The sequence below is a fragment of the Musa acuminata genome, chromosome BXJ1-1 (genome assembly GCF_036884655.1).
Source record: "Musa acuminata AAA Group cultivar baxijiao chromosome BXJ1-1, Cavendish_Baxijiao_AAA, whole genome shotgun sequence".
NCBI lineage: Eukaryota > Viridiplantae > Streptophyta > Magnoliopsida > Zingiberales > Musaceae > Musa > Musa acuminata.
This window is the reverse complement of record NC_088327.1, coordinates 10,113,678-10,234,444: the sequence shown is the minus strand read 5'-3', so window position 1 is coordinate 10,234,444 and position 120,767 is coordinate 10,113,678. Positions and strand designations below refer to the sequence as shown.

The 120,767-nt window shown below is 41.3% G+C and overlaps 12 protein-coding genes, 1 long non-coding RNA gene and 1 pseudogene across 16 annotated transcripts; 10 read left to right on the top strand and 4 right to left on the bottom strand.

Moving 5' to 3' along the window:
• Positions 1–6,852: 6,852 nt before the first annotated feature.
• Positions 6,853–10,318, top strand: LOC135672287 (putative wall-associated receptor kinase-like 16). The gene is made up of 3 exons (XM_065180750.1): positions 6,853–7,931; positions 8,014–8,184; positions 8,895–10,318. Exons 1-3 carry the CDS (start codon positions 7,049–7,051, stop codon positions 10,097–10,099), a joined length of 2,259 nt encoding a protein of 752 aa, XP_065036822.1. The 5' UTR covers positions 6,853–7,048; the 3' UTR covers positions 10,100–10,318.
• A 967-nt stretch (positions 10,319–11,285) lies between these two features.
• LOC108952773 (uncharacterized) lies at positions 11,286–13,973 on the top strand. Its single transcript, XR_010515473.1, has 3 exons — positions 11,286–12,225; positions 12,329–13,530; positions 13,631–13,973. It is a non-coding gene; the product is annotated as an uncharacterized LOC108952773 (long non-coding RNA).
• A 1,519-nt stretch (positions 13,974–15,492) lies between these two features.
• Positions 15,493–20,011, top strand: LOC135672281 (putative wall-associated receptor kinase-like 16). Its single transcript, XM_065180742.1, has 4 exons — positions 15,493–15,901; positions 16,500–17,513; positions 17,606–17,770; positions 18,628–20,011. Exons 2-4 carry the CDS (start codon positions 16,634–16,636, stop codon positions 19,827–19,829), a joined length of 2,247 nt encoding a protein of 748 aa, XP_065036814.1. The 5' UTR covers positions 15,493–15,901; positions 16,500–16,633; the 3' UTR covers positions 19,830–20,011.
• Positions 20,012–20,846: 835 nt separating this feature from the next.
• On the top strand, positions 20,847–25,946 carry LOC103993152 (uncharacterized). The gene is made up of 7 exons (XM_009413114.3): positions 20,847–21,283; positions 21,356–21,988; positions 23,430–23,608; positions 24,396–24,634; positions 24,706–24,905; positions 25,406–25,531; positions 25,618–25,946. Exons 1-7 carry the CDS (start codon positions 21,116–21,118, stop codon positions 25,714–25,716), a joined length of 1,644 nt encoding a protein of 547 aa, XP_009411389.2. The 5' UTR covers positions 20,847–21,115; the 3' UTR covers positions 25,717–25,946.
• Positions 25,947–26,626: 680 nt separating this feature from the next.
• Positions 26,627–35,753, top strand: LOC135672262 (zinc finger CCCH domain-containing protein 30-like). 2 transcript variants are annotated; one of them, XM_065180729.1, is made up of 5 exons: positions 26,627–26,927; positions 33,590–33,802; positions 33,895–34,019; positions 34,107–35,131; positions 35,301–35,753. In XM_065180729.1, exons 1-4 carry the CDS (start codon positions 26,874–26,876, stop codon positions 35,128–35,130), a joined length of 1,416 nt encoding a protein of 471 aa, XP_065036801.1. In that variant the 5' UTR covers positions 26,627–26,873; the 3' UTR covers position 35,131; positions 35,301–35,753. The 2 variants fall into 2 exon arrangements, with proteins under 2 accessions (XP_065036801.1, XP_065036798.1); XM_065180726.1 differs by having other exon boundaries at positions 35,223–35,753.
• Positions 35,754–36,713: 960 nt separating this feature from the next.
• On the bottom strand, positions 36,714–42,665 carry LOC135672255 (protein IQ-DOMAIN 32-like). The gene is made up of 6 exons (XM_065180717.1): positions 42,432–42,665; positions 40,290–40,616; positions 40,013–40,207; positions 39,095–39,169; positions 37,353–39,006; positions 36,714–36,994 (listed from the first exon to the last, which is right to left on the bottom strand). The coding sequence occupies exons 1-6, from the start codon at positions 42,519–42,521 to the stop codon at positions 36,975–36,977; spliced, it is 2,361 nt and encodes a 786-aa protein (XP_065036789.1). The 5' UTR covers positions 42,522–42,665; the 3' UTR covers positions 36,714–36,974.
• Positions 42,666–44,042: 1,377 nt separating this feature from the next.
• Positions 44,043–61,004, bottom strand: LOC103993186 (uncharacterized). Of its 2 annotated transcripts, XM_065180707.1 has the most exons (17): positions 60,601–60,727; positions 59,952–60,153; positions 59,253–59,314; positions 59,123–59,190; positions 57,894–58,015; positions 55,280–55,385; positions 55,116–55,167; positions 54,926–55,043; positions 54,789–54,819; positions 54,521–54,544; positions 54,266–54,390; positions 53,540–53,621; positions 48,150–48,272; positions 48,005–48,058; positions 47,858–47,927; positions 46,158–46,191; positions 44,043–44,712 (listed from the first exon to the last, which is right to left on the bottom strand). In XM_065180707.1, the coding sequence occupies exons 2-17, from the start codon at positions 60,004–60,006 to the stop codon at positions 44,318–44,320; spliced, it is 1,521 nt and encodes a 506-aa protein (XP_065036779.1). In that variant the 5' UTR covers positions 60,007–60,153; positions 60,601–60,727; the 3' UTR covers positions 44,043–44,317. The 2 variants fall into 2 exon arrangements, with proteins under 2 accessions (XP_065036779.1, XP_009411433.2); XM_009413158.3 differs by lacking the exon at positions 59,952–60,153 and having other exon boundaries at positions 60,601–61,004.
• A 5,476-nt stretch (positions 61,005–66,480) lies between these two features.
• On the top strand, positions 66,481–69,822 carry LOC135672232 (ubiquitin-conjugating enzyme E2 variant 1C-like). The gene is made up of 4 exons (XM_065180694.1): positions 66,481–66,640; positions 69,052–69,191; positions 69,271–69,396; positions 69,491–69,822. Exons 1-4 carry the CDS (start codon positions 66,604–66,606, stop codon positions 69,629–69,631), a joined length of 444 nt encoding a protein of 147 aa, XP_065036766.1. The 5' UTR covers positions 66,481–66,603; the 3' UTR covers positions 69,632–69,822.
• Positions 69,823–71,358: 1,536 nt separating this feature from the next.
• On the top strand, positions 71,359–72,172 carry LOC103993206 (protein SMALL AUXIN UP-REGULATED RNA 12-like). The gene has a single exon (XM_009413180.3). The coding sequence runs from the start codon at positions 71,417–71,419 to the stop codon at positions 71,909–71,911; it is 495 nt and encodes a 164-aa protein (XP_009411455.2). The 5' UTR covers positions 71,359–71,416; the 3' UTR covers positions 71,912–72,172.
• A 4,924-nt stretch (positions 72,173–77,096) lies between these two features.
• Positions 77,097–77,628, bottom strand: LOC135680527 (protein SMALL AUXIN UP-REGULATED RNA 51-like). The gene has a single exon (XM_065194507.1). It carries the CDS (start codon positions 77,554–77,556, stop codon positions 77,236–77,238), a length of 321 nt encoding a protein of 106 aa, XP_065050579.1. The 5' UTR covers positions 77,557–77,628; the 3' UTR covers positions 77,097–77,235.
• Positions 77,629–78,589: 961 nt separating this feature from the next.
• LOC135672220 (AT-hook motif nuclear-localized protein 22-like) lies at positions 78,590–82,961 on the bottom strand. Of its 2 annotated transcripts, none has more exons than XM_065180685.1 (2): positions 81,321–82,961; positions 78,590–81,103 (listed from the first exon to the last, which is right to left on the bottom strand). In XM_065180685.1, the coding sequence occupies exon 2, from the start codon at positions 81,079–81,081 to the stop codon at positions 80,158–80,160; it is 924 nt and encodes a 307-aa protein (XP_065036757.1). In that variant the 5' UTR covers positions 81,082–81,103; positions 81,321–82,961; the 3' UTR covers positions 78,590–80,157. The 2 variants fall into 2 exon arrangements, with proteins under 2 accessions (XP_065036757.1, XP_065036750.1); XM_065180678.1 differs by having other exon boundaries at positions 78,592–81,963; positions 82,033–82,410.
• A 2,284-nt stretch (positions 82,962–85,245) lies between these two features.
• LOC135672209 (AT-hook motif nuclear-localized protein 1-like) lies at positions 85,246–93,042 on the top strand. Its single transcript, XM_065180668.1, has 5 exons — positions 85,246–86,070; positions 87,015–87,082; positions 88,403–88,534; positions 91,712–91,873; positions 92,440–93,042. The coding sequence occupies exons 1-5, from the start codon at positions 85,578–85,580 to the stop codon at positions 92,728–92,730; spliced, it is 1,146 nt and encodes a 381-aa protein (XP_065036740.1). The 5' UTR covers positions 85,246–85,577; the 3' UTR covers positions 92,731–93,042.
• Positions 93,043–107,931: 14,889 nt separating this feature from the next.
• Positions 107,932–110,151, top strand: LOC135679089 (cation/H(+) antiporter 15-like). The gene is made up of 3 exons (XM_065192503.1): positions 107,932–108,172; positions 108,255–108,865; positions 108,967–110,151. The coding sequence occupies exons 1-3, from the start codon at positions 107,932–107,934 to the stop codon at positions 110,149–110,151; spliced, it is 2,037 nt and encodes a 678-aa protein (XP_065048575.1).
• A 10,256-nt stretch (positions 110,152–120,407) lies between these two features.
• The window catches only part of LOC103995363 (small ribosomal subunit protein uS15-like), a 9,062-nt pseudogene continuing 8,702 nt past the window's right edge, over positions 120,408–120,767 (top strand).

Genomic DNA, 120,767 nt, shown 5'->3' with positions numbered 1-120,767 from the left:
AATAATCCTTGCATCTCATCATCTATATTCATTTTCATAGCAACCAACTTGTTTGCAAGACTGAAATAGGCTTATGTGCTCAACAATGTTACCACCATCTTTATACTTCAAATTTACAAGCCTTCTGAGGAGAGAAATTCTATTTCCCATTGTCTTTTTCGCAAAGAGATTTTCTAACCTTTGCCAAACAACATCAGCTCTGATTTCATCTGAAATATGCTCATGCAAGTTTATATCCATCCATCTTCTAATATAGGCAATAGCTTTTCTATGTTGAACTTCCCGTTCTTCATCGTCCATAATAGAAGGTTTATCTTTAACCTTGATAGACTTATACAAATCTTTGCAATATAGCAAATCTTCCATCAGACGCCTCCAAGTGGAATAATTTGATGAGTTCAATTTAATCATACCATTTCATTCACACAAGAAAACTAGCACCAAACAACCTGATGCTCTGATACCACTTATTGGGAAGAAACCTGCTAATGCTGAATAATTCTTTTCCCTCTTTGTGTATCAAAATAGGTTCCTCATCAAAATACCAACTTGATATCAAAATGCTAATATCAATCAACACAGCATAAACAATAGAGTAATAAATCAATCACACAGTGAGACCAAATCTTTTTAACGTGGAAAACCCAATGTGGGAAAAACCACGGGACCGTAGTCCACCTCAAACTTCCACTATCAATAATAATGATAACAGGTTTATAGTAGGTCTTCTCTGGAATAACTAGAGAATTAGAATAACATCAAGAACATAGATCTTGGCTCAAGAATAACATATCTTCAGCACATAGGTGGATCTCCTCCAAAGAGAATTCTAGGTCTCACAAAGTTAATATTACAGGAAAGTATCTTAGAGAGGGTAAACTGCAGATCAACACTGTTAGGATTGTAGAGTTTACTGTAAGGATTCTCCACATAAAATTTAGGCTAAAATTGACAACGTTTGACCACCGATCGTCAAGCAGAAAAACTCAGAAATCTTACTTTTTTCTCTTTATTTCTCTCTCCTCTTTTATCTAAACGTCGCTCTTACTCTAATATCATCCTAATTTCGTTCTCTCTAATCTCCAATTAATTTATTTGGGCTTATGGTCCAAATTAGTTGATTTAGGTTTACTGTCCAAATTATCCAAGTCCACGTATGGACTGGACCCAACAGCTGTTAATATGTATAAATAGCCATTAAATTTGCACAGCTGTTAATATGTATAAATAGCCATTAAATTTACTATCTCAAGTATATTTTGTAATTATATTTCATATTTTATCCTGGTATCAGAGCTAGAGCAAGCTGTCCGACTCCTCACCGAGCCCTGCCAACTTCTTCCGGAGTAAGACCTCTTGTTCTACCGAATCGACGCGAGAACCCTCTTTCCTCTGCCTCGGCGCACCTCCAGCGACATTGATCTGAAGCGGCGACGGCTTTCTTACCACTGTCGCTTTCTTCTCTACGGCGACTGCGGCACTTTCTCGGCGAACAGCGCTTGTCTTCTCCCGCTTGCCTTCACTGGCGCTTCTCCTGCGGCGCAACAGATCTGGTCAGTTCGGTGACGTTGATCTGATGCTGACATGATCTATCCGACAGAGTTCCACGCTGTGCCTTTCTCAATTTTCATCGCGTAGACATCCCCTGTTTCAAATTGCTGCAAGCCAATGATCTGCTTTGAAAAAGGTCGAGAACGTGGCGTGCGACGACTTCTCCCTATCAACCGGCGGACTTCAACTATCTTCTCATAAGTCGCTTGCTGCCAACCTCCTACTACTCGCCTCCTCTCGTGGGCCGACCTGTTACTGCTGCTGTCATCCTCCTGTTGTGACTGCCATCCACCGGTCGTGGGTTGGCCTCGAGTTCGCAGGCCGAGCGCCCATTGTCTCCTCTCTCATCATCGGAGCATCACCAACTCTTACGACCCTCGACCCTTTCCTTCCGCTCGGCTTGTCTCGTCAACAGCGGTGGATCCTCAACCACCGGCTCCTGTGCTCTCGACCAACCCGGCGATCACCTATATTCCGCTCTTCACCCTGAGGATAATACAGCTGCTCTCCAAGAGACCATCCTCGCCAAGCGGTCGCAACCCTTGGTTCGCTGGTGGTCTTTCTCAGCGTAGAGAGCTGTTGCAGATCATTGCAAACAGCTTCTTCTCAGGAGGAGACCTGATCATTGTAAAAAGCGCCGAACTGCAGCTCTCTCCAGCACTGCAAACAGTGTTGCAACTCTCTCCAGCACTGGAAACAGTGTTGCAGCTCTCTCCAGCATTGCTGTAAACGGGACTGCAAACACTGCCGTAGCTCTCTCCAGCACTACAAACAGTGTTGCAGCTCTCTCCAGCATTGCTGAAACTCTCTCCAGGACTGTAAACACTGCTGCAACTCTCTCCAACGTTGCAAACAGTGTTGCAGCTCTCTCCAGCATTACTGTAACTCTTTCCAGGACTGCAAACATTGCTGCAGCTCTCTCCAACGCTACAAACAGTGTTGCAACTCTCTCCAGTACTACTGTAACTCTGTCTAGGACTGCAAACACTGCTGCAACTCTCTCCAGCACTACAAACAGTGCTGCAGACCTCCAACAGATCTGTAGAACTGTAGCAACTTTGCCTTACCCGCTGCAGTAACCGTGCCTCTAGAAAAAACAGTCGTAGTTCTCTTCCACCTCTCCCTTCTATGACGACTCCCAACTTACTCCTTTTACGTATCATTAAATATCTTAATTATTATCCCGGTAAAAAGTGTACTTTTCAATCTATCGATCTTATCACCGTCAATGTTACTTCACTCATTCCTTTCAAATTATCCAAAGATAACAACTATGTACAACTTTCTAATCTCTTATTTAGATATGATCTATTAGGTTACGTCTAAATAATGAAGATTCAAACTAGATGATAAAATAAAATAATATATATTTTTTTAGCTACTCACATGATCAGTTTGGTTACTGATTTTGTGATCCCAAAAAGTAAAAAGTGTTTAGAAGCATAGATGTAGTTTTCTTTAATGATCAAATCCTAAAAGATTTGAAGGAAGCATCGGCCAAGACTTTTGTAGAAGGATTAGCATATTTTGACCCAATTACTCCTCCAATACATTAGGATGATGGAAGAGATGTGCAGGAAGATAATAGAGAGCTCGATGCTGATCTACTTGTATGACATGTTGAGCAAGAAGAAGTTAGAGAGCAACTTCCTATGGAACTACAGTTGAAAAGATCTTCTAGATAATGTCAACCTTTCAGAAGAGACTCTACAGATGAGTATGTGATACTTACTAATGCAAGTGAATCAGAGAGTTACCAAAAAATAGTTAAAAGTGAGTAGAAAAAAAATTAATTTGTTACTATGCAAAAAGAGATGGATGCTCTACAGAAGAACCACACTTATAATTTGATGCAATTATCAAAGAGAATGAAGGTTTTGAAGAATAAGTGAGTTTTCAGGTTAAAAACTTAATAATATTATTCTCAACCAAGGTATAAAGATAGATTAGTTGTGAAAGACTTTGATCAAAAGAAACGTATTGACTTTGAAGAGATTTTTTCTCCTGTTGTTAAAATATCTTCTATTCGTATTGCTTTTGGTATTACTGTTAGCTTTGACTTAGAGGTTGAGTAGTTGGATGTGAAGACAACTTTCTTTCTTGGTGATTTAGAGGAGGAAATTTATATAGAGAAACCAGAATACTTCAAAATCAAAAGTAAAGAAAATTTTATCTGTAAATTAAAAAAGAGCTTGTATAGGCTGAAGTAAGCTCCAAGATAGTGGTACAGAAAGTTTGATTTATTTATGACTGAAAATTGATATAAAAGAACGATTTCGGATCATTGTGTGTACATCAAATAGTTTTGTGAGGATTTTATTATTCTCTTGCTTTATGTTGATGACATGTTTATCATTGGGAAAGATATGTCTATAATTGACATGTTGAAGATGAAATTAAGTGAATCCTTTGCAATGAAGGATATATGACCAGTAAAGTAAATACTAGATATGCAAATTTCTGGTGATAGAAAAAACAAGAAGATTTGATTGTCATAGAAGAAATACATCAAGAAGATATTAGAAAGGGTCAGTATGAGCAATGCAAAGCCAGTTGATTCTCCTCTTTCATGTCACTTCAAGTTGTGCTAAGAAGAAAATCCCTCAAGTGATGAGGAGAAGGAAAATATGTAAAAAGTTTCTTTAATATAAGGGAAATAGTTAGAAGTTTAATATACGCGATAGTATATAAAAAGAAATAGTATTCTTTAATATCATGCTACTTAATACGATGAGTTATCCACAGTTCTCATATCCACTACATTTTATTCTAGTTACGTAATTAAAAATAATCCTTTCACGGTATTCATCGGAGAAACTGTAAATAAAAAAAAAAAAGCATCAAGGATAATAGCAGCAGAAATGCAGAGCATAAATATGTCCATGCTTGTCTTATTGTTACAATGTAAATCATGATAGAGTCATAAGGTTTCTACAAGATTTAACTGAACAAACAATATAGCAAGTGAGGAATATGTATGTACATGAGAAATGAAGACCTTTCCTGTTTTATTCACAGTAATAGTAAGAATGACCAAAGGCAAATTAAAGGTAATATGCCATATTAAAGTGATATTTGTGAAGGATGTGTATGTTATGATAACAAATATATAATTTCCAAACTTTACAAGGATATATATATGCCTTAAAAATGAAAAAGATAACGAATCACCATACAAACACCACAAGGTGCACAAAAGACATGGATGAACATATGCAATCGACATTACTTACGAAAGAAGTTGAATGCATAAGACCCGTTTTTGAAGAATATTGCACCAAAACTTTGCATTCCGCCATGTCCATCTCGACCATCATACATCAATCACTGGTTTTTCTTTTGAAGTTTGTGCAGAAAAACCAAGAACGCCAATTACAATGTTGGAATTTAACGTGTCCTTGAAAATATACCGATGGGAGATGATGCTCTGTAGCTGACAAGTGATATGATCTCCACTTGTAATAGCCATAGATGGGTATCATAACTTAAAAAACAATTATTAAATTGAAGCGAGAATAAAAAAATATTTGACCATCACAAGTCTTTAACAGTTATTTTCAAGGACCGAATCATCCATCAACCACCAGTCCTTTGTGGAAGAAGAAAACGTTGACAAAGAAGCTGGAGTCAGATTGCCAGGCACAACTTTCCTTCTCCATGTCCATCTCAACTAGCATCATCATCCACCAATCACTAGTTCTTCTTGTACTACGAAAGAATGTTGTCATGAAAAGACCTATCAGCTGATTAGTCATTGGTTGAATAACCAAGAACACCAATTGCAACATGGGAATCAAATATACTTGAGAGGAATTGGTCATCGTTCACAAGCCCAACATTCAAACTCAATTTTTACCGAGCAACTAGGGAGGAGTTATGTTCCTTGCACCTCATCGGTCACTGAAGTGGAAGCTTTATAAGTGGGTTTGGTGTTCCTCTAACATTATTTCTTCAGAATTTTTAGAACTTTATCCTGAGACTGCATCTCTTCTAATGTGCAAATCGAGAAGAAACCTATGTTAGTCTATTTGCAGAAGCAAGACACAGCCTTGGGCAGAACCAAAATGGAGCTGCTGCTAATGCTGTCGCTGACAGGTGCAGCGGCATCTGCTGCAGGTTCACTGCATGGCTGCCGATCAAGATGCGGCTTTCCACTGGATTTCAGCACAACAGATGATGGCCTCGAGAAGCTTTTTGTGTTCAATGTCGAGATCGTCAACATCTCACTGCCACTGGGGCAGGTCCGCATGGTCAATGAAATATCATGGTAGCGTTAGAACGTAAGCAACAATTCCAGAGACAGCTATGTCTGGTATCTGCCAAAACACCATACAGATTCTCCGACGTCCACGACAAGTTCACTGTAATCGGCTGCGACGCCCTCGCCTATGGGCAATCTCTGCCATTTCCTTGCTGGGTTATGTTGTATGTAAGAAAATGATTATCTAAATATTATCATTTTAAACATTTTGTATTGGTTGTAGAGTTTTTTTTTATAAAATATAAGATTTCTTCAACTATACGAGGAAATTTTTCTGTTGAGAAAAATATTCTATTGAGGAAAATCCTTTCTCCAATATAAATAAGAGAGAGAATATGTTAATATATTGAAGTATTTTTAAAATATTTTTTTATTTATTTAATAAAATTCCTTCACATCTTTAATAAAACTTTTTCAGTAATTATGTTTTTATCTTTTATTCTTTTTATCACTTTTATCATTCAGGAAATGTTAGATGATCGGATGATCTTCTGGTCACTATGTCGGAGACATCATTATGTAATCGAATAATTGAGAGTAGAATGGTATAAATAATCTAGAACAGCCAACAACTCCAATTGCGACCTGTGTGTGTCAGACAAAGAACGTCATTTCTCATCAATGTCTTTTTTCTTTGTGTTCTTATTGTCACAAAGAATAATGAATTGGCAAAGAATCTAACGTTTAACAATCGTGAACAGGTGTGATAGATAAGTCGCTTACACCATCTCCATCTCAACCGGTGTCATCCACGGATCCACCAACCACTTGCTCTTGATGTACCATAAAATATTGAACAGGTCCATGAAAATCCACTGGCGGAGGATGCTCGATAGCAGTCCATAGACTTTTCTTTGCTTGTATTTATACTGTTCCGAAGGGTCGAATAATCCTATTAGTAGTCTGATGTCGTTATGCGTTCCCGACTTTGCAGCATGTGACGTCGATCGCAGCGAAAGATGGGTGTGTGGTCACTAAGGCCGCCTGTTGATGATGCAATCAAAGTTCATCCTTGTGGATCCAAGTTGTGAGTCGATTGTTTTGCAGAAAAATTATACAGTGATCCAATCAAATAATTTTTTTAAATAAATGATTGACTGGGAAAAGGTCAGCTTTCTTGCACCTCATCGCTCAGTCAAGAGGAAGCTTCATTTTAGGCTTTGGTGTTTCCGTAACATATCATTTGTCCAAGCTTTTATCTGAAGAGTACCTCTCTGCTAGTGTGCAAATCGAGAGATGGGTGTGCTGTTAGGGTATCGCTTGTTCCAGCTGTTGATGCTGCCGCTAGTGGGTGCAGCGGCATCTGCAGCAGCTGCACCGAAAGGCTGCCGAACGAGATGCGGCGAGGTTGACGTCCCCTACCCTTTTGGCATCGATCCTAACTGTTCGAGGGAAGGCTTCTCACTAAATTGCAGCAGAACGGCTGAAGACCACGAGAAACTTTTTGTGTTAAATGTCGAGATCGTCAATATCTCATTGCCACTAGGCCATGCACGCATGCTCGGTGAAATATCGTGGCAGTGTTACAGCGCTCGCACCAATTCTACCGACAACAGAACCTGGTCTCTGGATTTCGCCGACAAACCATACAGATTCTCCGACGACCTCAACAAGTTCACTGTGATCGGCTGCGACACCCTCGCCTACATCAGGGGTTTGAAAGGGAACGGCAGCTACCGGAGCGGTTGCGTGTCTTCGTGTCAAAACGAGGTGAGTTTGGACAACAGGTCATCATGCTCCGGCATCGGCTGCTGCCAAACCTCCATTCCCAAGGACCTCACATACTATGAGGTCGAGTTTTATTCAAATTTCGACAGCACGAGCACCTGGAACTTCAGTTACTGCAGCTATGCCGTATTGTTGGAGGCGAATCAGTTTGAATTCCAAGCATCTTACATCACAATGACAAATTTCTGGTCCAACAGAAACAGCACGGTACCTTTGGTGGTGGATTGGGCGATCGGAAACGAGACATGCGAGGTTGCACAGCGCGACATAACCTCCTACGCCTGCATCAGCGAGCACAGCGAGTGTTTGAACTCTTCCAATGGTCCTGGGTATCTTTGTAACTGTTCGAGTGGCTACCATGGCAATCCTTATGTCGCTCATGGCTGCCAAGGTCTCTTCTCCTTCTGGGATCACCTTGCCTTTTTGAGTTTTCACGATTGTTTCTGATATTTCCGAACATGTCTTAATTGCAGACATCGACGAATGTTCTGATAAATATCGATATCCTTGCCATGGCATCTGCCAGAACCTGCCCGGTAACTACAGTTGTTTCTGCCCGCGAGGTACATATGGTGATGCTTTCACTGGAACATGCACCCACACCCAACACCAGAAACTCCCATCATCAACGAAGGTGGCTATAGGTAAGAGTCTTTTTTCCACCATGACTTTTGATGCCAAGTGTTACAAATGAATTCTTTTGTTCCCTTTCTTTTCATGAATTTTATTTATTGCTTCAAATCCTTTGAATCTGTCTGCACTATAGACTAGGTGTATCTTATAGAGAGTACTAAAAAGAATAGCCTGGTTCAATCTTATATTCTGTTGTCTTGTATCATCTCCAAGTAGCTGATGAATTTTTGATCGTATTTACTTGCGAAAGATCAATAATATGTTAAATTCAGATTTGCCAGTACTGCTTTTATCAGCATAGATGGAACCGACTCCGGTTGCAGAACCTCAAAGAACTTTTGTGATTAATAAATCTCCTTATTTATCCCTCTTCTTCTTGAAGGTCCTTAATTTTTATTTTTTATTTTTCAACTTCAACAATGAGTTCAGACCTTTGGCATCATCGTGATTGTGAAAGCAAGAAAGTCTTGAAGACTTCTTCAAGTGTTTCTTCTTCTCCCCCAGGGAAATCCAACTTGTGTGTTTATACCTGCTAAAAGTTGCAGGTCTGTGATTCTTGTATCTGCATGGACTTCGAGTATTCTAGTTATGTAGCTTAGCATAATGCTTGCGCAGAAGAAAAGCAATAATAATAAGCACCATTAAACCAGATAATGTGCATAAAAGGTAATTTTTGTTTCTCTTCCTGGTTTTAATTGGCCTGAAAATTTCTGAGATACAGGTACTGGCAGCGGCTTGATCTTTCTACTAATATCCGGCATGTGTATCTATGTGATTCTTCAAAGAAGAAAATTCATCAAGATTAAGGAAAGATATTTTAGAGAACATGGAGGTTGGATATTATTGGAAGAGATCAAGGCTAAAGAAAGATATTTTAGAGAACAAGGCCTTGCATTTAAGATATTTGCCAAAGAAGAATTAGAAAAAGCTACAGAAAAGTATGATCCGAACCGAGTCCTTGGCAGAGGAGGACAGGGCACCGTTTACAAAGGAGTCATGGAGGACAGTCGTGTCGTTGCCATCAAGAAACCCAAGATCATTGATGAGAGCCAAAAGAATGAATTTGGAAAAGAGCTGCTTATTCTGTCGCAGATCAACCACAAGAACATAGTTAAGCTCTTGGGTTGTTGCTTGGAAGTGGAGGTTCCGATGCTGGTTTATGAGTTTGTCTCGAACGGGACCTTGTTCCAGCTGATCCACGACAACAACAGTGCATCTACCTTTTCCTTGGCCACTCGCTTGAGGATCGCTCATGAGTCTGCCGAAGCTCTGGCCTACTTGCATTCATCGGCTTCGCCTCCCATCATTCATGGCGACGTGAAGTCTTCCAACATCCTTTTAGATGAAAACTATACAGCAAAAGTTTCTGACTTTGGAGCTTCGAAGCTGGTTCCAAAAGACGAGGATCAGTTTGCTACCTTGGTGCAAGGGACTTGTGGTTACTTGGATCCAGAGTACCTCCAAACCTGCCAGTTGACAGAGAAAAGTGATGTTTATAGCTTCGGCGTGGTGCTTCTGGAGCTGATGACCCGCAAGAAGCCAATTTATTTTGAAGCATCTGAAGAAGACAGGAGCCTCGCATCATGTTTTATTCTGGCGACGAAGGAGAATCGACTTATGGAGATCTTGGATGATCAGGTGAGAAACGAAGGGGATACGGAACTGATTCGAGAAATGAGCGAGCTCGCAAAGCAATGCTTGAAGTTCACGGGAGAAGAAAGGCCTACGATGAAGCAAGTGGCGGAAGAGCTCGACAGGTTGAGAAAATTCAAGCAGCACCCGTGGGTACCGCAGAATCTTGAGGAGATTGAGAGCTTGCTCAGTCAACCATCGGTTGACCATGAGACATATTATCATGGAATTGAAACCACTACTAGCTATAATCCAGAGAAAAGATTGGGATTGGACATCGAATATGGAAGATGATGATTTGGTGCATCCTCAAACTCTCTGGTTCTCGAGGCTTCTTGATGCAATCTTGAATTGATGCTGCTGCTATGTATACTTGTGATCGTGTGTGTTTGTGCCAGTGTATAATAGCGAAGAATATTTATTAATAACTACAGGTAATCTCTGTCATTTCCTTGCAGGAATATGTTGTGTGTAAGAATAAGGTTATCCCAATAAATATTATCATTTCAAGCATTTTGCATTGATTGTGGAGCTTTTATCATTCAGGAAATGTTCCATGATCGGCTGACCTTGTTGTCGCCAACCATGTCTGAGATATCATTATCTAGTCTAATAATTGAGATTAAAATGGTATAAAGAGTCCATGTTCTTTATATATGTCCATCTGATCTAGTTAAGCATTAGCATGAACAAATATACATTAATTGCCACCCGTTTAATATGAAAATATGTATTATTTTGTGATCGGCTCTTAGACAAGCTTTCATAAGTTTATAAAAGTCCATAAGCATAAAAAACTAATAAATTTATTTTTATTATAGTTGTTAGCTTTCGATAATCCATGTGAAATTTCTAAGATGTAGACATCTTTCCATAGCCTCCTTCCTGTAATTAATATTAGAAATATTTCTTGACTTTGATCCCTTTAATGATTAAATTATATAAGACGGGACATGATGAATACATAAAATTAAAAAAAAACTAAAATGTGAAACCCATATCATCCGATCCTCTTCTATAGTCGATAATATCCTATTCCGAGCATTAATAAATTATTTTACAAATTATTTTTGATTTAAAAATATTTTTTTATTATAATAACGATAGTCTCCAATAATTTTTATCATTACCACATACACATCCGACTAAATAATAATATCTTTATTATATATATTAGTTTATTTTTGGGTTGATTAACCTATTATTATTATTTTTATACTTTTCATAATAAATAAAATAAATACCGTCTCAATTTTTCCAGCTACAAATACATGCAAATTAAGGGACGTGTGCGAGAGATTGAGCCGGGCCGACTCCCTCCAAGATTTATTGAACCGCATGATGGAGCCGGTTTAGGTCTCTGGTAACATTCGTTGTTGCAATCGTGCGTTCGTCGCCGCGGTCGAACCCCGCTTCATGACGCGTGTAGCGGCATCGCAAGGACGACATCCATCCTTGCGATCGTTTGTGCCCGCCCGTACCTTGGGAGCTTCAAGAGTCCAACAACGCCCCGTGAGGTCTGCTGGTCTCCTCCTCTCCACCGATAAAGCGAGAACATGACAGACAGACAGGCTAACGAACAAACAGGAGATGGGCGCGTCCTCTTCCGCCGACCACGGAGGCATCTCGGAGCAACAGCAACGGCAGGAAGAGGAGGAAAACTTAGCTGCCGCCAATGGCTTCCTCCCCTCCCTTCGCAATGCCTTCTCCAACCTCTCTCCGCCCTCCTCCTCTTCCGTCCCCCTCGCTTCCCTCCATGTACTGCTGCTGCCTACCGATCCACAACCCATGTGACAACTGACCCTCGATTCTCCCCTCTTCCCTGGACGTGCAAGTTGTTGTGTCCGAATCCTCGCCGGTGCCGTAGCACTTCCCTGCCCTGTCGAACAATCTCGGCGCAACCCTGGTCTCGCTCTTCTTCCCCGTTGCCGATGATCGTGCTGACGGTCGTATTGATTGGATTGGCTTCTTGAGCGGCTACAAGCGATGCTACGGCAGGATGCCCGTCTCACGATCCATCAACGAGCTATACAGATTGTACGCCGCCCTGTCCCGGGAAGCCGGAGCGCCTTGCGGCTTGGAGTTCGATCCCGATGCTGGCGACGATGATAAGGTGGGCGGGTCTCTCTTGCCGGGAGAGGTGCTCATGCTTTTCTGGATCTGCTGGGTCATGGGGCATTCTTCGAGGATCGCGAAGATGTCCAGAAACGCAGAGGATCCTTTGGTGCTCCCTGACATGAGCCATTTGGAGATGAGCACATTTGGAAGATGAGCACATTTGGAGATCGGATGTTTTGGCGGTCGATAAGGGTGTTTCTGCGCAGAAGTTTCAGACGTGGGTCTTGACGACAGCACCAGGCTCGGCGAATTGTCTTCCGAAGTATGTCCAGGATAGGATCCAAGCTTGCTCTTCTTCGAAGGTACGTGAAATAATTCTCAATCATTCCATGAACTCAGGTAAACAAAGGAGTTGTTTATCTTCATGAGTAAGATGGTTTGTTCCTAACGTACCAAAACTTGCAGCAACTTTGTGAGTGTCAATTAGGCACAGGCACTGATGTAGCATAAGGGCATTCCTCCAAAGAGATTTGTTGAGAACTATTCACAAGAACTTAAGAAAAAGAAATTTGCATGCATTAAGCTAATGTCAGGAATTTGGTTATGGAAGTGTTAGGGTCTACAAGGGATAACACTGATACTGAGTTGAATTCATTTGCGAAGAGGATTTAGGAGACCAGGAGGCAAAATCATTGACTGACAACTTGAAAGAATGCACAATCAGAACTATATATTATTTTTCACAATCTAGTGTAAGTGTTAGTACATTGTTGGATGGAAGAATTGCTTCAATTGTCAGGTTGCTGTTAAATAAGCAGTTGCGAAAATAACTTGTTCCAGCTGTTGATGCTACCGCTAGTGGGTACAGTGGCATCTGCAGCAGGTCCCCTGCCTGGCTGCCCAACGTGATGCGGCGAGATTGACGTCCCCTACCCTTTTGGTATATGTCCTAACTCTTTGAGGGAAGGCTTCTCACTAAATTGCAGCGCAACGGATGATGGCCTCGAGAAACTTTTTGTGTTCAACGTCGAGATCACCGATATCTCATTGCCACTAGGCCAGACACACATGCTCAATGAAATATAGTCGCAGTGTTGCAACGTAAGCAACAATTCTATGGACTACAACTTCTGCTCTCTGAATTTGGTTGACACACCAAATAGATTCTCCGATGTCCACAACAAGTTCACTGTAATCGGCTGCGAGACCCTCGTCTGGATCGGATATCTTCAAAGGGCCAGAGCGGTTGTGTGTCCGTGTGTCACAACGAGGTGAGTTTGGTCAACAGCTCATGCTCCGGCATCGGCTGCTGCCAAACGTCCATCCCCAAGGTCCTCGCATACTATGAGGTCTGGTTTGATTCAAATTTCAGCAGCTCGAGCATCTGGAACTTCAGTTACTGCAGCTATGCCGTATTGTTGGAGGCCAATCGGTTTGAATTCCTAACATTTACATCACAACGGACCGATTCTTGAACGACAGCAGCAGCAAGGCGCCTTTGGTGGTGGATTGGGCGATCGGAAACGAGATAGCAAAGTGCAACAGAACCTCCTACACCTGCATCAGTGAGCACCGCGAGTGTTTGAATTCTTCCAATGGTCCTGGGTATCGGTGTAACTGTTCGAGTGGCTACCATGGCAATCCTTATGTCGCTCATGGCTGCCAAGGTCTGTTACCTGTACCAGTCTCTTCTCTTTCTGGGATCTGCTTTCCTTTTCAGTTTTCATGATTTTGTTTCTGATACCGCCGAATATGCTTTAATTGCAGAGATCGATGAATGCTCTGATAAATATCAATATCCTTGCAATGGCATCTGCCAGAACCTGCCCGGTAGCTACAATTGTTTCTGCCTGTGAGGAACTTATGGTGATGCTTTCAATGGACCATGCACTCAACAGCAGAACCTTCAATCATCAGCGAAGGTGGCTATAGGTAAGAGTCTTTTTTCCACCATGACTTTCGTCTTTGTCGAGGATCTCCAAACACATTTGATGCCAAGTATTACAAATAAATTCTTTTGTTCCCTTTCTTTTCATGAATTTTATTTATTGCTTCAAATCCTTTGACCTGTCTGCACTATAGACTAGGTGTATCTTACAGGGAGGACTAATGCCTGGTTCAATCTTATCTTCTTGTTGTCTTGGATCGTCTCTAAGTAGCTGATGATTTTTTGATCCACTCAAGAAAGTGTATTTACTTGTGAAAGATCAATAATATGTTAAATTCCGAATTGCCGGTATTGCTTTTATCGGCCTAGGTAGAACCGACTTCGGTTGCAGAACCTTGAAGAACTTTTGTGATTAACAAAGTCTTCTTGAAGGTCCTTTATCCTCGTATTTTTTCCAACTTCAGTCATGAGTTCAGACCTTTGGCATCACTGTGAACGAGAAAGCAAGACGGCTTTGCTTCTTCTCCCTCGGGGAAGTCCAACTTGTGTATTTATACCTAATAAAAGTAGAGGGAAATAGTATTCTTTAATATCATATTTAATATGATGAGTTATCCACAGTTCTCGTATTGACTGCATTTATTCTAGTTATGTAATTAAAAATAATCCTTTCACGGCATTCAATGGAGAAACTGCAAAAGAAAAAGAACCAAAAAAAAGCATCAAGGATAATAGCAGCAGAAATGCAGAGCATAAATATGTCCATGCTTGTCTTATTGTTACAATGTGCATAAAAATCATAGTTTTTATTTCTTTTCATGATGTTAATTGGCCTGAAAATTTATGAGAGACAGGTACTTGCGATCTTGGATGATCAAGTGAGAAATGAAGAGGATATAGAACTGATTCAAAGAATTAAGGGGCTCACATAGCAACGCCTGAACTTTAGGGGCGAAGAAAGGCCTACAATGAAGGAAGTGGCGGAAGAGCTTGACAGGTTAAAAGAATTAAAGCAGCACCCGTGGGTGCCACGAAATGTTGAAGAGATAGAGAGCTTGCTCGATAAACCATCAGGTGAGCGTGGAATTGATACCATTACTTGCTATAATTCGGCGAAAAGATTGGCGTTAAATTTATTCCCAAACACATCAACTCCCTTGTTTTTATAGTTTCTTGAAGCAGTCTTAAATTGATCGGCAATATATGGTTGTAAATGTCTGATTGTCATTTCCTACTGGATTATGTTTTGAGCTCTGTACAAAGAATATGTATCAGTAACAACAGGAATCTGAGATCTGTACAAATTCAATTTGCAGATCGGACCACAGTCTTGTCCTCGACCTATATTCTCCCGTAATAAGTGGGCTAATTATATATTACCTATCTTATTAATATCATGATCTTTATATTTTAAAAAATTATATTAATTTTTTTTTTATATTTTTAAAAATAAAATAAATAACTTCATTTATGTCATCAGATATTGATAAAAAATATAATATATTTTTATCCATCATTTTTGTATCGATTCAATACGTGTGTCACATGTTATGTTTTTCATCAATATAATTGATAATGTTAGGATAAATAAGATTATTTATTTTATTTTTAAAATTATAAAAAAATTAATATAAATTTTTTAAATATAAAATTATTATATTAATACAATCTAAGTAAGTATATGATGTAATATATAATTAATCTGTCATAAGTCGTTTGTGCGCATAAGGCTACTCTCAATCCTCCGAAATAATCACATTACAGAAAAGAGATGGTCATCAGTATATAAAGTAAGTAAATGCTGTTTGTATTGCAATGACGAGATCGCCCCCCTCAATTGTCGTGTTGTGGTGCTCGTACGTGTCCGTTCCTTTGGGGATCTGAGAGAACTCCTTCCTTCCAAGAGAGCGCAGACATGGGGGCGTTCTCTCCGCCGATCACGATAACCGCCGCTTTTCACGAGCAACGACGGCAGCAGGTAGCGGAGGAATCTTTAGCCGCCTCCGCCGGCTCCCTCCACGCAGCTATGGTCGACCCATTTTGGGCGATGTCGCAGGTTCTTCCCCGGAGCCGTGGATGGGCTTATGGAGAGGCGCCTACAAGATTGTACGCCGCCCTATCGCAGACAGGAAGACGACGAGGGTGCCAAGGTGAGCCATGTCAACCATCACGTTTTAATCGCTAGTTTAGGTAGACTAGTCAACGCCACCAATTGCGACGTCTCTCTGACCAGACAAAGAACGTCATTTCTTATTCATGTCTTCTTCTTCTTCTTCTTTTTTTGTGTTCTGCTTTCACAAAGAAGAATTAATTGAGAAAGAAGCTAACATTAAACAATCATGAATTGGTGTGATAAGTCGCTTACACCATCTCCATCTCAGCCGGTGTCATCCGCGGATCCACCAACCGCTAGTTCTTCTTGTACCATAAAAGATTGAACAGGTCCATGAAAATCCACTTGACGAGGATGGTCGATAGCAGTTCATTGAGTTTTCTTTCCTTGTACTTCTATTGTTCTGAAGGATCGAAGCATCCTATTAAAAGTCAGATGTTGTTTTGCGTTCCCAACTTTGCAGCATGTGGCGCCGATCAAAGGGAAAGATGGGTGTGTGGTCACATAAGGCTGCCTGTTGACATAATCAAAGTTCATCCTTGTGGATCCAAGTTGTGAATCATTTTTTTTTTTTGCAGAAAAATTATACAGTGATGCAATCAAATAATCATTTTTTGCTTCAAATAATTGACTAGGAAAAGGTCAGCTTTCTTGGACCTCATCGTTCAGCCAAGAGGAAGCTTCATTCTAGGCTTTGGTGTTTCCATAACAGATCATTTGTCCAAGCTTTTATCTGAGAGTACCTCTCTGATAATGTGCAAATCGAGAGATGGGTGTGCTGTTAGGGAATCGCTTGTTCCAGCTGTTGATGCTGCCGCTACTGGGTGCAGCGGCATCTGCAGCAGGTCCATTGCCTGGCTGCCGAACGAGATGCGGCGAGATTGACGTCCCCTACCCTTTTGGCATCGGTCCTAACTGTTCGAGGGAAGGCTTCTCACTAGATTGCAACACAACGGATGATGGCCTCGAGAAACTTTTTGTGTTCAACGTCGAGATCACTGATATCTCATTGCCACTAGGCCAGACACGCATGCTCAATGGAATATCGTGGCAGTGTTACAATGTTAGCAACAATTCTACATACTCAAACACTTGGCGTCTGAATTTGGTCGGCACACCATACAGATTCTCCGACGTCCACAACAAGTTCACTGTAATCGGCTGCGAGACCCTCGCCTACATCGGAGATTTCCAAAGCGCCGACAGCTACCAGAGCGGTTGCGTGTCTGTGTGTCACAACGAGGTGAGCTTGGTCAACAGCTCATGCTCTGGCATCGGCTGCTGCCAAACCTCCATTCCCAAGGACCTCACATACTATGAGGTCTGGTTTGATTCCAATTTCAACAGCTCGAGCATCTGGAACTTCAGTGACTGCAGCTATGCTGTATTGTTGGAGGCGAATCAGTTCGAGTTCCTAACATCTTACATCACAACGTACCAATTCTGGAACAACAACAACGGCAAGGCGCCTTTGGTGGTGGATTGGGCGATCGGTAACGAGACATGCGAGGTAGCACAGCGCAACACAACCTCCTACGCTTGCATCAGCGAGCACAGCAAGTGTTTGAACTCTTCCAATGGTCCTGGGTATCTTTGTAACTGTTCGAGTGGCTACCGTGGCAATCCTTATGTCGCTCATGGCTGCCAAGGTCTGTTAAGTCTCGTCTCTTTCTGGGATCTGCTTGCCTTTTCAGTTTTCATGATTTTGTTTCTGATACTGCTGAATATGCTTTAATTGCAGACATCGACGAATGCTCTGATAAAGATCAAAATCCTTGCCATGGCATCTGTCAGAACCTGCCTGGTAGCTACAATTGTTTCTGCCCGCGAGGTACATATGGTGATGCCTTCAATGGAACATGCACCCAACACCAGAAACTTACATCATCAGCGAAGGTGGCTATAGGTAAGAGTCTTTTTTCCACCATGACTTTTGATGCCAAGTATTAGAAATGTCCTTTCTTTTCATGAATTTTATTTATTGCTTCAAATCCTTTTAATCTGTCTGCGCTATAGACTAGGTGTATCTTATAGAGAGGGGACTAATGACAATAGCCTGGTTCGATTTTATATTCTGTTGTCTTGTACCATCTCCAAGTAGTTGATGATTTTTTTTTATCCACATACACAAGAAAGTGTATTTACATGCGAAAGATCAATAATATGTTAAATTCAGAATTGTTGGTATTGCTTTTATTAGCCTGGATGGAACCGACTTCGGTTGCTGACCCTCGAAGTACTTTTGTGATTAACAAAATCATGTTTTTTTTTCAACTTCAGCGATGAGTTTAGACCTTTGGCATCATCGTGTACGAGAAAGAAAGAAATTCTTGATGGTTATGCTTTTTTTCTCTTGGGCTAATTACAAATTATTTTCGAAATTAGTTATCTTTAACATCTCGATCCTTCTACTTTCAAAAGTTATATTGGATCCATATACTTATGAAAATAAAACATTTGATATAATTTCTTCTCATACTATCAACCCTGCTGACTGAAATAACATAAAGTTGACCATAAACATTCTTCTCATACTGCATGGACTTTAGGTATTCTAGTTATGTAGCTTAGCATAACGCTTACGCAGAAGAAAAGCAATAATAATAAGCATCCAGGATTTTATCATAAAAAAAGCAGAGCACAAAATTGTTCGTGTTCGTATTATAGCTTCCAGTAACCACAAAACCAAAATAATATGCATAAAAAACAGAATTTTTGTTTCTCTTCCTGGTTTTAATTGGCCTGAAAATTTCTGAGATACAGGTATTGGCAGTGGCTTGATCTTTCTACTAATATCCGGCATGTGTATCTATGTGATTTTTCAAAGAAGAAAATTCATCAAGATTAAGGAAAGATATTTTAGAGAACATGGAGGTTGGATATTATTGGAAGAGATCAAGGCTAAAGAAAGATACTTTAGAGAACAAGGCCTTGCATTTAAGATATTTGCCAAAGAAGAATTAGAAAAAGCTACAGAGAAGTATGATCAGAACCGAGTCCTTGGCAGAGGAGGACATGGTACCGTTTACAAAGGAGTATTGGAGGACAGTCGTGTCGTTGCCATCAAGAAACCCAAGATCATTGATGAGAGCCAAAAGAATGAATTTGGAAAAGAGCTGCTTATTCTGTCGCAGATCAACCACAAGAACATAGTTAAGCTCTTGGGTTGTTGCTTGGAAGTGGAGGTTCCGATGCTGGTTTATGAGTTTGTCTCGAACGGGACCTTGTTCCAGCTGATTCACGACAACAACAGTGCATCTCCCTTTTCCTTGGCCACTCGCTTGAGGATCGCTCATGAGTCTGCTGAAGCTCTGGCCTACTTGCATTCATCAGCTTCGCCTCCCATCATTCATGGTGACGTGAAGTCTTCCAACATCCTTTTAGATGAAAACTATACAGCAAAAGTTTCTGACTTTGGAGCTTCGAAGCTGGTTCCAAAAGATGAGGATCAGTTTGCTACCTTGGTGCAAGGGACTTGTGGTTACTTGGACCCAGAGTACCTCCAAACCTGCCAGTTGACAGAGAAAAGTGATGTTTATAGTTTCGGAGTAGTGCTTCTGGAGCTGATGACCCGCAAGAAGCCAATTTATTTTGAAGCATCTGAAGAAGAGAGGAGCCTCGCATCAAGTTTTATTCTGGCCACGAAGGAGAACCGACTTATGGAGATCTTGGATGATCAGGTGAGAAATGAAGGGGATACGGAATTGATTCAAGAAATGACCTCGCTCGCAAAGCAATGCTTGAACTTTAGGGGAGAAGAAAGGCCTACGATGAAGCAAGTGGCGGAAGAGCTTGACAGGTTGAGAAAATTCAAGCACCCGTGGGTACCGCAGAATACTGAGGAGATTGAGAGCTTGCTCAGTCAACCATTGGTTGACCATGAGACATATTATCATGGAATTGAAACCACTATTAGTTATAATCCAGAGAAAAGATTGGCATTGGACATCGAATATGGAAGATGATGATCTGGTGCATGCCCAAACCTCTGGTTCTCGAGGCTTCTTGATGCAATATTGAACCATGTATCCTTGTGATCGTGTGTGTTTGTGCCTGTGTAATGACAAAGAATATTTATTAACTTCAAGCAATCTCTGCCCATTCTTTGTTGGATTATGTTGTATGTAAAGAATAAGGTTATCTATATAAATTTGATCATTTCAAACATTTTGCGTTGATTGTGGAGCTTTTATCATTTGGGAATTGTTAGATGATTGGCTGATCTTGTTGTCATCATGTTTGAGACATCATTATCTAATCTAATAATTGAGAGTAGAATGGTATAAATAGTCTATGTTCTTTATATATGTCAACCCGATCTATTTAAGCATTAGCACGGACAAACATACATTAATTTTCACCCGTCTAATAAGAAAATATGATATTATTTTGTGATTGATTCTTGGACATGCTTTCATAAGTTTATAGAAATCCATCAACATAAAAGAATAATAATAATTTTTTTATTATAGCTGTTAGTCTTCTTCTCGATCATTCATGTGAAATTTGGAAGATGGAAACATCCTTCTATAGCCTCCTTCCTACAACAAAGATTAATATTATAAATATTTCTTAACTTTGAACGCTTTGATGACTAAATTAAATAAGATTGAAGTTGATGAATATGGAGAAAAATAAAATAAAATCTGCAACTCATATCATCATATCTCACTTCTATAGTCAGATAATATGTTATTATGAGCATTAATAAATTATTCTTTAAATCATTCTTGATTTGAAAAATATTTTTTATTATAATAACAATAGTCTCTAATATTTTTTATCGTTAATTGCCACATAGACATCCACGTGCCGAGTAAATAATAATATCTTTATGATATATATTAGTTTATTATTGGGTCAATTATCTTATTATTATTTTTATAATTTTTATAATAAATAAATTAAATACCGTCTCAATTTTTACATCAACAAATATTGAACCCCATCCAAAACTTATTGAACCCCATTGGTTGTTGCAATCTGGTAGCATTGGTTGTTGCAATCGTGGGTTCGTCGCCGCCGTCGAATCCCGCTTCATGACGCGTGTAGAAGCATCGCATTGGCGTCTCGAGGACGACATCGCCCTCTCCATCCTTGCGATCGTTTGTGCCCGCCCGTCCCTTGGGAGCTTCAAGAGTCCAACAACGCCCTGTGAGGCATCTTCACATATCGCACGTCTGCTGGTCTCCTCCTCTCCACCGATCAAGCGAGAACACGACGGACAGACAGGCTAACGAACAAACAGGAGATGGGCGCGTCCTCTTCCGCCGATCACGGAGGCATCTCGGAGCAACAGCAGCGGCAGGAAGAGGAGGAAAACTTAGCCGCCGCCACTGGCTTCCTCCCCTCCCTTCGCAATGCCTTCTCCAACCTCTCTCCGCCCTCCTCCTCTTCCGTCCCCCTCGCTTCCCTCCAGGTACTGCTGCTGCCTAGCGATCCACAACCCATGTGACAACTGACCCTCGATTCTCCCCTCTTATGCGTGTAGGAAGCGCTCTCCCTGAACGTGCAAGTTGTTGCGTCCGAATCCACGCCGGTGCCGGAGCACTTCCCTGCCCTGTCGAACAATCTCGGCGCAACCCTGGTCTCGCTCTTCTTCCCCGTTGCCGATGATCGTGCTGACGGTCGAATTGATTGGATTGGCTTCTTGAGCGGCTACAACCGGTGCTGCGGCAGGATGCCCGTCTCACGATCCATCAACGTGCTATACAGATTGTACGCCGCCCTGTCCCGGGAAGCCGGAGCGCCTTGCGGCTTGGAGTTCGATCCCGATGCTGGCGACGATGATAAGGTGGGCGGGTCTCTCTTGCCGGGAGAGGTGCTCATGCTTTTCTGGATCTGCTGGGTCATGGGGCATTCTTCGAGGATCGCGAAGATGTCCAGAAACGCAAAGGATCCTTTGGTGCTCCCTGACATGAGCCATTTGCTAGTGTCGGCTTTGGTTTCGTGCGGTGTGATCGCGGAGGAAGATGAGCACATTTGGAGATCCGATGTTTTGGCGGTCGATAAGGGTGTTTCTGCGCAGAAGTTTCAGACGTGGGTCTTGACGACAGCACCAGGCTTGGCGAATTGTCTTCCGAAGTATGTCCAGGAGAGAATCCAAGGTTGCTCTTCTTCGAAGGTACGTGAAATAATTCTCAACCAGTCCATGAACTCAGGTAAACAAAGGAGGAGTTTATCTGCATGCGTAAGATGGCTTGTTCCTAACGTAGCAAAACTTGCAGCAACTTTGTGAGTATCAATTAGGCACTGGCACTGATGCAGCATAAGGGCATACGTCCAAAGAGACAAGAATTTAAGAAAAAGAAATTTGCATGCATTAAGCTAATGTCAGGAATTTGGTTATGGAAGTGTTAGGGTCTACCTGGGATAACACTGATACGAGTTGAATTCATTTGTGAAGAGGATTTAGGAGACCAGGAGGCAAAATCATTAACTGACAACTTGAAAGAATGCACAATCAGGACTATGTATTATTTTTCACAATCTAGTGTAAGTGTTAGTGCATTGTTTGATGGAAGAATTGCTTCAATTGTCAGGTTTCTGTTAAATAAACAGTAGTGAAAATTCTTTATATTCATCCCTTGTTGTGGTTTACGGCTTTGACATGATGGTTGTCTAAACTGATTTTTCTACACCTGCACACTTTTGATAGGTTCAGGGACAACTTCTCTTTAGAGTTCTAAAAAAGAATAAAATAGAAGCTTCTTTTGAGGCACATGTTATTGTATACAACCTATGATTGGTTGAGGATGCTCACGGGTGTGAAATAGTGGAGAGGATGCAGCACTTGATTAAGCGCCCATGAGTAAGGATGACAGTAGTTATATTAAGGACACTAGACTTCTATATGTGAAGAATGGTTGGCACTTGGATTGACCTCTATCCACTGATCTAGGGGGCTTAGATCTTACAGTCAATTTGGTAGGTAATTTGGCCTTGTTATATGTTTCTAGTCCAGCTACTTTTAGGTCACACATGTTGAAAAGGATAGATGCTGTGAAATCACAATAGGGTTCCTTGGTTCTGTATATCAAGCAGCTTTGTAATCTTTCTGTCACATGCGTCTGGCAATTTCTCTTCTGGGTTCTTTCAAATTGTTGAATATGACTTTGTCAACCTTAAACTAAACATGGGAATCAATGTGGCCATGCATGCTAATGCTATGATAAGAGCCAAAGCTTCTTTCTAACTGCCTAAAACTGGCTCTAGAATGTCTTATTTTTAAATACATACGTCTTCTGGATCACAGAAGAAAATTTTATATGTGTAAAATAGTTCTACCTGGATTTAAATTGAATGCTTGATCAAAATTTTAGCTGTGCATCATAAAATTTTGGATTGGGAGAGATTCTGCCGAACCCCTGTTGTTATGTCAACATTGCTTACTGCAATGCTGAAAAGGAGCTTCATGTCCCAGTGGAGGGAATTATGTCAGTCCTTGCTGGCTATTTGGCTTGTTATAATAACTCAATCTATAATTTTCAATGAGTTTTATTTTGTGCTAGCAATGAAAAATTCTTAGGGAATTTTATTTTCTGACCTAAGTTGTATATCGGCAGGAGAGTGAAGGCTCCTCTATTTCAGCATCTGATAACAATTCGACTGGTAATGTTCGTGATGTGTCTCTCTTGACACGAGGAAGGGCTTGGGCTGTCTCCCTTGCATTGAGGGATAGGTTGAGTGAAGAATTTCTTGCTGCCTCCTTCCAAGGAATAAACTCTGGGGACTTCTTATACAGGTTTGTCATAGTGGTCATAACTGTTTGTGGTTATAATGTGCATATACTTTATGTTTACTTGTTTGATAAGTTTTTCCATAAATAGATTCATTTTATAGTCTCTTCATTTAAAAAGTATGAATATGATTTATTTTGGAATTTTCTGACTACCTACTATTTATTGTCACAGAATTTAGACTCATGACATATACCTTCCATTTTCTAATATGACTCAGAATTTCAGGGTCTGTCTGTCTAATTGTTTTGGTTAATATCAGTAATAATATAGTACTTGATGATTGTGAACCCTTCCACCCTATGTTACTTCTTTCGGGATATTAATCTTTGAATTATTTGATATGGAGTATATGGTTGCTGTACGGTAGGGTAGATTAAGTCTTGACTAAGAAATCCTAGATCTGTACAAATTCTAAAGTATCGAATCTATAATGAATACAGCTGCTGCATGCTTTCAGTTAGGGGGGAAAAACCTCTTCTACAAGCTTCAGAGATATATATTGCATCAGCAATATCTATTCAATATGTTATTTTAAATATCTTGTCTCGATCTATTAAAATGAAATTGAAATGTACCTCATCTTAGGATTGTAGCAAGACTTAAAAAATGGATGTTCCATCTTACTTGATCTGTTTAGATTATACATTTGTAACAATTTTTGGTGGATTTGGTATTTGAGAACTAAGGCGCATATGTATTTGCAAAGTGAATCTTTTGGTTTCTGTTCATAAGCAGCCCATCCTGGATTTGGGATGAATCTGAGTTTTCATATATCAAGATGTTTTGCAGGTCATCAATTCATGGGAAGGGTTTGAGTAGGTTTTGGTCTAATGTTGAAGGTTACAATGGACCCCTAATAGTTTTGGTCTCTGCTAGTTCAGCAGAATCCTCAGAGGTTGATAGAAGTTCCAGAGGGTGGGTGATAGGAGTACTAATTACACAAGGTTTTGAGAACAGAGAAACATTTTTTGGAAGCTCTGGATATCTTTTTGCAATAAGCCCGATTTTCCACCTGTTTCCACCCTCTGGTATGTTGACTTACATGGTTTTGCTATCATACTTTATTTTAAAGTTGATTGACCTAGTATTTTTAAAGCAGGAAAGGAAAAGAACTTCATTTATTGCCACTTGCATCCTGCTATAAGGGTCTATGAAGCAAATCCAAAACCTGTTGGCTTAGCATTTGGGGGATCTACCGGCAATGAGAGGATATTTTTGGATGAAGATTTTGCTCAAGTTACAGTGCGTCATCATGCATTTGACAAAACTTACCAACATGGACCTCTCACTCCTAACCAGGTTAAGCTTCACATTTCAGACCCTATCAGTAACATCTTTAGCTGTTTATATTTGTTTTTGGTCTTGGTTCTTCCACGAACTTGAACAGCTCATTTGCTGTGGGAATATTAGCATAAATTTCTTCGATAACTTTGCTAACCATAGGAGGCTGGATTATTTTTTATTGATGCTTTGCTGTTTTATCTTTGTCTTCCACCCATGAGAAATTCATCTTTGACCTTGAATAACCTTCTTTGTTATTTGGAGGAATCTATAACTTTTGAATTAAGTTTTCACAGGTCCATTCAAAACAGACAGACTTTGTTCTGAGATAGAGTTTCTAATGTCTGGCTGACCATTTTGAGTGATGTTGATTTCTGTAAATGTACTGAAGAAAATTATTCTTGATTTTTTCTTATCTAAAACTTAGGTGCATTTTCACTTCTCTCATTAAGACCTCCACGAGGATGCTGTTAAAGAGTACGGTAACAATTAAATCTTTCATGTTATGTTCTTTACAGGGTTTCTTACCAGTTGAGGCTCCCATCATAGAGGTCGAGGTATGGGGTTTTGGTGGAAAAACCGCAAAGGAACAGCAAGATTTCTATAAAAAAAGAGAGATGATCTTCTCAGAACAGCGGCGAAAGGTTTGAGCATGACACCACTTCTAGTTGCATTCTGACCCAAGGCACAAAACTAATATTAACAGTGTATGCTTGGTTCCTTGTGGCAGGTTGACCTGAAAACCTTTGCTAGCTGGGAAGATTCCCCCGAGAAGATGATGATGGACATGGTCTCTGATCCAAACAAAGTCCAACGGGAGGACCGCTAGAAAAAAAGATTTGGTTTATGCGTCCTGCTATTATTCGATTGTCATATTTCATAGATAGAGGCTCATAATCCAGTTAACCATGAGATAGGGTAATTATATTGTTTCCAGGAAGTTCTAATGATCTCTATTTCTTTCGTATCAGAGATGTATCTATCTGAACTCACCACTGTATCCATGTAATAGCTGTGATGAATGAAATGAAAATATATAACGTGCTTCTTGGTTTCTTATAGATAAGACAAAGGACAATTGGATCGAATGGGCATAATATACTTTTATGCATTTCTACCTCACAAATTATATGTGGGAGGTCATTATTTGATGTGCTTAAAGTGCATAGTTATTACTAATATATCATCTCAGTCATGCACGTTGTTCCAATACTCCATCGTGGCAATCTAATAGTCTTGACTTGATTTCTCTAGTACTAATAACTTCAGATTAGAGTCCATTTGATACAGGTCAGTAGTGTATTATGGTCGTGACAAATTATTCCATGTTTGACGTAATCTTCGTGCCTAACTTATTGTAAAATATTCCTCTATATATACAATTTTCTTTTTAATTTTCCCTTCATTCTCACGCTCTCAGTCCATTGTTTACGAGCCCCACCCTATTACGACGGATAGGGTCCAAGAACTCGGCCGCTGATGCCTTCCTCTTCCAACATCACAAGCGTCCACTGTTCAGGCATTGGCCATCATCAGCCCACCACGTGTCCGTCCCCATCGCGATCTGTGGATCGGACCTACCTTACCCCAAATCAGAAGAAAATGGTTCCCATCGTAACCGTACAATTTGAATGTAGACGGTTAAATCACTGTCGGAGGAGTACCATATCCCTGGATAGGATCCTAACCCGACGGCCTTACGTACTCAGTGATGCCATTAATTCCGGAAATCATGAGTAGAAAAAGCATTTAAAATAGCCGCATCCAGCGGCGCAGACCGGAAGCCGACGGGAGGCAGCCGACTCTTGTGCTATCATTAGGGTTCTCTCGATTTCCCCCTCTCTCTCTCTGTCTCTCTCAACCTTCTTTAGGAGATCCATTTCTCCGATCAGGAGAGAAATCGCAGTCGGCTTCCCTCCTCGATTCTTGTAGTGCCTTCCGCAGATCGATCGAATACTGGTCTAATTTAGAATCGGATCGTGTTGAATGGCCGGATTGAAGCAGCCGAAGAGGGTTTCTTGGGCCAAAGATTTGCATCAGGTAATATTGAACCGGATCCACGCCGACCCCCATGTATCTCACCTGAGTACTCTGGCTTTTCCTGATCCTTCGTGTTTTCATGCCTTCCAATCGTCGAGTCCGTGCGACTGTTACATGTTGGTTCTTTTTCCGATTTCTTCTTACGGTCACATCCCGTGTTACGAATACAATTATGATTTTTTTCTGTTATCGCAATTTCTGTTAGTTCTCGGCTTGTTTTCCCCCATTTGGGAAATTGATTGTCGCGATTGTCTGTTTGTTCTTCGATTTCTTTTTCCCAGTTGGTAAATTGATCGGGAGTGCCGATCTGTGCATTGTTGAGTTCTCGTTCTTCCTTTTTGGTAATTTCGATGGGTAGTTGCCGTCTCAATCAGATCTGTTTCTCTTTAATCTCCAGCCTATCATTTATAAGTACCCGGGTAGAGGTTTCGATGGAATTAAAGTCTTTGTGCTTCGTTATAGACGAGTCATCGCTTGGTTTGGTCCACTGGTGTTTTGTTCTTTGTTTGTATAGTAAGCTTTATGTAGTATGTTTGAACAGGGGAGTTGGATGGAGATGTGGTATGATGGATCGGACGTCCAAGCCGATTACACACTTTAATTTGGTGTCTTTTGACATGTTCCATCTGCAGAATTTGCCACGGAGAAGTTGATACACAGATTACATCGTCTTCGTGGATGACTAATTAACCAATCGATGTTGAATAGCATACCAATTAAATGTCGATTGAACGACACAGTACCAACTCATATTGCATTTGTATCAATTCAACCACCGGTGGAGATCTGTAGCTTAGAATGCTGCAAGATCTTTGGTAAAACTCATTTCGGATCAGTCAGAAACCAAGATAATGCTATTTAAAAATAGATGATGTGTCTTTCAGCGCATGATTAATGAGTTGGTGCAAGGAATATAACATTTAAGATAACTTACAACATGAGTTGTAATGCCAGATTTAAGTGTCTCACTGGTTGGTGGAATCCTGTGAGTGCCCAAATTATAACTACTTTCTCTTACAGGAAGATTCTTGTTAGCTTTTCTCAAGCAAAGATCACTTGAGCCTTTCAAAAGATTGTATTCCATAATAAGTACGACTACAATTGTGTGGTACATGTTAATTGATGTAATCTGTAGCTTATAAAACATCAAATTGCTTGAACTTATGTCAGATCATCATAAAATACACAACCATGAGCTCAATAACACCTTCATGAGCAACTAATGTGGTTCAAGCGTATTATATACTAATATTTCAAAGCAATATGGTAAATTACTAATTATTTCTATATTAAAAAAATGTGTATCAATGGATCTTATGAAAATAAGATATTGGAAATGTAATTTATTGATAAAACATTTCATTGATTAGTCAAGCTATGAATCAGTCAAAAATTCTGTTAGTTGACTGAAATTTGGAAATCAGTTGATTTAAAAGTTTATGCCATTTAATTATTTCTTTTATTTTTTTAAAGCTTATATTTTTTTATGTGTTGTAATATTATTTTTAGTTTATTTTTTAATTTTCTTTTGTTTTACCATGAACTGAGTAGTTGTTTTGTTTTGTTTTTTCCTTTATGGATTTTATAAGCTTAACTAGAAAAGGACAATGCTATGTACTGGACAACAAGTAAAACCTATAAGAATATGAAGTTTTTGATTAAATATAACAAAAAACATAGATTAAACTTAAAAGTTTCATCTTGTGATCTTTAAGTAAAAAATAATCTCTAATGGTTAATAAATTATCTTTTAAAATTAATGAATTATATGATTTATTAACATTAATTAGTACAATTTTGACTAATTGACTACTTTCCTAATAAATCATTTGACTTAAAAAAAATCAATTTATATTTTTGAAACCATATTGATTATCGGAAAACTCCTAATTGATACTTAAATTATTAAGAACTTTAATTAATTATATAAGGTTAACCCATAATTAATGTTTTTTCTTCGATATCATATATAAAGAAAATGAATTTATTAATTGGCTGATTTTAACATGATTAAGTTTATTTTTAAGTGTGTAAACCTTTCCATCTGGTCCTTTTATGCTAAGTCATTTATATTTTAACATCCAGAATAATCCAATGAAAAGCAAGTGCAATTAGACCCTTTTAAACTATAATATCCAAAGAATGCTGTTTAACCAGGTTAGCAATGAAGGAAAATTCAAGTAACCATCACTACATTTTATTCCATACCCCCCAACCCTCCATTTCCTATTCCCTTCTATCTTATTCATGGAAAGCCCTTTTTCAGTGTGACATTAGCAGTGGGACCTGACTCACTCTGCTGCTAATATCTGAGACCAACTAGTTTTTCCTTGACAGATCAATGAGTTGAGCAATTGTTCATGAGTCCACTTATTCCTTGATCCTGTAGCTACCATCAAGGAAAATTTTAAGAGATTTAGCTGCAAAATCTAAACAGAAGGAATTCTTCATCCATTACATGTTTGCTCTAGAAAATAGCATTTGATATATATAAAAGATTTAAAGTAATATTACAGATAACAAAGCCATGAACAAGATGAAGAATCTCAATGTGATTTCTCACTAAATTGTTTCTTATTTGATTTTTACTCGTGGCAAAAATCATTGTTGTGCGCCTTAGTTATTAGTTGCGATTTCATTTTTAGGTTTTGCTTGTGGTATGGTAAGAATATGCAATGCAATAAATAAGAGACAAACCTCTTTTCATCTAGAGGAGAAATGTGGAAATTATTTTGTTAAACATCTTGCGACGAGTTCCTGCAGTTGTTATGATGCTTCACTAATAGAAACATTTTTTTTGTTATCTTGAATATCAACTGGTATTTTGTCATCATTGTGTCATGTGAATTTGCTACTCGTGTTGCTTCTCTTAACTATTAACAAGAAAAAAGACTGGAACAAAACAGCAAAATTTAAGTACTAGAAGCAGTGGGAAGCAAATGATACTTAGATGAAGAAACAACCCAATCTAATGAAAAGGTTTGTTTATGATATCAGGACAAGGCTATAGTTATAAAACTGCAAATAAAAATGGTGTTTGCCGTTCCTAGGATCCCATGATCTTGCATGCATATTTGTTACATGATAAAAAGGATATCTAAGTTTGATGCTTGAAAATCTTATGGAATTGACTAAAACAATGATGGAGAGGAAACATAAGTATCAAGATATAAAAATGAGATGTGATTGCTACTGCAAGTAAAGTTCTGATATGATGTCAATTATGACAATCTGTGGAACATGCCCATATCATGTGGGATCCATATTCAAAATGGTGATTTGCTCAGTCAAAACTTTCTCAAGTTTTGGAGATCATGACAGGAAAATGTAGTAAATTTATTGTGCCCTTTAGCTGTTGGTGTAAGAAGGGTGTTGCATAGTGTTGTCTATATTTACACGTGTTTCCGGTGTGATGGATTATGACCTTTTTTGGCTATACCATGGAAATTATACTGGTTTTGGCGAACGTGATGTTAATCTCATATAACCATAAAGCTTGTAGCTGCTTTAGTTTAATCTATTTTTTCTATTACTCTGGCAAATTGATCAGAAGTATTAGGATGGCTTTAACTTTTAAGTTTTTGCATATTCTTCATTACAAGAAAGGAAGTTCTCTTTGATGCCAAATTAGTAAGCTGTCTATGGCTAAAACTAATACTTTAGATCAATCACACATGTAGTTTCTTCACAGTTTTCTTGAATTTGAACTTATCAAATAAATTATTTGTACATTCGTTAGTGGAAGACTTTAGTTAAAACAATATCAGCCGTGACGTTACTCATGTTAGGTGTTCAGCCACCTTATTTGTTCAAATATTACATTACTCATGTTATGGTCTACATTTGTCCAAAAGTAGTTATATTTGTTCAAATATAACTGCATTTTTTGTTAGGATGACAAGATGCATGTTTTCCATGGCCAGAAGGAGCATCTGTTCTTTTTTTGGAAATGGTCTGGAAAGCTGTCCATTCTGTCAATAACTCATTTTATGCTTATTCTTGCATCATTAACCAATCAGTATGTTACTTGAAGTCTTTCAGTTAAGCCCTTGATTTTATATAGGAATAGATATTTTACAACTATATACTGGATTTCATCAGCATCTTCTGTTTCATTGAAAGGTGGACAATTTTTCTGCTCCATCTAACTTTGTTGTGTGAGCTTTTCTTTTCAGATAAATTTGTTATTTTAAATTCAGGAAAAATGAATCTTTTTATGTAAGACTGGAGTCAAATTCACAATTTCTTGTTGCAATGATGAATCAATTAGAAAGCAATTCGATTTTGCAACACTCTTCACCACCAGTTTAAAATGAATTAACTAGCATTTTAGGGCGTTTGTCTTGCAACTATCCTGTGAAATCTTTTTGTTAAGATTCTGCCTCCATATATATTCTGTTCCTTCGATCAGAATAGTTGATTGAAACTTTCTAGCTTACCTTCATTCTTATGAACCTTTTTGGTTTTGTTTCTTTTACGGAGGAGGTAAGCTATTTATGCAACACATTTGAATAGTGTAGATATTGATGTGCACATGCAACACTTGGTCTCCTATGTTTCTTCAATTATACTTATCAACAAGAATTGCTGTTATTATTGTGGTTTTATCAAGCCGAGGTTTCTGGTTGGTGAACTGCTTCTGTTTTTTCGTAGCGACTACTTCATTAATTTCTGTAGAGCAACAAACTCAGTTAACACCTAACATGAGTAATGTACATTTTCTTTCATTCACTTTTTTCAGTTATTATACCTTGGAGGCTTGGACAGAACCATATAACTCTATTCAACTTGGGACTTGTAATTTGTTGGTTTTAATCTTCTATCCATAATATTTCTTATTCAAATGTGCATAATCAAAGAAGTTTTAATCATTCAGCTATTGAGTAGTTTACTAATAAAAGCAAGAAATTCAAAACTTAAGTAATTCTTTGACATTACTTTTCTTTGCACATGCAATTTATTTATGTATTTAAAAATAATATGAGGAAAAGTTTAAGGATTTTATTAATCAGAGCTACATCTAATTGTTCATGGATGAAAATATTTTTTTAGTCTTTTCCACGCATCATCTTCAACATTCGCATTTCAGAAACATGAATTTTTTGGTGCATATTATTTTTTGATCGTCCAATATGCGAAATCGTAAAGTATGACTAGCCTAATAATTTCTTATAAGATTTATCTTTTGATGATAAGACATCGGATAATCACAAAACTCATGATGCTCTTTTTCACTCTAACCAACTTTTATCTATAAATAATATATTCCTCAATCTCTATGAAAAGGTATACATAACTATTTGTTTGAAGTATCAACAAATAAATTATATAATAAAAAATAATAAAAAGTAAATTACATAAGTGAAAAATAAAAAATATCTAAAAAATAATGCTTATTTTTTAGATATAATTTATTTTTCACTATACATAATAAAATAATAATAAATTTTGCATTATACTTATTTTTGAAAAATAAATTACATACAAGGACCTATATCTAAAAAAATGAAAAAAAGTGATGGTATACCCGATTTGTTCAATCATTGATGAAAGTTACTGATCTGTTTGAGAGAGCAATTTATAAATTAAAGCATTCATACTAAATATAATAATTTAAGGTTCACAATGAAAAGTTAAGAAAATGAGGCCGATAACAAAATTGCCAGTGTATATAAAGCAATTGAAGTTGAGAAGTTCAAGCAAGATTCACCATTGAATAGATCAGGCAATGGAAGCTACTATCATGTCAGGATTCATACATTTGAACTGAGCTTGTGTAAAGATTCAATACCAAACTATCATCAAATTCAAAATTTCAAAATGCATCTCTAACTTATCCTTGAATGGATCCAGTTATGCAAAATCCATCTTAATCATCATCAGTTCAGTTGTATTAGACCAACTGAATAACTTTTGAGATGATGTTTGGCTCTGGAGTGATGTATGTAATTATCAAATCCTTTTGGTTGGCCTTCATGACTGATGTAACTCATATTAATTAGATGATGTAACTCATATTAATTGGACAGCATAGCTTATATTTTGGTTTTACCATATACTTTTGTTATGGTGTATGTAGTCTTGGGTATTTTTAATGAAATTGCTTTTGGTCTTTGGATCGCTTTCCTATTGTTGGGTTTCAGTTATTTTTTTATTTTCAGGAGCCTCCTTCATGTAGATTCAATGTCATGATTTCTATTTTATGTAAATATTGTTTAGTGAGTAAATTTTGATTGTGGAAACTTTAGGTGTTTTAAATACAGTGCATCGTTGAACTCTTAAATCTTCATTGGTGGCTCCTATTCATTTATTTGATCCCACTACTTATTGTTTTGGGTCATAGTTAGAGAAGGATAGCATGTAGTTGAATCTTTTTGCATGGAGAAAGATAATGTTTGGCTGTTTTCACTTTCTTTTTTCTTTGAATTTCTAATTTCTTTGATTTATTGCATTTCTATCTTTTGTACTGTTACTTCTGCTGAAATCAATTGGATAATATAAATTTTATCTACATTGGCACATTGTTAATATTGTTTTCTCTCTCTCTCTCTCTCTCTCTCTCTCTCTCTCTCTCTCTCTCTCTCTCTCTCTCTCTTTTTCTTTTGCACATTGTTAGCAAATATAAGGCTCATCAAGTGTGATACTATCTACATTTGGAACAGGTAAGATTATTCTTAGCAGAGGATGCCCCTGCTGTATCTGGGTTGGGGACCCAAGACAATCTCCAGGCAAAGGGTTCATGGTTATTGCATGCAACAAGCATAGGCAATGATGATTCTTCTTTACCTCCAGGCTTTGAAGCACCTCATTCTGCATATCAGTTCAGATTGGAAATCTCCCAAATTCCTTTAGTCAAGTGGAAATGCCCTCTTAATGTAAGGAATAACTTATCCAGTTTGTCTTTATCGTAAAAATCTCAGAATGTTAGACTGTAACACGTCCATTGCTTATCTTTTTCCAATTTCAGATTTTATTGGATCCAGAGTGGGTAGTGGTTGCTGGAGAAGAAAGTTCAGAAGTGGCTGTACAGGATCAAAGACAACTGAGAATTCTTGAAGCAATCTATCCACGGGTGCCTTCCATTCCTCCAAAGTGAGTGGCTTTTCTTGTCAGTGTAATTTGATATTATTTAACAGCCTTGTCATTTTGCTCACTCGAAGCCTGAATCTAAAAATCCAGTCCTTCGGTTTCATCGGAGGTGCAAGATTCGTTTTACGATGACACTCGAACTCCTGTGATTCCTATAACTGCTATTGAAGATGAAGAATCGTCAGAGCAATTAGAAACAGCGGCACCTACATTTTCATCCACCCAAAGCCAACAGACAAGTGTTCAGAATCTGCAGAGCATGCAAGGAAAACATGATATTCTAAATCTTGAGTTAGTTACAGAACAATTCCAAAGTCATGTTACCCAGCCTGCTCCGACTGTGCCTCGTTCTGAGACAACTTCTGGTAGGATTCCACCGTTTGCCGAACCGGATGTCATTGCTGCTGCTTCTGCAGCTTTTACAGCCATCATGAAAACCAACGAGGAAGGAAGTATGATAGATCGTGACCTTCTTATTAACATCCTCAGTAACCCCAGCTTGGTGGAGAAGTTGGTTACGGAATATGGAGCTCCTAAGCAATCTCAGGCCCTCTTGGCTCCTGTATCAGTCGCACCACCATGTTCCTCTGTACCAGTTCAGCACCTGGCTCTTGCTCCACCAGTCCCACCTCCACTTCCTCAAATCAATCCCAGTACTCCTTCCTTGTCAGTTTTCCGAACCTCACAAATGTATCCTTTACCCAGTTCAGTGCCACCCCAATCTGTGAATCCTCATGCTTTACCGTCCGTTCAAATCCCCGTCAAACGTCAATCAAGTGGGCAAGCAGCGTCAAGAGATGCCAATTATCTGAAGAGTCTAATCCAGCAGCATGGTGGTGAGAAGCAAGATGGATCTGATCTGAATTCTGTACATGCTGCTAGTTGCCAGAACAATGTGGTCGCCACCAATGCCGTCGATCTCTATGCCCCTAGACTGCAAAGAGAAGCCAGGCCTAAGATCCCAAGGCCTTGTGCCTACTTCAACACCCCTAAAGGGTGTCGACACGGAGCAAGCTGCTCTTATCAGCACGACCCTTCTTTACCGCAGCGGATTGAGCCGCCCAAAGGATCAAAGAGAATTAAATTAGACAGAGGAATCGCCGGCAGGAACTAAGGTTCGAAGGTCTTTGTTTTATATTTGTTTGAGTTGTGTTATTTATGTTCATTCGTATCGCATGCACATAGCTAACCCTCACTGCTTGTCAGCATCTGATGCTTTTGTTCCCAAGAGCTACATTCCGATGTAAAGATGAAGTTGTCAAGAATCGTGAATCTATGTTACAGATGGTAGTCTATCCATGCGTGGGGGAGGCATCCTTGTTTAGGTGGAACGAAATTCTTCAACTGGAGATTGATGAGTCCCATTGGCAGCAAAACAACTGTGCCTCCTCGAATTAGTTGCACATCATCCAAGTGGTGTAGGTGAGGCGATTTCAGGTGCCAGTCGATGCAGCAGCTGCGAGACTAAGTCTGTATTGTCTGTAGCTATCAGCAAGCGTGATTTGTGCTCATACTGTTGAAGAAGGGAGTTAGGATGGGGCATATTTCGGACACGTTGAAAACTGCATGGGTTGTCGCAGGTATTGTCATCAGAAATCCCCTCTTTTTTTTTTTTCTCTTTGGCTTCCTCTGTCGAAATTGAAGAGCTGAAGAGGATTCTCTGTTCGTGTTTTCCATCTCAACTATGGAATTATTGGCGGTAATTTTACGTTAAACATTAGCAGTCGTATTCGTTCACGTTCTGTGCAATTCTTGTTATTTAAGACGGTCATGGTTTGATTATAGCATTTAACACGCTCAATTATCAACAAGTTGCTGCTGCCGCTGCTATATTTTGTATTGGTCTGTTTATTCTTACCTTTATTTTCTATGCATCAAAAGCTTTTGGATCACACTTGTTAATTACAATGCCATGCAATTAATCGAGGAAAGAAATTGGCACGTGATCACCATAAACGAGAAAAAAGGAAACGAGGCGTATGCATAGCGCCTCAAACGCAGTGTGGAGTCTGCTCACCTCCGGTTGTGATAAGAAACCGGACTTTGGACGGTTGGGCAATGATTTGAATTTTTTTTGGGGCTTTTTGTACACTGACATCACGCGGTAAGGATACCGAGGGCTCTGGTTACCTTTAATCCCCTCCCCCCACCCTCCGGGGCGCGGGTCGGCCTGTTTGGAGTCTGGTCACCGCAGGTAAGGATAAGAGTTCTCCAACTGGAGGATTTCAGGCTGATTTATTTTTTTTTCCGGCACTTTAACCTCCGAGTGTCAAGCGGTAAGTTGACCTCAATTGTATCATACCATCATCCTTCGCCCTCCCCTCTTCCTTCCCGCTTCGTTTTTTTCGCTTAAGGCCACCGAATGTGTACGTCGTCGTCGTCATAATATGTATATATATATATATATACATGTATATATATATACATGTATATACATATATATATATATATAGACAACTTTTTTCCTTTCAAAGAGTTGTGAGCTCCATAGTCACAAGATGAAACAAGATTAGCTTGGCATTTATACATGCATTCTACTAATTAGTGACTTAAACGGTACCAAGACCCAAACTTATTGTATCAAATGTGTCATATACCATACCATTGTAGGCCAGTCCCCATACCTTTTATCCAAAATTAGAAGAGCATGCACAATAGAGTTGAACGAAGCAGCTAAACATGTATATGATAGACATGTAATATAAAAGACACGACCAGAAACAAACTACGATACTTGTCAAATACCTGCAAACAAATACATAAAAAACCTTCAATTTCATGCTAATATATAACCTGATGCGTAGGAGCTTCCAATCCAACATGAGCTCCTCTTCCCAATCCAACATGCATACAACAATGTTACATCATATAGTAACTGAATTGACAAACCCTCGTATAGGCATAAGCATAACTACAACCAAGTTCGAAAGCAGATCACATGTTCCTCTTGATGCTTGATCATCTTTGCCATCTTCTCTCTGAAAACAATAGCACTGAAACGTGTCAGAAAGTGATACTAGTCAAATGGTTTAGGAGAATAAAATAATTTATTTCTTTGGAATAATTGTGAAACGTGAAGTAAAATTCAGCAGAGAAATATTATTCTACAGGACATAAATGTTTGCACATACAATAGTGGCACACAGCACTCATACCAAGTAAAAGAAAGTTTGCATTCTAATTAGAGATAAGCACTCCTAATAGGTGGTTTTCTTGTTGTCCACCAAACAAAACAGAAATTGTTTAAAGTTGCAAGAAAATCACATGCATTAATGGCATAGACGAGAATGTAATTGGATATGCAGCTCACAAGTCTTCATAGAATCAGTAGCTTACCAGCAGAATCATGAGGAGAATGAGCTTCAATGCCTTTCACACTCTGATGAGCTCGTGATGTTGATCTTTGCATGCGCGGGGATGAGCTCTGTTTTCCATTCTCAATAGGCAAGGAATGCCTCTTCTTAGGCTGGTTATCATGCAGATCAGGGCTGGACTTCTGAGATGTATTACAATGGGCTTTAGCTCTTGCAGATGCGGTGGCTTGCATGTAACCTGGAAGAGAACTGCTACTACTGTGCCTGGGCTCCTGCTCAACACTTTCAGTCTTTGTTAATCCAAATGAGTTACGCCTCCTTGGAAATCTTGAATCCTTTGTTAAATTGTCTGTGGTACTTCCACCTGAATCGTTATTTGGATTAGATGGAGATTTTTTACCAACCAATTGAGACCCTTTCCTACGGGTAGGCATGCAAGGATCCATCCTACCCTTTTTGGTATTCACAGAGACATCACTGGATGGGGTTCCGTGTAGATCAGGCATTGTCGCATGGCTTCTGGGAGTTCCTTCAGGCGATCTAGTTTGTTCTACCGTACCTTCCAGATCATACTGCACATCTGAAGTGGTTGGCTCAGCTAGATGTTGATCAACTTGCACCAAGTCAACAGAAGCATTCGAGTTGGCCGTAGTTAGGTCACCTCCACCAGGTCTCGCATTACCACCCGAGTTGGAAAGATCAGAAGCATTCTCAGCAACAGCAACAATTGCATGATTCTCTTTCTCCAGGGCTCCAATTTCAAGAACAATTGCTCCACCTTCCATATCAGATCTGTCCGGCGAGTCAAGTGTGGAAGAGATAGATATTTCAGTGCCACATTCTGAAACTGCAGCTTCAACCCTCACATCAGGGAATATTTTCTCTGCTGAAATTGCTTCTTTTCCATTTGCAAGAGAATTTACCTGAATATTATGGCTCTCTGTTTTTGTGTTTGATGCAGCAGTTGTATAAGCAGAATTAACAGATTGAACTACAGTTGATGTCAAACTCAGCTCTTCAAATTTTGATTGAGCTGCAACAAATGCTGGAGTGCATGACTTTCTTGAACCAACTACAGACTTCTTCTCTTCGTTTTCCAATGTTTCAGAGGATGCCCCTTCAGTATTATTATTGGAGCCATCTTTCCCAGGTTCAAGCTTGTCAGCATCAACTAACACATTATTCAAACATAGATTTGGTTGTAAGTGTTTATCATCCAAGCCTTCCTTATTAATCATATTCATGTCTGTACAATCTTGCATAGTAGTGTTCAGAAGCCCATTTCTGACTTCTGGCTTTTCCATATCATTTTTAGGCAAAGAATTGAAGAAATTATTTGGAGCAACTAGTGAAGTTGGAAACTCAAAATTACCAACATTTTCAATTGTTGAGCTATTTTTACCATCATCTGCCATGACTGATTTGGTTGCAGCACATTCTAGATCAGATATTTCTGAGGAAACTGAAATTGAAATCTCTTTTGCTGGTTCACTATATGTCATGTTAACAATCTCTTCTAGTCTGCAATTCCCATGGTTGAAATCTTGCCCATGTTGTTGCCCAACCCCTGATGAAGTCACAACCATCCATCTTTCCAACCACTTCCATGCTGAATCAGACTTTGATGGATCACATTTTATATATATGATTTTTGTCCTCGGTGTAGTTTCCAGAAGCTTAAAAGGGTTAAAGATGCAAGTTCACATTATAGCAAACCAGAGAGACAAATCCTATATATCGAGAAATGAAAATAACTAGACATACCTGACGGGCAAACCCATTTGAAAGCAATTTATTGATTGATGTTTTAGTTGATTTCTCGAAAGTAACACCCTTTTCCTGAGCAAGATTGTAAGAACAAAAGGAAATTAAAAAATAACAAAAAAACTCACAATTAAAGCATTTAATATCATGTTGCTACATACAAACGACAAGTTCCATCCATGTTAATTAGTAGGGCACAAAGAATTGATCATGTGATACACATGCTTGGTGAAAGAAACCAAATTCAAACACAAGCATTTAGCTACCACTAAATTCCTCTACATTGAATGAGACTAGCATCCTCAATATCAACATAGCTGTAGACAACATTTCTTGTCATGCAGGGACATTATATATATATATATATATATATATATATATATGTGTGTGTGTGTGTGTGTGTGCATGTACATATATGTACATGTATATATATATATATATATATATATATATACATGTACATATATACATATACATATACATACACATACATATATATAGACAGCTACTATGCCATCAGATACCATCGAAATCATGATGATCAGGCACTTGCTCCACATAGTCATGTGAATCGACATATTGGCTTGGAGCAACTGGAACAGAATGCATTGTCGAGATCCCAAATGACAGTCAAACAGGAAAATATACTACCAGGAATGTCTATAGACTAGTTAGTTCAAATACAGAAACAGGATGCTGTTAAACTAAGAACTATCCATCAAAAATTGTCATAAACATTCTTCCGAGTCCAAAATGAAATTACACATCAAAAGTTTTATCAAATTTTTGAGATTTTGTTACATAGTGATGGGTAGGTTAATGATATGTAGTTGTATGTACTGGTATTCGGTTATTCTTAAAGTAAAATGCCATCAGATGAAAGTTCACTAAAAGTTTCATGGATCTTTGGGTGTCTACCTGGAACTTCTTATCTTCCAGTGAAGGTAGCTTCTCAACTAATTGACGAGCATGGTGAGCCCTTACAAGTGCTTGCATTCTTATGATGGCCTGAATACACCGCAAAGTTCCGATAGCCTGGCTCCTTACCAAGTGACCACGTACAGCAGCTTGCAACTTGACAACACTCTCGAGTTTGTGAAGGTTTTTCTTAGCCTAAAATTATTTCTAAATTTAAGATAAACAAGACATAAGCAGTACAAAAGAACAAAGACTTAGAATCAAGTGAAGAATGTACCATATATCCCCTTATAGCAGCCTGAATGACAACAGCATCGGATTCATTGAGGGTAGGCCCAACTGGAGTTGTACAACTCTTAGAAACTGGAGATTCTGTATTTACTATTTCTGTTGGTACTGGAGAAATTCCAATTGACTTTTCTTGTTCTTGGGTTCTTTCAGGAAAAGAAAAGTTTGGTGAGTGGAAATTGGCAGCTGAGACATCTTGGTTTTCCTTGCTAGAGCAAACAGATAAAGGTTCTGAGATAACATTGTTGCATAGCACTTGATGCTTGGATAATCTCTTACGGAAGCTCCACATGCGCTTATCTGCTGAAGCTTTGGCCTGGAAAGAATTAACAGATAATCACTTATCATATAAGCAGAAAATACAGGAAAACTTGTGAAGACCAACAACATAGTATGTGAATGTCAAAAAAAAAAAAAAAGGGCAAATCCAGTAACCAAGTCTGCTGCCTACACAAGGTACAGGGAGGATCAATATAGGCAGCCGTCAATAAGTAACAAGTAGAGAGGTTGTTTCCATGACTCAGATTATGTATTTCCAAGTACTAGATTTTAGTTTAGAGAAGAGAAACCTAGTGTAACACAAGGTAAAGAACCAAAATATGACTCAAAGTGAAATTGAAGTACTTGAAGAGAGTCATTGATTTTTTTTTTCCAACATCCAAATTGTCAAATTTCAAGTAGGAGACATAAATGTGTGTACACAAAAAATTGAAGTCCTAATCCTTTTAGTTCAAATCAACAATCAGGACAATAAAAGAGATGGCTCTAAATGCAGTTCAGTACATAAACATCATATTATCACAGTCAAGATCCCAAAATATGTTCAGGCTGCCAAATATAAGTACTCAAAATATGCCCTTTGAGGATGGGATATCAACTCATACCCATCACCAACATCCAATGTTGCACTGTTTCGGGATAGCACTCGTTTGCATTATCCATTGTATGTTGGCCAGACAAACATGCAAAACATCCTCAAAGTATACCTTCCTAAACATTTTTGATCATGCTTAAAATAGTTTATTTTCAGTTTATATTCCCACGTTTTATTGCAACATGACAGACTTGAAGCCTTTAATTTTTCTGATAGATGCTCATTGGATTATCTTCTTTATTACCATAGAAAGAAAAACACACCAGTTCACAGAAAGATAACAAACACAACACCATCTTTCCATGACGGAACCTAGAAATCTATTCTGATGTTATCCATGAGGAAATGCACATGCTGACTAGCTCAATCATGATTGGCAGACGTCATTGAGAAGAACCTTGACCCAACAACTAACATCTCTAGCCTCTAACAGCAATTAGTGTCTGCTGCCCTCAAACTTTAGTGGTAGGAAGGGGACAAATATATAGCATATAGTGATTGTTTAGATCTCTAACAAAAGTGACAAATAGAAAAAAGAATCAGCTATGATCCTCCCTTGGCACTTCGAATGATGCTACATTATTGTCAATGTGGGGCCAGCATTCCAACATAGAAAATATCAACTTCCCTTTTCATTTTCCCTTGTTGTCCACTGAAAGGATAAGTCTGACACCCATGAACCATGCCAAGTAGCAACTCCACCTGACCCAGTTCATGGCATGGATTTGCTGAGGCGGATCAATTAGCAGTAAGCCTTCCAGCATTCTCACATCCAAGAGCCCGAACACTTTAACCTAGTTTATAGGCAGGCGACAAACGGAGTAAAGATCCAAGTCAAGAACATCCTTCCAACGTCTTCTATCAAGCATTTCCGAAACAACACCCTCGATCGATCTCCTCGGATCGATGTGATACAGTTAGGGCCGTGCCACCAACTAATTCACAGAAAGCAAGAATCAAGATGCAAATCCGAAGTTTCCACCCATCGCTAGATAATCCTCGTACAGAGAAATCAAGCAAAACCGAAAATGCGATGCGGCAAGTCACCGAATCAGCTGATCAGAAAAGAACTCGTGGTTCGGGATATACAACGGCACTCGGAAATTCCAGGGTGACGGATCTGACGCAAGGCGTTAGCTATTTTTGGGCAAAGATCCACAAGAACCCCTTTAATTTTCAGCTCGAGCTCAACTAGATGTATCAGATCCAGAAACATCGAACGAAGATCCGAACGAGTCGACGAGAAGATCACATTACCTCTTCCGGCGCGAGATCGTCGTTGTCGACGGCATCGCTGCTGCTGCCGCAGCCGATGATCTTGAAGCATGAGCTCGCGGGTTTCCCCATCTCCCTCGCTTTCTTCTCCGATCGTTTTAGGAACGGGTGGGTATTCTTCCTCTCGTTGTTTCCCGTTCTCCGTCTGCCACTGTATGAGTTCGGCCGCAGCAGAGTAGCCGCTAATACATTAATTGAAGTGATTAGTTTATTCTGTCGCTTCCCTCCTCTCCGTCGAAACGCCGGAACTTAAAACTGCCTCATCCAATACGCTTAAATCCCGCCCGCTGGCGTCCGTCTCCGCCCACCCACTTGCTCCCACCAGGCGACTCGCCAAGCCTTACTGCGGGGACCACATGCGGGCCCCAGCGATCCGCAGGGTGGGCGGGGTGGGTAGGAAAGAGAGTCCGTTTCATTCAGAGTCAGTGTTCTCGTTTACGGTTCCCGAGACAAGGTGGTAAGTTTACCAGCCGCGACGAGACGATCCCAGCGGAGGGCAAACGCGACGGGTGGTCACGAGATGCCGCCTACGTACCGAACGCGAACGGTTGACGGTGTGCGGTGTCGGATTCGGTCGACAAGGTTTTCAGTGGTGACGGGGTTTGGAATTAGTACCACTTAATTAATAAATTATAAAGGTATATTATTAACTCAGTCATTTGCTCCGACAGTGGCCCCCCCTGGCACTGCCTGCTCTCTCGATCAACCATATCATTGACATGGGAGAAGACACCAATGAAGGCTTAATTATGCTTATGACTGGCTGTAGTATGATCATTGGTGGGGTGTTATGATGGAAGTCTTTTGTTGTGTTGTGGGCGGTGACAGCCTAGTCCATGTTGATTGCTGATGGGAGGAACAAAAAGAAAAAAGAGTCCCATGAGGGTAGGACAGAGCAGCTACTTCAATCCTTTGAGTCAATCGAGTAAGAAGAACAACTCAGCAGTGACATCTTAGCCACTCTGTAGGTAATTTTTCGAGCAGGGAAGAACATAGCAAGTGCAACGTCAAAAGGCGTTTGGGATGAAACCTAAAGATTTGACACATCTGGCTTGATTGTGACTCGCCAATCGGATAGATTAGATTAGATCGGATTTGGAAACGCCATGGCAGACGAGATGGTCCTGCCGCCACCGACGCCAATAGTGAAGATGGGGTTACCTGTCACGTGCATCACGTACATGTCATGATGTTAGTCTAACATGGTGCATGTACTGCAGGGGCAGACATGAATGCCGGTGGTGCTCACAGTGAGATGATACATGCATCATTGCAGAATTCAAGTCCATGCATTCTATCGAACACAAATATTATGTATCTTTTACACCTGTCTAAAGTAAAAGTTCTAAATCTAACAGAAGCATTTGCAAAGATGACAACTATCTTCCCGGTGGAATCTACAATAGAGTAATCAATGAGCTGTTGAACGGATCTAATAGGCCTCCAAAGAATACCAATCCAACTTTAATGCCCCTCAAGACAGTATTTACCACATTCTTTGTAGCAACCTTGGAAATTTTAAATCAGAGTGGCTCCAAACAACCATCGCGTTCGAGAAACCAAAGAATCATCAGCAGTCACTTAGTGTGCAGATGACACTCCCTTGATGGATATTCCACCAATGAACTTAACTACATAATGAAGAGGTATTTTACAACAACGTAGTTTTGAACCTAATGAATACACTTCATCTAAAATTCATCATCATCAATGAACAAAAGTTTTAAAAAAAATGTCTCAAAAAGCCTTGTTATCAGAGACTGTTTAAATAAACTATACGACCAAGTATGAATTATCAAACTCTCAAGTTAGTCCCAATGTTGTCAATTTCCAACCAAAAACAAAATTTCAGGCAAATATGACTTCTATCATCTACTGGGCCGACCCCTCCTCTCAGATTTTCCTCGTCCACGGCCATGGCTTGAGTTCGATTTCTTAGCTGAAGAATGTGTTTCATCATTAAAAGAACTATTACTGTTAGATTTAGGGCGACTCTTTCCCTTACTAGAGCTCCTTGCCGCTGTAGCCACCTTTTTGCCACCCCTCCCCCGGCCTCTGCCAGATGTTCTCCCACCCTGCTTTCTCTTCACACCATTGATACCTTCATCATCTTCGCTATCATCATCTTCACTTTCATCGTCTTCCTCGTCAGACTCCGACAAGTCCTTGCCCTTCCGTTTCTTAGTACCAGAAGAAGAATTGGCATTTTTCTTAGATGCACTCTTGACAGTGGTGACACTTCCATTCTTGGTTTCTTCTGGTCCTAAAGCAAACACAGTCATGATAATCTAAAATCAGGATACTAGTAAAGCTGGAGAGCTGTTAAAAAAAAAGAATTTCTGTTATCATTGTTTTCTATATTACGGCCAAATTAGAAACAAGGAGGGGCAATGTTTGGGTTGAAAGTGCCATGACTAGAGTGAAAAAACCTCTCAGCACATGCTCCTCCACAGAAAATAAAATAAAATAAGATTTTTCTCCCATGGTGCCTTGTTTCTTTCTTCACAATATGATTCACAGAAATCGTAGGAATTGCAGACTGCTCCACCCATAATTCAATGTTTAAACAGACAATCACCGAATTCAATGCAACTTAAACTGGAACTCACTTAAAAAATAAATCAATCTTTGTCTCAATAATAATCCCAAGCCGACCTGTTTCAGAACAAACCAGGTTCTAGTGATCAGGGAACTGATAATTGGTGGTTTAGTCCTATATTTCTTACCACCCATCTCAGTACAGAAAAATATCTTTCAATGACCACAAAATATTCTTAGATAGTTTATCATGAATTTTAGTTGATAAATAAGAACAAATCTTCTTTTAGATTCTTATTTTAATTATTGTCTCAAGCAGTGGGTAGAATCATGGTTGATCTTCCTGGCATGTTGTGAGTTAACTGAATTTTGTTCATTCATCTTCTTTCAAAGCCTCACACTGTGGTTCATAGTTTTAGTACAGAAAATTTTAATCCAGGTGACTAAGTACTACCGCCTGCCAACTTCTCTGTCATGACCTAGAAGTCGTAACCCCAAGTCATGTTCCATAATGATCCATTATCTTTTATAGTGTTTTATACAGGCTCTTAGCAGCAATGCAACTCTCTTTGTTCCAGACTTGGGTTAAATATGACAACTCCTACCAATTAATAATAACAATATAGCATAGAAGTGAGAGAACCAAAAAGGATCAGTGAAAGTTGATCCGGATGCAGTCACAAACCATAATTTAAACAAGAGTACCTCCAACAAAATGATGATATCTTCTGATATTGAAAAAAAGTGTATTCATCACAATTATATTATATATTTGTAAAGTTAATATCAAAATATTAATTAGGGATTCTACATGATACATATGAAAATATAATTAAACTACCGATTACAAATTTCAATTTTCAAATCGCTTAATAGAATGTAATTGATCCAATTGTTTTAATGATGTTACTTCATAATAATTCATTAAGTTGGTGGTCCCATTTTTCCCTTACGAAAAACCTGTTATAAAATACAAAAAGATGACAATACAACTATCACAACAATAAAAATAATAATAATAATAATAATAATAATAATAATTAAGTTCTAATCATTAAATTTAAATGTTATTTTGGGTAGAAACCCTGTGCAACACACAGCTTAGCTACCCATTATAAAATCTTGAGTGTTGTCTAACACCGAACAGCATAAATAGCACTGTTGACATACCTTCAGCAGAAGAGCCACCATCAAAAACTTCCAGCTGCAAAAAGATGAATTATCAGAGCAAAAGCCATCCAGTGAGGAAACAGAAAAAGGAAAAGCAGTATTTCATCCATGTTGAAAAGAGGGGGAGAAAAAGAAGCTTGCATGACAGATTAAGGAATCTGTAAAAAAGAGAGTGAACTCAGAAGGTCAATATACACATTCTTACGTTTTATAAATAAAAAAATTTTTTGGTGACTGGAACCTTGGTCACTCAAGTCGCAAAGGAGCAACCTCCAGTGCACAAGGCTCCCATCGATGCGAGATTAATGAAACAGTAGCTGATATAAATTAATAGTGCAAGCAACAGCCATGAAATATCTATCTTGTCTCATTTTCAATAATAAATATAGACCATGACATGTTGATAATGTTTAGAGAAAGTCCTAAATGTCAAACCAGATATGTACATGTATAATGTTGAATCAATATACACATTACACAAATGAAATAAATCAGTGTCAGCCTTAGTTGTGCAATGATCTTCCACAGTTTTCATACTAAAATGTAGATTTCTGGTAACATCATTCTCCTGAATATGACATACAAATTATTGCTCATCTTTGAAAAATTCATGCAGTCAATCATGCACTAACGAATGCATTTATTCTGAAAAATTGAAGAATCCCTAGTGGACAAGATTTTTCTGACGCCATTTAAGTTAAATAACATATTATTATCGTAAAGATAGGGACTGATCATTCTCAAACTAGCCAATGCTAAGGTACTGATGAAGTCAGAAGAACCTAAAAGAAATATTGATGAACTAATGACACCAAAGAACATCCATATCTGCATAATTCCAAAGAAATCCTCACCTCAAAAATGATCATATAACTGTCCAATAGCATATGTTTTGATTGATAAATAGATTATGCACAAAGATGAGCATAGGCCACTACACATCAAATGCAAACAAATATTATCATAGAGGCTCTCTATTGAGCATTTGAAAATCAAAGTCTATTTGCTATTTAGGATACTTGACTAGAATTTTCAGTAACAAATGCAGCAAGTCTAGCAACTAGGAAGCAAATATACAAGTATATATGAAATAAGTAAAGAATAGCATCAACATTTAGCTCAGTAACTCTCTGCTATGTTTTGCTTTGGTCAATTTGCACCTTAACTAGGCAAATTTTAACAAAACATTTTATAGTGTTCAGTTTGTGGTGAAGCAAGAGGAAACAAAAAAAAACAAAAAAACAAAAAGAACTTGCAAATAAAGTGATTATTTGAAAGAAGCCAAAGAAATGAATGTTGTATTTCTATATGCCCATCAAGAAATGAAGCAGATACTGCATTTATGTGTTTTGGCTCAAAAATACATCAAAATATGCTTGTCTCGATATTAGATTACAGGAATGCATTCACACTCTGTACACAAGCATCCTACAGAAACAGGAAAAGAGAAGACATGAGATTCATGGAGACCTCATGATTATGTCACAACAGAGGTGAAGGCAGAAGTACATGAAAAGGGTAGCAACTTCAAATTAAAAATTCAACACCTTCATTCCTACCAAAACAGACTGACAATAAGAATCACACTTTGTTCTGTTAACATGACAGTTATTTCCTAACAGAATGCAAATAACAAATAAGCAACCATAGAAGAAAGGATGTACAAAGGAAAATTAGCCTGTATGTATTCTAATGCTCACCTGATCCAGTTTATCACCAGCATTTGCTCTATCTATAACAATTAGCGAGAGACCCATTCCACAAGCCACACTAAAAAGTAATTCAAAATTATAATTACATATCAAGAAACATGAATACAAATACAAAAGCAGCAGGAAGTTAACTACCTTGTGACACGCATACTCTCAAGGATATCAACCTTTTTGGGATTTGCAGAAGATCTAGATTAAAGCAGCATAATTAGTTTCCAGCATAAACCACAAATAACTTGCCAATTAATGAAATTCTGGGACAACTAAATTTTGGCCCTACTTTGGTCCTAGTGGGCCATATCCAAGCTCCCCATATTGTGCATGACCCCAACTTATGCACGAATCATCTGCTCCAACAACATGGTGCATATTACCAGAATCCATGCAGCGGATATTCCAGCCACTAAATAAAACAAACAGATTGTCACCATAACCAAAATAGGGTAACCACCGTAAGAAATAACCAAGCTAACTGAAACATGAAAGATGGTAGTGTCTCAAGTACTATAATCTTAGAGAAATCAATTGCAGGTAATACTTTTCATATGTATATACTGAGCAATCCAAGTTCCCCATCAACCTGATCAGAAGTTCTTCCAAATAATCATCTCAACATTTTCCTATCATTTTCATTCAATGGAAAAGGAAAGATGCATGTTGTATAATTTGTTATTGATGGACCACAAGCACCAACATCCACAATTCAGAACACATTAATTCCCTGTGCTTCCCATCCTAAATCATGCCCCTCTTCCACAAGTTTTGACTATCATTCCATTTTTAGGAGGGTCTGCCGATCCTCACATCATGTCATATTGATATATCCTATATGTAATCATGCTTCACAACTTAAAACATTCCTTGTTACCTGCTTTTCATTCGGCAAGAGAGATAAACAAGTATAAAGAATAACCAAAAGACCTAGCAGTCAATAACATATTGTTAATAAACTAAAAGGGTATAACAAATGAATGAGACTCCTGCCAATTCTGGGTATGGTAGCCTCACCATAATAAGCAAACAAATAAGGAGAACTAATAGCAATCTCATAACGAACATTTACCAAAAAACAGAAGGATGCCCATATAAGATTAATCCAATTAATTCAAAGGGCTGTAATTTGGGGGAAAAAAATGAAATGTGCTTTTGTTAGTTTTGTCAATTTAATCATAATAATGAAATGATCTTTTTTCCAAGACCTACAAAAAATTTTAAAAATGTTAAACCCAAACTGCATCTGCATATATATTTTAGACATTAGTAATATTACTAAGATAACACCGCCCGATCCCAAGCCCGGATGAAAAAGGTGGAGGGTTATGTTATGTCACCGACAATAAGCACAAAACTATATGAGATCTCATGAACATAGATCTTAACCGATTTCAATATAGAGCTAGGTCGTCACCCGAAGTGACACGAGGCACCTTCACCACCTAGTGTCCCGAAATACAAGCGAAAGGCTAAGAGGTCGCCCGGAAACGACCCATCACATCGACACTCGGATGTGGTGCCAAGTAGACCAAGGTTCTCTCATTGTTGGACCAATGGGAATAAAAAAGTTAGTCAAAGAACAGAGGGTTAGGTTAACAACTTGGAATATAAGAACACTTTCAGGGAAGGGATTATAATAGGTAGACACTACGATCAAAAGAAGAATAAATATTATTTGCTTACAAGGGACTAAATGACTAGGGGGAAAATTTAGAGAGATTGATAGTACTAAATTTAAAATTTGGTATACTGAAAAAGTTAAACATAGAAATAGTGTAAGAATTGTTATTGATAAGGATCTTAAGAACACTGCTATAGATATAAAAAATTTAGAGATAAAATTATAGTTCTCAAATTTGTGAAACGACAAGATATTATGAATGTTATTAGTGCTTATGCCCCTCAAGTGGGATTAGATGATCAAACAAAAAGAGAATTTTGAGAAAGCTTATATATCATTCAAGGAATGCCTATAACCGAAAAGCTTATAATTGGAGGAGATTTGAATGGTCAAGTAGGGAAAACATATGGTGAATATACAGAGGTACATGGGGGCTTTGATTATGGGGAGAGAAATGAAGATGGTGATATGATTTCAGATTTTGCAACTTCGTATAATCTTATTATTGTAAATACTCACTTTAAGAAGAGAGATAAATATTTGATTACTTATAAGACTGATCACAACTTGACTATAGACTTTTTTCTGACTAAAAAGATAGATAAAGTTATTTGTAAGAATTATAAAGGCATACCTGATCAAATAAACTAGGTTGTGAAATTTTAAAGATGATAATATAAACACTTTGAAGAATAGGATTGAAAAGGAGACGACTTGGATCTTAAATGAGAATAATATTAATATTATTTGAACTATAATGATTAACAAGATTAGGAGTTTAACAAAAGAGATTCTTGGTGAAACTAAAGCAGTGATTTAAAAAGGCGCTCGGGCGAGGCGAGGCGAGGCGAGGCCCGAGCGCCTCGCTTCATTTCCAGGCGGCGAGCTTCAAAGAGGCGCCGCCTAGGTTCTCGATCGAGCCCAAGCACCGAGCGCTTCGGGCGAGCGCCTAGGTTAAACCAGGTAACCAAACCAGCGGTTTAGGTCTGGTTCGGTCTCCGATGCTTTAGTTGATGCTTCTCGCTTTTACCGCTGTCGCTGCCACTGTCGCCGCTCATCGCAACCGCTGCTCGCTGCTGTCGCTGCCTCTGTTGCCACTCGCAGCTCCCGCTGCTCGCTGCTACCGCTGTCGCTGCCACCGTTGTCGCTCGTCGTTGCTGCTACCGTTGCCGCTCCCGCTTTTCTCAGCACCCTCAATCTTCCCTTACACTCTTCTCTTCTCATTCGCTTCTCTTTCGAAATCGAAAGTATACTGTTAACGGTATACAGTATACTGTTATACTGTATACTGTTAACAGTATACAATATAACACTATTATTTTGATTTTAATATTATTAATTTTTAGCGCCTCACTTCGCTTGAGCGAGCGCCTGGGCGAGCGCTTAGCACCTCGGGTGTTTTTGGACCGTGGCGCCTTTTGGCGCCTAGCACTTTTTAAATCACTGAACTAAAAGTAGAGATGTAACTTTAAGAGAGAGTTGATGGTGGTGCAAGAAAGTTCAAAAAGTAACTTTTACTAAAAGATCATGTTTTAAAGATTGACAAAATTATAAAAACGAGAAAAATTTAAAAGATATAACGAATCTAAAAAAGAGGTTAAAAAGGTAGTTAGTATGGCAAGATATAAAGCTTATTGATATAGCAAAATTAACATGGCTGACACGTCGATTCCACGAGCCGATGTGTCGACCTCATTCAACCAACATGTCAGGGAGACGTGGCCAACCAACCGACCACATCAGTGATGCGAAGGACACATCAGTTCCAGCTAGTTGGTGAGCCACCAACCTCTACCACTTGGACCCGAAACAATTGATTGATGAGGCCATTTGTTTGTCCCCGATGAGTGCCATGTGGAGACGATTACACAATCCCAAGTTCGACGCTAAGCGGTGACAGTTTCGATCGAATCCCATGCTATCCATTATTGCACCAATTGCATAATAGATGGGTGTAACGACTCAAAGTGACCACCATTACAAGAAGCCCCCAAGGACATTGGCTTTTCAGCTCGACTTGTCCGACTAGCTACTGACTTAACCGTTGGAAGGACATTTGTCAGAAGTGGCCCTGACATAGTCTCGTCGGATTTGGTGCTCATTCAACGAGAAAAAGTTTTACAAGGTTAGCTCATAGAAGAACTAAGTTAGATCCGACTTGACTCCCAAGTCGAACAACCATAATCAAATCCAACACTTATAATATTTTTATAATAAATTTGGTACTAAGCTAGCTAGGAAAAGAAAATGTAAGGATTTAAGTAATATTAGCGACATTAAAGACGAAGATCAAATAATACTTGTTAATGATAATGAGATTAAGAAAGATAAAAAAATTATTTTTTATAAATTATTTAATGAATATTCTACGCATATTTTAGATTTAATGATAAATGATAGTGATAGAGTTAATAATTATAGATTTGCTCATAAAATTAGAGCTAATGAAGTAAAAGATGCATTAACAAAGATGAAAATAACTAAAAGTGTGGGATTGATGGTATCTTTGTTGAGATCTAGAAAAGTTTAGAGGATAATAGGGTAACTTGATTAACTAGCTTATTTAACAAAATCATAATATTCGGAAGGATGTCTGATAAATGAAGAAAATATTTTTTTAATGTCAATTTATAAAAATAAGGATGACATACAAAATTGTTCAAATTATAAAGGAATTAAAATCATAAGTCATACTATGAAACTTTAGGAAAGATTTATCGAAAGTAGCTTAAGGCTTGAAACAAATATCTCTGAAAATCAATTTGGTTTTATGCCTAGATGATCAACCATAAAAGCTATTTATCTATTAAGACAATTAATGAAAAAATGTAAAGAAAAAAAAGATTTGTATATGATTTTTATTGACTTAGAGAAGCCTATGATAGGGTTATAATGATTTACTATGGTGGGTTTTAGAAAAAAAAAAGTGTATCCACTAATTATATTGATGTTATTAAAGATATGTAAGATAATATAGTTACTAGTATTAGAACTATAAGGAGTGCATCTTGTGAGTTTCTTATTAGCATGGGATTACATCAATGATCCACATTAAGTTCCTATCTTTTTACAATGATAATGGATAAATTTACTAGTCATATAATAGACCTCCATACTGTATGTTATTTGATGATGATATTGTCTTAATTAATAAGAGCCTAAGTAGAATTAATTATAAACTTGTGCTACGGAGGGAAGCCTTAGAAACTAAAGGTTTTAAATTAGGTAGGACTAAAACTGAATATATAAAATATAATTTTAGCAATTCTAGAAATAAATATAAGAATATAGTTAAGTTAAGTGGACAAGAAGCCCTATTAAGTAAAAATTTCATGCATCTTGAATCAATTATTTAACAAGATGAAGAGATAAATAAAGATATTATTCATAGAGTAAAAACAAAATGGTTAAAATGATAAGGGCCATCAAAAGTCTTCTGTGATCATCGAATACCTTTAAGATTAAAAAAAAGAGATTATACAACATTTGTGAGACCAACAATGCTTTATAGATTCGAGTGTTGGGCAATCAAGAAATAACAAATATAAAAAGTCTTATTGCCAAGATGAGAATGTTAAAATGAATGTATGGAGTTAATATGAAAGATAGAAGAAAAATACTTTTATTCATGAACAATTTAGATATCGCTTCGATAGAGATTAAGATGAGAGAAAATCGTTTAGGATGATATGGACATGTACTTAGGAGACCTCCGAATGCGATAGTCAGAAAAAGTAAATTAATTAATGTTAATGATACAAAGAGCGATAGATTAAAACCTAAAAAGACTTTAATAGAAACTATAAATAAATATTTAAGTACTCTGAACTTAACTAAACATATGACTTTTTATATATCTCAATAGCGACAAAAGATTCATGTAGTCGACCCCAAATAATTATGACTTGCGACTTTATTACTTTTGTTATAGTATGTTGCAAAGACAAATAACACAGATAGCTCAATATATCTACTTCAATAAGCTAACAAGAAAAGAAAAAAAAGGCAACTGGATCATTCAAATAATTTACAAAACAAAGACTACACAAGCGAACCTTAGATCCATAACAGGCTTAGGATACATCCAGTCATCACCAGTAGTTTTTAGCTTTCCCCACATATATAATTGCCCTCCTCCTATAGGAAAAAAAATACATTAAGGCACAATAGCATGTAAACCATCAATTTTCTTCACTCGATATAGAAAATGTCATATTTGTTATATTCCCTTTTCGTGAATTTTTTTATCAACAATTAGTTTTTTTTCTTTAAATAATGGTTAGTTTAATAAAGGCGGTGTGTGTAGAATTGCTAGTTAGTTAAATAATGGTTAGTTAAATACAAAAGATACCACACACCATCTTTATTTAACTAACCATTAGGAAGATTATTTCCTCCTACATGGCCTCTGTCAGAGTGAATATTGCTTCTAGTATTGGGAAAAAATGCATCTAAATCATTAATTAAAAATTCAATTGAATCATCTTAAAACAGAAGGCATATCGAAGAACACAACATCGTTAGTGTAAAATTTAAAATATGCATAACTACAAAACCATAAATCAAATAAAGACATGTAAAATTAAAAATCAATTTGGAATTTCTGAACTAGCACATTAATCTAAACAAACACTCTTCGACGGTTTAGTATCAAATGCAAAAGGTGCATAATAAACTGGAACCACAAAATGAGAAGGTGATAAAGGCCTTAGAAGCAATAAAGCAAGAATGTTATTTTGATGTCGGAGAATACATAACATGAGGAAGGAGAAAATACATACCAGCAGTGCAAGCAGAATTGACTGAACCTGCTGAAACTATAGCATTAGAAGGTAAAACATTCTGTCTCTGGAAAACCTCAACAAGACGAGGAACCCACTCATCCTTCTGCTCCCGGTGACCGAGCCTAAACATCACCAACACAAAAAAAATAAGACAAAAGATGCACATAAACCATGGAATAAGACATGAATCGAGACCAAAAGGCATAGAAAAGTAACAAATTGCATAAAAGATATTTTGTTATATGCCATTACCTTCCATATCCACCAAATCCCCACCTGCGTTAAAGTGAAAATGAAGATTAGATATTTGAGATAACCAATAAAATATATTATCAATAATATAAAAAGTTAATATTTAAGATAAACATATAAAATAGATTAGCAAGTCTCCACATGTAGATGCAAATATGATAGAAAATTGTAGAGAAAAGGCAACAATCACTAAGAAATAAGGAATAAACCGATCACCACACATCAAAAGAAGACAAACTAGATATTGGTCACTGGTTATGGCACATACGTGTAAACAAAGCCACTTGAATCAACAGCAACTAGAATGTGACGTCCACGACATAAGCAAAAAAGGCAGCTGATCAATGGTTAGTTCAAACACAAACACATTACAATGTGTAGCAAATTAGAGAACTAAAACCGAACCTGTATGATTAGTTCCACATGCAACCTTGACAACAGTTTTTCCAGAGAATGCAGCTATTGCTCGTGGTCGAGACTGAGGCTCATAAACTAGCTTTACTGAGCTATCTTTAGAATTGTACTGCAAGAATGAAACAAACATCAATGGAATAAAAATTCAAAAACGAGTTTCTTTTGGGATTCCCAAGCTAACCTCATTGTTAGTTCCATGTCCAAGTTGCCCATACTGAGGAAGACCAGCAGTTCTACATATCATCATACAAAGAAAATCAGATGAGTACCATCTCTACATACAAAAGATTTAATGAACAGTGAAGATTGCTGCTCATCAAGAACATGATTTTTAACATAACATACAGTATAGAAGAACCCTCCACTGATGTGAGCCATACAGTAAAATCAGCACCGCATACAACATTTGTGGCTTGAGAGACCAAACATATGACCGGAGATGGCTCGATTTCTACAGAAATTAATGAAGCAATAGCTATGAAAAAACAGAAGCAGCTCACCAACCAGAGATCTCAGCTTGATAAAACCATAATAATAACAGCAATTCCTATTGATGAATATAATTGAAGAAACATAGAAACATAGAAGAACAAGCGTTGCATGTGCAATTCAATATCTACACTATTCAAATATGTTGCATAAATAGCTTACCTCCTCTATAAAAGAAATAAAACAAAAAAATTTCATAAGAATGAAGATAAGTTAGAAAGTTTCAATCAACTATTTACAGAGGCAGAATTGTAACAAAAAGATTTCACAAGATAGTTGCAAGACAAATGGCCTAAAATGCTAGTCAATTCATTTAAAACTAGTGGTGACAAGTGTCGCAAAATGAAATTGCTTTCTAATTGATTCATTGTTGAAAAAAGAAATTGTGTATTTGACTCTTCAGTCTTACAAAGAGCGATTCACTTTTCCTGAATTTAATAAGATAACAAATTTATCTGAAAAGAAAAGCTCATACAACAAAGTTAGATGGAGCAGATAAATTGTCCACATTTCGATTAAACAGAAGATGCTGATGAAATGCAGTATACAGTTGTAAAATATCTTTTTTTATATAGAATTAAAATTAAGGGCTTAACTGAAAGACTTTAAGTGACATACTGATTGGTTAATGATACAAGAATAAGCATAAAATGACAGAATGGACATATGCGAACTTTTCATAGCATTTCCAAAATAAGAACAGATGCTCCTTCTGGCCACGAAAATCATGCATCATGTAGTCCTTATCAACAAATAAAACACAAAAGCTAGACAATAAACATAGTTATATTCGAACAAATAAGGTGGCCGAACACCTTACATGAGTAATGTAATGACTGAAATCATTTAAGCACTGGAGAGAGGATACAAAGATTACTAGAGATGATGCATCCAGCAAAATATACCGGTACTCTTAGTTGCTCGATGAGCTTTCTAGGTTTGCTTATTCTGTAGATCTTTTCAATAAACCTAAGCTGTTATGGGATGTATCCAGCTATATTTGATATGAATTTGTTGGTGAGGGGTTGGCCAGTGCTGTAAATTTCTCATGGTTGAATAATCTTGCTTAGTTCAGACTCTGGATTTTTCATGCTTTCTCCCTTGTACGAGTAACTACTGTTTTTTTGTCCACTTTGCAATACTGGAAAGCAATCAATAAGATGAAACAAGAGACAGCATCCAATTCGACAAAGCCGAAGTAAAAAGATTCTAAAAAACAAGTTGCATCTTAAATAGGATGCTTATGTCATACAAACAATCAGGATAGCACTAAAATTTTAGGGCCACAGAAGAACAGCAGTACATGATGGAAGATTAGGGAACAAAAAAAGGCATGATTAAGAAACTGTACACTCACCAAAGCATGTCTATGTTTTGAGCATTATGGTGCATGACATTTTCTGATGATATGTTGGAGACATTATCTTTTCAACAAGCACAACATACCCCATGTACATGAAATGTGGAGAAAAGTGAAGCAAAGGTCCAAAAATTTAAATCTCATTATAAGAAACAGAAAGGGCACAAGCCGTGTAGTTTCTTGAAGTCAGAAGACTAAGATGGTAAAATTTTTAAAGAGTGGTGGACAATAGAATTGGTAGGTTAGACTTGGTAATGAAAAACTTTGGTAATACATAGAGAAATTACTTGTGTCCTTAATAGCCAGTGCATTATATCTACCAGAAGTCTAAAGACTACATTGCCATATACAACTAAGCAGAAACTATCCTCTTGAGATTACCTTATATTGCATACAGAACATTCTAGCTGCTAAAAATTCCTTCCAGAAGACATAAGGTTGTTATATCATTTTGCATGTCATGTCACATAAAAATACTCAGTAAGATGAAAATTAAAAAAAAAATTCAAAGCTCCTAATCAGTAGTTCAGTACTACATGGAAAGAAAATTGCATATCATTTCAGAATCCATGTGGCAAGACAAGCTCCTTAGCTGTTATTTAACTGATTGGATTTTTTCTGCCACGACATTGTCATACCATAAGCAGTTATATGAATTGCATCCTTTCATTACAATCAATCACCCAACTATTCAGATTTGTTTAGCGATAATTAATGTATCTTATGCCCATTATCATATAGAAGCATGCAATATTAAATCTGCTGATATCAGCTACTCTTTCCGAACCTAGTCATAGCATCAATTTATCAAACTATAATTTAGTTAAAATAAATGCTGTTCAAATGAATCGACAATGCCAGTTCACAAGATAACCAAATTACAGATCCATCAAAACACAAGTAGATGACAGGAACCAAATTAGTGTCTTAAATCCATCAATCAAACCACCCTTCCTTTTGTGTTCCATAACATAAAAGAGAGTTTGATTCTTTTTTGCATTAGATATGATAGTTGCAATCAAAATATTCAAAACCAGTAACATAGTGCAAAATGCAAGAAAAGATAGTCGATAGTGAGATATAAATAGAAAATCATCCATAAGGACTAACCATTTTTTACTGAACCTGAACCCAACTGCCCATGCTTATTCATACCAAAAGAGAAGGATTTCCCATCATCGGTAATGACGACAGTGTGATTTCTCCCAGCACCCGCTCTAGTAATATTATACCTGTAAAATTGAATCATCTCGTGAGTTGCAACTAGTTGAAGTGTTTCAACAGTAATAAAAACCAGAAATATAGCAAAACCAATGCAGCAGTCATCATTGAAGACTCAGACCAGTTCTGTTATATATGTCGGAGAAGGGGGAAAAACATGAAAAACACTTTTAAACTATCTTTCAGATTTCAATGACAGAAATGGAGTGAAACAGATTATGAAAGAGGGGAAAGAAATCTACATTCTACAGAATGAATAATTTGGCTAATCTGTCCTCCCAACCCCTCACCACCCCAAAATAAAAGAACATACAGATGCATATACCATTAGATGGCATATTTCACAGGGATTTCAATATCATTCAGTCAGTGAGCTCTATAAAATGGAGAACAGCATTAATGAGGAATGCCAACAATCATATAGTACATCAGTTCTTTGTTAAGAATGAGAATAAAAATTTTCCCATGCAATAAAACTTAATTGAGCAATAGTCGTAGACAGTTACATGAGGAACCAAAAAAGAGTGTTGGTTTGAAAAGTATCATGCCAGAGAGTATACCATCAACCAGCCAGATAACTTTGACAAGTCAAGCATGTTGTTTAATTATGCTACTTAATGCTTCTTGCATAACAATGACAACAGTAAAAATCACGGACATTCTCTCCAAGTGCCACAACAACTCAATCAAAAAGCATGCCCCAAGAAATATTAAAAAACTGCCCACACCAGGTAATAAGCATTCCTGAGATACTTCAACAAAGTTTGGCATGCAAACTAACGCTGCAGGACTGGATACTTCTCAACAGCACTCAAAATTCATGAATCACCTTTGATCAAAAAGTTCCATTAAGCACAGGTTTTAATGGTGATAACAGCATAAGTAAAAAAATTCATGTTATATTGCATCAATCAATTACAAGCTCCAATGAGGATGTAGTTAAATTACTGTATAACTAGCTAAAATATTTTCCCTATAAAGGAATCTTTGCTCGTGCCTAAATTATCAAAAAATGAATAGTTCAAATATAACAGACAAGTCAGATTCCATGAAACCCTTAAATCCATGAAAGAAATGAAGCCCAATAAACAGAAATTGCAAAAGAATAATTAGCTTACTTTGATAGTTCAGACACAATAGTTGGCAGACTACGTTGAAGAGTATCCCCATGTCCCAACTGCCCTTTCTGTAAGCATGTTGTAGTGTGAGTACCAACAAAATGTAGCTATCTCTCAAGTTCAATAATACCTCATTTCTTCCCCATGTATAGCAACGACCTTCAACATCCAAAGCCACACAATGACAAGAAGCTGCAAGAACATTATAAGCAATGACCAAATCAGGCATGCCAGAAAATCTGATTAGATGATAGTGGTTTCAAAGACATTTAACAGGCAAATTGTGCTGTTGAATGCACAAACTGCAAAATAACTTCATTGGCAATATGCATTGTACTGGTAATTTTGTTATCATGTGCAAACATGATGCAAAATTATTTTTTTATTAAAAATGTACCTAGTTGGCTTTTTTAAACAAAAATGAGTCTAGTTGGCTATAGCATGCAAGTTTAGGATATGACAATAAAAAAAAGCCTTGTACAAGAATCAAGTCAGATCAAAATTAAAAAGAATTATGCTAGAAACATGAACCAGTAAAAAGAACATCTAAATATGAAAATGTCTTAACCACTATGAGCACACTTCACGATTTTAGGGCTCCCCTTATGCTTACCCACTCCTTCTCATTAGGTTGAAATCAACTAAATCTACTCCCAAAACATTCTTCTGAGTGATCAATCAGAATCAACTCAACCATGACTCAACCAGAATTGGTTGAAACTCACTCAGACTCAAGCAATTCCAACTGATGTCATTCTAAACAGCCCAACAGATCACTAATCAGAATGGATGCTCCAGGAATTGCACAGAGTTCTGTAGTGTTACCTACCGTTCAACTTCCATTTTTTGCACAAGAGTTCCAAATCAAGTCTTGAAGTATCCATTCTACCTTCTTGATCCCATTATAAACCCTCAAAGTCAATGATTGCAACGCTCAAGTCTTAAGTCACAATATCTCTCTCCATGATGGAAAAGTGAAAAACTGAGTAGCAAGTATTCTGACATCCTGGTCCACACAATGATATCTCCACCTGACCGCAACCAGAAATGAAGCATTGAGTTCTTCACTTCAGGACAAGGTATAGGTTAGAGATGGAAAAAAAACAACACACTGCATTGTACATAAGTTCAAATATCAAACCATAAAATATTCACTCTAAGTTATTCTTCAATTTTAAGTTAAAAACTCTTCTAAAAATGAAAAGTTTTAAAGGCATCATAAACGTCCTTTGTATCACTGTGGACGGAGCCTTTTTGGCGTCGTTTTCTACGAATAAGGACAACAAGCGTTTTGAAATATGGGCAAAACGAGAGAAAAGAGAGGCAACGCACATCCGTCCTGCATCCAGAGCCACGAACATCACAATTAATCTATCCAGAGCGCATCAAGTAAGATCTCAAGTAAACAATCCTGGAGCAGATAACGTGGATGGGTCGAAGGAAACAGAAGGACGAAGGGGAAAGGATAAGGCACTCACTACAACCAGATGCCACGAAGCGAATGTCGACGCCGACGAGCGGGCGGAGCCTGGTGGGGGAGACGAGGTTCACAGCATTGGGGCCCCCCTTCCGGCCCAGCATGTCCCAGTTGGTACCCCCGCAGTATAGGACCTCCCCGGCGGCGGGAGCCACGGCGGCGTTCTCCCCCTCCTTCGGCTTGGTGTCCGCACCGGTTGCTGACATCTCGACGACGGGGCGGCGTAGGAGCTTAGGGTTTCGCTCTGCCCTATGAAAATAATAAGAGGAAAAGAAAGGGAAAAATAAACGAAAGACGTCGAGCACGAGAGAGAGAGAGAGATGGAGGGATTTGGGGCGGCGGCTTTTAATGGTTTGGCGTGTAAGGTAAGGATTGAACCCGATCGTTATCTTTTGCTCTCCCTCTCTCTCCTCAAGTGCCTCGGGCTTTTGATATAAGACGCGGGATTGGATTTCTTGTGGGGCATATTTAAATGAAAAGAAAAAGAAAAGTACGAGACGGGCCAACGACGGGTCAGGTAAGCTGGTTTCGGCTTCGGTGCTTCGGGCAAACCATGGATCAGGGATGGACTCTCCCTTCCCATTCGTCGATTGTGTGGGACCGAGTTGTCCAGCGTATAACGGTCAGCCATCATCGCATGGTTGACGACTCGGCCGAGACAGCTGACTGTCGGCAGTCGGGTAGAGATGCCTATCTCGATCTAGGCAGCAAACACGGGTAACGAGGTCTAGACCATAGTGACACGGACTTAGCTGGTTTTGCCTAAGTCGTGCGGCACCCTTGCGCGTCCGTCCGCAAAGGTCAGCCTCCTCGAAGCCTCCCATTGTCCCTTAGGACCAACAAAAGAGAGAACGGGTTAAAGAGAACGCCTCAATCGGGATCCACAAGCAAACATGTCCGAAAAACACTTCATAGACAATGCAAATTACAAACAGACTTTACAAGCTCTGAACAGTGGCACAACAAAGGGTAAAATGGTCCATTACAGACCGAAAAGCTCTCGCACGTGTCCACATGACACAACCTTTATTTACAAGCCTAAAGAGGCCACCAACCCAACTAACATGGGACTATTTAGTCTTCGCCCGCCCCTCTACCTGTTGTACAAGGTATAAACATGCCAAAAGACAACGGACAGACATAAGCATTACATCCAACATCTTGTTCTAGAAGTTTGTTCGTTACATTCTCCGCCACTTATCCCTTCGACGTCCTCGTCGAAGCCTTTGTGAACACTGCAACTCTTCGCCTTTGCTGAGTCTTCGATCTTCCGCTCCAGCTGCAATGCGCCTCCTGGCTCCCAGCTGCTCTTCGCTGTTGTTTTTGAGTAGTCGAACCTTTGATCCGCCATGCTGCTTCAACTCGCCAATGACTTTGATTCTTGTGTGGGGTTGGCTGAGTTGTGTTGATCCTCGTTGATTCCTGCGGATCCACCAAATGAAGGAAAAGACCATCCTTACTGTGCTAGTCTCTCAAAATTTTCACATGCTGCTTGAACTGGGTGGATGCTTGTTGGAGCTTTAACGAGCATCGCCTCGCAAACTTCTGAAGTTTTGGGTCCTTCCTCCACAAAATCTGTTCATTGACTCTTCTTTCGGTTAGTTGTCACATCCAAGTAGGTTCGCATCACTTCCGCTTTCGATTGGCATTTCGTTGGGAAATGAAGCGGACAATCTACTCTCAGTAGCACTGATCACCGTCAGTGAGGATTTGACAAATATTGTCTTCCATTATCTTCGAAGGGTCTTTGAACTTGTGCATGGCTCCTCTGCTGGATAGATAAGAGAAATGGGGTACTCGGTTTCGCCCATTCTCTTAAGAGTTGAGAAGGCAAAGGTTACTTGACTTCGCCCGCCTCCTCGATGTTGTACTTCATGCATCGAGGTGGTTACTGGCCTTCGCCTGCTCTTTGCTCACACTTCTGAAGCACTTGAAGTGTTTGCACTCCTTGCGTTGAGTTAGTTACTGTGATTCGCCTTCTCGATGCCATAGAACTTCTGGAATGCAGGAAGTTTTCACCCCAACTTGGAGTAATTCTCTGATAGATGAGGTCCCCTCTGGGATTGTACCGTCTTCTCCATCAACCCTGCCGCCTACTCCACTGAGTAGCAAAGGTACAGCACCGCGTACTGCCTGCTTCGTTCCTTGGTCGTGCACTCTTGCATGACCCGAAGTCCTTCACTTACGGCTATCTTGATGAGAAACTTGTTGACACCGGTCTTACGAAGTTTCTTTGCCTCTGCCCTTCAGCCTTGTCTCGGTACTTGGAGATTGCCTCTGCATGCTCCACCTCCTCGGCCCCTTTCACGACCAAGCGCTATCCCTCCGTGAGAGCAAGGGATCAATGACTTGTACGGAGGTCCCGCCTCTACGGTACCATAGCGCTGCCATGCCCATGGCCCTACTATCCATCGTCTCGCATCTGTATCCCTTTTCTGCATGATCAGTAGAAATGTCTCTGTGGCACTCCTCTGAGTCCACCTCCATTCTGACTGATGCTTGATTTTGGGTAGCTAAGTCCCTCTTGACTCGTCGTCGCTTCCTCGCCCCTTTCAACCCCCTGCTTCAACACCACTGTGTTCTCCAAGCAGTCTGTTTGGTCGATGGAAAGACAGACTGCAACTCCCATGCATGGCCTCTGCCATCACGTTGTAGAGTTTGCACCGATTCTGTTCTCCTTAGCTTCCTTGGTAGCAACGTTTGCTTACTCGACCTTGTCCTCTGACTTGTCGGGCTCCCTTAAGCGAATATGAGCTCTGGAGCAGTCCAACTCTCCAGCTGCTTCGATCATACCTCTGTATGATCAAGTCCCTCCCATGGAACTCACTGGTACTTGCATTCGAACTTTTCCCTTGGTGGAACACAGCCCCCATATGCTGATGACCAAGCCTTTCATCCGATGCAAAATTCGATGCACGCCCGGAAGACCCGCCTCTACGGTACCATGGCCTTCACTCCTTGAATCCATAGCCCTTCTTGACGTCGTGTTGTTCACCGAAGTGGAGTTTCCAGTAACTCCCGATCATACCTCCATATGATCTCATCCCTCACGTGACATGTCGTGTGTGTCGCATTGCCACGAACTGTTCCACCACGATCCGCTGCACCATGTCGCCTCCTGGTGACATCTCCATTGCATTCTGATCCCTATGGAATAAACTCGAATTGTGAACCCTCCATGTGTGGCCTCTGCCAATACATCGCAGGGTCTCTTCCACCTTCGAATTTGTTCGCTCCTTTGGCAATCGACCTTCATCCACCCACTCTTGGGTCACACCTAGATGAAGCACCGCTCTAGGACAGTCCATCGCCTAGTAGCTCCCAAAGTCCACCGACTCCACTATAGTTCGTGCACCATTGTCTGGATCCTGGGCCTCTGCCCCTACCAGCACAATCTCCGCTGCGCACTGCTTCCTTCATGGCAACTTGAATGGCAACACCGTGGCATATTCTTCAAGAGTACCCGCCTCTGCGTCCTCTTGCCCCGTACTAAGGCCTTTTGAACCCAACTTCGCCTCCGCAAGTTGAGTCGCCTTAGTTCCTCCATCGAATGCTCCTCCGAGATAAGGTGCATGTGCCCAGAAGCTCCCTTCGTCTTTGGCACCATGCAAGATGAGTCTGCTCCGTCAGAATGAAGGACCCATGGAACAACATGATCCTACCCTTGCCTCTGCAAGAGTTCATGTCTTTGACCTCTGTCTAAGGAAAGCACTGTGCTTCTGCTCCATGTTCCAACTTCTCTGCTGGCTCCCTTCGGGCGGCTTGGGTACTTCGCCAAGTTACACCCAAGTTGCTCCGCTCTTCGTTTTTGCATTGAGTCGATGGTGGCCCTCGTGCCCACCATTCCACGGGTCAACCCTCCCTTGAGTTCGATCTCCACATCGACTTCAAGTGTGCCTTCATTTAAGTTGCTTTTAGGTCGCTCCCCCACTTGATCTCGCAATGCATCCACCAATGCATTCTCTCGACGAGATCATGTGACAACTCCTCGCCGCTTGCTCAATCCATCGAGCTTCGTGGAGTTATTGTTTGTTGAGGTACTCCTCAACATGTGAGGTCTGCCTCACATGATTCTCCCTCTGGAGAGTTGGGACTTATCCCTCCTGGATAACTACCCCATTGGAGCAACATCTCTCTTCATTTCGGAGACCACCATCCCCTTGGACTACTCCGATCTGCTGAACAAACTGTGCATTGTTCTGCCTCCTGCAAACACACTTGCTAGATTGCGACTCCACGTTCATACAGCCCCCGCTGCACCCCTCGAGGCCTAGCAACATGCTGAACTCATTGCACACTTCAGCCTCCTACGGACGTATCCTTCACATGCTGAACATTCCATCGTCTGCATACAAGCCCATGCACGAGAACCAAATTCTTCGAGTTAGCAATTCCCCTCACCTTTGTGAGCTTTGCATAACTCTTTTGGTCGTTGAGTAACTCATTCCACCTTGGATGGTCTCATTCTTGCCAAGCGCCTCGCTTGCCTAGAGCACCATCAAGTATAGTTGTCAACGTTGAGCCGTAGCTCAAACTCAGCAATCCCAACCTCTGTGCGCTCCAAATTCTTCCATGCTTGCATGTTCTCGTGGTGCCTCTTGCGCGAAGGGTTTGCCATTCCTCTGAATGCCAATCTCAGATGCTCGCTCCTCTAAGCGACTCTTTTCCCTACATCTCCATGCCCGTTTTCCCTCAAACGGTCGCGCGTGTGCTGACTGCCCTCAACACAGCCCCGCTAGGTCCCCCACGTTTGCATGTCAAGTGTTTCTATGAGTGCTTGTCTCGCTCTGATACCATATGACACGGACTTAGCTGGTTTTGCCTAAGTCGTGCGGCACCCTTGCGCGTCCGTCCGCAAAGGTTAACCTCCTCGAAGCCTCCCATTGTCTCTTAGGACCAACAAAAGAGAGAACGGGTTAAAGAGAACGCCTCGATCAGGATCCACAAGCAAACATGTCCGAAAAACACTTCATAGACAATGCAAATTACAAACAGACTTTACAAGCTATGAACAGTGACACAACAAAGGGTAAAATGATCCATTATAAACCGAAAAGCTCTCGCACGTGTCCACATGACACAACCTTTATTTACAAGCCTAAAGAGGCCACCAACCCAACTAACATGGGACTATTTAGCCTTCGGTCGCCCCTCTACCTGCTGTACAAGGTATAAACATGCCAAAAGATAACGGACAGACATAAGCATTACATCCAACATCTTGTTCTAGAAGTTTGTCCGTTACAATAGGGCCCCACTTTCCCGTCATCGTCTCACCTGTGGGATCACGTCCGCAGCTAATAATAACATTTCCCCGCCGCGTTGTTTCTGGCTTGGACGTGACAGATGATCCGAAACACCGGTGAACGGACGCCTCCCACAACAAGACAGCAAACACGAAATAGACCTCGTTCGATAAATTTATATTCAATAAGATTTACACTATTAGATATGCTTATCAAAGATCATAACCTTATATTTATAGTTTATCATTGCAAAAAAAAAGTGCATCTACTTAAGTAAATAACAAAAGACTAATAATACTTAAAAATCCATTTTATTTATAACAAATGCAAAAAAACAGAAAAGTCAGCGTTTCCTAAAAACAAATAAATATATGCTATTCACAAAAATCCAAGTTTTCATTATATTTTCAGAATTTTTAAGAATTTACAAATGATATATACACATTCATATATTATTAATTAGTTTTACTTAATGACACTAATGACCTTATGTTAATAAGTACTTTTACATATATATTCTTCTACCTTTCAATTTTAGCATATAACATCTTTGCCAAGACAAGTGAAAAACACAAATATAAGTAACTCGGGAGGGTTTGTATGTAATTTTGCGTACTCGGCTATATCACATCGACCCGCAGTGTAATAGGGCTTCCCATCCCACCCGTGGCCTCGAGATCCTCTTCGGCTGCGTTGTCCGTGGTCGCGAGGAGACCACCAAGCTCGAGGGAGATCATCGATCCAAGAAGCTCTCGTCAATGACGCTCGGTGGTTCCGGTGGATCTGGCGTCGTCGGTGAGCAATCTCTCCCCCTCCCCTCGTTCTCCATCCCGTTTCTTTTGACCTAGGTTGGGGGCTTCAGGTCGATCTATGCATAAATCTTTCGCTGCATGCTGATTCACAAGGGGTTTCGCTACCCCGAGCCTAAAAGTTCGTTCTCGATTGTTATTATTTGGGAGGATTGAATTGATTCTGATTGATACCACGGAGGGATAAGAATTCGGTCGATATCCGTTAATAGGACATCATCTGTGATGTGTATCGGGCTTTGAACAATCTTTGTTCTCTTAACAGCGATTCTGTCGGTAGTGTGACTTGATGCTACTGATTGGATAGCCTGTGATACTCTTGTCATGGACTTTCAAGAGGATCGCTAAGATCGCTATGCCATGAGAATTGATAAAGATGATACAAGCGTTATTATTAGGAGGGATCATCGTCTTTGATGTTCCATCTATTGGTATCAGAATTCCTCTATGATTCCTATTGAAGATATCTCCTTGTCAACCTTAATGCAGTTAACTATATTTTTTTATGGCAACAAGTAAATTCCGATCACCTTTTCTCAAATGGAGAATTGGCTGCTCAGAGAAAGAGGCCTGAAGTGGTGACATCAAGATTTACTAAAGATCTCTTGTAAGTTTGTTATCAGACCATAATTTGATAAGATCCAATTGAAATCTGCGATTAGAGGATGAAAGCATCAGAAATTCTTCTTTGCACGTTGCAAAGCTGATATGAAGCGACCACATGAGACCCGTTAAGCTAGCTTTGCAACGGTCATGTTTAGGCTCATATATTTGTACACACTTGGGATCTCTTCTAAAAATTTCCCTTGAGCGGCTGTCCTTGTTTTTGTAGGTTCACATGGAACTAAGTTTATGAACTGATTTTAGAATTTGTATCCATCAGGAAAAGCACTTTATCTTGTTTTCTTTATCTTCAAGCTTTTATAACTTTTGAACTGATACCCTCTTGCTTTGCCACCTACCCATGTCTTTTTTAAAGTATCGTATATATATATATATATATATATATATATATATATATATATATATATATATATATATATATGTATGTATGTACGTATATGTTTAACACTGAATTCTGCATCTCTGAACTTTAGTGAGAGAGCGATGAATGAAACCAAACTTAAACAAGGGTCCTAAATCTAGGGTTAAATGATCACAGGTGTCCTCTTTGAAGAACCAGAAGCCAGAATTTCTACAAGATAATACAAGAAAGATACATGTATTTTTATCATTTTATCTCAAACAATATAAAACCTGTATGTTGCACGAAGAAATGAGTTTGATATATGCATCCATTGTGACCTGCAAATGTGCAAACATGCATGACCATACATCTATACATGATGTAGTGTAAGTGATGGGCTTGTTCAATACCTTTTTTCTAGCTTAAGGACATGATTAGTTGCACATATCATGGATATTTGAAGGAGCCAAGCCACAACAGTTTTGTTTATGCCTAGGCGCTTGCCTATGGATTCATGGCTATTGTGCATAATTAGAATGGAAGTCCCTGCTGCATCAGAAGTTATTTGTGAAGCCAAAAGTATAGCAAGAGGACCTCTAGATGTTATCTTTTTAATGAGCACCTGATTGAAAATGGATGATGATCTCAAAGAAGATTGTATCGATCAAGATAATCTTTTAAATACAGTTTTCAGCGAGGAAATGCTGTAAGGCAAAGGATTGTTTCACTGAGAAATATCTCATGATTTCAGTCTGGTAGTAGGAGGTTGGTTTTGGAGTTGCAGCTTTTCTAGGTTGACATTGATCTCATAATTTGATCTAATTGTGGTGAGATTTCCCTGATCCGACAAAGATGTTGCTGGGATTGTGGCAGGTTTTCAAAGACATCTAAATCCAACCTGACTCTACCCTCTGCTTTAAGTTCATGTAGCTTGAGATCCCCAAGTCTAATATTACTTGGTATCTTAGTTTCCTAGTATTCGCTTCTGTTTCCTTTCCTTCCACTTGCTTGCTCTACCCCACCTCCCGTTCCTCTCTTTCTTATCCCTCATCTCCTTCCAGCCCCAGCCCCTCGTTTTTCCTTCCCATCATTCGATATGTATATTCTCAGCCACTCCAAGAAAATAGCATCCTAATAACCTAACTTTTTTTTCAATTTTGTTTACATGATTAGTACTTGTTATTTATTCAGTTTATCTTATTCTCAGTCATTCTATTTCGAGTGGAACTGGTGTTTGTGTCATCATTTCCTTAGAATTCCTCAAAAATGCAATGGTATTAGAATACCTGCTTGGAGACTTATTGACGTTACCAATATTTACATTTTGGCATTTTGTTGTTACACGTTCTCTTCATTTAAAATAAATTAATTATTCAGTCTGATTAGTTATCCATCATAGGATACTATATCTTCATTGATGTTGCATGCAGTTCCTAGGAACTTCAGATTGCTTGAAGAGCTCGAACGAGGAGAGAAGGGCATAGGAGATGGGACTGTAAGCTATGGCATGGATGATGGAGATGACATTTACATGCGCTCGTGGACCGGAACAATAATCGGTCCCCATAATGTGAGATACTCATTTTTTAACTTTCATACCTTGCCATATTCGAACTATTCGCATCTCTTGCACCGGTACTCCTTTACAGACGGTCCATGAGGGTCGCATCTATCAGCTGAAGTTGTTCTGTGACAAGGACTATCCAGATAAACCACCCAGCGTCCGATTCCACTCGCGCATCAACATGACCTGTGTCGATCCTGATTCAGGAGTGGTAAATCCTACAATTCAAAATGAATCGACAGTTCTAGATGTGTTTGGTGAAGTTATTTCTCTCGGAAACTGATGTTTGATTTCCATAAATCCAGGTAGATCCAAAAAAATTTTTAGTTCTGGGGAACTGGCAACGTGATTACACAATGGAGTATATTCTAACACATCTTAAGAAAGAAATGGCGGCATCATATAATCGTAAATTAGTTCAGCCTCCGGAGGGCACTTACTTCTAAGACAATGAATGGTTCTCACCATTGCATATTTGGATCGAAATCAACTGTCCTGTATCGTTTAATCAATGAACATAAGTTTGTTTATTTCATGCTCAGTATTGTAGTTTGCCTGGTTATATATTTCCGTGTAGACTGTGCACTAATGCTAAAGTGCAACCTTATATGTATTGCCCAAGTCTCTTGTTTGCGTACCTGCCTGTGGTATCGTCATCCTTGTCTTGTTTTTACTCGGCCTCTGTGGCCATCATAATATATGTGATAACAATGAATCAAATGTCATAATAAAATAAGTATGAAATTTTAAAATATGATACGTATTGGATTGCTTGGGATAGAATTATTGAATGATATATTGATGATTAAAAAAATATTTATTTTGATTTTTAAGAAATTCATACGCCTCTGCATCTGCCGTTTAATCTGTCATTTTACGTATGAGATGTTGCTTGACGATGGTATTTGATCCTTTTTGCTCTTCATTTGCTTGGAGCTAATTAATTAATAGCTGGTAGTCCAAGAAAGAAGAAAGATAAGCTATATTCCACGACGTCCTATGATTGCCGAGCCACTTCATTCATGATGGAGACGGCCGACTGTGGAGGATCATGAATCGATTTAGGGCATGATCGATCGATCGATTGCCATGAGAGGAGGATGGTGGTTGGGTGGATGACGCCCTCTTGCATGTGCATGAATCGATTAGGGGTAGCTGCTCCGCCTATTCCGGCTCCCGAACATGGGAGATGGTGGTCGAGAAGGGTAACAGTGGGAAAGCAAGTTCATCCTCGTTTCATGCCATGTCTTCATACTGTTGTCCGTGGTGTTATGACTGTTAGAGATAAAGAGGAAAAGGAAGAGGAGACCACTCACATGGCTATATATGTTGTTGAGCACATGGAGCGATCAAGCGGTGACAGCAAGAACCTGCAGCATATCTGGAGAATGCAATCACCTTGTTATCCTGTCTTCCATCATTTTTTTACTGAGCTGCTGCTATCTGTTACCTCGACCAACAACGATCGATGATGGCTGAGCCCAACCCTGCGTGCTGCATGCAGACAGGGTTGTAGCTCCATGGAGCCAAGTTTTCCAGCTTCCATGAATCAGGGGGCTGCTCCAAAACCAAGTGCTGCCTGTCATTCTCCCGAAGGAAAACTCATTCAAGACAGTAATCTCCATAACGAACGTTGGTCCAAGACATGAAGAAGGTAGATCGGCGTCAGCTGCACATGGGTGGGCGGGGTATCTGTTGTAGCATCGTCGCTTGCTCTGCTCCACTCCACGTTTTGCTATCAGCCGAAAGGATCTCTCGTCGTCCATGCACGTCAGGGCCGCGCAGGGTCTTGGCACATGCTGCTGTGCCTCCTTCGCGCCGCGCCGTGCACACGTATTACCATCCTGCCACCTTCTTCTTCCTCTTCTCGCTCGGACAAAGCAGGGAATTAAGAAGAATACGCTGCAGTAAAGAGATCCACGTTTCCTAATTTAAGTAAACGTCAACGTGATGGTGTCCGAGATGAGAGGATATATAGATTGACGACCTGCTTTACGTTGACTCTGTCAGTAAATGACTTTTACTCTCTCTCACTCTCTCTCTCTCTCTTAAGATGTGTTCTTCTCATTGATGCCACACTCCTCTTTACCTTTCGTTTCCTTTGCACGCGGAGATAATAGTATAAACAGTAGGGGCATTCTGTAGCTCATCACTTATAAAACCCGCTCTCGCCACTTCGCTCTCCCCCTCCCTCCCCGATTCTCACCTCACCAGCCGAGAGATACAGAGAGATGGGAGGAATGGGGAAATGCAGCAAGATCCGCCACATAGTGTGGCTGCGGCAGATGCTGCGGCGGTGGAGGCTGAGGGCCGCGGCGGTGGAGGCGTTAAGGAGGGGGCGCGGAGGGGCGGGGGCGGCCTCGGACGTGCCAGCAGGGCACGTGGCGGTGTGCGTGGGGAGCAGCTCCCGGCGGTTCGTGGTGCGGGCGTCGCACCTCAACCACCCAGCTTTCCGGGAGCTGCTCCGCCAGGCCGAGGAGGAGTTCGGCTTCTCCTCCCGCCCCGGCCCCCTCTCCCTCCCCTGCGACGAGGCCCTCTTCGAGGACGTTCTCCGCCTCGTCTCTTCCTCATCCTCGAGGTTCACCCACAACACTCTCGAGCACCTCACGAAGCTCTCCCACGACATCCCTTCCTCCTCCTGTTGCTGCGATGTCGGCCGGTGGCTGCACGCTGCCGATTCGATGCCGCTTCTGCACGCCCACTGCATCGCCGACAAGCCCGTCTGATGAACTAAAACGCACGCACAGTGTGTTTGCAGCAGGAGGAGGAGCAACGAAGTGATCATGATCGAGAAGAGAGATGGCGAAGAAGCGGTTCAGCAGCCGAGTCATCCCTTTGTCGAATCGGATCACCGAGTTAGCGAGCATTCATTAACACGCCGAGTCGTCCGAGTCGTTCTTTCCGCACAAACTCAGAAGGGCAGAAGCATTCTTCATTCAGTCTGTCTTCCCTCTCTTTCTTTGTCTTGTCGATATTATTGTGATTAATCATTGTCATGCCACTCAAGTGGACTCTCATTATTATATATATATATATATATATATATATATATATATATATATATATATATAATAAGAATTATATATGGGATTTATATTGAATAGGCGTATCATATTAATGGGTGGCGATGGCATGAAAGGTGATGCATGTGAGGGACATGTCATGTGCATGTCGAGGACACTGTATCCAAACAAGCTTGATTTATTATACTTGATTTAGTATAATAAAAGCCTTTTTATTATACTTGAATTATTTATTCTCAAACAAGCTTGGTTTTTCAAGAAACTGGTTTAAATTATGAAATCCAAAAATACTTATTATTAACCATGGTAAATTCATATTAGCATTTAGCACTAGATTTTGATCTCCAGAAATTATTGGGTCTTTGCTATAAATATACAGAGAGAGAGAGATATACATTAATTAACAGAGAACAGTTTTTCCTGTTTCTCTTCGGCAAATTAGTGTTGGGTCCAACCCATATGTGGGCTTGCACAAATTTGGATCATCAGCCCAAATCAAAGAAATCAAGAGAGAAAGAGCAAAATTGAGTGAGCGTGCAGCGTGCAGTGCAGCGTGTACAGCAAGCGTGCGACGACTGAGGAAAGAGGAGAGAGAAATAAAGAGAGAAAGATTAGGTTTCTGAGTTTTCTGCTTGACGATCGGTGGCCAAACGTTGTCAGTTTCGGCCCAAATTTTATGTGGAGAATCCTTACAGCAAACTCTACAATCCTAACGGTGTTGATCTACAGTTTACCCTCTCTAAGGTACTTTCCTATGATATCCACTTCGTGAGATCTAGAATTCTCTTTTGAGGAGATCCATCGTATGTGATGAAAGATATGTTATTCTTGAGCAAAGATCTATGATCTTGATGTTATTCTGATCCTCTAGTTATTCTAGAGAAGACCTACTATAAATCTGTTATCATTATTATTGATAGTGGAAGTTTGAGGTGGACTACGGTCCCGTGGTTTTTCCCACATTGGGTTTTCCACGTTAAAAAGATTTGGTCTCACTGTGTGATTGATTTATTGCTCTATTGTTTATGCTGTGCTGATTGATATTAGCATTTTGATATCAAGTTGATATTTTGATGAGGAACCTATTTTGATACACAAAGAGGGAAAAGAATTATTCCGCATTAACAGGTTTCTTCCCAACAAGTGTTATCAGAGCATCAGGTTGTTTGGTGCTAGTTTTCTTGTGTGATTAAAATGGAGTCAGATGGTATGATTAAATTGAACTCATCAAATTATTCCACTTGGAGGCGTCTGATGGAAGATTTGCTTTATTGCAAAGATTTATATAAGCCTATCAAGGTTAAAGATAAACCTTCTACTATGGACGATGAAGAATGGGAAGTTCAACATAGAAAAGCTATTGCCTATATTAGAAGATGGATGGATATAAACTTGCATGAGCATATTTCAGATGAAATCAGAGCTGATGTTGTTTGGCAAAGGTTAGAAAATCTCTTTGCGAAAAAGACAGTGGGAAATAAAATTTCTCTCCTCAGAAGGCTTGTAAATTTGAAATATAAAGATGGTGGCAACATTGTTGAGCACATAAGCCTATTTCAGAGTCTTGCAAACAAGTTGGTTGCTATGAAAATGAATATAAATGATGAGATGCAGGGATTATTACTTCTCAGCTCTTTACCAGAAAGTTGGGAAACGTATGTTGTGATTATTTGTAACTCCACGCCAGAGGGGACTCTAACCATAGATATGGTTAAAGACAGTTTGCTAAATGAAGATGCTAGAAGGAAAGAACAGGGTGAATCTTCTTCTGGTGTATTTGTTACTGAAAAACAAGAAAGACGTGGAAGAAGTCATAGCAGAAATCCATATGGTTATAGAGGAAGATCCAAGTCTAGAAGATATATCAAATGTTTTCACTGTAATAGGCCAGGTCACATGAAGAAAGAGTGTAGGTTTTGGAAGCGAGAACAGAATGAAACGAAGAAAAATGAAAAAGAGACCAATACAGTTGCTGCTGAAGGTAATATCACTATTGTTTGTGATGAAGGTTGTGTCGGTCTTGTAGCTCAGGACAGTAACTGGGTAATTGACTCTGGTGCTTCATTTCATGTTACTTCTCATGGTGATTTCTTTAGATCTTACACTGTTGGTGATTTTGGTAATGTTAGAATGGGAAACAATGGTACATCTAAGATTGTGGGTATTGGAGATATTTGCTTGGAGACCAGTATTGGAAGCAAATTGATACTCAAAGATGTAATGCATGTTTCAGATATTCGTCTTAACTTGATATCTACAGGTAGACTTGATGATGAGGGCTTTGCACATTATTTTGGTGAAAGTAAATGGAAACTCACTAAAGGTTCTCTAATTGTGGCAAAAGGAAAGAAGATTAACTCTTTTTATGTCATGGAAGCTAAGCTACACAAAGGAGAGATTAATGCAATTCGAAAAGGTGAAAGTATAGATCTTTGGCATAAGAGGCTTGGACATATCAGCGAGAAGGGACTTCAAACTCTTGCTAGAAAGCAGTTCTTACCAGAGTTGCAAGGTACATCTCTTAAATCTTGTGATCATTGCTTAGCTGGAAAAACACATAGAGTTGCATTTCAGACATATCCATCATCTAGAAGATCTGATGTTATGGATTTAGTTCATACTGATGTTTGTACTATGCAAACTAGAACTCTTGGAGGTGCTCTTTATTTTGTTACTTTTATTGATGACCATTCTAGAAAAGTTTGGGCTTTTGCTTTGAAATCTAAAGACCATGTACTCGATGCTTTCAAGGAGTTTCATGTCAATGTTGAAAGAGAAACTGGCAGAAAACTAAAGTGTATTCGATCAGATAATGGTGGCGAGTACAGGGGTCCTTTTGAGAATTATTACAGGTTCCATGGTATCAGGCTTGAGAAAACAATTCCTAAAACTCCTCAGCAGAATGGTGTGGCAGAAAGGATGAACAGAACCATTGAAGAAAGGATTAGGTGTATGCTTTCCCACGCCAAGTTACCAAAGTTATTTTGGGGGGAGGCTATAAGAACTACAGTTGACCTGATAAATCTTTCTCCATCAGTTCCTCTGCAAGGTGATGTTCCAGAGAGAGTATGGAGAGGAAAAGATATATCTTATAATCATTTGAGAGTCTTTGGGTGTAAAGCATTTGTTCATATTCCCAAAGATGAGAGGTCCAAGCTTGATAATAAGGCAAAAGCATGTATCTTCTTGGGATATGGTCATGAAGAGTTTGGGTACAGATTATGGGATCCAGTGAACAAGAAGATTATTAGAAGCAGAGATGTTGTGTTTCTTGAAGACCAATTGTTTGATGATGGTGATAATGTTGAGAACCCAGAAACCTCTGTTTATATTCCTTGGAGTTTGGGTCCAGTTCCTTCACCTGTAGTTCATGATGATCATGGGGGAGATGAACAAGAAGATTGTGGTGAGAATACTAGTGATGATACACCTACAGTTGATGATTCTGAACCAACTGAACAGCTACCTCCACCACCAGTTGAGATTTCATTGAGAAGATCCACTAGAGAGCGACAACCCTCTACCAGATATCCTCCACACGAGTATGTTATGCTTACTGACGGGGGAGAGCCAGAAACTTACCAAGAAGCTATTCTACATGAGAATAAGAATGAGTGGGTTAAAGCCATGCAAGAAGAGATAAGATCCCTGCTTGAGAACCACACCTATGACTTGGTAAAGTTGCCTAAAGAGAAGAAAGCTCTCAAGAATAAGTGGGTTTACAAATTGAAGACCGAAAGCAATAGCTCACAACAGAGATACAAGGCACGACTAGTTGTGAAAGGATTCAGTCAAAAGAAAGGTATTGACTTTGAAGAAATATTTTCTCCGGTTGTAAAAATGTCCTCTATCCGAGTTGTTCTTGGTTTGGCTGCCCGTTTAAATTTAGAAGTTGAGCAACTTGATGTAAAAACAGCATTTCTTCATGGTGACTTAGAAGAAGAAATTTATATGGAGCAACCAGAAGGTTTCAAAGTTAAGGGAAAAGAAAATCTGGTATGTAAGCTTAGGAAAAGCTTATATGGACTCAAACAGGCACCTAGACAGTGGTACAAGAAGTTTGATTCCTTTATGATGAGCCAAGGGTATGATAGAACCACATCTGATCATTATGTGTTTATGAAGAAATTTTCAGATGATGATTTTATTATTTTACTACTATATGTTGATGATATGCTGATTGTTGGCCATGATGTTGGAAAAATTGGAAAGCTTAAAAGAGAGCTAAGTAAGTCTTTTGCCATTAAAGACTTAGGATCGGTGAAACAAATTTGGACCATCAGCCCAAATCAAAGAAATTGAGTGAGCGTGCAGTGTGTACAGCAAGCGTGCAGCGTGCAGCGTGCGACGACGGAGGAAAGAGGAGAGAGAAATAGAGAGAGAAAGATTAGGTTTCTGAGTTTTCTGCTTGACGATCGGTGGCCAAACGTTGTCAGTTTCGGCCCAAATTTTATGTGGAGAATCCTTACAGCAAACTCTACAATCCTAACGGTGTTGATCTACAGTTTACCCTCTCTAAGGTACTTTCCTACGATATCCACTTCGTGAGACCTAGAATTCTCTTTTGAGAAGATCCATCCTATGTGATGAAAGATATGCTATTCTTAAGCCAAGATCTATGATCTTGATGTTATTCTGATCCTCTAGTTATTCTAGAGAAGACCTACTGTAAACCTGTTATCATTATTATTGATAGTGGAAGTTTGACGTGGACTGCGGTCCCATGGTTTTTCCCACATTGGGTTTTCCACGTTAAAAAGATTTGGTCTCACTGTGTGATTGATTGTTTATGCGGTGCTGATTGATATTAGCATTTTGATATCAAGTTGATATTTTGATGAGGAACCTATTTCGATACACAAAGAGGGAAAAAGAATTATTCCGCAGGTTTCTTCCCGACAATTAAAACTCAACGGTGAAAGAGGGTGGGAAGAACACGCCCGGCACTGTACACACTAATCCTTCCCAGCTAATCTAACATGGGAATTCACGTGAAGAAGATGATGGAGGAGAGGTGGTGTTGGACTTCAGGTGAGGGCGGAGGTGAGGGAGCGGAAGGCCACCTCGTCGCAGGGGATGGTGAGGCCCATATGATGGTGGAAGCCGAACTCGTCCTCGGCCTGGCGGAGGAGGCTCTGGAACTCGGGGCGGGCCAGGTAGGAGATGGGCACGATGAATCGGCTCCGGTTGTCGCCGACGTAGACGACGAAGTGGCCCCTGGGCACGTCCACGGGCAGCCCTTCCTCCTCCTCCTCCTTCTTGCCCTCCCTCCCTAAGCTCGAACACCGCTTCAGTATCTGCTTCAGCACCGCAGTCTGACCCACCTTGTTCTGCTTCTTCACCGCCATGTTCTCTTCCTTGCTTTCTTGTCTGCGTGCGTTCGAGAGACGAGGAGCAGCAGCAGGAGGAGAGGAAGTGTGGTTGAGCTGTGGGAATTGTAGAGTGGCGGTAAGGTGGGGATGCTATTTATGCCAGCAGCGAGACTCTGCGAGAAGACATGCGGGGCCGATGCGGCTCGTGGCTCTGCTGACCTCGCCATGGACAGCCATGGCCCGCCCTTTACCTTTAAAGCCGAAAAGGAAAGTGATACCCGAAAAATCCGACATCGAGATCCATGTCTAGTCAATCTTACATCTCAAGACGCATTGGATCATGTCTAGATTCTCCTGCGTAAGCAATCCTGTAAAGGTTGAGCACAGAACTTCCCACTAGTTGGCTTCTCTGTATCTGCGCATGCAGGTGATCATAGTTCACACGAAGAAACATGCTCGACAACTTACATTTCAACTCGCAACTGTTCCTGACAGGACCCTACAATGACTGCTGAGGCCACTGCTCCTCCATTTGAACGGTCCATTTGCAGCATAGGACACGATCTCTTGAGCTTCTCAAGACCAACAAGTCCTTCGGCCATGATGTTTGGTTTGGTATCATCATGGCTTCCGCATGCAGAAGAAACCATGTGGTGTCTTGTCCCACTGTCTGTTCTTGAATGCTATTTAGCGGCCAGACTCATCTGCTATGCTTTATGCAAGATGAGGAACACTTCCTGCTTTGCTCCACTTCCTCAAACTTTTTATCTGCTGCAGTAGTACTGAGCCAAGCATCAATGTCATCATATCACCACCCAAATAAACCTTATATTTGCAGAAGTGATAGTTTACGTGATCAATCAGTCACCCAAGGAATGCAGAATAGCCATGACCTGGAGATGCATCAGGTAATTGTGATGATGGCGACCACACATTTCTGCAATGCACATGAGTGCCATGTTACTATTGCTCCTAGTTTCGTAACCAGGTACTGAGGATGGTCCCACAAAGATCATAGCAATCCAACTTCTTATCTTTCCACAAAACGCCTTAGATTCTCGTGGACCCATCAAGATCATTGTTATTTACCAGGAAGGAAGTAAATGATGATTGCAAGTACAGGAGAGCATTTCCACATGGCCTGCCGCCTCCCCGTCATCCCTCTGGCAAGCATAAGTTGCTAAGCTGTTTTCATCTTCTGCAGTTTCATGCGTAAATGGCATTTACAGGTTTGCAGACATGCCGTCGATTTAGCTGCCTCCAATGGAATCAACCATCCATCTCCAGCCCTCGGTCTTCTCCCGGTGGCGAAGGATGTGAGGTTTGATCCAGACACATCCGACTCCGGATTCGTTGAACTTGACATCGAACAGCTGAGGAACACCACCAACAACACAACATGATGTCTGGGCACATATCAAGCAACAGCACATGAACCCATGTCCTCTCCTTCACGTACATCCTACAGTTCACATGCTTAGACTACGCAACAGGTAAGGAAGTGGGAGAAAGTCCTACAAGGATCACTCATCGGAAGCAGATCATGAGGCTTTCATTGATCACTCGCAGGTCATCGGGCTCCATGCAAGGAAGAAGCTCCTGACTGCTCGACATGTTCCGAGATGGATTTGAGAGGTACAGCAAGAACACATTTCATTAGTTATAGTCGATTCGAAAGGATATGAAGCATATGGAGAGGTAAGATAACCTACTAAAAATAGTCATCGGGCTACATAATTCCGGCCTTCCCAAACCATCTTTGAATGCACTGATGGTGTTCTTGTTTGTATTATTCTCATTCATGTTTAAGAAGCTGGGCTGTGGTTGCTTCCAGTGAGGTTGTAGGCTTCTTTGGATCAGGCCAGGAGCCTGTATGCCAGAAGAGGAGGAGGAGGAGGAGGAGAAGGCTACATGTGTGCTATTATTCATCTAAATTTAGGTATTTTTGAATTAGTGGGATAAGTTCGATAAGGTTAATATTTTAGTATGATACATGAAATATTTTAGTATGCATATCATTATATTTATATTTTAGTACCTTCCAGTTACTGCATCATCAAGGTATACACAGGGATAACCATATCATCCTCTGCGTGCTGCAGCTTCTGAAAACCTTATCCTGACTCACTGAGAGGCACAGTAACTTCACCCCCTCTTTGATTCACGCCTGCCTTGTTATCAGGTTAACTGTGTTGCCTCGAGAAGGAGATTCTGCTGCACGGTTCACGTGCACTGCAGTCCGTCATTACTCCTCCTTGCTCCAAGTCCCCAGCCTCCAAAAGCAGTGTCAATGAGAATGCTGCCGCTGCTGAGGGAGAGAGCTTTGGGAGCTGAGACTGGTCAGTGGTGTGCAACAACCCATGCAGCTAAAGGACAAGCCTGGAGGTCATGTACGCTGCTGAATCCTTTCTTTCCCACTTAACCTTCTTAATTTAGGGAAGCAGAAGTTAGTCGATTTAAGGAGATGAACAGAGTCGACAGAACAGAAGATGTACGTAGCTGGTTTGTCTACATCTGTACGAGCTATTCTTCCACTGGCACAAGGATGATGAGTCAAAGTAACGAGAACGAACACCATTTGAAGACAATTCAGCTGAGACAAGAAGAAATACTAATCGAGTGTTAATTTTAGTCGAATCAATACGGCGGAGGGTGTCCGCTGCCGTCCCATCCATGAGCATCGGCCGGCACCTGCACGTTGTTCAGTAGGTTTGGTGGCAGGCTGTGGAAGAGCAGATTGTTTGGGTCAGGCGGCAGCAGCTGCGGCGGCGGCGACTGGCCAATCAGATCCGGCGATCCAAGTGTGCCCTGCATTTGTAGACCCTCCTCTGCCGCGAGAGGGAGCCGCTCGTAGGCGGCGGTGCCGAATGAAGCCGCGATTATAATGACGGGACCCGATGCTATGAGTGGCCCGACCACGCTCCCTCCAACGACCTGGCCCTGCCCCCCCGCCAAGTAGATGGCTAGGCCCGTGGCAGCCGGCGGGGCGGGCGGTGGCAGGAAGGATCCGGAGAGGGAGAGGATCTCGAACCGGCCGTGGAGAGTGACGACGGCGCCGGGGGAGGCCGGTTGGTGGAGAGTGACGTTGGTGACAGTGCCGCTGCCGCTGAGGACGCAGACTCCTCGCTGCCTGCGGCACGCGAATGTGGCGACGCTCTCGCAGATGTCGTATCCGTCGGCGATCTCCATCACGTGGGATAGTAGCGCATTGGCGCTTTCTCGCGTGATGATGATCGGTGGCTTCGGTTTGTTCTTCGATCCTGGCGGGCGGCCACGTGGCTTGCGAATGATCTCCCGGCCCTCTGCACCACCGTTGCCGGGGGTTGCCAAAGGCGCCAGCTGCTTTCCGTCAGCGCTGTTCGAATTGTTGTTGCTGCTGCTGCTGTCATCGTTGTCACGTTTGTTGCCATGACGGAGGCTGCTCTGCTCTTCGTCCATCTTGGGCTGCTGCTGCTGCGGTTGGAAGGGTTGGAGTTGCGGCGGATGGTGGAGACGGTGGAAGTCACGACTGCGGAAGGGAGGGAGATGATAGCCATGCGTGGATGCTGTCATCGGATCCATTACCTGTGCAATAGCTCCCCTTCTGCACAAACCCAACACAACTTGGACGGGACGTAGGAATCGAAGCGGTGCAAAAGAAGAGCGCAGCAGGCCACGAAGAAGGAAAGGAAGGAAAAGTAAAAGATACGATAGAAGAATGAAGGCGATACGAGAGAGAGACAGAGAGAGGGAAAAAGAAGGAAAAGAAAGAAGCTAAGGCGGCCGTCTCTGTCAGTCGCCTCTTTTCTGATCGCTCTCACCTTCTAGCACGCAATCGGAGCGCTGCTACGTGGAGAGCGGGAGCGAAAACAAGCGGCTAATCCCCACTCACCCATCTCTTCCATCGGTGCTCATTCTCTTCCTGGCAAATTGGGTATATGTAGCTGCAATTGTTGCTACCGGAAGGGGTTCAGGAGGAAGACGAGGGACGCCTATCTTGTGGGCTCGTGATTCGTTTAGGGATCGAGTCAGCGTTTGGGTAGGTCAAAGCAAGGAAGAAGATGAATCCATGATAGGGCTCCGGTAGCACAACAACGATCGATCGTTCCCTTTTATTCCCCTCTCCCAACAACCCTACGGCCCTCTCTCTCTCTCTCTTTCGTTCTCTCTCTCTCCCTCACAACCATCTGCTGCTGCCTCCTGTTCAACCTGTTCGTCCGAGTGAGAAGGCTCCGTCTCTCCCTCTCTTGTTCTTATCGAGCCGAAGTCCTCCGACGTTTCATGGGAGGTTTAATCGGGGCAAGGACAGCAACGTCGACGTCAGATGAGATCAGAGATGCTGTCGTTGCTAGCTGCAGGCCAATCATTCAATGGCGCACCCACCCCTAACCCTCGAACTGCGTTTACGTTCCTACCCTTTCTGTTGCACGCGTGCTTCGCCCCGTCGTACTCTCTGCTAATCACCTGCCATGGGGGCCTTTTCGTCATTGTCGAGACAAACCAGGGGTAGGAGGACGCATGTGGTGCCCTTACCACGGTATGGCAATAAGCGGCAGAGGTGGTCGGGAGTTGTAGCTGTGGAGGAGCGGGGGCGAGGCCTGGAATCTTAGGAGGACCACCATTATTGGCGGTGGCGCCCACCACCCTTCCCCTGCCTCCCATCTCTTGGCGGCCATGACGTCTCAACCACAGCTCGGAAGCCGGAGACCGGCGTCGGTGCACGCGGAGCTTTGGTAGATGTGGTACCCGGAGCCTCCATCTCAGGTGGCAGATCCCGCACCCCGCTGCTGTTCTTTGCTCCCCCCGTCGGTCACGGTCGACGCGGTCGCCGAGGCCCGCTCGCGCCGCACGAATATTAAAGCCGGAAAAGAGAGATGGAGGAAGCAGTGTGGTAAAGCTCCACGTGAGTCATGTGGCCAGACATGGAGGAAGCAGTGAGCAAAGCGGTGGACGTGTTGATGTTGACGGAGACGGAGACGGAGAAGGATTACGACTTACCGTGTCAATTGCGTCCGAGAGAGGATATACAGGAAAGGCAGTGAGGAGAATCAACCATCCATTTTGAATGGAATCCTTTAATGCAGTGAGGATGCTGCATCAACGTCCATTGTCCCATAAACTAATGAAGCATGCGTTCGTGCATGCACCGAGCTGAACCCAGGTGGACCACCGGGAGGAAGCCGCCGACGCCATGTGAACGGCACCAACGACCGCCTCGAATCCGCTCTGCTTTTCGCACTCGACAAAGTCCACTTTGAGAGGCGGAGGCAGGCAGGCCGGCCATGAGAGCTGCACCTCAACCTCCATGAGAAGACCAGATCACGAAGCTCTTCTTCCGCAACCAGCTAGCGCTAGCTTAAACTATTGTATGCATCAGCGAGCATCGCGGGAGCTATTTTATTGCCAGCCATGGACAGAGAATCCATGTGAGTGATGGAGATGGCTTTGGACTCATCCTTCCACCTTCCCCTCCCTACCCTGCTGCTGCCTGTGTTGCAGCTCCTGCATCGACCACCGGCTTGCACCGGATGGGACCGGAGAGTCTCCATTAAAATAGCCTTATTAGCTCCACGACAAGAAAAAGATTCATGTAGTCAACCATATGACAACGGGAAGGAGAGTCTTCGAGGTCCAACCATACAATCTATTAACTCAATGTGATGTCTTGGGCCATCTTCCAATTTACATCTGGAATCTTTCAAAAGTATGATCAATGGCATACTTTACATAGTTTCATCACCCAAAACATCGATCTTTCTCCGAATTAACTCATAGATGGGCCGCCAAATTGTACGTTCTCTTAGAGAGAGAAAGAAAATAAGAAAGCATTGACCTTAAATAATCCGATCCAACTACATAAGACCTCATAACTAGGATTACCTAAGTCATACGATACTCGAGCCATACTCGTTTAAAATGATCTATACAACAAAAAATAAAACGAAGTGAATATACGGATATTCATCATTATTGTATATGAAAAAGGATAACACAAAAAAGAATATTGAAAGTAAATATACATGTCCAATGTTTCATTATCGTCGAACATGACATGTCCAATTTATCATTATTTTTTTCTTCACGTAATATCACACAATTAAAAATATTTTCTAAGTGAAAATATGAAATAAAAACATTGATAACAAACAAAATTAAAAATCGAACACACAAGAAACCAAGAACTGAAGATTGTAGTGGATAAGTATCGAACACATCATCAACAGTGTTCCAGGATATTCTCCGATGTTCTTTTTCCCGACATTATCGTTGAAGCTCCTTGTGTGCTGAGAAGTAATCATGCTCAGCCAACTTTCCATCTGAACCAGTTCAATGATAAATCGTAACAACGTGGATGGATCAAAGTCTTCTTCGTGGAGCCTAAATTTAAATTAATAGCTCATCATCTTTATATACAAGAAAAGATTCTAAACCACCAGAGGCGGGCACGGCTTTCGCCTCGGCGCCTGACGTGCCGCGAGGCCCGGCGGAGCAGCCGCTCTCGCTGAGCTATTCTTCGTCCGGACTCGCCCCGCCTTTCTTTCTTCCTTTCTTTCTTCTTCGTTTCTCTTGGCTTTTGATGCTCACCACATTCTTTTCCTGCATCCACCGCACTTTAACTTTCTTATTTATTGTCTGGCACATGCATGCATGCATGCCTGCCGCTGGAGAACAAGCAGTCATCCTTTCGCCTTTAGCTTCCTTTTCCCTACTGTAGCAGTCACACTGCAGCATTCTTTTGCAGTCTTTTCATCAAAGCAAGACAGCAGTGCCGCTCCTCCCCCGCTCTCTCTCTCTCTCTCTCTCTCTCTTGTTTCCAGACATGGGAGAGTGTAACTCACTGTGTACTCAGCAAGAGTTGGAAGGGGATCTTCTCGTGGTGGGGAGATGCCTTCCTGTCTTTATGCATGCGAGTGTTCTTTAGAGGTCACCGGTGAGAGGCGACACAATCCTCCAATCTATATATATCCAATGCCTTCGGGTCAACTCCTGACGAGAGGCGGAAGCTCTTTCATATCGGTCACCTTTGATTCCCTCGTCCCATGCTCAGGCTGACGGAATCACCCAGGGGAAATTTCTCGGGTGATGTGGCCTCAAGTACGCGTCCCACCGTGATTTGGTCCCTCAGGATCCACATCGTTCCTGAAACCTTTCATGGCTGGTTCAGTCTGCTTCCAGGCATCTTCCAACACCACGTTGACCACCCCATGCAGCCGACCGCTTCCATCCGCGTCCTCCGCCTCTGTCTTCCTTAGCATGCATGCCATTCCAAGTCCGCTCTTTCGTCTCTCTTGCTTAGTCATGGATCTAATTGAGCTGCAGCAGAAGACGCTGTTGAATCATATGCACATATCTAAAGAACTCTTCTCTTTATAATAATTCAAAAAAATAATTATAATCAAATTCCTTTTGACTCCACAGGTCGCGACTCCCAACACGAGCGAGGGTACGCTGGCCATGACCAGGACCAATTCCGTAATTCCTTGCATGAGCAGTGGCATTTTACCTCGCACGACTTTCAAAGCGAAATCATACAAGGGAGTAAAATAAGACCCTAAATAAAAACAATTCAAATAAAAAGCACTAATAATTTTATATTCCGATTCTACCCATCTCTTTCCTTAGAATAACCCATTCACCTCCACAATAAGAAATTAGTATTTGCCTTTCCTGCAGCAGCATATTTCGATTTTTGTAGCGTCCCGCATTTAAATAATCGAGTTATCTACTAATTTCCACTCTCTCTCTCTCTCTCTCTTTCTTTTTCTTACACTGTTCTTTCTGCTTCTTGTTGTTGGTGGTGTTGTCTGAATCAGTTGTTACTCCACTTCGATCAGGATCGAAGAAGGCGAGAGAAATTGGTGAAGAAGAGATATTTTCTAGAGTTGGTTTTCTTTTTTTGTTGGGTTTAATTATCGTTGCGGCGGAGCTGGTGGTGGTGAAGTCCGACGGCGAGGGGCTGGAGAAAACCCTAGCGGTCGGAACCCGGCGGGAGGAGGAGTTCCTTCCGGTTTGCGAGTGGGCGAGTTGAGGCGACTGGTTTGCGAGTGCTTTTAGGGTTTGTTGAGGTTCATCTATGCATGGAGGGCAGGGAAGGAGCCGTACCTTCTCCGGCGGCGGTCGAGGGGTCCGGAAGCTACCGGCCTCCGTCCTCGCCTCTGACGGCAGGGTTGGTGAGGGAGGAGAAGCCTGCTAGCGAGATCGGCGGGATGGCGCCAGCGGCGGTTGCTGCTTCTGCTTCACCGGCGGTGGTGGCGGCACCACCGGTGGCTGCGCCGGCGGGAGTGGTGGTCGGGCCGGCCGCGGCCGTGCCGGAGGCGGTGGCGGCGGCGGCGGTTGTCGGGTTGGTGGCGGCGGAGCCGATGAAGAAGAAGAGGGGGCGGCCGAGGAAGTACGGGCCGGACGGGAGCCTGCTGCGACCGCTGAACCCGATGCCGATCTCGGCGTCCGTGCCGGCCGGCGTCCAGTACACGTCGGCGGCCGCGGTGGGGGCGGCGATGAAACGGGGTAGAGGGCGGCCAGTGGGTTTGGTGAGCAAGACACTGCAGTACGGACTCGAGTCGGAGCCTTTAGGTATTCCTCATCCCTGTACTGCCTGTTCTTTTTCATCTGAAATCACGTTTGCTATTTCTCGAACACAAATCCAACGCCCACTGATGTTATTCCCTGTGATTATTTAGGATCTAGTTGACGTTTTCTTGTTTCCTTCTCTCTTTTTCGCGTGTGTTGACATATCTGTCTGCTGTTGCCGATTCGTGCGGGTCGTCCTTTGGTTCTCATGGAGGTCGGTTGATGATGAGCGAGTCTGTGGATCCCGGAATGGTCTCCCCTCTGTCTGTGTTCCTTTTCATCAGAGTTAATTTTTGGTGGTAGCTGTCAGCTTGTTCTTCAAGAACCAAGCCTTTGAGATCTGCCAGGGGACCACGCAACCTGATCTCTTTCTGCAGATCTGCTGTTGTACCTGGTAGGGAAAGCGAAGTTTTGTGGGGTTGGGTTGGGAAATTGGGAACCTCAACCTCAATGATCCCCCTTTTAACTAGGGCTTGTAGTTTTGTGGTCTCTGTCATGCTGGTTCTGAGAAACTGGAGAATAAGAACAGGTGTGGGGTTGCATCCTTCTCCAACTGGAAGACATTGTCTGGATAAGGGATGTGCTGGCAGCTGTAGACATCACATGCTGGATGCAGTCTGACTGCTATTTTTGTTAGCAGCAGAACCCCTTACTGTCCATCTTCATGGTAAACCTAGTGTCTTTGGCATGATTTCATGTGGTAAAATAATGTGACTGCTAGATCTATGTATTGCAGTCCCTTGTCTCATCTCTGCTAAATCCAAGGACTAATTAGCTACAGTTTTTGCTAGCTGAAATGTTCAACCATATATGGTGTCACTTTTTCCTCAATTTGCCTTGAGAGTACCCATTATTTTGAATCCCTTTTTTTTCTTTGCAAACTCGATTTAGGTTAGGCTGCAGAGGTTTACTATAAAATCTCTAGTTATCTGAATTATACATTGCAGGAGAGATGGTAGCTTGCTCTGCTGGTGCGAATTTCACACCTCATGTCATTAATGTTGCTGCTGGCGAGGTTTGCTTACTTACACCTAGCATAAAATTTTCGGTAGCTGTAATCCATTATTGTGAAAATTCTTTATCATACTGCATGTTATAATTAATTTTAGAGTTAAGTGTGTTGGGCTTTTTTGTAATATGCTAAGGCCGGTAGGCTTTGGAAATTGAGTGGTATGAGGTAGACTCAACTTGTAAACATCTTTGGTGAAAAATACTGAGAACTTCAATGATCAGAACTTTAAGGAAGCTCATTTGTTGTCTGGCTTCATCATAGATGCTGATAAAATCTGACTAAGAGGATAGAAATGTACAACATGGGTAAAATTTTCAGCTGAAATCTATGCAAGATCTTCCATGGAAACCGATTAGAAGCATGTGAAAGGCCCTCTTGGATACATTCTATCTTGCAGATCTTTTGTTGGACATCTGCTCGAAACCAACAAAAAGAATAAAAAATACACCTTATTTTTCGCCTTTTTATTCTTATGGATGTGGCCTGATGCTTTGTGGTTAAAAGTGGTCCCACATGATCGGAGCCAACAAATTGTAATTTAGATCTCTATATGCTGGTTACAGTTTCACTCATGGCTTTTACGAGGCCTCGAAAAAAGCTAAAGCCAAAGCAAGGGTGGGCCAGTGTTTGTCTCCGTGGTCCCACTGTGGGCTTGCTCTGGCTGCCATCCTTTACATTTGTTGTCGTTAATTTATCTTCTTGAAGTTGAGGCATTTGTTCTCTTGGTAAGATTTGTCTATAGAACATGGAACTGCAAAAGAGCTATTTGGCGCTAAAGACATTTAAAGAGCAACATCAATGTCTTTGATAAATGCTAACCCAATCAGAGAAAGAACAGAATAATATTTCTCTGGCATTATTGGTGAAAACAGAATGGGTATACTTCTTATAGTGAGAAATCATATCTAGATCCATTTATAATCAGCATTAAGATATGCACATGGTTTTAAATCAGATATGTACTTCTTTAACCATGTTTAATATGAAAAGAACATATCTATATCCTTTAATTTGGACTTCTAATGATTCTAAGGAATATACTGAATTTATATAGAAAAGTGTTGTTTTTGTACAGATCACAGAGCTATTTAATGAGCTAGATTCTCTGTTTTCTGGATCTCGTTACCTAAATTCCAAATCATATAAAATAAATTGAAAAGTTTTATATTGTGATTCTCTCAAATCAGTCCGAAAAAAATTCAAAATCAGGGATATCCTTTTACTTGAATATGAAGTCATAAATCCTTCTGTTGTACATTTCTGTATCTAATCCTTTAAATATTTCATAATCTACTTATAATTTACATTTGATAACGTTTGCAGGATGTTACTATGAAAATTATATCATTTTCACAACAAGGGCCTCGAGCTATTTGTATTTTATCTGCTAATGGTGTTATTTCTAATGTTACACTACGTCAACCTGATTCAAGTGGTGGTACTTTGACTTATGAGGTCCGTGTATCTCCTCTTATTGTAGGATGTTATATGATTTCCTAAGTTCCGCTTAATTGTTAAATACTAGAGAAATGGTCCAACAGTTCTCTCTCCTTGCCCATCTTCCTAGTTCTGATATACTAATAGCCAGTAGGACATGTGATATTGGAAGAAATGATTGTGATCACAATAACATAGATATTTAGGTTTGCTTAACGATGTAGCTGAATGAACTCTCTCATGTTTTGCCCCTCTAGAAATTGGTAAATGAACTCAAGGATGTATTTTATGTGAACATTGAGTCAAAAGTAGGAATTTAGTGTGATAGCTTGTCAACTTAGTGTTAAACCAGTATTCTGATGATAAATTAATTGATAATCTTAAGCAGCACATATTCATGCAAAACTCTGAGTGGTAAATGTTGAAGATAAAAGAAATTTAGATTACTGCTTGCTTGTAATTTATCAATATTGAACGTGGTTTTTTATCTGTTGGTTCATCGTGCTGTTTGTGACTTTGATATGATGCTACTCCTTGGTACCACTTCTTGACTCTTCCTGATTTTAGGAATATTTCAAAAGGTGGTAATTATGATAATTAATCTTTTAGGATTTTGTATTAAGTCCCTGTTTTTACTAATTTTGCCTTTAGCATCAGTCACCAGTTTCTTATGATCATGCCTGATGCCTGACTGATATCTGGTTGTAGATTATGCAATATATTACATGAAACTTTTTCCATTTTGGGATGTTCTCTATACCTCACCTAATACTGGTGAATGAATAGGCATTAATGAGGGGCATAATCTTGTTAACATGCTTGGTCTTGACCGCTAACTGTAGAAAAGTCTTGGCAGTAATATAGATCCTTAGAAGTTTGGATGCAATTTGAACTGATACATTATTTGAATATAGCAAATCTTAATTGCCTATGCAGCATGAGTGCATGCTTTCCGAAGATCTCGCATTAAATGCATTTAGATTAGGAAGAACTTTATATAATTATAATACTTTTCGCAGATAAGATTAACTGATATAATATTTTGCTGTTCTATAATTAATAGCATTAAATTAATTTACTTCACAGATAAATTTTGAGAAAATAAAACTGTGTTCAGCATGATATGTAAATTCATTATATAAGAAAGTGAACGTACATGCCTTTTTTCCTTCGCGCTTTGGAAGCATACTCAAAGAAGGGCAGTGAACCCTTGAGAAAGGAGTCTTACATCATCTAGTAAAGGAGACTCTTGTATGAGCATATGATCTGTCTTCCAGCAATGAATAAAATAGTTTGTTGTTGGAGCCAGCTTCAAAGATTAAAGTGCAAATGGCATAGAACATTTTATTTCTTAAGCCCAGCACCTCCCCAGATGAAAGTGACAGCTCACATCTGGTTGTACTGTTGCTATGCTATCATAATTAGCAGCAGATGCTGATCATGATGTCATGTTAAGAATTCATAGGGAAACAAGTTGTTGAATAAATTAGTTACAGATCAATAGTTAAGTTTGTCATACCAATTTTAGTAGTTTCACTAAAACAATTATATTGGACATATGAGATAGCTCACTATTTAACAATCCTGATTGCATATAAGGTTACTATTAACCTTTTCTTTTTCTGGAAATCAATTTAATAATCTAATGGTTTCAGTATTGTCTATCAATCATTATCGGTTGCTTACATGTAGGTACTTTGTCAAATAAGTGCATCATACCCTATTTATTAACATTGTAGTTCATATAATCTTTTGTCAATTTTGGTTGGTTATGATGATTACTATTACCGGATGGACGATATTGGTTTAACATTTTTTTCAAATCAATGCAAATATTTTGCCAGGACTCTTATGTTTTCCTGCTGTGTGGAGTTGCTATGAATGATAATAGCAACTCAATGATAATAGTTATGATGATTACTATTATCTTGGCTTTGTTATGCTAAATATGGTACATGCTAGGGCTTTTCCCAGAAGAGGTGCTTATTTGTTCATAATACACAATCATATATTATTTAAAAGTTATGTATAACATTGTTTGCATCAGGGTTGACAGTACATACTACATCAAATATCTTTGTTTTTTGGTATAAGTAGTACATTATGTTGTTCTTTTTTTATGTGTTCACTTGTATCTTTTTTGTATACTTCTATCTATGTTTTTGGTTTTCCTTTCCTAGTTTGGGTAAAGCTTATTATGTGCAACGGTGATGAATCTACTTGACATGAATGTGAAGTTAGACTTCTTTAATTGTCCAATATCTTTTTACTTAAAATTTTCTACAAGATTTTCTGAATTTGGTGCCGATTTTTTGTTTGAGGAAAAAGCCATACTTTTACTAGATATTGGTGATTAATCTGATTCTTTATTGGCACTTCTTGTAGTTTCTGGGTTTCATAACTGGGTGGATTTTAAAAAATTAATCTATTTTATATATGCAAGCTGAAGAAAAGTTTTGCACTAGCAAGCGTTGCCAAGCTATATAAGTGGCCAAATTTTGATTTGGGTTTTCTTGTTGTATATATACACATATATTTTTCATTTTGAGAGTTGATTCTGTTAGTTCAATATCTGATCCAATTGTAATAGCATCCTATTTTGCTTCTATACTATAACAACAACATTAAGCTATAATATCCCAACTCTGAGGTTGGCAACATGAGTCTTTTTCCACCGTTGAGCCATGTGAGATAGTATCCTAGCTAAATCAACAGCGGTCATATTATCTTTTATTGTTTTTAGTAGAGTTTTATCTCTAGTTATTTTGGCCGTATGAATTAATGATAAATCTTGGTTCTTGTGGTTCTCGACCTACTTCTTACATGATCCCAGATATTGCATTCTAAATATGAATCTTTTGGGATTTGTTATTAGATTAGGTCTTTTTGCTAAAGATTTTAGAACTCATCTGGGATTTTTTTTTTTAACAAAACGAAACCCCATCTTTAGATACATTGGGATTATTTTGGTCCTGTGGGTTTATACTTCTTGGTTCGTAACCTACCTAATTACATGATACTAGATGCTGTATTCCATCTGTGGGATACACTGGGATTTGTTATTAGATTAGGTATATCGCTAATGCTTTTAGCAGCAAAGAGGGTGGGTGCCAGTGCAAGTTGAGTTGTAGATGTGGGCAGATGTGTGTACCACATGACAATCTGCATAATGATATCTAGTCTGCTGTATTACAGGGCCGTTTTGAACTGCTCTCTTTATCTGGATCTTTTATGCCAACTGAAAATGGAGGAACAAGAAGCCGATCAGGTGGCCTGAGTGTTTCTTTGGCAAGTCCAGATGGCCGAGTTGTCGGTGGAGGAGTTGCTGGTCTTTTGGTTGCTGCTAGTCCTGTGCAGGTAATGGGCTTATGCCTGGAAGTTCTCATGATATAGAAGCCTTTCATTTGGATGCCCATATTATGATTCGTTGTTGCTGAAATTGTTTAATTGACCATTTGAATTAGCTTCCTTGACATTTAGTGTTCTTCTGTGCTGAAAACAAAAATAGTGCTTCTGAAAATCTACTTTTGTTTTTCAAACTCTTTTATAAAGCATGATCCATTTACACGACCTATGCCAGTTCCTAGTCTGGAATGAGCAATTCAGTGTAACATAAGAAACCTTACTAAAACCAAAAAAAAATTCAAATGCTTTTAATTAAACTAGAGATATCCATCTAGCTCAATGGTGAGAAAAGATCCTTGTGACAGATATGTCCCATAACTTCTTGCTGTTGTATAATGCACGATTCATTCCCACGTCTTCTTTTCCAAAAGCGGATGTTTGCATGTTTTCTTTTTCTATATTTTTTAAAACAGAACTTTACAAGTCAAATATCAGGATGATTTAAGTAGGTGAAAATTATGGTTATAAAAATTTTGTGTTCAAGCTCGTTCACAGTTCGCCATATTATTCTTTGTTAGGTTGTGGTGGGAAGTTTCTTGCCAAGCTTTCAGATGGAGCAGAAAATAAAGAAGCCAAGAATAGAAACTGGTTCAGCATCTACGCCGGCATCTGCTGCAATGCCACATTCAACCACGGATATGGAGGAAGCTTTTGGTGGCGGGCAAGGACTGAGCAGTTCAGTAACGGGGAAGCCAAATCCTTCCACTACATCCTCGTTCAAGGTGGAAAATTGGGCTCCTTCCCTACACCCCGTGCCTGGCTCTAGTAACTCCACCACGGATATCAACATAGGTTTGCCAGGAGGGTGAAGCCACACAACATTCTTTCCTCTCTGACCAGGGTGTCATTTTGTGAGGTATCTCTACTGATCAGATCTCTAGTTATCCACATTGTTAGAGCATCCTCCACGTGATTGCAAGCTTCAGCTTCTAACGTTTGTATTCTTAGCATGCATTTACTCTTGTTATGAATGGACTTAGATGGTTGGATACATGGGTTTGGTAGGGTTCGTAACTTTAGATTTTGCTGTCTAGCTGATGTGTTAACGCTGTAACACCTGCTTTACGGTCATCAATTGCTACTGTCAGTTAATTCTATTAGCAGAGTGGATGCTTGGTTTCGTAGCTCGTGCAGCAGATCTTGATAGACATGTTGATTGTGAGTTAGTAGATTAGTATTTCCGTGCTAGTATTATATTTAGCATGAATCCTGACGTGCTTGATAAGACTCCTCCATACACATACATAATTGTATTATATCTGTAGATTTTTATTATATCTAGGGATTTTTGTTTGGAATATTTGGATTTTCCTAGGCATGTACTCATGATAGGCTCCTCATTTGTCAACAACATAGTCAAAGATTCTAATCGCAGATTTGTCAACAGATTCTTCATTTGTTTCAATTTTAACAAGATATGACTTTGAAATCAAGTGCAAAAAAGATAATAATAATAATAACGGGAGAGGAGTCAGATAAAAAACAGTGGACTTCTATATTGGATCTTTCTGGCGGCGGTGGTTTGAACGAAGTCAACGATGGAAGCTTGCAGTGGTTTCAGCCGGAGAAGGTAAACGACGAGAACGAGGAAGAAAGCGGTGAGGCAAACGAAGACCATCCTTCGTCCAGCGCTACCGCTTCTCGGGCGCTCCCCGTCGCTTCCGCCTATATATATATATATATATATATATATATATATATATTCTCGAATGTGGTTTGCATGGAATAAAAGGTATTTTACTGAAAAACGAATATAATATTAATATTTTATCAAGGTTTTTTGTTTTGGATTAAAGTATCCTCATATTTCTACCTAAATGATTTGATCATATATATTATTAATTTTTTTTATTTTGATAATTAATTATTATAAAATTATTTAAAAAATAAAAATGATAGTATTCATCTTAAAATCACGAGGACATGATTTAATAATATTATTTTTTATTTTTAAAAAATTATTATAATTAATTATTATTATTTAAAATAACATATATGATCACGTTATTTTAGTAAAAGATTAGGTTATTTTCATTGAAGTTGAAAAAAAAAAGGACACCCCTAAGTTAAAAACAAAAATAGGGACGTCATTGGATTTAAAAAAATAATATTATAGACTTTTTTGAAGTCAAATACCTTCAAATAAAAAAAAAAAGAAAGAAGAGAAGTTCTTCAGCCTTTATCCTTTGCTAAAAAAAATTATTTTATATTTTCAATTAATGAATACAATCACAATAATTTTTATTTTTAGACAAAAAGATATACATGATTTATTTTGTCATCTTCATTGCTTATCTCGGTTGAGATTTTTTTTCCTTCTTTTTTTCCCTCAACGAATCTATAAAATTAGTTAAATGAAATGATATGATTCCTGGTATATATGTCCTGAGATCCATATCTAATTAAGGATTCCTCGTTTACCAACGAATAGGGTCTAGGATTTGCTCCTAATAGCGACGATGACACTCGATCATGGGGCGAGGATGATGTGTGGTAAAAACCTTAGATGTTGTTTATGTTCGTGCACATAATAATCGTAGTCGATCGAGGGAAATCAAATGGTTCCAAATGAAGAATACGTATCATTCAGAGAAGATCTTGACCCTTCATTGCTAGTTTGCCGAATTGCCAAGATATACTTCTTTTCCTTCTCAACGTATATTTCCTATCGCTCTAATCGTTGTGATTCTTCGTAGTTGCCAAGGAGTGAGATACTGAAAAAAGGTGAGGAGGAGAAAGAGAAAGAGACAAAGGATGGCGAACTCCTTCTAGTTATTCACTTGCATTGACTATGCGAGCATTGACGTTGTGGAGCAATGGGGGTAGTTCCTCCGCCTTGCCGAGCCTGATCTCCCCTTTACAAACCCTTCATCGGAGAATGCGTCCTCTCCATCCTCAACGCCTTCTTAACCCCTGAACACTCATGCTAAGGTATTCCATGTGCTTTCGAGGATAATCAATTTGGTTTGGATGGATAACTAATTGATAGTATCATTGCATGCAAGTCCTTACGATTTCGCCAACCGTGCCTGCGCGCAGTGCCCGCGTGCAGGTGGCTGCCACTACAGCAGCCCGTCGGCCGTTGGTCGAGAGCCTGCACGCAGATGGCAGCATTGCCATTTGCAACGGCAGTAACAGTTACTATCCTTTCTCGCTTTTGCGTCAACGATTTTAACGTCAAAGGTTTTTCCAAAACACAACACACGCAGTTCAAAATCAAATTTCACACGAACAATCTAGTTTTGATATCACCGTCGAGAAATCTTAGGGGCGACATCACATGCGCAGCGGAAGAATATAAAACAAAATTCTCAATTCTCAAAGATATGTTCGTCGTCGTGTAAAGATTAATGCGCAAAAATCTATAAAACAGAAAATCACGTATGAGATAGATTATATTACCTAAAGAGATCATACATCCCTGAATCCCTGCAGATCTCTAGGAGAGGGCGACGGAGGTCAAGCACCCTCATCTCTAACGATGATCCACACAACAGGACTGCAACGATGCTCTTCAACTTAACTCTAATCGATCATATCCTATTGGGTACTGGATCTCCATCCAACTACCCAAGCCTCTAAGATTAATAGATTTCTATCCAATAATCTCTCATGGGCTCTTATTGGATCTCATACATAGGATCCAATAATTCAAGAGTTTATTGGATATCCAATAAGATATAGGCTCTAGCGGATATCTCATATCTGAACCATTACTCATGACAATGCCTATCATATGTGGGTGACCCTTTCTGTTTAATATTGAGCTGGCGGTGAGTCATACTTGTCAGAACTCTTTCTGGCTCAATGAATTATTATCTCCATAATAATTTACTCGACTCATCGACTGCGGACGTACTAGGCCACTACGTCATAGTCCCCAGATGGAATCCAATTCATTGGACTAGTCTGTCCTCAGTTACCGTATACATATATTCCCTCATCTATATAATATCCCAGAGATCGTATACCAGGCATGGTGCTGTCAGACCCATACGATTTCTACTCGAGTCTCGCTCTAATCGGATTCTCCCGGAGAACTCTTTCTCTTTCAATCTGAATGACCATGGCCAGAGATTTGTCTGAGCAAGAACACATGAGATATTCCTCTCATGACATCGAGAGTGGATGATCCTCTATCGACACTCAATAGCCCCCGTAAGGTTGACTGCCACTCCCGATGACCGACTGTGTTATATTTGGGATATCCAAATCTATAAGTCCGGTATCAAAGAGTGGAGCACTCATATAGGACATCCTTGGTGTCTCAAGTCTAAGGACCAGATACACCACTAAGACTAAGGAATCACTGTCTGACAATAAGGCATCATCAACCATCCAACATTCCGTAAGCGGATTAATTAGTAAACTCATTCTCCAATAAACACTTGTATTGTATCCCTAATGTTCCCACACGAGCAACTATGATACTAACTGTATCGATCATATGGACGGGTATACAACACACCAGTTTGTTCGGTTATCTCGATGTCCCTCTCGAGTAACCTATGACCGAGATTATTTACGATTTGTGTTTAAAGGCGAATCAATCTTATTATCGTGATCTCATCACGATCTGATTCCCATTACACAGATTCAAGAACATCATAATATATATATATATATATATATATATACACACAATAATCAATATAAAATAATAAAATGTCAAAAATATAATAAGTAAAAAGACTACATGTCAAGTCATACGTATCATTACTTACGTGATTGACTTGGATGACACATATGACTAGCACCATTAACATGGAGAAAAGTTGGTTGTTGCCCCTCTGAATGAAAGTATTATGGATTGAGAGTAAGGCATCCTTGTTCAGTCATTTATTAAAAGGATTGGTATGTGAACGTTACTATGATATCAAATCCTTCATCTAATACCAAAATATTAAGAACAAAAATTATTAACGTCTTGGTCAGTTTGATGTGATCTGGACCTGTATGCGTAAGGTTATTTGAGGTATCTTTAAGGTGGAAGTGTCAAGCTCTTGATGTGCCACCTATACGAAGATCAATGTCAAGATAGGTTTTTCGATCTGGTCCTTCCGACGCCTTAGTTAGTAACCCCAGGTATGCAAGTGCAGACGCATATGGTCTAAAATGATAAAGCCATCATCGTTTTCTTTATCTATATTAAAGACAAGCTTTTATATTAGTCATAAGGATAAGAAGAAAACCTGTAATAATTTTTCTTATCAAAAGCTTATGATTATCTTTTATGATGAAAAAAAAACTTATGATTATATTTCTGATTATAAATGACAAAGAAAACTTTCTCTTTTTTCTTCTATAAATATCATATGACATCGATGTATTGGATAATTTATGATCAAAGAAAACTCTCTTTTTTCCTCTATAAATATCATATGACATCAATGTATTGGATAATTATTCGACAATGTATCTCCTATCATTAATCATAACATTACTTTTTTATTCCCTTCTATCCTCTATTTTCTCCTTTCGATGCTCAATCATGATTTCATATAATACAGAGGAAGTGTATTTCTGTACACGAGGAGATCGTTTGCGATAAGGATACCATCGTTACCATCATCCTGAGTGAAGAAAAGTCGAAGCCCGTAAGGATATCATTACTGTTATATCATGATAATGTTTTAAGACATCAAGTGTTATTTGTTTTGTTGCTAATATGAACTATGTCAGACACTAATATGGGAACAATTCCCTCTCCTCATTTGAGAGTTTTGATTTGGGTAGTCACTCACTTTTGCTAGGGTACATCTTCATAGGTTCATAGGTTGATGTTGTCTTCATCTTGCTGCACTTTTAATCTTTTCGAGAACTTGGTATACAGTAATGGAGTACTATGCATCAGTCGTTAAAGAGATGTTGAGTGTTTCATGAAGGTGCCCCACAATAGCATATATGATTGCTACAACTATAGCATTGAAAGATGGCTGGGTCATAGCTTTTCTCAGACTCCTAAGTTAGCTTTCCAATTTGTAATGTATGTTTGATGAGTTTGGATATCAAATGGATTTGGATCAATAAAATTATATTATGTATGAGTTTAAGTTTTCTTTGGATTTGATTACTGTGTATGATAATAGATATTGGTTTTGATGTTCTTATTTAATTTGGTATTTCGACAGTGAAAGAAATGAAGAAAAAATGATTGCGTTAGAAAAAAAAAAATTCGACGATATGTGATCAAGATAAGTTTACGATGATTCCGTCTAATCTATTTTTGAAAGTATTAATGCATGTGTTTGGAATCGATAAATGTACATGATTTACAAGTTTTATTATTTAAAATATAATAAAAATTTTAACGTTAACAATTTGGAAAAGTATTTTTAAGTTATCTTATATGAGTTTATATTAAAATATCTATCTAGCATTATATTAGAAAAGGATTTAAAAAAATATTTGAATATTCTTGGTTTTAAATGATATATGATTGCATTAATTTTGAAATGATATGAAAAGAGATTTGTTGAAACTCTTGGTTTGGTAAAAAAAATAATTAATATAAGATTTATAGTGGCACGATAATTGTCTTGTTAGTATGGTTATGATTTAGATTCTACTAATGATGATTATATATTAGTTGTATGTTCAGAAACTAGTTTTTTGTTGACCCTAACATAAGGAGACATATGTTACTTACATCATAAAGATTAAACATGATTTGATCATTTTCACTGGAACACATGACTGTAGTTATTAATACTACTGATGAGGGTAATAATGGTGATAAGACCCGTCTAACGTCAACTACCCCTGATGATGTCTCGCGCCTCGGTTGACCTGACAGCACCTGGTCAAACAGATCGGAACGCCGACCGAGGCACATTAACATCCTGCTCAGGCTCGGTCCTTCACGCCACGCCAACACCGCTGTCAGACGTTACCGGGAGTACGATCCTGCTCCCTGCAAGCGGGCACATCAGGCAACGACAACCTTCACTATGAAAACCCTCGCACTTCGAGGAAAAGAGGGAGGAGGAGAAAAAACTCCCTAAGACTATCCGCTGCGAAGACGGAGCGCCTCCCACCGTGCGTCCAGGCGAGGAGTCCCTCCCCGGTGAAAACAGCAGCTGTCCCATCGCGATCGGACCACCGCAGTCGTGCTCCTCGACTGCATGTTGCCCGAGACCACCTCTACGCGACCTGCCCGCCTGAGTCATGCTCCTCGATCGCATGTTGCCCGAGACCACAACCTATGCGCGACCCGCCCGCTTGACTCGTGCTCCTCATCCGCATGTTGCCCGAGACCACAACCTTTGCGCAACCTTCCCACTTGAGTCGTGCTCCTCGGCTGCATGTTGCCCGAGACCACCTCTGCGCGGCCTGCCCGCTTGAGTCATGCTCCTCAGCTGCATGCTGCCCGAGACCACCGCTGCACTCCCAGCCCTCCTTAGTTGCTAAACTCCATGATTCCCATACCCCTGGTAACGGACCGGCAACTGCCCGACAGGGATAATTTCTTAAAGCTGAAGTCATGCCTCGGACTCCCCCTTACAACAACCGACACATAGCTTCCTTCGGGGGGGGGGGGAGGGGGGGAATATGATGAGGGTAATAATGGCGATAAGACCCGGTCAGCTACCCCTGATGATGCCTCGCGCCTCGGTTGACCTGACAGCACTTGGTCAAACAGACCGGAACGCCGGCCGAGGCACATTAACATCATGCTTAGGCTCGATCCTTCACGCCACGTCAACACCGCTGTCAGACGTTACCGGGAGTACGATACTGCTCCCTGCAAGCGGGCACATCAGGCGACGGTGACCTTCACTATAAAAACCTTCGCACTTCGAGGAAAAGAAGGAGGAGAAAAAACTCCCTAAGACTATCTGCTGACTTGACCGTCTAAGGGGTCGGGTCGAGCCCCTCGACCCGACCTGTGTGCAGGTGCGAAGACGGAGCACCTCCCACCTCGCGTCCAGGCGAGGAATCCCTCCTCGGTGAAAACAGCGACTGTCCCATCGTGATTGGACCACCGCAGTCGGCCACTTCAGTAGTCTCAAGGGGCGTCCTAGGAAGATCCCCAATCATTCGGAGCCAAACCCAGTCGCGTCGGCCCCAAGGCCACGACTTAAGGTTGTTTACACTAACAACTACTATGACTTATGTTCTAACATATACACCTTAATTATATGTACATTTATGAATCCTTAACTATATTCATGCTTATATGTGAGTAGCTAATGATAGCCTTTTGCACTAAAATGATTTATGATTTAATATTCTAAAAATATATTTAGATATATATGGTTATGAAAAGTATCATAATCATGTTATGTAATTTGAAATTAAATTTAAAATGCATGTAAATGTTAAGCCTTTGTAAATTTTATAAGTATAAAAAAAGCATTTGATATCCATACATATTTCGAAAATATATATTGTATACATAAATAATTTATATATTTTGAATAAAATATTTATGTGCGATAGGTTTCAGTGGTGAGTGAGTTATAGTACTAATTAATAAGTTATGGTTTGCTTATTTAATTATTTATATTTTTTTTTAGATTTGAGGAGTAGCTCAATTGTAGTTATGGATCGGAGGACAATTAAGAGTCTTAGATTATTTTTATGCATAAATTATTTAGATTTGAATATTATAAATTTTTAAAGAGATATTAAACTTATTGAAATGTATTGTGGGTAGATTGATTATGAACTGAATTATGTAACAATTATTAAGTTATTTGTTCGGATTTTGATCTTGCATTCCTATAAATATCAATCTTCTCGATTGTTCGTTAGGTTGGAGGCGTTACATAACAATCTTCTCAAATTTGTCTTTCCCAACTATTGGTGAACAAATGTGCCATGGCCGATGAGTCAGCACGGTTAGATCCACGGGTTGATGTCGGGAGTCTTCTGTCGGTTGAGTTGGACGCCGAGGTAGGCTCGGCCCTCGCGACGAGGTATTGATCAACGTTTCTCGGTCCGAGCGTCGTCTGCGTTGAGTAGCGTCTCTCCGTTCCCGGGCTGGTTGGCAGCTCGCCTTCGTTCGCTGGATGGCGATTCCCAGGTCGAGACGCTCGTGGCTCGGGGGTGGCAACTTACTTGCAAAAACGGCCTTCGTCAGGTGATTTTTGACTTTGGCCCCTCCGACAAGCAAGTCAGTAGTAGGTCGAATTGTTTTGTCCCTTGGGCCGGATAAGGCCATAGGTCTTTATACTACTATACGAGGGTCGGTCGTATGTGGGTTGGCGTGGTAGTACTCGAGTTGACGTGGTGGACATACCAAACAGCGTCTTGGTATGGATTCTGACTTGGCATGTCTTGGGGTGGCGTCGTCCCAGGATTCCTGAGACGAGACGTGCCGAGCAACTCAGCGTGTGGGGGTGTTCCTCTTGCTGACTTGGCTGCAATGTAATGTGTCTATGGACCCAAAATATACCGTATCACTAACCTCTTATGTCGGCTCTGTCACGGTGATAGATATGATACAACATGACGACGAAGATCATGCATGAGACTTATAATCAAGAGTGACTTAACTATACATGATCGTGGACTTGAGAGGAAATGTTACGATAAAATAAGCACATTCATTGGTCACATAGTAAAGAGAAACCGTAAGAGGTTGAAAAGTAGAGCTATGAGCATGACACTCGGGTATTATTCTAAGTCAAAGAATAAATCTATACAAGAAACTTAAAATGAATCAAGATTCTTACTTTATCACATGAGCTAATCATGCTTTCTTCAAATACAATTAATTGAATGGAATCTCTTTATTCGTTTGTGGTGGATCCAACAGAGCTTATCGAGTTTGTGCTGCTAGGGTTTGTCGGGGTCATTGACCATGGGATTGATCATTCTTTTCTTCGGTCGGATAGAAGGAGGTGTTTTTGTGTTTTCTGCCGACGTCCAAGTTAAGAGATGCTGATGTGGACGGACATACGATCCAAATTACCAACATTCCCCCCACTAATATACGATCGAAGTCTATGTGTGCATAAAGCACAGCTAATGTATGCAGTAGGCATACTTGCAAGATTAGGACAGACAATTAGGATTGGTTTCGGTGCTTGCAAGACGGACTGGGACTGGGAGGAGTTGACCGAGCAATGATCTACTCCAACTGCTTAGTCGAAACGGATCGATTCTGATCCTGAAAGATCGCATGGGATTGGTTCGCGGCTGCGGGTCCCGCTTGAACTGGCCAATCCCATGTCTTTGTGCCTCAAGACGCCACGCGAATGGCTTACGGTCGTCGGTCAACTGTCAACCATAACCAAAAACGTGAATCAAGGATCATCATCGGATTGCCCTTTAAACTCAAGCAAGGAAGCACCTCTCTCTCTCTCTCTCTCTCTCTCTCGTCGCTCCTCTTCTCTTCTGTGGGTGTGAGTTCGGGGGTGAAGGAAGTTGGCGATGCCGTTCGAAGAGGAACTCTTCCTCAGGACAATATATGAGAGGGCGTGGTCCATCTACTGCTCCCGTGCCATCATGACCACCTCCGATGGCGTCTGGCTCAACGACAACCCCTTCCACTTCTCCCTGCCCATCCTCCTCTTCCAGCTCACCGTCATCTTTGTCGTCTGCAAACTTACGCACGCCGTCCTCCGCCGCCTCGGTCAACCCCTCATCATCTCTCAGATCATGGTACCTACCTGAAATCGACCTGATGATCTCCATCCCTATTGGGCTGATGGCCCATATTCAGCCCATGTAGGCTTTATCAGCCCACAGCTCACACCCCCTCTTAACCTAACCCTAATTAAGATTAGGGGGTGTGGTGGCTGCGTTTTAGAAGCAGATTAAAGCTATAAAAAGGCAGCAACGAGGCAGATCTTTGTAGCGACGAGATTCCAAAGAGAAGAAGGAGAACAAGGCAGTAGAGGAAGAGAAAGAAAGGGAAGAAGACAAGGACAATGCAGAGAGACTGTTCACAATCATTTAGCAGTGTTCTCATCTTATGTTAGATCAAATCTACAGTAGGCTCTTGCTGTGATTACTTGGGAGGTTTTAGATATTGTGGGCAGTAACGTGATCCTTGTATCCCAGTTATTCTCTTGTGGTTGTTGTTTGGGTTTTGGGCAAGAGATTGAGATTTGTATATTCATTATTCTCATAGTGGATTATCTCTAGTTTGCCCCGTGGTTTTTACCCTTCACATTGAAGGGGTTTTCCACGTATATCTTGGTGTTCTGTTTGATTGTGTTTCCATTTTATTCCGCTGTGTATTTTGGTCTTCTAGTATTTGATCCTATACAAAGGTTATTCCTGTTTATATCTCCATCAACTGGTATCAGAGCGGGGTTTTGGTGATTTAATTTTTGTATTTGAACATGGAGGCCAGTAATATTTCTCGCATGATTAGTTTGAATGGAAATAATTGGATGATATGGAAACCAAGAATGAAAGATCTCTTGTATTGCAAAGATTTGTATGGACCTTTGCAAGGGGATAGTGCAAAACCTACAACTATGATAGATGATGAGTGGAAGAGGTTAGATCGAAAAACAATTGGATTTATTAGACAGTGGCTTGATGATAGTGTATTTCACCATGTTTCTACTGAAATTTCTGCATATTCTCTTTGGAAAAAATTGGAAAGTCTCTATGAAAGAAAAACAGCTGGCAACAAAGCTTTTTTGATCAGAAAACTTGTGAACCTAAAATATAGAGAGGGTGCTTCTATTGCTGAGCATTTGAATGAAATGCAGAGTATTACTAACCAGTTGTCCTCTATGAGAATGTCTCTTGATGATGAGTTGCAGGCATTGTTACTTCTCAGTTCATTACCAGAAAGTTGGGAGACACTGGTGGTTTCCCTTAGTAATTCTGCGCCAGATGGTATTGTCACTATGAGTCAAGTAACAAGCAGTTTGTTGAATGAGGAGTTGAGAAGAAAGAGTTCGGCAACATCTCAGAATGATTCACAGGCACTTATCTCAGAGAACAGAGGAAGGTCAAAGTCTAGAAGTAGTTCACGTATGGGTAGGAGCAAGTCAAGATCAAGAAAAGATATTGTTTGCTATAACTGTGGTGAGAAAGGACATTACAAGAACCAATGTAAGCAACCTAAGAAGAACAAGAAAAAGGGAAAAGAAGTGGAGTCTACAGAGTCAAAGGATAATACTACAGCTACAGTGCAGGGTGGTGATTATTTGATTTTGTCTCCTTCTGATGATATTTTTTCTTGTGTGTGTCAGGATCTTGAGTGGGTGATTGACACAGGTGCTTCTTATCATGCTACACAACGGAGGGAGTTTTTTGCTACATACAGGTCTGGAAACTTTGGTGTTGTCAAGATGGGCAACTATGGCACAGCAGACATCATTGGCATGGGTGATATCCATTTAAAGACCAACCTTGGCTGTAAGTTGGTACTTAAGGATGTGAGGCATGTGGTTGACTTGAGGCTAAATTTAATTTCAGTTGGAAGACTAGATGATGAAGAGTATGAAAGCAGATTTCACAGAGGGCAATGGAAGTTCAGTAAGGGTTCTCTTGTTATAACTAATGGAAAGAAATGTCATACTTTGTACAGGTTGCAGGCTAAAGCTTATGGTGAGCAGTTAAATGCTACAGAGAAAGACTTCAGTATGGAGTTGTGGCATAGGCGATTGGGACACATGAGCGAGAAGGGGCTGCAAGCTCTTTCCAAGAGAGAGGTATTACCAGATCTCAGAGGTATACATCTGAACCCTTGTATTGATTGTTTGGCTGGTAAACAACATAGAGTTTCATTTGCTAGTGCTGCTTTGTCTAGAAAAATGCATGCCTTAGACCGTGTTTATACAGATGTATGTGGTCCTTTGAGGACAAAAACTCCTGGTGGATCTGTTGATGTTCTTGGTATAAGTGGTGCACTTTATTTTGTCACTTTTATAGATGATTTTTCCAGGAAAGTTTGGGCTTATGCTTTGAAGACCAAAGATCAGGTTATTAATGTCTTCAAAGAGTTTCATGCCAGGGTTGAAAGGGAGACAGAAAGGAAATTGAAATGCATAAGATCAGATAATGGTGGTGAGTATATGGGATTGTTTAATGACTATTGCAGGTCGCATGGGATCCAACATGAGATGACAGTTCCTGGTACACCTCAGCATAATGCAATTGCAGAGAGGATGAACCGCACCATCATGGAAAAGATCAGATGTATGCTTTCACAGGCCAAGCTACCCAAAAGGTTTTGGGATGAGGCTTTGAGGACTGCAGTTGATGTGATCAACTTATCACCATGTACAGCCCTAGATGGTGATGTTGCAGAGCATGTATGGTCAGGGAAAGATGTTTCCTACAGGCATTTGAGAGTGTTTGGTTGTCGTGCATTTGCACATGTTCCAGATAATGAGAGGTCCAAGCTAGATGGTAAGTCTAAAGAATGTATTTTTCTTGGTTACTCACATGATCAGTTTAGTTACAGGCTTTGGGATCCAGAAAAGCAGAAGGTGTTCAGGAGTAGCGATGTGGTCTTCTTTGAGGATCAAACCTTTGAGGATTTGAAGAAGAAGGCACCAGCCAAGACTTCTGTAGAAGGATTAGCAGATTGTGACCCAGTTATTCCTCCAGTATATCAGGGTGATGGGGGAGATGTGCAGGAAAATAGTGTAGAGCCTGATATTGATTTACCTGCAGGACATGTTGAGCAAGAAGAAGTAGGAGAGCAAGTTCCTGCAGAACCTCAATTGAGAAGATCTTCTAGACAACGTCAACCTTCCAGAAGATACTCTACAGATGAGTATGTGATGCTTACTGATGTAGGTGAACCAGAGAGTTACCAGGAAGCAGTTGAGAGTGAGCAGAAAGAGAAGTGGTTAGTTGCTATGCAGGAAGAGATGGATGCTCTTCAGAAGAACCACACTTATGATTTGGTGCTGCTACCAAATGGAATGAAGGCCTTGAAGAACAAGTGGGTTTTTAGGTTGAAGACTCAAGAATATTGTTCTCAACCAAAGTACAAAGCTAGATTGGTTGTGAAAGGCTTTGGTCAAAAGAAAGGTATTGACTTTGAAGAGATATTTTCTCCTGTTGTTAAAATGTCTTCTATTCGTGTTGCTCTTGGTATTGCTGCTAGCCAGGACTTGGAGGTTGAGCAGTTAGATATGAAGACAGCTTTCCTTCATGGTGATTTGGAGGAGGAAATTTATATGGAGCAACCAGAAGGCTTCAAAGTCAAAGGTAAAGATAATTTTGTCTGCAAGTTGAAGAAGAGCTTGTATGGGCTAAAGCAAGCTCCAAGACAGTGGTAAAGAAAGTTTGATTCATTTATGACAGAAAATAGATACAAAAGAACGGCTTTAGATCATTGTGTGTACATCAAATGGTTTGGTGAGAATTTTATTATTCTCTTACTTTATGTTGATGACATACTTATTCTTGGAAAAGATATGTCTAAAATTGACAGGTTGAAGAAGGAATTGAGTGAGTCTTTTGCAATGAAGGACATGGGGCCAGCAAAGCAAATACTAGGCATGCAGATTTCTCGTGATAGGAAAAACAAGAAGATTTGGTTGTCACAGGAGAAATACATCGAGAAGGTATTGGAAAGATTTAGTATGAGCAATGCTAAGCCAGTTGGTTCTCCTCTTGCAGGTCACTTCAAGTTGTGCTCAGAACAGAGTCCGTCAAGTGATGAGGAGAAGGAGAAAATGCAAAAGGTTCCTTATGCTTCAGCAGTTGGAAGTTTAATGTATGCAATGGTATGTACGAGGCCGGACATCGCATATGCAGTGGGTGTTACTAGCAGATTTCTTGCAAATCCAGGCAAAGAGCACTGGGCAGTAGTGAAGTGGATTTTTAGATATCTCAGAGGGAGCTCTAAGGTTTGTTTAAGCTTTGGAGGTGGACCACCTGCGTTAACAGGTTATACAGATGCAGATATGGCAAGAGATATAGATACGAGGAAGTCTACTTCAGGTTATGTACTTACTTTTGCAGGGGGAGCTGTGTCATGGCAATCCAAGTTACAAAGGTGTATTGCTCTCTCCACCACAGAAGCAGAATATATTGCTGCTACAGAGGTATGCAAAGAAATGTTATGGATGAAAGAATTCTTACAAGAATTGGGGTTGAAACAGGAAAATTATGTGATGCATTGTGACAGCCAGAGTGCCATCCATTTGTGTAAGAACCCAATGTTTCATTCCAAGTCAAAGCATATAGATGTCAGATACCACTGGATTCGAAATGTATTTGAAGAGAAGCAGTTGCAGCTTCAGAAAATTCATACAGATGACAACGGAGCAGACATGTTGATGAAGACCTTAACAAAAGAAAGACAGGAGATATGCCGACAGTTGGTCGGTATGGCTTCACATTGAGGAGTCATGGGACAGCCTCCCTTATGGGCTGAAGGGGGAGGTTATTGGGCTGATGGCCCATATTCAGCCCATATGGGCTTTATCAGCCCACAGCTCACACCCCCTCTTAACCTAACCCTAATTAAGATTAGGGGGGTGTGGTGGCTGCGTTTTAGAGGCAGATTAAAGCTATAAAAAGGCAGCAACGAGGCAGATCTTTGTAGCGACGAGATTCCAAAGAGAAGAAGGAGAACAAGGCAGAAGAGGAAGAGAAAGAAAGGGAAGAAGACAAGGACAACGCAGAGAGACTGTTCACAATCATCTAGCAGTGTTCTCATCTCAGGTTAGATCAAATCTACAGTAGGCTCTTGCTGTGATTACTTGGGAGGTTTTAGATATTGTGGGCAGTAACGTGATCCTTGTATCCCAGTTATTCTCTTGTGGTTGTTGCTTGGGTTTTGGGCAAGAGATTGAGATTTGTATATTCATTATTCTCATAGTGGATTATCTCTAGTTTGCCCCGTGGTTTTTACCCTTCACATTGAAGGGGTTTTCCACGTATATCTTGGTGTTCTGTTTGATTGTGTTTCCATTTTATTCCGCTGCGTATTTTGGTCTTTTGGTCTTCTAGTATTTGTTCCTATACAAAGGTTATTCCTGTTTATATCCCCATCAATCCCCACCCTACTCTCTCCCTGCATCTGATGGGTCGAGTCGGTGTTGACGTAGGCGGGCATCATAGTAGGCCCTGATATGCTCAGCCGGAACCTGAAGTTTCAGTATCTGATCTATGAGCCGCAGAGCTACGAGCAGCTCAGCATCGTCGGCATCTTCGGCTGCATCATGTACTTCTTCGTGGTCGGTGTGAAGGCGGACCTGGGGCTGATCCCCAAGGTGGGCAAGAAGCCGGTGGCCATCGCCTTGTTCTGCACCCTTCTTCCCGTCGTGTCCGTCTACATCACGGCCACCGCCCTGAGGCACAAGATCCCTCCCCGTTTCACCGACACTCAGCTGCTCCTGAGAGTGACAAGCCAGTGGTGCCTGACGTCCTATGCCGTTCTCTCGGCCGTCCTTAGCGAACTCAACCTCCTCAGCTCCAAGCTCGGCCGCCTCCTGCATCAACACCTACGTTCTGAGCGTCAAGATCGTCTCCCCGCTGAGGGGGTTGGAGGCGCTATCCTGCCTCGCTGCCTTAGTGGTGATCATCATGTTCGTCTTGAGGCCGCTGGTGCTGTGGCTCATAAGACGGACGCCGGAGGGGGCACTCCTGGACGAGGCCAGCTTCGTGGCGGTGCTGCTGATGGCGTTTGTGTGCGCGTTGCTGGCCGGGATCATCGGGTACGACGTCTTCACGGGGCCCTTCTTCTTCGGGCTGGTGCTGCCGGGGGGAGCCCCGTTGGGGGCGACGCTGGTGGAGCGCATGGACAGGATGGTGATGGGGTTGTTTCTGCCCGTCGCCATCGTTCAAGCCGGGACGAGGATGAGGATGTTGCTGCTCACCGACACCTTGCGCTGGGGCCTCTTCGAACTCTTTCTGGTGATCTGCGTGGTGTCCAAGTTCCTGGGCGTCATCCTCCCCTGCCTCTACTGCAAGATGCCGCACCGCGACACCGTCTCCCTGGCGCTCATGATGACCACCAAGGGCATCTACGAAATAGTGGCCGCCACGCTGTGGCAGGATGACCGTGTGCGTTTCCTCCAACACCCACCGCCTCCGGCTCCCGATTAAGTGGGAGAGAGGATCTCGCCAAAATCCCCTCGCTAACTACGTTGACTACTTGACCGCAGATTCTGTATGACGAGGAGTACACCATCACCCTCCTCACCGTCCTCGTCTTCGGCGGCGGCACCGCCCCCATGGTCAAGTACCTGTACCGGCCGGAAGATCGCTACGTGGCCTACAAGCGCCGCACTCTGCAGCACGCCAAGCCCGGGGACGAGCTCCGCGTCCTCGCATGCATCCACGAGCAGGACAACGTCAACACCGCCCTCGCCCTCCTCCAGGCCTCCGGCCACTCCCACGACTCGCCCATCTACGTCTACGTCCTCCACCTCCGCCGTCTCATCGGCCGGACCGACGCCGTCCTCGATCCCCATAAGCGCCGCAACGAGACCTTCTCCTCGGTCTCCGCCCTCTCGCAGTCCGACCACATTGTGAACGCCTTCCGGCAGTTCGAGCAGCAGCACTCGGACGGCGTCTGGGTCCTCCCTTACATCTGCATCTCCCCTTACAACACCATGCACGACGACGTTTGCTCCCTCGCCCTCGACAAAAAGGTCACGCTCGTCATCCTCCCCTTCCACAAGAACGTCGAAGCCGACGGCAGCATCATTTTCGTGAACCCCGCCGTCCGGTCCGTAAACGTGAACGTCCTCCGATACGCGCCCTGCTCCGTGGCCATCCTCGTCGACCACGGGATCTCCGACTGCGGGAAGCTGCTGCAGCACGTGGCGGTCTACTTCCTGGGCGGGGCCGACGACCGGGAGGCTCTGGCCTACGGCTCACGCATGGCGAAGCGGGCGGCCATCCGGCTCACGGTGGTGCGCTTCCTCCCGCCCAAGGTGTGGCGGGAGGAAGGGCAGGAGGAGAAGATGGACGACAAGATGTTGACGCAGTTCCAGCACGAGATGGTGGACGGAAAGCAGGTGGTGTACAGGGAGAAGGTGGTGCAGGACGGGGAAGGGACGGTGGCCGTGATCCGCCAGACGAGCGCCGAGTTCAACCTGCTGATCGTGGGGCGGAGGAAGGGGAAGGATTCGCCGCTGACGACAGGGATGTCGATGTGGAGCGAGTACCCGGAGCTGGGGATCATCGGCGACTTGCTGGCCGCGACGGATTTCGGCGGCCGGGTGTCCACGCTGGTGGTGCAGCAGCAGGTGATGGTGATGGGAGCAGCGGCGCAAAGTGCGGATAGCCCCAAGAGCCCTTCGACCGGGCGCGGGCGCCAGGTTGCACCGGAAGCCCAAATCTGATGCATCATCCTGCTATAGTTAGATTAGTTTATACGATGATAATGATTGAGGAATGAGTTCGAATCCAATCTAACGCGATAGCTCATACTTTCTCGCTTTGTACGTAAAGATCCACGCGATAGCTCATCCAATCTAATTCTAATTTCGCGACGGTCTCAAGAAAAGACGTGGAAATTTGGAGGAGGCCTTTGGTCAACGGTCAACCGCCAGATACGTTCGTGGTTCGAGGAACATTTGCTTGAGATGACCTGTCTCTCCTTCTTTCTCTATCTCTATCTCTACCTCTGTTCTCTTCCACCGCTATTGTTCGTACCTCTCGAGGAAGATGGCGACCGCTGCCGGCGGCGAACGTCCCAAGGACGTCGACGCCGGAGCCACGGCCGCAGGACCCAAGGCAATCTACTGCTACCATGCCATGTTGGCCACCTCGGCGGGCGTGTGGCTCGGCGACAACCCCTTCCGCTTCTCCTTACCCCTTCTGTTCTACCAGATCATCATCATCTTCGTCGTCTCTAACCTTACTCACGCCGTCCTGCGCCGGCTCGGGCAACCCCTGGTCATCTCTCAGATCGTGGTAACTCGTCGAACGACTTCATCTCCGCCTCACTGGCCGTGTCTCCACTTGTTGATGGTTGGACATTTACACGACGCAGGCGGGCTTGCTACTGGGGCCTAACTTCCTCGGCCGGAACTTGTGGTTCTCGAGGGTGCTCTTCGCCCACCGTAGCTTTCAGCAGCTCCAGATCATCTCCATCGTGTCGACGATGATCTTCGTATTCGTGGTCGGCGTGAAGGCGGACCTTGGCATGATCCCCAGGGTTCGGAAGAAGGCGTTGTCCATCGCCGTGCTCGGCACCCTGCTTCCCTACGTGTCCGTCTACGGCATGGCCGCAGCCCTGAGGCCCCAGATGCCGCCCCGCTTCGCGAATAGCTCCATTTTCATCGTCCTGGCCAGAACATGGTGCATCAGCTCCTACACAGTCGTGTCCTGCCTCCTCCGCGAGCTCAACCTCGTGGCCTCCAGGCTCGGCCGCCTGGCCATGTCGGCCATCCTCATGGCCGACTTCATCCATGTGTTCGCTGACGCCTGCGTCGGCACCTACCTGATGCCCAATACGCAGGGCGCACCTCTGAACGGCTTCTCAGCGATCTGCTCCTTCCTTGGCTTGGTGGTGATCGTCATGTTCATCATGCGGCCGCTGGTGCTCTGGTTCATTAGACAGACGCCGGAGGGGGCACTTCTCAGCGGCGTCAACTTCGTGGCGGTGCTGCTGATGGCGCTGGCCAGCGGGCTGATGACCGATATTTTCGGGTTCCATTACTACATGGGACCCTTCTTCTTCGGGCTGGTGCTGCCAGGGGGAGCGCCGCTGGGGACGACGTTGGTGGATCGCCTGGAAACCCTCGTGACCGGGGTGCTGCTGCCGGTGACCATGGCGATCGCCGGGATGCACACGGACTTGACGTTGATGGCTGACCCCGGGCAGTGGGGGTGGCTCGGGGGGTTCCTGGTGCTGGCGGTCGTGACCAAATTCGTGGGAGTCATCCTGCCCTGCGTCTACAGCAGCATGCCGCACCGGGAGACCGTCACCCTGGGGCTCATGATGATCTCCAAGGGCATCTACGAGTTGGGAACCGCTGTCGGGTGGAGGGAAACCGAGGTGCGTGCATTCCTCTCGGATCTCATAACAATCCTTTCCATTATGATAGCCATTACCATAATTGCTCTGCACCGTAGATTGTGGATTCCAAGCTTTACACCGTACTCGTCGTCTCCATTCTCGTCCTCGGCGGCGGCACCGCCCCGCTGATCAAGTACTTGTACCGGCCGGAGGATCACTACGTGGCCCACAAGCGCCGCACTCTGCAGCACGCCATGCCCGGCGACGAGCTCCGCGTCCTCGCATGCATCCACGAGCAGGATAACGTCAACCCAGTCCTCGCCCTCCTGGAGGCCTCCGGCCCCTTCCACGACGCGCCCATCTGCGTCTACCTCCTCCACCTCATGCAGCTCGTTGGCCGCTCCGATGCCGTCCTACACCCCTACAAGCTCAAGAACTCTTCCTCGGGCTCCTCGGCCACCGCACTCTCGGAGTCCGACCACATCGTCAACGCCTTCCGCTTGTTCCAGAAGCAGTACCCCGACGGCATCTCCGTCCTCCCTTACGTTTGCATCTCCCCTTACAGCACCATGCACGACGGCGTCTGCTGCCTCGCCCACGACAAGAAGGCCACGCTGGTCATCGTCCCCTTCCACAAGCACATCATCGCCGATGGCAGCATCAGCTCCGCGAGCTCCGCCGTCCAGGCCGTCAACTTAAACATCCTCCGGTACGCCCCATGCTCCGTCGGCATCCTCATCGACCACGGATTCTCCGACGGCGGGCTGCTGGTGCATCGCGTGGCGGTCTACTTCGTGGGCGGACCCGACGACCGTGAGGCGCTGGCCTATGGCGTGCGTATGGCGGACCACGCGGCCGCCGAGCTGACGGTGGTGCGCTTCCTCCTACCCAAGGAGTGGCGGGCGGAAGGGCGGGAGGAGAGGATCGACGACAGGGTGCTGATGCACTTCCAACGGGAGCGGGTGGACGGGAAGCGGGTGGTGTACAGGGAGGAGGTGGTGAAGGACGGGGAGGGAACGGTCGCGGTGATCCGCAAGACGAGTCACGAGTTCAGCCTACTGATCGTGGGGCGGAGACAGGGGGAGGAGTCGCCGGTGACAGCGGGGATGTCGATGTGGAACGAGTACCCGGAGCTGGGGGTCATGGGGGACATGCTGGCCTCGACGGATTTCGGCGGCCAGGCGTCAACGCTGGTGGTGCAGCAGCAGAAGAGGGTGATCAGAACACAGTCGACAGATGACCCCGAGACCACTCGCCCTCGTACTCGCACTCCCACTCCCACTCCCACTCCCACGCCCACTGGGAAACGGGTGGTACCCCGAGAAGACGACGACTACTGATCACCTTTTGATGTGAAAGGAGTTTAATTTAGTTGGTAGCCAAATTATTCTCGACCCAAAAGATTTAACTCATCATATATGTCCTATAGAAAGTTACAGATACCTTTGTATATAGAATATTTCTTCTGTGGACTCCTAATGCTCTCCTCTTCCTTCCACTTTAAGTGTTTTTGTGTGGGGTTTGTTTTCCCTGCTTGTATTTATTCTGTTCATTTTGGCTCTTGGCTAACCTTCTCTTCTTTGATTGCATTACTTGGCACTGCATGCATGATATTGTTTTTGGATTGTTCTAATGCTTTTTTTCTTTTTTTCAAGTTAATAACTTAAGCTGTCATGAATTGGAGATCAACAATTCTCCTAATCTTAAGAACATTAATTACACCATTATTCACACGCAAATAAATTTTTAAAAATTTTGGGACTAATCTCTATTTTCTAATCTCATATGCACATGAATATTTTTTAATATCAAAATAATTAAAATGTTGGATATGCAATCCGATATGGAATAATGATATAAGAAGGTCAATCGACACCTTAATGTCACGTGGTTGATGCCCAACATCATATTGTTGATATCTTCTATAACTTGATTGGTACATCATCATCATCATCCTTTGGGTGATGTGATGACCAACTCAACCCTATGAAAACTTATATCCATCATCCCATGTTCCTTGAATTCAGTATTACACGATTGATCACATATGTAAACAAAGAAAACACATAATCGTTTTAAGTATTAATCACGACCTCAACCGAATGGTTATATATGCCAACCACATTATAAAAGGCTTCCAGGTATGTTCTCAAGGGGTCTTTCCCGTAGGTTATTCAAAACTTGATCGAATCACATGAACCTTTTACTCATTTAAACATCAGAAAAGCCTCATTCAATATCCTCCAAAAGCAATTCCTTTTCATAGGATCCCTTATCAAAACAACTCATTATGACATAATTGAATTCGAACGAAGATTTGCTACTCCACGTGTTAAACAAATAAATTAATTTAAAAAGATTTTATAAAAAATATATGTGATGTAAGATAATAATCTAAAATACCAACAAAAAAAAAAGATCAACATCTCATCCTTCTAATCAATTCAAGCTCGTATTGCAGGTCGACATATCACAACTTGGTAACACCTCTTCGACTGAGATGCAAGTTAGAAACCCATGGTAACCACTCAGTAGGTCAGCAATCGCCTAATACGTCTCAACAAGTTCGAGCTCAAGTCAATCCTTGACCTATCTGCCAACTTGATGAACTCTATCAACCTAGCAAATACCACCAAAAGGGGCTAACAGCCCCATCATGACTATAGAATCACCTTTTAGGCAGATGAACACTAAATCAAAATGATAAAAATTATATCATAATATAAAATATTTTTTATACCGGCAATTCAATGCTTAAAAATGGGCTAGAAGGATAAGAACTATAATAAAAAAAATTATATGATGTGAAAAGGATAAAGAATGAAGAGGAGATGAAATTCTTTTCGAGAGGGCATGAAAACTATCGACCGTAGAGGAGATGAGCATGACATCCGAAATAGATACATTGTACGAGCTGTAATGCTGTTCCATAAATAGGTAATAGCTTCATGAGTTTTATGTAAGGGAAAAAGAAATAAGCTAGGAGAAGAAAAGGAGAGGGGGGGAGGGGAGGGGAGGGGAAGAGAGAGAATTCTTTTGTGTTTTGTGACTTAATATGTTATCTTATGTTGTTATAGATAGGACCAAAAAAAAAATAGTGATGTGATATTGGAGATTCTCGGATACATTGTGACATCATATAATAAATCGAGATGAAAACAAAGATAATAATTAAATATGAAAGGATTTGGAGACTGCATATTTCGAGGGAACCAAATTTAGCATGTATTTCCGCTCTAAAGAAAAGACGTGGAAATTGCACGACGTCGCTGGTCAACTGCCAACCGTCCGCAATTATTCGTGTATCAACGTCGATAATTGGATTTGAGCTGACCTGTTTAAACCTCCATCACCTCTCTCTCAATCTCCTTTAACCGTCATTCTCTCTCGTCTCCAATCTCTCTCTCTTCCCATTGAGGAAGATGGCCACCGCTGCCGGCCGGGAACGTCCCGAGGACGGGTTCCCCGGAACCCCGACCGCGGCGATGAAGTCCATCGACTGCTACCCTGCCATGTTGACCACCTCCGCCGGCATATGGCTCGGCGACAACCCCCTCCGCTTCTCCTTGCCCATTCTATTCTACCAGATCATCATCATCTTCGTCGTCTCCAACCTTACGCACGTCGTCCTCGCCCGTCTCCGCCAACCCTTGGTCATGTCTCAGATCGTGGTAACTCTTCTTCAAACCTTTCCATCTCCGCCTCACGTATAGCCCATCTCTCATTGTTCGACCCATTTGAGGTGCCGCAGGCAGGCATGCTGTTAGGCCCCAGTTTCCTTGGCCGGAACATGTGGCTTCCGAATGAACTCTTTCCTCGTCAGAGCTTTGAGCAGCTGGAGACCATCGCCGTCTTCTCCATGATGATCTTCCTCTTCGTAATCGGAGTGAAGGCGGACCTGGGCATGATCCCCAAGGCGGGCAAGAAGGCGGTGTTCATCGCCGTGCTCGGCACCCTGCTTCCCTACGTGTCCGTCTACGGCATGGTCACGGCGCTGAAGCACGAGTTGCCGCCACGCTTCCGGAATACTCCCCTTCTCCTCGTCATGTCCGACAAATGGTGCCTGACGTCCTACGCCGTCCTCTCCTGCTTCCTCAGCGACCTCGACCTCCTGACCTCCAAACTCGGCCGCCTGGCCATGTCGGCCACCCTCATCGCCGACTTCATCCACCTGTTCGCTGACGCCTGCATCGGCACCTATTTGCTGGCCGCGAAGCAGGGCGACCCGATGAAGGGCATCACGGGCCCCGTGGCCTTCTTTGGCATGGTGGGGTTCATCATGTTAATCATGCGGCCGCTGGTGCTCTGGCTCATACGGCGGACGCCGGAGGGGGCACTTCTCAGCGAGGCCAGCCAAGTGGCGGTGCTGCTGATGGCGCTGGCCTGCGGGTTGATGAGCTCGATCATCGGGTTCGATTTCTTCGCGGGGCCTTTCTTCTTCGGGCTGGTGCTGCCGGGGGGAGCGCCGCTGGGGACGACGTTGGTGGAGCGCGTCAGGTTGGTGACGGGGTTGCTGATGCCGGTGTCCATGGCGCTCGCCGGGTTGAGGATGGACCTGGCGTCGGTGACCGAACCCGCCCAGTGGGCGTGGCTCGAGGGGTTCATGGTGTTATGCGTCGTGGCCAAGTTCGTGGGCGTCATCCTGCCCTGCGCCTACTGCAACATGCCGCACCGCGAGTCCGTCTCCCTCGCCCTCATGATGATCACCAAGGGCATTTATGAAGTAGGAAACGCTCTCGGGTGGAGACAGGCTCAGGTGCTTGCTGCATCTACCCTTTATTTGCCTACAACTTATATGAACACCCCACTCGTTCGAAGAACTTAATTGTACAAGTCCAAATTGGTTGTCATCGAAACCAATTTTCCCTATCTTTATGAGAATAAAAAATATCGTTATTGTTGTGGACTGCAGCTCGTGGATGACCAGCTCTATACCGTGATCATCATCTCCATTTTCGTCTTCGGCGGCAGCACCGCCCCACTGGTCAAGTACTTGTACCGGCCGGAGGATCGCTACGTGGCATTCAAGCGCCGCACTCTCCAGCACGCCACGCCCGACGACGAGCTCCGCATCTTGGCGTGCGTCCACGGGCAGGACAACGTTAACCCCGTTCTCGCCCTCCTCGAGGCCACCGGCCCCTCCCCCGACGCGCCCATCTGCGTCTACCTCCTCCACCTCATCCAGCTTGTCGGCCGCGCCGACGCCGTCATTCACCTCCACAAAATCAAGAACGCCACCACGAGCTCCTGGGCCACCACGCAGTCGGAGTCCGACCGCATCGCCAACGCCTTCCGCTTGTTCGAGAAGCAGTACCCGGGCGGCATCTCGGTCCTCCCGTACGTCTCCATCTCCCCTTACAGCACCATGCACGACGACATCTGCTGCCTCGCCCTCGACAAGAAGACCACCCTCGTCATCGTCCCATTCCACAAGCGCATCGGCGACGATGACAGTATCAGCTCCGCCAACGACGCCATCCAGGCCGTCAACTTGAACGTCCTCCAGTACGCCCCTTGCTCCGTCGGCATCTTCGTCGAGCACGGGCTATCTGACGGCGCGTCGCTGCTGCACCACGTGGCGGTCTACTTCCTGGGCGGGGCAGACGACCGGGAGGCGCTGGCCTACGGCGTGCGCATGGTGGAGCGCGCCGCCGCCTCGCTGACGGTGGTGCGCTTCCTCCCGCCCAAGGAGTGGCGGGAAGACGGATGGGAGGAGAGGCTCGACGACAAGATGCTAATGCAATACCGGCAGGAGTGGGTGGACGAGAAGCGGGTGATGTACAGGGAGGAGGAGGCAAAGGACGGGGAGGCGATGGTGAGGGTGATCCATGAGACGAGCCCCGAGTTCAGCTTGCTGATCGTGGGTCGGAGGGAGGGGAAGGAGTCGCTGATGACGGCGGGGATGTCGATGTGGAACGAGTACCCGGAGCTGGGGGTCATCGGGGACATGCTGGCATCGACGGACTTCGGCGGCGAGGCGTCGACGCTAGTGGTGCAGCAACAACGGAGGGTGACGGGAGAGCAGTCAATGGACAACCTCGAGCCCACTCCGATTCACATTGGGAAACGGGTGGTACCGCGAGACGAAGACGATGATTACTAATTTACCTTAATGGGAAACTGGTTAGACTAATTGGTAGCCTAAGTATTCGCGTAGATGACTTGTGTACAGAAGAAACCCTTTCCTGTGAACTCATATACCTCTTCTTTTTGGGACTTTTCTCTCCTTCCTAATGGGTTCTCATTGCTTTCTCATCTTCGACTGCATTAGATGACAGTGGAAAGATGATCTTATCTCGATTCAACAATTAAAGCATACATAGGCAAGGATGATGCAGAATTTAAACCACCAAATATGTCTTGGCTTAATTAATTACTCTTCATCACCATCACCAGAAGTAATAGATCAAGTAGCGGATCAACCCTGACATCATCTGACTATTATAATCTTAAAATTGTAAGACTAATTTCTAATCCATTTTTATCACCATCGCCTACAATATTTTCTTATAATTTTTGGTGTAATCCCTAATCCATTTCTATTACCATGAATATTTTACTAATATTTAGGGATTACTCTTTAATACATTTTCCATCAACATCTCACATACATAAATGTTTTTTTCAATGTCTTGTTTCACGTGGTGACTGGACACCAATACAATCTAATATTAAATATTAAACTGTTAAATTGTGGGATCACTCCAATATTCATGTCATCTTATTATTTTCATTGTGATAACATAAACTAATCTTTGACCCATCTCTACCATCATCTCACATACATCAATATTTAACATTAATGTAATTAAAATGCTATTCGCATAACCGAAAGATAATACGCAATAATCTACTTAAATGAAATGAAAATTTTTCAAAGATATGTAGTATGTTAGGAAGCATTTCAATAATCCATAACAAAAGTTCATCTTAGGAGTACTTGTAGGTCAATAGAAAGAGAGAAAATACCTGAAACCCAATGCCTGGCTGGCCACTGATATGTTCTGCCGCAACAATAAGCATCACAAAGTATTTTCCCCAAAGCTGTTCATTTTGTGAAATTTTTAGTCATTAGTATTCAGACGAATACAGTGTTTATCATTCATCCTCAAATTGATGAACAAGGTACTACAAGTGGTCTTATCTCAAGGCAGCATCTTTTGTTTGCCAAAGGCCACAGGCATTCATGAGGATCTGCATGACCTAATCCAAAGCACATAGAGGTATTAGATTATCACTAAGAAAAAATAAGAGCCTATTTCAAAAATAATAAAACAAATTAAATCATTATTATGCCATTACATGTGACTTAAAGTATAATATGATGGGAATGAAAGCATTGAGGGGGTCTAAAAACTTCTATTGGTCTGCAACAATAATATGCTGGACGAAAAGGAGAAAATAAAGAAAGCTTCACAAACTTTTATAAATTGTCTGTGTTTAATCACGCTAAACAGTCACAATCAAACTTTGATTGTCTAAGTATGCAGGAATATGATAGGTTATATGCCTCTAGTGAAATCTTATTCTGGTTTATATGCTCTCAGAAACTGCTTAAAACTTTCAATAATTTCCTGCTAATTCACAAGATTATATTTGGTCCATCTCCCTTTCGGTTTTTTTTTTTTTTGTCTTTTTTATCTGATGGACAAAGTTTTTAATATTCATCTAGAGTATTTGAGGTAACCTAATACAAAAAAGTTGAAGTGCCTTTCCTCTCTTTAACTATAAATTATTCGCGTTACCATACTAGCATTATTTTACTCGGAACTAGAAATTCAACCATGCGAAAAAGAAACCCTTTCTGATATATAACATATATCACTAGGTTAGAAAGCACAGAATAATCGATACCAACACCTATAGGAACATGATTTGCTCCAGGAAAACTTGATGTTTTGTTAAATATTATGCTTGCCTTTTCATAGACAAATATCTCCAGTAGAGAGAGAGAGAGAGAGAGAGAGAGAGAGAGAGAGAGAGAGAGAGAGAGCATTAAATTTTGCCTTCTCAAGTCATTTTTCATTAAACAGAAAAGAAATGAAAAATTGCCAAGCTAAAATGTACTATATCTAGATAATGCATGAAAGATTTCCTTTTTTTACTCTATGAAATAATAATTTGCACATAATACTCCTGCTCTTTTAAACAAAATTGAAGATAAAACCTATAATTTCAGTATTTGCAAGTCACCTGTCCCTGGGACGTGTTTGTCCAAGGCATGTCAATATTAGCCCAAAGGAAGAATATTTTGTCCAGTGTTCCAATTCAACAAACAAATATTTCACCACTAGGATTTGTCAGCAATTTATTGACAATGGAGTGTTACTTCAGAACCTATATTAGCAATTTTGTACATTCATTAAGTGCTTTAGGTGCATGATTCATGACAATAAGCAAAAGGTATTCCAATTGCAGCAAGTACCAAGGAAGAAATAGTAAGTGACAGGATGATGTAAATAGATGATATAGCCATGGATAATTACCCTAGTTAGATAGAAACGGATTCGAAATTGGAAGATATCGTTTCAGCAATTACAAAAAGAAGATATCAGAGCGGTTGCAACAATACCATATGAGTTAGGGCGCCTTCACCCGAAAGGCGCATCGGCAAGGAGGAGGCTCGAAAGGAGGATGGTAGTGAGGGCGTCCGACCACCGCGAGGGCGTCTTCACTGCCACCATCTCGGACGCCCTCACTACCACCATCTCCTCCTACGGCGACGGCGGCCGCCGTCTACTCATGTGAACAGCAGACCCGTCTCGATCGAGAGGGAGGGCTCGAGAAGGGGAGTGGCGATGGAGCGATCGGCTGCCAAACGCGGAATATGTAAGATATTTTAATGAAGCCAACTTGTGTTTCTAAATCATCGTAATAGAAACACAATAAAACTAATGCAGAAACGAAATAGCGTACCTTCAGCCATTATCGCCAAGAATTTCTGCAGAGATTTCTTCTTGAACTTTGGTTCTTCTCGGCTCAGAACTCTCGCTT

Bases quoted from the DNA above. Each gene is read 5' to 3' on its own strand.
- LOC135672287 (XM_065180750.1), top strand. From the start codon at position 7,049: ATGGGTGTGCTGTTAGGGTATCGCTTGTTCCAGCTGTTGATGCTGCCG. The intron at 7,932-8,013 runs GTCTCTTCTCCT...TCTTAATTGCAG, and splicing joins TGTCGCTCATGGCTGCCAAG to ACATCGACGAATGTTCTGAT. The intron at 8,185-8,894 runs GTAAGAGTCTTT...TCTGAGATACAG, and splicing joins ATCAACGAAGGTGGCTATAG to GTACTGGCAGCGGCTTGATC.
- LOC135672281 (XM_065180742.1), top strand. From the start codon at position 16,634: ATGGGTGTGCTGTTAGGGAATCGCTTGTTCCAGCTGTTGATGCTGCCG. The intron at 17,514-17,605 runs GTCTGTTAAGTC...CTTTAATTGCAG, and splicing joins TGTCGCTCATGGCTGCCAAG to ACATCGACGAATGCTCTGAT. The intron at 17,771-18,627 runs GTAAGAGTCTTT...TCTGAGATACAG, and splicing joins ATCAGCGAAGGTGGCTATAG to GTATTGGCAGTGGCTTGATC.
- LOC103993152 (XM_009413114.3), top strand. From the start codon at position 21,116: ATGGGCGCGTCCTCTTCCGCCGATCACGGAGGCATCTCGGAGCAACAG. The intron at 21,284-21,355 runs GTACTGCTGCTG...TTATGCGTGTAG, and splicing joins TCCCCCTCGCTTCCCTCCAG to GAAGCGCTCTCCCTGAACGT. The intron at 24,906-25,405 runs GTTAAGCTTCAC...TGTTCTTTACAG, and splicing joins GACCTCTCACTCCTAACCAG to GGTTTCTTACCAGTTGAGGC.
- LOC135672262 (XM_065180729.1), top strand. From the start codon at position 26,874: ATGGCCGGATTGAAGCAGCCGAAGAGGGTTTCTTGGGCCAAAGATTTG. The intron at 26,928-33,589 runs GTAATATTGAAC...CATTTGGAACAG, and splicing joins GGGCCAAAGATTTGCATCAG to GTAAGATTATTCTTAGCAGA. The intron at 33,803-33,894 runs GTAAGGAATAAC...TTCCAATTTCAG, and splicing joins AGTGGAAATGCCCTCTTAAT to ATTTTATTGGATCCAGAGTG.
- LOC135672255 (XM_065180717.1), bottom strand. From the start codon at position 42,521: ATGGGGAAACCCGCGAGCTCATGCTTCAAGATCATCGGCTGCGGCAGC. The intron at 40,617-42,431 runs GTAATGTGATCT...AATTCTTTCCAG, and splicing joins ACGATCTCGCGCCGGAAGAG to GCCAAAGCTTCAGCAGATAA. The intron at 39,170-40,012 runs GTAGACACCCAA...AATCTTGCTCAG, and splicing joins TGGAAGATAAGAAGTTCCAG to GAAAAGGGTGTTACTTTCGA.
- LOC103993186 (XM_009413158.3), bottom strand. From the start codon at position 60,805: ATGTCAGCAACCGGTGCGGACACCAAGCCGAAGGAGGGGGAGAACGCC. The intron at 55,044-55,115 runs GTTAGCTTGGGA...TCATTCTTGCAG, and splicing joins GACATGGAACTAACAATGAG to TACAATTCTAAAGATAGCTC. The intron at 48,273-53,539 runs GTTCGCTTGTGT...TGTTTTATTTAG, and splicing joins AAGCCTGTTATGGATCTAAG to TGGCTGGAATATCCGCTGCA.
- LOC135672232 (XM_065180694.1), top strand. From the start codon at position 66,604: ATGACGCTCGGTGGTTCCGGTGGATCTGGCGTCGTCG. The intron at 69,192-69,270 runs GTGAGATACTCA...ACTCCTTTACAG, and splicing joins CAATAATCGGTCCCCATAAT to ACGGTCCATGAGGGTCGCAT. The intron at 69,397-69,490 runs GTAAATCCTACA...CCATAAATCCAG, and splicing joins TCGATCCTGATTCAGGAGTG to GTAGATCCAAAAAAATTTTT.
- LOC103993206 (XM_009413180.3), top strand. From the start codon at position 71,417: ATGGGAGGAATGGGGAAATGCAGCAAGATCCGCCACATAGTGTGGCTG.
- LOC135680527 (XM_065194507.1), bottom strand. From the start codon at position 77,556: ATGGCGGTGAAGAAGCAGAACAAGGTGGGTCAGACTGCGGTGCTGAAG.
- LOC135672220 (XM_065180685.1), bottom strand. From the start codon at position 81,081: ATGGATCCGATGACAGCATCCACGCATGGCTATCATCTCCCTCCCTTC.
- LOC135672209 (XM_065180668.1), top strand. From the start codon at position 85,578: ATGGAGGGCAGGGAAGGAGCCGTACCTTCTCCGGCGGCGGTCGAGGGG. The intron at 86,071-87,014 runs GTATTCCTCATC...TATACATTGCAG, and splicing joins ACTCGAGTCGGAGCCTTTAG to GAGAGATGGTAGCTTGCTCT. The intron at 87,083-88,402 runs GTTTGCTTACTT...TAACGTTTGCAG, and splicing joins TTAATGTTGCTGCTGGCGAG to GATGTTACTATGAAAATTAT.
- LOC135679089 (XM_065192503.1), top strand. From the start codon at position 107,932: ATGCTCAGCCGGAACCTGAAGTTTCAGTATCTGATCTATGAGCCGCAG. The intron at 108,173-108,254 runs GTTTCACCGACA...GGCCGTCCTTAG, and splicing joins GAGGCACAAGATCCCTCCCC to CGAACTCAACCTCCTCAGCT. The intron at 108,866-108,966 runs GTGCGTTTCCTC...ACTTGACCGCAG, and splicing joins CGCTGTGGCAGGATGACCGT to ATTCTGTATGACGAGGAGTA.